The sequence below is a fragment of the Furipterus horrens genome, unplaced genomic scaffold (genome assembly GCF_987537825.1).
Source record: "Furipterus horrens unplaced genomic scaffold, mFurHor1.1.pri manual_scaffold_1, whole genome shotgun sequence".
In the NCBI taxonomy this organism is placed as follows: domain Eukaryota; kingdom Metazoa; phylum Chordata; class Mammalia; order Chiroptera; family Furipteridae; genus Furipterus; species Furipterus horrens.
In genome coordinates, this window is record NW_028327171.1 from 8,374,175 (window position 1) to 8,515,937 (window position 141,763).

At 51.6% G+C, this 141,763-nt stretch overlaps 2 protein-coding genes across 10 annotated transcripts in view; one reads left to right on the forward strand and one right to left on the reverse strand.

Annotated features, from left to right (window-relative positions):
* The first annotated feature begins 16,165 nt into the window (after positions 1-16,165).
* Positions 16,166-106,135, forward strand: PDE9A (phosphodiesterase 9A). Of its 5 annotated transcripts, XR_016510044.1 has the most exons (20): positions 16,168-16,311; positions 39,169-39,239; positions 40,515-40,592; positions 44,558-44,601; positions 69,584-69,638; positions 70,506-70,576; positions 77,927-78,011; positions 84,505-84,586; positions 85,894-85,968; positions 89,170-89,256; positions 90,109-90,213; positions 90,506-90,588; positions 91,656-91,812; positions 97,833-97,946; positions 99,355-99,459; positions 100,212-100,340; positions 101,788-101,883; positions 103,292-103,364; positions 104,220-104,770; positions 105,580-106,135. XR_016510044.1 is itself a non-coding variant. In XM_090271947.1 (18 exons), the coding sequence occupies exons 1-18, from the start codon at positions 16,243-16,245 to the stop codon at positions 103,382-103,384; spliced, it is 1,599 nt and encodes a 532-aa protein (XP_090128073.1). In that variant the 5' UTR covers positions 16,166-16,242; the 3' UTR covers positions 103,385-103,399. The 5 variants fall into 5 exon arrangements, 4 of the variants coding, with proteins under 4 accessions (XP_090128073.1, XP_090128086.1, XP_090128091.1 ...); XM_090271947.1 differs by lacking the exons at positions 104,220-104,770; positions 105,580-106,135 and having other exon boundaries at positions 16,166-16,311; positions 103,292-103,399; XM_090271960.1 differs by lacking the exons at positions 16,168-16,311; positions 39,169-39,239; positions 40,515-40,592; ... (1 more) ...; positions 104,220-104,770; positions 105,580-106,135 and adding an exon at positions 58,438-58,532 and having other exon boundaries at positions 103,292-103,399.
* A 19,221-nt stretch (positions 106,136-125,356) lies between these two features.
* The window catches only part of WDR4 (WDR4 tRNA N7-guanosine methyltransferase non-catalytic subunit), a 23,328-nt gene continuing 6,921 nt past the window's right edge, over positions 125,357-141,763 (reverse strand). For 2 of the 5 annotated variants that reach the window (XM_090271974.1, XM_090271986.1), the window contains exons 4-12: positions 141,511-141,667; positions 140,721-140,833; positions 138,403-138,463; positions 137,565-137,663; positions 135,963-136,027; positions 135,019-135,202; positions 134,090-134,159; positions 132,679-132,836; positions 129,443-129,788 (exon numbers count right to left, since the gene is read on the reverse strand). In XM_090271974.1, the coding sequence (XP_090128100.1) occupies positions 129,738-129,788; positions 132,679-132,836; positions 134,090-134,159; positions 135,019-135,202; positions 135,963-136,027; positions 137,565-137,663; positions 138,403-138,463; positions 140,721-140,833; positions 141,511-141,667 (958 nt within the window). In that variant the 3' untranslated portion in view covers positions 129,443-129,737. Of the gene's footprint in view, positions 126,301-129,442; positions 129,789-132,521; positions 132,837-133,226; positions 133,451-134,089; positions 134,160-135,018; positions 135,203-135,962; positions 136,028-137,564; positions 137,664-138,402; positions 138,464-140,720; positions 140,834-141,510; positions 141,668-141,763 lie in introns of those variants that run through there. The other 3 variants (XM_090271983.1, XM_090271979.1, XM_090271994.1) reach the window with 3 other exon arrangements.

Here is a 141,763-nt window from a genome sequence, read left to right on the forward strand (position 1 = left end):
CAACTCACAATAGGGAAAAGAACCCGTGACAATGAGGACATGTACCGCTACACACAGAGAGGCGTAAGGGGACACGATCTGCAAATGACAGCTCATGTGTCAACAGGGTTAGGTTATACAGGGACTTTCACACTCCCCGATGGTTAGTGTTGGACTGCTTTTGAGCAAAATACTCAGGCCAGCTCTCTGACCCAGACAAGGGGACTCCTGGCCACAGCGGCAGCTCGCAGTGGGGACGACCACAGCCGGCAGGGTAGCCAGGCCCAAACCCACATACTCAGCCATCCAGGGAGGGCAAAGGGTCAGGAGAGGCTTCGGGGCTATCCTGGGGGTCCTATTCCAGGAGCACACCCCATGCCAAATACTTTCATAAAGCCATCACTCCCATCTGGGGTTCTGCCCGAGCTACCTGGGTCCAGCTGGGGGGCCTTCTGAAAAGGGTAGGTCACTCAAAGTGCAAGACCAGGGCTACCCTTCAACATCCTGCTTTGAAGTCGCCATTCCAACCTTGGGCCTCTGTCAAGAGGCTCACTGCTTAATTCAGATTAACTTCTTCTGTCAGCCTGTGGAGAGTCTTTGTTCCCTCCACATCCTCCCTGGGTTTAAGAGCTTCTCTGGCTGGGCTGATAGCCCCCTCCCAGTGTGTTTATTTATTCTCTCGCAGCTTTTGATGGTTTATGGAGCTGTGCGGACTGCTTGCCTGCCACACATGGGGGGCTCATGGAAACATCCTGCCGCTCTGCCTCTCTGCAGTCCCGGCGCTGGGTGGAGGAAATGAGTGTCTATCCAGGCCCCTCATCGAACATTCTGCAGAGAAGAAGCTTAATTGTCCGTGAATTTCGCAGCAGAAGGTTAACTCCTTAAATACCGCTGGGCCTCAAACACAAGCCCGGACCATTCTGCAGCCCGGGGCTATAAGCAGGACTGGTCACTCAGCGTCCTGGTTTCTCAGCCAGAGTCCCCAGCTGGAAACCCCCACAGGAGCCTTCCTCCCCTCTGCGCCCAGGTGGCCAGGCCCTAGGGGCCCACCGGCCCCTGACCTGCTCTCCAAACGTCAGCACACGCGGACAGCACTGGACGATTAAGTAAGGGACGGCGGATGGTGGCGGCCAGCTCTCTCATGGGGGCAGTAGGAGGTTACAGACAAGAGGAGCGGCTGGTAATGGGTGAGAGCTGGGGATGCCAATATGATCACATTTGAATTAACATGGACACAGAGGTTATAGGTGGACATAGTTGCAGGCATGTGCATATACACAGGTCAGTATTTGTACATGTATTTTCTTCCATTGCCAGCTGGGAGGGTCTAGAAGCGATGACACCCAGTGGCAAGGAGCACAGCTGGCACCAGATGTCGGCTTCTAAGCTCATTCTCCAGTGAAAGGACCCAGGGCTTCTGGAGAAAGGGCTGGTTCTGGGACTGGGACAGGAAATATGCAAGATGAGCCAGGAACATCTCGTAGTGCCAGAAAGCAAGGAAGTGAGAGAGACAGAAAGAGAGAGAGGAGAAAAAGGAAAGAAAAGCACACGGAGGCATGTCAAAGAGAAGCAGGAGCCAACCAGAAGGGCTGCCAGTGACCAAAGCTGGACAATTTGAGCAACCAAATAAATAAAGTAACATTGGATTATAGCCCAAGAATTAAATAAACACCCATGAGTCTATGCTGATGTAAATAAATAGTTGATTAAACAAACACACAGGGAAGAAGAGACAAATTTCCCAGGCAGGAGAATTCAGAATGGATGCAAATACTCTGCCTCCGGGAGGCAAGCGTGCCTCCCCTCTCTCGAGGTGTGGGCTGTGTGTGAAGACTTCCTTCCAAAGGGGGCGTGTGGAAAGGAGGAAGGAGTAACTTTGCAGGGGAGAAGCCTGACAGACACAGCCTCTGCCGGGTGGTCAAGGAAGCATCAACAGTGATACGTCACGTTGGCAGCCTGCGCCCTGGATACGATGTGATAAATACGGCCCTTCACCTCTGCCCTCCTCCTGCCCCAGGCCCACAGCCCATCTAGGATCCTGAGAAAAACATCAGACAAATCCCAGCTGAGGGGCACCCTATAAAAGAGCTGAACTGCACGCCTCAGAGCTGTCAAGGCCACCAAACATCAGTCAAGTCTGAGAGCTGTTACAGCCCAGAAGAGCCTAAGGAGACAGGATGACTGAATGTCATCTGGTCTTCTGAACAGGATCCTGGCACAGGAAAAGGACATTAGGGGAAAACCAAGAAAATCTGAGTAAACTTGGACTTTGGTTAAGAACAATGCATCCAAATGAGTTCACTAATTGTGACAAGCGTACCTATCACCCTAAGGCAAGAGAGCAGTAACCGGGGAAACGGGTGTGGGATATGAGAAGTCTGTATACTACCTTTGCAATTTTTCTACAAACCTAAAACTGTACTAAAGTGAATTTTTTATTTTAGAAAACATAATGAACGTATTAAGCTTGTGACTCATGAACACGATTGCTCAGGCTGGGACCCGGGTCCCTGCTGAAGTGACTCATGCCCGATCCAGGCAGGCCTCTCAGGGTTTTCTTTGGAACCTTTGTCACCAAGGTCTCAGGAAGTGACTCCCTTTCTACTTGGGTTACAGGGCTGGTGGGATGTGAGTTCTGGGCAGCCAGCCAGCCAGGACACTGGCCCCATGGGGAAAGTCCATTGGAGGGAGGGGAGACAGGCAGACAGACTGATTAAGACGCTGGGTCTGTTTGCCTCCAGTGCCAGATCCACTCCTGGACTTTTCAGTTAGGAGTCAAAGCATTGCCTTTGCTTACATTTGAGCTGAGATTCTGTTACTTGTGTATAAAAGTTTCTGACACCCTGGATGGAAGTGATGTTGGCTTGTCCTGTTTTAGAGAGAAAAGGAACTTGGGGAACCATGTCTTGCATCATCAGAAAATTTGTGGGGCATCTCATAGAGGCAAAGTTCAAATCTGTTTCTTCTGAAGCAGCAAACTTTCCTACAGGCAGTGGCAAGGCATCCTTGTCTCTTCACCTTGCTATGTGGCTGACGCGTGTTTGCCTTAAGATGACGAGGTAGAGTTTCGCTGGCAGGTTATTAGACCTACTGCTGCCATTGTGCTTATGAGAAGAAGGGGCAACAAATTTACGCTTAAACAACAACAATGACAACCTGTAACCACAGGTACCGAGTTACTCCTGTACTCATGTCATATGAATGTGGATGGCTGGTTGCCAGGGAGACCGCCTTTGAAAAGGGACGGTTTGGCGCACACACACGGGGAACACAGCCCACGCTCTGGCAGGAGGTCAGCAGGACCGGCGCCCTTCCTAGAAGGTCCAGGTGAGTCTCATTAAAGGCCAAAGCTGGCCCGGCACCCGCTTCCAGCAGCTGGGTGCCATTACTTGGAGTTGTCTCAGGGAGGAACTGCCGCCTGCCCTGATGTGGGAGCGGAAATTTTGTTTAGAGTATTCAACGTGCTCTGAAGGGGCACTTCTTCACTCCCGAGGGGGAAAGAATTACAAGTGCCATGGCAACAGTGATTTAGTGTTTGTCACACGGAAAGCAAACCGCAGGGTGTGTACACAGCGGTCTCCAAGTCTGTGCATGTCTTAGAAAGCAGAAGAGAGAGGCCCAGGAGGAGAAGAGGAAAGCCATGGATAAAGGCCCGCTGTGCGTTACACACCTGTTACCATTTGACCCTTGTAATAGTGCTAGAGCCCATTTTACAAAGCAGAAAACCAAGGCCTAGGAAGGTTGGGCAACTTACCCAGGGTTGCCCAGCAAGTAAGAGCTGGATTCAGATCCCAGCTGACCAGACCCCAGGACCCGCTGGCCCATCTCTACATAGTCAGAGTGGCCTCCTTACACACGACGTCACCTGCATCCAAGTCAACTCACGTCACTCCACAGCTTTTGATCCTCCAGCAGCTTTTCATCACACCAAGAATGAAACCTCAAATTCTGCAAACCCAGCTCTCTCTGATCCTAGCTGCTCTGCTGCCTCTTCTCCACTGTCTCCCTGCCCCAGCGCTGGCTGTCTCTGGCCTCCCTGTCACTGTACCCTCCACCTGGGCAGCTCTTCTTTTGAACAAGTCTCCTCTTCCAATTGATTCATGTATCTGCTCAAATGTCACCTCCTCCACGATGCCTTCCCTGACCACAGTATCCAAAATAGTAGCCCAAAGAATCTTCTATGCTTTTCTTGGCTTTTTTTTTTTTTTCTTTTGTAGGTTTTATCTCTGTCCTGGCATTATATATTTTTGGTTTATTTGTTGTCCATTTCCCCATCAGTACATAAGTCTCAGACAGATGTCTATTGTCTGTCTCCCCACCAGAATATATGTCTGAGGTCAGTAGAATTCTGCCCACCTTATTTATTAGTAAAGCTTTATGCAAACCTGTAACTACAGATAGGGCTTATCGTATTGTGTGTATGTGTGAGTGGGTGCAGGATGGAGGGCGTTTATGTATCTTCCTCCTCTGTCTGCCTATGAGCTCATCAGAGACAGGGCCTAGCTGCACATAGCTTTGCCCCAACCTCAGCTTCTGGCTCCTGGGCTGGGGCTTCACCTGTCCCCTGCTCAGCGAGTGTTTGTTTGCTTTAGTCTGAATTTTGGCCAGCCCAAAGGTTGGAAGGCCCGGTGGGCCCTGCCGGTCCCCCTGCACCATTGGCCTTTATGACATCTGGTAAGAAGCAGGCCATAGCAAGGTCCTGTTTCCAAACTTTGGCAGACTCTTTGATTCCCTCCATGTCCCACCTCACCTCATTTCTTAGGAGAAGCTTCTTTGGAAAATTATAGTTGCTCTTTTTTTTTTTTTTAAGTATATTCTATTGATTATGTTGTTACAGTTGTCCCAATTTCTTTTCTCTTTGCTCCCCTCTTCCCAGTAACCCCCTTCCCTCCAGCAACCCCACCCCCCTTAGTTCATGTCCATGGGTCGTGCATATAAGTTCTTTGGCTTCACCCTTTCCTATATTATTCTTAACTTCCTCCTGTCTATTTTGTACCAACCAATTATGCTTCTTAGTCCCTGCACCATTTCCCCATTTCTTCCCTTTCCCCCTCCCAGCTGATAACCCTCCAAATGATCCCCATACTTATGATTCTGTTCCTGTTCTGGTTTGCTTAGTTGGATTTTGTTTTTATTTTTTAGATTCAGTTGTTGATAGTGGTGGGTTTGTTGTCATTTTAATGTTCATAGTATTGATCTTCTTTTTCTTAAATATGTCCCTTTAACATTTCATATTATTGTGGCTTGGTGATGATTAGCTTTACCTTGTCTGGGAGGCACTTTATCTGCCCTTCCATTCTAAATGATAGCTTTGCTGGATAGAGTAGTCTTGGTTGTAGGTCCTTGCTTTTCATCACATTGAATACTTTTTGCCAGTCCCTTCTTGCCTGCAAAGTTTCTTTTGAGAAATAAGCTGATAGTCTTATAGGCACCCCATTGTAGATAACTCTCTGCTTTTCTCTTGTTGCTTTTAAGAGTCTCTCTTTATCTTTAATCTTTGGCATTTTAATTATGATGTGTCTTTGTGTGGTCCTCTTCGGCTCTAGCTTGTTTGGGACTCTCTGTGCTTCCTGGACTTGTATGTCTATTTCCTTCACCAAATTTGGGAAGTTTTTCTTCATTATTTTTTCACACAAGCTTTTGATTTCTTGCTCTTCCTCTTCTCCTTCTGGCACCCCTATGATTTGGATGTTTGCATATTTAAAGTTGTCCCAGAGGTTCCTACGTCTCTCCTCATTTTTTTCAATTCTTGTTTCCTCATTCTGTACTGGTTGACTGTTTTTTTCTTCCTTATTTTCCAAATCATTGATTTGAACCCTGGTTTCCTTCCCTTCACCATTGGTTTTGTGTGGATTTTCCTTCATTTCATTTAGCATAGGCTTCACTTCTTCCCTTATGTGTCTGCCATACTTAAGCATATCTGTCAAGCCTGTGAGCATCTTTATCACCAGTGTTTTGAACTCTGCGTCTGTTAGGTTGGCTATCTCCCCATCACTTAGTTCTCTCACTGGAACCTTGATCCATTCTCTCTTTTGGGCCATACTTCTCTTTCTCCTCATCTTGACAGGCTCCTGTGTTGTTTGCCTCTGTGTCTTAGGCAGAGCTGTTGCACCTGTTACATTGTAAGGGGCAGAGTCTTAGGTATTTGTCAGTACATGGCGATCCATTTCACCACATTCTGGTGCTGTATGTGGAGGAGGGGGTCTGAGAGGGAACAATGCCACTTGCTCAGCACTCGCCCTTTTCCAGGCACTTCTCCCACTTCCCATATGGGACTGGCACCTATCTAGTTGTTCCTCTGACAGTCGTTCCCAGAGTGGGTGGGTTTGCAGACATTCTAGGACCATGGGGCCCTTTAAACAAGCGGACTCTGCTGAGAGACTGGCAGTTTCTGCCTCCACCCCAATCCCCACTGGTTTGCACAGTCAGAAGCAATGAGGCTTGATTTTCCCTGGTGCTGGGACCATGAGCTGTGCGATCTGGTCTGGTGCTGGGAGAAGTCCCCAGGTGTTCCTCCTGACTTTTTAAAATGTTTCACTGAGCTTTCCACTGGCCTGCTGCTGCCACCACTGCTGCCGCCGCTGCCGCCGCTGCTGCCACTGCTGCCACCGCTGCTGCCGCTGCCACCACCACACCACGTCCTCTCTGCCCCAGCTCTGCCCTTCCTACCTGTCTGGATGAGTATTTTTTCTTTATTTCTTTGTTTGTTGGGCTTCCATGCAGCTCAGCTTTCTGGAACTTCTTATTGTCTCTAGTTTTGAGGTAGCTGTGTTCCTTCTTAGTTGTGGAGGGAGACACAGGGTGTGTCTAAGTCTCCATCTTGGCCGGAAGTTGAAAATTCCAGTCTCTTCTGGTCAAAACCAGTCAGAAAAGCTGCTTTTTCTCATCCAAGGGTGTTGGATGGTGAGAGTGGGTGCAGCCCAGAGGCCAGGGCTGGAGTGTCGGGACTGAATTGAGAGCCTTTTTCACCAGGGACCAGAGCATAGGGAGGAACACAGGGGCAAGTGCGGGGGTTCGGTGGAGTTCAGAGAAGTGAATCAAAGCAAGGAGGAGAGAGCGAGGAGGAGGAGGAGGAGGAAGAGGACTCCTGGTGGCTGTGGGTTGAGATGAGAGCCAACTTCGGTGGTTGTTACCTCAGCTAATTTATTGTCATGAATGTTACAGACAAGGGGGACCTTTCTAAGGGCAGGCAGCAGACAGCTGGGTCTCCGGGAACCCTGCTCTCTAAAACCACTGTCAGGGACATTTGAGTGATGGCAATGGCACTGGAGTATTACCCATGTCACATGGCTCTCAGAGAAAAATTATTTAAATACACAAATATTGGTGACAGCTCACAGCTAGGAAAGAGAAGGAATAGAATTTTCCTACTGTTAAGATCTCATTTCTCTATGATCTGCAATTCATAACATATACTATGTCACACATATTTACTTGTTTTGTGGGAAGCAATACAGGAAATGCCCTGCCTTCTCCCCCTAAAAGGATTCAGAGACTCCTCCTCTTGACCCTCATAAACCTTTGGGGTTTGGGGTGCATGATAAGGTGAGAGACTCTTATCAGCATGCAAGACAGGAGCCTTCCTGCACATTTGAACAGGCAGGTACTCAAGAAGTTAATCACAAATTTACAAGAGGCATGGCCACAAACTTTACGCTTATGGAAACATTTCTTTCACTAAACTATACACCAGCTCTGGCCCTAAAACTAGCATTTAGTACATTTTTAAAGCATTCCAAGCACTGTGAAGGCCACAAAATAAACGGCACACAACCCTCCTCTTCAGGAAGCATGCGACGAAGTTGGAATGCCAGGACCTGAGGGTACGTGCCCTTAGAGAGTCGTCGGGTACAGGTCTGCATACGAGTTGGGCTTTGTGTCCTGTTTCTGGAGATGAAGCCATCGATGTGCAGTTGATTCCAGGGACAATGGCAGGCTCACTAGGGAGCCAAGCCTGAGGCAGGAGGTGACTTGGGTTCTTTGCTCAGACCAACACGGACGTAGGATCCTGGAGCTGTTCCCCACAGTCACCTTGGGAGCCCCTGCAGCAGACAGGCTAAGGACAGACTCAGATGCCCACCATACTCTGCCAGTCCCGCCCCAGAGCCCAGACACAAAGGACCCAGCCCATGGGGTTGGCGTCCGGTGAGCGGCCATTTCCCCCCGTTGCCCAGCAATTGAGGGAGGAAGCGCAATGGCCGCCGAACTGAGGGCTTATTGGGAAGCCATCACCTCTAGTGACAGGTCTTAGAATCCTGCCCCGATGACTGGGCCTGGAGGAGTCAAACCTCCACCGCACCCCACTTTATCATGTCTGGAGTCTCCTTCAGTCCTCAGTGAGGACACCGCTCTCTGTTCTCCTCACAATCAACGCAGCCCTGTGAACCGGAATGAGCCCTTCTGCTCTGTCTGCCTTCTGATCACCAGGAACCATAGTCTAGAGAGGGTTAGGGTCTTTTTGCAGCTCAAGGATCATAAGCCCCCTACCCAGAGTGACCCTCAGTCGCACTCATATACAACCTTGAAGCTCCTAACAGGTGAACCGGCCTGAGGTACAGCCAAGGTCACTTGAGAGTTTTGCAAATTACAAGCCCATTTGTGGCCCAGCAGCATGACAGCAGCCACCATCAGCATGTTCTATGCGACAGATGGGGGAAGATGAATCAGAGGCACGTCCAGAGTTCATGGAGATTTTGCCCTGTCACTGTGGGCGGGAATAGGTGAGTCCCAGCCTTAGAGAGCCCCCCTCTTCCCGGCACACAGAGGCAGGCTGGCCCCAGTTCTCTCCGGCTGAGCCCCACGACTTGGCTGCCTGGGAGCCCGGCTATGGAGCACAGTCCATGTGGCCTCCCTGTGCCTTTCGTGGCCGCAGTGTGTCTGGGGGCGCCAGCTCCCAGGAGGTAGACAGGAAGCACATTCCTCCCAGGGCTGGATGGGGAAAAAGGCCTCCCGGGGTCAGCATGAGGCAGCCCTTTCATCTCAGAAACTCAGAAAAACCATTTCAGCCAAAGAGGGCAGGGAGTGCAGAGCTGGCTCTTAGTACCGGCTTGAATGCTAATTAAGCCAAGGTCAGAAATTCAACACAGGCCAAGAACTGTGTACAAAGGACCGCTGGCTGGCAGCTGCATCACACAAAGACACACACCGATGGAATATGGCTGGCCACACAGCGCAGGTGAAGACCCCATGACTCCTCCCCACAAGGTCATAATTTGCAGGACAGGGATAGTGACAACGCACAGGTGGGTGCTATAGCAGCACTGCTCTTCCTAACAGAAACACAATGAATCGGCCCTGAACTCCCATAAGCAGGGCTTATGGATTACCAAACACTATCCCAGACTCCCGACTAACCTTCAGCATGCCCCAGGCCAGCTGTCGTCAACCTCATTCCATCGATGAGGAGTATGAGGCTCTGGGAGGACTGGTAAATCATTTGGGGCCACACGGCAGGGATCACAGAGGCATGTGGGTCTTGGGGACCTGGTGGAAGAGCTTCCCACCCTGTTCCAGAGAGCTGGGAGCCTCGGGGAGATGGCACTATGAAGGTAATGCCTTAATGGATGTTAAAGAGGTGATCGAGGTGAGGAGACAAGGGGAGACCTTCTCAGAGCCGTGGATGTGGCAGTGAGTGTCTGTGTCTTTCACGGAAAGGCGGGTGGGGACAGAGAAGGCCAAGGCAGACAATGGCTGCCTGGGGTTCCACACTGGGAGGAGATGGGAAGTCCCCAACAAGGCCCTCCGGGGAAATGACATGGGCGGGTCAGCCCACGCACACATGAGAAGGACGAGAGGGTCAAGGGAAGCAGGGGACCTGGCAGGACACCAGGAAATGGACCGAGAGAGGAGGAGGAGGGTCTGACCCACCAGCTTCCACAAAGGCAGTTGCTGTGCACAGAAAGGGGGGTTGGGGAGGCCAACTGAGGGTCCTCAGAAGCAGGGTAACCCCACACCACAGCTATGAAGTGACTCGAGCATCTATCTGCTCAGCCCTGAGGGGTCACAGCACCACACTTATAAGGAGGTACGTTCTTCCCTAACCAGCCATTTCTAATATGTGGGTGGAAACTGCTCCATCCAACATTAATTTTACCGCTTTAACACTTCTTCTTTTCCCAATTTTATGGCCAAATTAACAGCACAGCATTAGAAAAATGTTTGGGAAAAAATGCCTAGACCTCACTGCTCCAGCACAGCCATTTCATAGTCTCTTCCCAGACTGTTCAACACTGTGCTGGTTTTCACAGAACGTCCCAGGGGCATGCAAACTTTGCAGCGGGTGGACTCTGCCCACAGCCAGATCCCCACGCCTGGCGTGGGGCATGTGCGGACAAACGGGTCATGTGTTGGGATGAACCACCAGAGCCTAAATGTCTCTGCGAATTCTGCTTTGTCCCTGAAGTGAGCAGAATTTTCTTGGCTTCTGTACCCCCTTCATAATTATCAACCTTGATTTTCCCTCCAGCAAATGTGCCACGATTTAATTAGTCAGTCCCAATCTCTGTAAATTTAGGTCACTTTTTTCTTTCTTCTTAAACTTTTCTGTATTAAATGACATCTCCTCTCTAAGCTGACAAGGAATCCAGAATGTCTAGTGGAAAGTGGCAGAGTTTTGATTACCTAAACACATAAAGCCACATTGTGGAGATGCCGTGAATAGTTAAAAGATCAAACCACTGACTTGGAGAAAATATTTGGAAATGCATGATACTCAAAGGGTTACTATCCTTTGTATGGAGACAGCTAGTTTAAATCAATAATGAAGGGATTTTAAAAATAGAATAAAGGGCAAAGAATATGAATTCACTGGAGAAACGTAAATGGCCACAAACAAGAGAGTGTCTCATCACTTATAAATAGAGAAATGCAAGTTAAAACCAGACATTTTCCTTTGTATTAGACTGAAAAATATAAACAGGGTTAAGTCATATTTTATTGAAACTGGGGGGGAAGGGCCCTCTCGTTTTCTGATGGTGGGTGCATAAACCGGTATAACCCCGAGTGATACTGTGATCCATAATAAACAATATATATTTACTCTTTGTCCCTATTTCTGGCACAGAGCTTCTGAAACCTTTGGAATTTCCTCGTGACAATAGCAGTCAAGGTGTCTTGATATTCATAACAAACCCCTTTCAACCCCACCTGAGATTCTGTGAAGGAGGTGACTTTTGGAAAACACCTAGGTCACCTACGGATGCGGGGCAAGTGGCCAGGGGAACCAACCAGATGATTAGAGGACTAGAACTTTCAACCTCACACCTCTGAGGAGACCGGGGCTGGAAGCTGCGTCCATCACCAACAGCCAAGGATTCATCAATTATGTCTAGGTAACACAGCCTCCATAAAAACTCAAAGGACGGGGTCCAGAGAGCTGCCAAGTTGGTGCCACATGGACATTCAGGGCGAGCAGGACACCTGGAGAGGGCACGGAAGCTCTGTCCCATTTCCTACCCCTTGCCCTATGCGTCTATTCTAACTGCCACTTCCTGAGTTACACCTTTTTACAATAAACCAGTGATCCGGTGAGTCGCATGTTTTCTGAGTCCTGGGAGCCGCTCTAGCATATTAATTAAGCACCTCTGATCGACAGCGGCCAATCAGAAACACAGGTAACAATCTGGACTTCTGGTGGGCCTCTGAAGTTGGGGAGGGCAGGCCCGTGGGACTGAGTCCTTCGCCTGTGGGATCTGATCCTACCTCCAAGTAGATGGCTTGTTGGTGTGGGGAACCCACACAGTAATCCATGTATTGAAACTGAGTGCTCCGACCACTTACCACAATGGAGGGCAACTCAGCAAACTCAAAAACTGAAACGTGCGTACACTGTTATCCAGAAATCTTACTTCTAAGAATCAGGTCTACAGAACCGCAGCACAACTACCGAAAGATATACATGGGGGTGGTTTTTACACTGTTTACAACCAGGAAATATTGGAGAACGGTCCATGCCCATCACCTGGCGCATCTCACCTAAACAGATGAGAGAGCATGCAGGTTAGAGATCCACGGGACGACGACAGAGGGGGCAGGTCTGTCTTCTGACCCAGGCGGGACTTCGACTTTCTACACCATTGTTTGAAATCTTTACAACTAGTAATGATTTTGTCATCATCAAGCCCACAGAGAGAAGCAGATGTGTATAAATCAGACGCTCCTAACACTGACACTGCTGTGTTCACCTCTGTGCAAGCACTTTCTCCCTTTGCGCTAAAGCTTCGGACAGGCAGGTCAAGGGCACAGACTCGTACTTGACCTCTTGGTGAGCCTTGCCAATGGTTTTTGTAGAGCATCAGAGCAGTTGTTCAGTTTCTAACGTATATACAAAACAGTCTGATTCCTCCAAGAGGCTGGTGGTCAGACCTTCAGAATGTAAAACACCTGACCTCCAACCGTTTATAATTTAAATCCTCTCCCACAGTGCTTCCCGATCCTAGGGTGCTCTGATCCTCTTTACCAAGGCCTGCTCCATGTCTTGTATGTAGTCAGGGCCAGCACATTGTGCTTGTTTGACAAATTCATTTCGTCCCCCAACCCCATCCCTGATCCAGAAAAGTTAGAGTACGAAGCAACTGGATTGTTTTCATCAACTATTTGCCTTTTTCCTATGCACCCAGGCTGGGGATCGAACCCAGAACCTGGGAATGTGCCCTGATGGGGAATCAAACCTGTAACCTTTCAGTTTATAGGACAACACTCTAACCAATGCAGCTACACCACCCAGGGCAAACCACCAGTCACACCCCAGACGGAATAAGAGGAGAATGCCCTCAGGGCTGAATCATTAGCAGCCCACCCAGGGCAGGGACGCTGCTGGGGGCTGGTGCGGGAAGCTGCTGGAAGATGCTCTGCCTCACCCAGCCAGTTCACCCTCCAGCCTTTCCCAACATCCCTCCCAATGTCTGCATCCTTGTTGGCAGCAGCCCACTCTTCGGGGACATGGAAGACCCTCTTCTTCCTCCTTGGCATGGCTTTGCTCCCTCTTGCCAAGGATGAAGCGCTGGAGTGGGACCTGGGGACCAAAGCCTGGCTGCTCGCTCATGCACGGTCTCAGCTCAGCCCCCTGATCATTAGTGTGGCTGTCATGCCTCACTTGGAAATTCTCCCTGGTGAGGGCGCTCTGTATACAGGTCTGAGCCTTTGGACAGGCAGGATGGCACGGGAAGAAACTGGAGCCCATAGAGGGCGGGAGACAGAGGCTGGACCCAGCGCCAGCTCTCGGGAGCCTGATGGCTGTGCATCCCCAGGAGTTCCTGCACCTCTGCCCCCTCCCTGTGAGATTCAGGTGGGCAGAGCTCACACCCATGTCCCAGAAGCTGGAAAGTTCCCTCCCAGGAGCTTCCCCTGGACTAGCTTCTCCAGGACTATGTAAACTGGGTTATCAAGTCCACAGAGATGCACAGGCCTCCTGTCCTGCTTAGGCTCCTCATCCCAGCCCCCAGCCCACCTGGCAGAGGCAGGCGGTCTATTCATTTTTATCTCGATACTGGGAACTTACATTGGCCACATCCCTGGTGGACAAGCTGGGATCAGGAATGCAGGTCAAGGTCGCAGGGGGGATCCTCAGGCTAATGTCATGGGCACCAGAGGCCTGGTTTCTGAATCCTGACCCCAAGGCTCTGCAGGATGAAGGATCATAAATGTAGGCAGAACCACATTCTATTAAAGTAAAGGGGAGCAAAAAGCAGAATAGCATCAACCGAACAAATGAGCAGAAGTACAAGGCTCTAACAGTCTCCAAATGGGATGCAGAATCCCACTTCTTATCCTGACACCGTTCTCCCACTGCAGACCCCCACATCCCCTGCACCCACACCACCGCAGGGCATTCTCCACCCAGGCCCAGAGTGGGAGGGCCCTGTTAGAACTGGAGTAGACCACTTACTTCCTCCACGCTCAGCCTCCTGTGAGGACTCTGACTGGGTGGAGCTAAGTCCCTTGTATAGCCTCCCTCGGGGCCTGGTCATCTCTCTGATCTCACACCCCACTACATTCCCCTTCCAACCCTCCCTCTCTCCTGTCAAACCACACTGGCCTCCTGCGTTAGGAACCTTGGGCATAAGGCCACTCCCTTTGCTCGAAGGTTCTTTCTTCTCCTAGACGGGTCTGCTTGCTTCCCACACTCCACATCCTGTAGCTCCTCCTCTGCGTGCCTCTTTTCCTTTGTGCTAATTTTTATCCAGCCGGTGACATGTCCTATTTATTTACCCCATCTGTGTGTCTCCCGCTGAAACGCCAGCTCCTCCACGGCCGGGGATTTTGTTTCTGTGTTCTCCAGCGAGTGCCCGGTGCCCAGAACAGCACCAGCACAGGGTAAGGACAGAGCTGGTGGCTGCAAGGGTCACTGCTGCTCCGCTGGGAACAGGGGCGAGGCCAGGACGGCTGTGTCGTTGGTAGAATATCCGTACAGCAGCCTAATCAGTCAGATACTTAGGGGAGCAATTATACTCTATATTCTGGATACAGGCTCAGTGAGGCAGTGTAAGAGGCCTGCCCTCCGCCCCCCGCCCCCCAGTCACCATGACTGAGGGCTCATCTTTCCAGGGTGCTCGAAGGAGATGATTCTCGAGAGGGCTGGCCAGATGACAACAACACATGGAGAATAAATAAGCACCAGCCTCATGAATGAGCCATCTGCTGGGCAGGGCCATTTCCACGCCAGGCAGCACACCAGCCCCGCAAATCAGTGGCTGGATTAGCCCAAATAGCAGCAGAACATTCGACAACAAAGTTAAACATAATCATAGCGCTCACTGCAATTGGGGGGTGGGGGTGAGGACGACGCACCCAGCTGGGTTCACCACCCCGACACCCCCACACACACTTCAGAGGCTTCCTGGCTGCTGCCTTCTCACACCCTACTCCTTGTAAAGCAAGCCTCACGGTGCCCAGGCTCTGACATGGTCCCTTCACGGCACAGGGAGCAAAGCCATCATCATTCTTGAGAGCCCCCATGCGCAGGCAAGGGACATAAAGGGACACACGCTGGGCCAGCCAAAGCCTGAGGAAGACATTTCACCTGAAGATGATGAGCCCCACCTTCCCAGGGCTCCAGCCGAGCCAATGCCCTGGGTGGCCCTGGAAAGCCAGTGACTGGGCAAAATCCAGACATTCAACAGATGGAAGGCAGTGGCTTGGGACTCACGTAGAAGGAAGCAGTAAGTGCATGCACTCTCCGGCTGGCTGTACACCCACTTCCCAAAGCAGCAGGCACTGAGCACCGCTCCGCCCTCCCAGCAACTCATTCCCCCTGGGAGACCCTCGGGAGACCTCGGAGGTCACCATGCAGTCCCCACTGTGATTTTCCGGTCACATCTGCCTGAAACCCCTCTCCCCTCCTCGCCCCACACCCCCTAGGACAGTTAATAAGGGGGATGGGGATAGAAGAGTATAGAAACCAGAAAATAGGGGCTGGGTAATTCTTGCTCTAGCTACATTAAGGACAGAAATAAAATTGCCATTTCAGCTCTGGGGGCAGGTAGAAGAGGCTATCACTCCCAGGAATGTACAGGAAACTTAGGGGAAGGATGTGCATGAACAAGAAGAAACTTTTCCCATTTCCCATTCAAATTAAATGAGCAGGGAGAGGGGATCCTAGGGGGATTTTCCTGGTGCTAAGTGGTGCCTGGGTTTGCTTCATGACGTCAGCTAGCCCAGGGTCCCATGCCAGCCAGGTGCTGGCTGAGGATTGACTGTCCACCTGGGGATGTCTCTATGGCCAACTGCCCGTGTGGGGAGGTGACCAGCCCTACAGCCAGAGGGGGTCGCTATGGGAACCCGGTCACACATGTTGCTAGCTATGGACGTTTGTCCAGAGGTCACATGTAGACAGGCTGCCCGTTTGGCCCTCTCAGCAAGGCGGCTGGAGTCCAAGGGAAGAGAAGAGTGTCTTCAAGTGGGAAGGGGGGAGAAGGGAGAGGGAGAAAAGGGTAGAAGGGGGAGGAGGGAGGAGCAGAGAAGAGGGAGGAGGGAAGGAAGAGAAGGAGAAGGGGGAGGGGGAGGGAAAAGGGAGGAGTGGGAGGAGATAGGAGGAGGAGGAGGAGGAGGAGGGAGGCGGTGGCCGGGAGGAGGAGCCAGCCGCAGACGCGCGCGCCGGACGGACGGGGGCGGCGGCCGGGCCGGCCCGGTGCGCGGCAGCGCTCTGGTTGGCTGGTGCCCTCGTCCTCCGCCGCCCGCCCCCTCCTCCCTCCTACTCTCGGCCCTCCCCGGGCGCTGGCGTCGAGAAAGTACAGTAAAAAGTCCAAGTGCAGCCGCCGGCGCAAGATGGGGTCCGGCCCCTCCAGCTACCGGCCCAAGGCCATCTACTTGGACATCGATGGACGCATTCAGAAGGTACACCCTCCCCACCGTCCCCCGCGCGGCCGGGGTGCGCCCCTCCCGGCGCGCCCCACTCCGCCCTGCCAGCCCGCCGTGTCGGCCCATCCCCAGGTGACAGCGCGGGGGGTCGCGGCGCCAGCAACGGGTGGAGGACCGTTGTCCGTGCGTCCGCGCGTCCGTGCGTCCCTGGTCCAGGCTGCGGTCTCCGACAACTTCCGCGGGGGACGGCAGGGCTCTGCGGGGCTGGGTCTCCCCAAGAACTGGACCCCAGTGGGAAGGGGCCACTCTCAGGGCGATAGTTTTAAGATTTCATGGGCAGAGCTTTCTTTGTAACAAATCTGATTAGGATGAGTTTGTACGTTCAGAGGCTGGCACATTAACGCACTTCATTTCCGGCGGAACGACCCCTAGAGCAGACACCCCGGAGCCGGTGGGTAGACCTGAGTGACCGGGGCCCTTCAAACGGAGGGCACAGCGCAAGCCGCGCCTCTGCGGGATGGTGCGGCTTCCTGGCCGGTGGGGAGCAGGTGCGGGGTGGGGGGTGGCACAGCAGGGGTTGCTCCCAGCTGCTTGTCCGTGTCCCTGTCCCCATTTCCCTCAGGTGGTCAGCTCTGACAGCGGAGGGGGCAGCTGGGGCTGCTCTACCTCCTGGGCCGGCAGAGAGATGGGGTGGCCTGCTATACGGCTCTGCTGTCCATCTGCCCCTCTCTGGAGAGATGAAGCTCTCCAAATGTCCAGTGCCCTTCACCAACTTGAGTCTCATAGGAGAGGCATCCAGAGCAGTCCCCTTTGTTGGTAGCTCCAGCGTTTCTAAACCCCTAGCGTGAGTCCAGAGAGTCCTGACCCCTGCTTCTGATTGGCAAAGAGGGACAGTAGGTGAGCTGGCTTGGAGAGGGGCTTTCTTAGCTCCCTCTAGATTTCCCCCATGGAAAAGCCACAGTGAGGCCATCCTTCCAAATGTCAGCTGCACCCTGTGTCACCTTGCTCCTCCCCAAGAGCACCCCAGTCGGGAGGCCAGGGAGGGATGCCCAGCCAGGCACAGAGCAGGCGTGGGGCTCTCTGGTTCTCAGACGTGCCTCCCCTGGAGGATAGACTTGCCAGCAAGCCCCTCGCTCCCCTTCCCCCGCTGTAGTCCACTTTAACAGAATCAGATAACGGGGAACAGGAAGCATCTGCAAGGGCAGGCGGGCGGCCACAGACACAGGGCTAGACCCAAGTCTCCTGACTTCCAGGAGTGGACACCTGTGACTGTAGGAATTTATAACAGCCTCCCCAAGGGCAGAAATGGCCCTTTGCTGCACACCTCCTTGCTCCAGTATGCACATACATCCATGTACAACATGCATGTGAAAACACATGTATATGTACACATGTGTATAACATGCAAGTGCATACACGAACATGTATGCACACGTGCACATGAGCAAACACACGCACATGCACATATTTTTCTGCCCCACCAGGTAAAAAGTATCAAAGATCAGCCATTTTTATCTTCTGAAAGAGGTGAGACGAGGTGTTGTTACCAGATCAGGAGTGACAGCTCCTTCCCAAGAATGTCCCAAAGGTCTGCCTGAGAAGCCCAATTGAAGTGGGTGTAGGTGGGAGAGGTTCAGAGGGCGAGAGGCGAGCGCTGATTCTGGCAGGCTGCCCTGCTGTCACTGTGGGGGGGGGTGGTTTTCCGCAGGTGACACACCCAAGGTGGGTGACCTTCAGGACAGCGGCCCTGCAGGTGGCACCTGCATTCAGGAGGGAGGCGGTGGCCTTGGGAGGGGCAGATCTGATGTTGTGCTGGCGCCGCCAGTCCCGTGATCCTGAGCAAGCCCCTGGGCTGCTCTGAGCTGGCCGGCTAGCCTGTGAGGTGGTGTAACATCTGCTTTATAGACGGTCATGAGCAGAAAACGAATTCCCGTAAACAGAGCTGGGAACGCTGCCGGGGCACAGTGGCACAGGGCACGCCCTCTCCGTCCCATATGTGTCCTTTAACTGCCACAAGGAAGGAGGAGGTGGGCCATGGTCTCAGCCTCTGCCATCCCTGCAGTGTCTGTTCCTCATTCTTGACCTTGCTCGGTGGCCTCTCCCTTTGCTGTTGTCACCGTTGGAGGTTCAGAGCTGGACTTGCAGCCTGGTTGAGAGCCGGCTCGTTTGGGGCTTCCAAATATGTGCTGGACACTGGTCACCTCTCACTCCCCTTGGACGCCACGCCAGCGGCTCTGTCCACACTTCAGATGTCTGTCTCCACGAGGGTTCTTGCTGCTCAGGGCTGTTTTCTTCCAGCCCCAAACACTGGGTTGATTCTGAAGTTCCCCCGCACCAGGTCAGGTTCTGTTTCCCTCTCCACCCCATCCTGTCTGTGAAAGGTTGTGGATACAGACCCCATGTTGCTTCCAAGGAGAGGGTGGAGCGGGAGGAGAGAAGGTGTGTGTGACATTGTGGCATGTGGGTTTTGTTGTCCTGTATAATCATTTGTCCTGCAACTCCTGCGTCCTTTCTACTGTCTGTCCCCGAGTCACCCCACTGCTGGTCATTCCATGCTCTCTCCAAACAGTGGCTCCCACGGGTGTTCTCTGTTCCAGCAGAGCTTTGGGTGGAGAGCTAGTGTCTGAAGAGAGGCCAGTGCTCAGTGTCTTGACTTCCATGTCGTGACCCTGGGTTAGTCCACTGTTTCTTGACTGTCACTTGAGTATACTGTAGTGCTGCTTGTTGGAAGAACTGAATGGGCCAAGGCCAGTCACTTAGCCAATTAGCCAAACAAGTTTATTGAGCAGCTACTATATGCCGAGTGCTGGGGTCCAGTGTGAACGTGCCATTCACGGTGCTCAGTTAGTCCCACTGAGTGATCGCCTCCTCTCGGGCCTGTACCAAGCACTGGACCTGGGCCCTGGGAGGGCACAGTTAAAGCAGCTATGCAGGCCACTGTGTGACAGACAGAAGGACACAGCAGGACCTTGCTGGTGGGAAGGGCTCTGGTGCCAGTCGCATATGGGCCTGACGAATAGGTTTTCTTTCTCTGAGAAGACCAGCTTTGTGGCCTTTGTGGGGAGGAAGGGATCCTTCTTGGACCCAGTCATGTTAGGATGACCCCAGTTGGGAACTGGCGAATGGTAGGTGCACAGCTCACTCAGCCAGCAGCATCTGCACACTGTCCCCATTGCCTGCTCCTCCACTTGCCAGGCAGCACAGGTAGGACTGGCATCTCCCGGTACCGGGTAAAAGAGAGCGGGGGAGCTGGTCCCCAAATCTGGAAAGCTGGGAACTGTGCCCCGAAGACTTCTCTGGAGAAGCTGATGCTCCTTATCTTTGCCCAGAGGGTCTCTTGTTTCTTTTCTTGGCTTCCCCTGGCCTGGGAAAAGGTGTGCTTCCTGGGGTACTCGGGGCATGATGCGGCGATGCACTTGACATAAGAAGCCCAAGGGGCTCCTGCCCAGTGGCATGTCTAGGCCTGAGTTTGCTGACCTACTGACCTTCCGAATGAGGCAGAGGGAGGCCTTGGCAGGGTCCCTAGGCCTGGCCCCAGGCTTGGGTGTGGTGAGAAGCCTTATCTAGGCCAGGCTGGCAGTCCCGGCGCTCCTGAGCCTGCTGAACGGTGCCGCCTCTCTTGGTGCTCTGCCCCAGTCTAGCAGTTAGTTCCCTTGGAGACAGTCCCCTTGTCAAGGCTCTCTGCTGGGACCACCCTCAGCCACTCCGGCTGCTGTGTTCTTGTCCCTGACTCGATCTGCATCTGGCACCCAGGACTTAATAAGCAAACAGCCACTCGCTAAGTTATTTCTACTCTAAATCGAGGAAACACATGAGAAAAAGTGAAAGGGAAGGGCAGTGTTCAAAGGCTGTTAAAATGTCAATAGAAGACAATTCCTAGTTCCTGATGACCCCGCACCTCACCCGTGACTGCTCCCCCTTCCTGGCTAGAGCCAAGCACCCGGTGTGCCCAGCCTGTGGGTCCTTCTCACAATGCTTGTCTTTCACCCAGCCTGGCCCTGTAACAACTTGGGACCCAAGGCCATGCCCCTTGGATTCCTCCAAAGGAGCCCCCTGTGGGACTGCAGGGCCCTGACCCCCCCACCCCACCTCCATCCCCTCCCCAGAGGTTCTGGCTCTCCCCTGTGGCCAAGGCCCTCCTGTCTGCCCTCGGAGGCCAGGCCTCTGCACGCCCTGCTGGCTGTCTAGCTGGAGGAAACCCTGCTCCCTACTGCCGGTCTGTCCCTCCGTGTCCCTTGCCCTGCCCCTCCCCGCCCTGCCCAAGGGGCTTCAGCCTCCTCTGCCTTTGTTACTTGCCATTGGCACAAACAGCTGGCATTTCCACCTGGCTGCCCGTCTTCAGGGCAGTCTTGTCTCTGTTGGTCAAAGGGTGCCCCTGACCCAAGCCTTTTCCCGTGTGGTCAGCGCAATGGGACCTTGAGTCCAACTCCACGGGCACCTTGCCCCCTGCTGGAATATGTCTGTCCCGCCACCTGGCGAAGCCCAGTGAACATTCCCGCTCACGTGAACACCTGCGCCCCTGCTTGGCCCATCACTCAGAGCATCATTTTCCCTCAGACTGGCAGGATCCCCGCTCCTTCCTGCAGGGCAGGCAGACCCATCAGGGATTCCGTGCACCTGCCTGCTCCCCTGGTCCCTACCAGGTGGCCTCCCCTTGGCCCTCATCAGCAGTCCCAGCAAAGTTCATGTATCTTCCTTTAAATGTTTATAACTTAAGGTCTTCAAGCCGATATTGAAATGGTAACATAAGCTCATTGCCAGCTAGGGAAGTTAGAGAAAGGGGTGCCCCCACTCCCTTTGGGATTTCAGGGGTGGGACAGCAGTGACCAGGCCAAGGAGCAGGGCCATTTTGAATCCCAGTGCGACCCCGTCTTGCGATGACCCTCGCATGTCTCCAGCTATGTCAGAGCTGGGCTGTGGAAATTGCGTGTCTCCGTATGCAAGCTCCTTTTCAATAAGTACATCAGCCGTCGAAGGAAACCAGTCCGTCCACCTGCGAAGCCACTGCGGTCGCTGTCCATAAAGAACTTTTGGAAACCCATCTGCAAATTCCAGCCCCAGGACGCTGAGAATCAGGAAGCTGCTGGCCTCCCTCCTCCTCCCCACTTGCCATGGTCTAAAGGTCACTGATACCAGTCATTTCTGACACCTGGAGGCCTTGGGAATGGGACGGCCGGAGGCTTGAACCCCACTAGTGGCATCAGGGTTGACAGATAACGGGACGTGGGACCTCTCAGACTTGAATGCAACATGCCCTTTCTCAGAGGGACTGGGGCTGCTCTTGTTGGTCACATGAAGGGGAGGAGGCCACAGTGTGAGGACAGACAGCCTGGCTCTGCCACTTGCCAGCTGAGAAGTCACTTTGTCTTCGGTGAAGTGGGTGCAGTGGTGGTACCTCCCATGGGTGGCTGAAGATGGCACTAAGTAATACCCATAAAGAGGCCCAGTAAACCTGTCCTGTCCTCTGGCCCGGGCACAATACTGCCCCTCCTGCTCCCCTGGACCTGTCAACTAGGAGTCTCTGGAAGAAGCCATGACAGGTGCTTTCTTGTCATTTGCTCTGTACCACTGTGACCCCGCTGTGAATCTAAACCACAAAGAGGGAGAGAGTGTCAAGGACCCCAAGATTCCAGGTCCCACTACCCTAGGGACCTTTGTCTCCAGCCTGGCAGAGGCTGCTCGTCTTGGAAACGGGGTACTTCACACCCTGAGCCAAGCGGTCCTCGCCAGAGCCATTATGGGCCAAGGGGCTGCCTGGCCTCAGAAGAGTGCAGAATGCACTCTGGTCATCGGGGAAGAGAGAAAGGGCACAGGAAGGGCACTCCCAGCAGACTGCGCATGTGAGCAACATGCAAACGGCAGGCAAAGCCAGGGCACAGCCAGGAGGCTGGTCTCAGTGCCGGCACCTGGCTGGGGGCAGCAGGGACTGGCCCACAGGCAGCCTGGCGTCCTGCACCCCTGTCCTGGGTTTGCTGCCTGGGGTGTCACTGGCATAGCCCACCACAGTCTCTCCCACCACAAGGGACAAGCTGAGCCATCTCCATTCAACCTCCCGCTTCCTGGCCACGGGGGACCCAGCAGGCAGCGTTCCTGGGGCCTGGGGGCAGTCTTTGGCTCAGAGAGTCTCAAGAGGACACAGGGACCTCAGGTGTCCACCTTGACAAGAAGGCAGAAGCGCAGCAGCTGGTCCTGCGCGGGGAAAGAGTTCCCCTTGCTTCCTATTCTGCCCCCTCGGCCAGACAGGTGGTGAGGTGAGACCTGTCCACCTCGGGGTGTTTCATGGGGACAGACAGGCCTGCACACAGCATGGCTCCTACTCCACAGAGCAGAAGCTCCAGCCGGGAGGGTCGCCCGCAGCCAGTGCAGGAGCAAGTTAGGGGCTCAGCTCAAAAGGGTTTGTCCACCGCCTCTTGCTCAGCTCACCGAGCCAATTCCTCCTGCATTTGTGGTTGAGGATCTGCATTCCCACGGTTCTGAGTGTTTTTGAGAAAAAAAGAAAAATCTAATAGAGTGCAGACCTAAAGACCCGCCCGCAGGAGAGGTGCACGCAGCTCTCCCGGGCACCTCCGCTCACGGTCCTGCAGTGGGTCAGGGTGCAGACGCGCTCAGGTGCTGCAGATGCTGTGAAGATGGCTTCAGACATTTCCAAACTCCAAAAACATCTCTGCATTTGACGGTGTGGGTTATTGGCCTCAGCCCCACCCCTGGTTGCCTGTCTCCCCTGGACCCCCACCATGAGCGTTTGCCCAGGACAGAAACTCACAGCACCCCTGAAAACTTGGTCTAGACACAGTTAAAGACGAACCAGAAGATTGTATTCAGTTGGCCTTAGTTTTCCTGCTCCCATTTTTTTCATTTTTAAAAACTGTAGGAAAACACACATGAAGTTTTACCATCTTAGCCACGTCTAAGTGCACAGCTCGGTGGCATTAAGCACAGTCACACTGTTGTGTAACCATCACCCCCAGCATCTCCAGAACTTTCCATCTTCCCAAACTGGAACTCGGTCCCCGTTATACACTCACTCCCCGTACCCCTCTCCAGCTCCTGGTGCCCACCTGCCTACTTTCTGTCTCTATGACTGACACCTCCAGGTACCTCGCAGAAGGGGAATCACACAGAAGTTGTCCCTTTGTGACCAGCTCCTTTCACTCAGCGTAACGTCCTCCAGGTTCATCCACTCTGTGCCGTGCGTCAGAACGTCCTTGCACTTGAAGTCTGAACAATATCCCCTCGTGTGGATGGACACATTCCGTGTATCCATTCATCCACCATGAGTCTGCCTGACATTCTTGAAACCTCAGTCATCTCTGTGCTGATTTCCTCGGTCTGCACAGCGGAGGCCTCTCGCAATGGTGTGCTGTTGTGTCTAAGGAGAAACTTGGTGCTGCCTGAAGCCCTCCCCATTTCCCAGTCTGAGTTGTTTATCTAGGAGGCTTATGTGAGATATGCGCTGTGACATGTCACAGGGGGGGAGAGGAGGGCGCTCTCCAGGGAAGGCAGGCACTTTTCAGATTCCATGACATCCAGTTCGTTGATCAGCAACATGATGTCATGGTCGAGAGCACGGATTCTGGGGCAAGCTTGTCTGCGCTGGAACCCGGCAGTGTGTGCGAGTCACTTACATACCCTGGTGTTTCCCTCTGTGAAGTGGGGTGTTACAGTAAGCGTGTGAATGCGTGTCAAGTCTGAAACGGGGCGGGTACAGGATGAGCGCTACGTGCAGGCATGGTTATTTTCATTTGTTATTTCTTTCTATTTTTATGTTGTGGAGCCAAGGCAGCCAAATCTCTGTGTCTGGTTGGGGGAGACTTACACCCAGACCACTGGCCTCGTGCCCCCGGGCTGGCGAGTGACCCATGGGCACGTGCCATCATCTCAGCACAGGGCCCTGTGTCCAGGCGTGCTCTGTGGGTCCTTCCAGTGCCATGATCGCATGTGACGGTGTTTCCCAGGTTAGCCCCCAGTCTACCCTCCTTCCCCCATTCTTCTTTTTCTTTAATTTTATTTTTTATTTTACAGAGAGGGGAAGGGAGGGAGAAAGAGCAGGAGAGAAATGTTGATGTGCGAGAGCGACATCGATTGGTCACTTTCCGTACGCTCCCTGACCAGGCACCGAAGTTGCAACCCAGATGTGTGCCCTGAGCAGGCATCGAGCCTGCGACCCTTTGGCTTTCGGGACAATACTCAACCAACTGAGCCGCACCAGTCAGGGTTCCCCTATTCTTCCCACCAAGGAAAGGCCGACGAATGCCTTTCATTTCTCCTCTGACTGTCTCAGAGGTAGAGCTCCACCAGGGCTGCGATGAGGAGGGAAGGGAGGGCAGGAGGGAGGGGGGATGACCACTCAGTGCAGGCATGGCTTTCAGGCTTCAGGTTCATTTGCTTTTCTGGAGGGGGCGGTAGTGACGCCCACAGCACTTAAGTCAGCCTGGCTGCTAAAACCAGCTGTGTTTGGAGAGTCCTTGGCTAGTGGCTGGGACGAGTCACAGCCCCAGAGCACTCTGTTGCCTTTGTCACTTGGTTGCTGGCCACACCTCCCCCATAGTCCTCAGCCCTCCCCCCGCCTTGTGCAGCCTGGGAGAGCTGCTCAGCCCTGGGGGATGGACGGAGCCTCAGGAACACAAAGCCAGAGCCCGCTGTAAAATGGTGGGGTTGGCCGGATTCAGCACAGGCCAGCTCTCCGCGGTTTAGCCCAGATCCCTGCTATCAGGAAGAAGAGCCACCCTGGCCTCCTCCAGTCACCACTGCTAAATGGCAGCTGTAGGGTGACCAGGTTATCCTCAGGGTTCGGTCATCCTTGGGGCCTGGCGCACCTCGCGCTGATTTGTTTTGTAAGCAGAGCAGTTAATGGAGCCCAGTCACTCAGGCATCCTTGATCCTCACGGCTTTTGCCTTTGGGATTTTTTTTTAAAAACTTTCCTTGCCTTACAAATAACTAGAAAGGAGGCGACACATTGGACGTTATCATCTAGAGATCTTCAATAATCTCTCCACCTGGAATTTGCATTTGATGGACAGCTAACCCGGAGCATCCAAACAAGGGCCGACTGGAGACCGCATCCGTGGCTGGGGGCCGCGTCTGTCATGAGTCTGTTACAAGTCTGTTTGTCCCACCGTTTCCAATGGGCTTTGGGGACCAGCTGCCGAAATGTTTTCGCTCAGGATTGTTTCACACGGGGAAAAGTTACAGTATGAATGGTAAAGATTCAAAATGAATGGTCAGACATACTCTGAAATCTCTCGATCAGTGTCTGATGTAAGCCTAGAAGGTTTTGCTGCCACAGTTAATAACAGAACTTCCAAAGTCTAGTTCATATATGAGCAACGCTGGGAAATGTGTCTCCAGAGGTGGCCTGTGAGTGACCGCGTGGCCATTTGGAGTCCTTAGGACTTAAGATATCCCCCTGAGTCGCCAGGATGTGCAGCCACAGTCCTGGCATTTTGCGTGTGGTGTTTTGAAGGCTGAGCCCCAAACAGCAAAGATGGGAGGTGGCATCTGTGTCCTCCCGGCAACAACAGCCAGAATCTACCAAGCAGCCAGGGTCAGGGGAGGAGCTCCTATGGCCACATTGTAAATGGGAGCGGTGGGTTTCCTCTGCGAATATTTCTTGAAATGGTGCTGAGTGGCACTGTGCTGGAAAGGTGACTGAAGTGGGTCACAGCCTCGGGGAGCTGAGAGGACACACACGTGCCGGCAATGCATGGGTGACGGAGGAACTGTGACAGACACCTGGTGGGTGGGACAGGCGGAGGGCTCTGCTCAGTCAGAGCTGTCTCCCCCAGGGGCAAACGTGTTAACCCTAACAACCATCACCCATTTAAGCAGTTCCCGTAAGTGTGCCTGCAGACACGGGCTGATATTCTGAGCCACACATATGTCAAGACCTCCTGCACCCCAACATACCGCCCGGATCATGGCATAAAGTACCAAGCCCCACACCCCACTTTTTAAAACCAGTCTTTCTCCCAGCATCTCCCCTCCCAGGCCTTTCCCCAAAGCCCAGTCCTCTCCAGGGACTGGGGATCCCAAGCAGCCAGGGCCACCTCTGGGTGCCAGGCCCCCCAGAAGCCTCTGGGCCCCACTGGGTCTGGGGTTTCTGACTCAGTCTCAGCCTCTGCAATGACCCCACTGTGCATCTAGATGATCGATCCGGCAGCCCTGGCACCACATCAGGTCCAGACACCAAAGGGGCCCCTCGAGGCACCTCCAGGTCCCACCTGACCCTCTGAAGTCCCAGGCTTGGTTTCCGGGAGAAGGAGCAGGCAGTTAAGAGCCTTCAACCAGCTGCTGTGAACCCCAGGCATCAAACTATAAACACAGTGAGCCTGAGAGCGAGTCTTTGGTTCAGCGCAACGGTGAGTGACAGGCTGAGTGACATGGTGCTGCAGGACATGGGCCATGGCAACGGTACGATGCTGGCCTCAGTGTGGTCCAGAAGACACTGATGTCACATCACGAAGTCCAACGGCAGTGAGCAGAAACCCCGACATTCCGGGGCGGGGTGCCTGTAGCAGGGCAGGCACACCACGTTTGCAGGCTGGCGGGAGCAGGCCAGCCTCTGCATGGGTACGAAGCAGGACGGTGGGAAGGGGACTCCAGCCACCAGGGCGGCAGGCGTGGAGCCAAGTGGGACCCGCTCAAGGTCCCTGTTGCCCAGCGCTCTGAGACATTTCTTTTCTGGCAGGAAAACCGTGCTCAATTTTTCTAATGAAATTTCAAGCAATAGAAAGGGAAGGAGAAAGAGGAGGCAAGGGAGAGAGGAAGGAAGGCCTTCTCCGCACGGCAGATGGAAGGAAGCCCCTGGGGCTCCTCCTGTCCACGCGGCCACCCTGCGATGTCTGATTGTGACTCACTTGGCCACTGTTCTCGGGGTGCCTGTGTCAGGGCCTCAGTTCCAGCTCAATGATGCTTGATTACCAGGACAGCAGAGCTCTCTGCGTCTGCGCTCGGGCGGGGGTCCTTCCCGCCTCCTGGTCTTAGGTCTCACTATCACAGCTTCCTTCTGCGTCTTTTCATCCTTGCGCATCCAGGAGGGGCTGTGGCCCCAGGTCCTCCCCAGCACCTCCTCCTCCACCTGCCGCCTCCCCAAGGGTGCCCAAGAGCCCTGACCCCTGGGACGGCCACAGGGACCACACTTCAGTCCTGCTGTGGAGCTGGGTCAGGCGCAGGAGAGAAGTGGGCAGAAGACAGGGCGAGGGCCTGGGGAGGGGACTACAAGGATCGTGAGTGCACAGTTGCCTCTTCTTTGAATCTGAGCCCAAGGCGTAAAGCGAATCAAAACCAGAGAGACACCTTCAGACTGTCCCGTCATAGCACAGTCCTCTGAGCTCCTGCTCGGCACGCTTCTTATTCTCAGCTTCTTGGTCTCTGCCTTTTCAGTCCCCTGGGATCCATTATTTATGAGAGTGGAGGTTGGCCTCAGACCCCAGAAATGAAAAAACAAAACAAAGCAACCCAGAAGGACGACAGGAGCAGTGATCGGATCCGCCATGACAAATGGGGTCCGTGCAGAGGAGGCCCAAGCCTGCCCAGCCGTGACTCAGAGCTGGAGGGGGTGTGCAGACAGCCCGGGTAGCTGCGTCCTGCGAAAGCACATCCTCAGCCAGGACAGCAGTCCCCCACAAATTCCCAGACTGTCCGCTCTAGCCTGCCCACCTCCCAGCTCCCGCCCAGGCCCACATCAGCTCGTATGGGGGCGGCCTTGGATCTGCTCCTCAGTCTTTGGTGTCTCCTCTCTCTAACCCACCTTCCGCGAGTCTCTCCTGAAGTTCAGTCCCAGTCATATACGCCTTCCATGCCTCACACAGCTTAAGGGGCTCATTACCTGCACCCAAGCCCCCAGCCTCTTCCGTGTGTATTGTCAGCTGTCCCTTGGCCTCCCTGTGACCTCATTTAGGGTCTACCTGGAGACTCTGGGATAATCTCATCTCAAGGTCCTTAACTAATCACACCTGCAGACACTGTGGGGCTCACAAGGTGACGATGCGTGTATCTTCGGGAGCGGGCGTGTGATTCAGGGGCTACGGGGCTCCTAACCATTAGATTGCGAATGCATTTCCAGCCTCAGCTCACCCCACATTTCCTTGGCTCCAGGGGCTCTGTGGTTCACGCTCACAGCCTCCCTGCGCCCGAACCCAGCAGGAGCACTGGTCTGGAGCGTGGGTGGGCAAAGTGAGGAGGCCATATCCGCCCTTCACCTCCTGCCTTATGCCGCCCTGCGCCTTGTGGCCTCCAGGTCACCTCTCACAGCACCTGTCACATCCACTTTCACTTTCGTGTGTGATTTTGACATCGCTGCCTCCCCTGCCTGCCAGCTGCATGTTACAGGTGGGATCTTAGGTAGCTCTCTGCTCCCCACGGATTAAATTCGATTAAATTAACTCATGTTAAGCTGAGTGCTTGCTTTGTCATTGGTATCTAAAGGATTTAAGTCAGTCTCCTTCAAGAAAAGAAATCTTCATTCAGGTGCTCGGCCTGCCTACCTGCGGCCGGCACAGAACCGCAGAACCTTCTCCCTGTTCCATCCCTGGAGGCGCCTGGCTCGGTCTTTGCTCTCAGTCTGGTGCTCCCGCCCCCACAGCGTCCCTCCCCCTCTCCCACTTGTCTCAATCTCTCTGGGTGGCCTGCCTCTCACCCCCCCCCCCACCTCCTTGCTGAATGCTACTTAAATTTTGGTTTGTGTCCTCTGGTTCACTGTGCTTTAATTTTCTCATCCACTTGGTTTAATGCCAAAGAGTATTCTTTCCAAATAAAAATGGTAAAGACCTTTCTTCTCTCATAAGAATTTTATGTAAGCACCATGCAGCATGCCATTCAGAGGGACTGTGCATAAGCCAGTCCCATTATCAGTTCCTCACCCCCAGTGCTAGAACTAGATAACTTTTTTCTCGGTTATAAAAGCCCTGCATATTCATTGTAGAGTATTTGAAAAATGCAGAGCAGTACAAAAAGAAAATGAAAGGACCCATTATCGCACCAGACAGAGAAGACCTCTCCAGCTGGTGTTTTTCTCCTGCGAGTGCGCGTGTGCTCACGTGTGTGTGTCTTTTACATAATTTTTTATCCTAATCATTTCACTCAGCATCACAGTAGCAGCGTTTCCAGTGTAGCATTAAATAGTCTTGACGAACATGATTTTAATGCCTATATAATGCTCCGTCATGGAGACTTAGTAAAATGTCATCATTCCGTCATTGATGAGATGTTTAGCTGAATTCCATGTAATAAGTAAGACAAGAGGAACATCGCTAGCTACACATCTTTGCTGGCAGAGTGACATCGCAGGACAGTGGTTTTGGCGTAAACCCGGGAGGATCTGTGACTTGCCGTGAAGATATGCCGATTCATGAAAAGTGCCCAGAACAGTGGCTGACACTTAACGAATGCTTTTATTATTTTGTTTGCTGTTGTTATTTCCTTAAGAGCAATTCCTAGAAATAGGATTCTGGGTCAGATGGCCAAAATGTTGCCAAGCCACTTTCCCCCGGGACCGTGTGGACATACATTCCTTAAGGGTGTCCCCTTAGGCCCAGACAGAGTTGGCCCCCTGGGCCCCGTCACCTTATTTCAAACAGGATCGTGGAGATAGTTGTCCATTTCCATGCAGTTGTAAGAAAGACTACGGAGACATCTATGGACCCTTCCCGCAGGTTCCCCCAGGAGTGACGTCTTGCAAAATGACAGTGCAGCGTCCCCACCAGGAGACAGTGAAACAGTCCCCCATGTCATTCAGATGTCCCCCACATGTCATGATTAGAGCATGTGTGTTCCGTTCTGTACAATTTCATCGCACGTGTGGGCCCTCGTATCCTCCACCACAGTCGCCGTACAGGACAGTCCCGCCCCTTTTTATAACCACACCCAGCTCCTTCCCCACCCCCTGTGCCACCCACCCCAAACCCCCTCGTCCATAACTCCCAGCTGGCAGTATTCTGTTCTCCATTTCTATAACTTCATCATGTCAAGGACGTCGTATAAATGGAATCACACAACGTGTGACCTTCTGAGACTGGCTTCTACTTGCTCAGCTTAACCCCCTCGAGCCCCATGTAGTAGCTGCGGGGGTCAGTCGTGTGTTTTCATTGCTCATTAGCATTGCCCGGTGTGCATGCGGATCATAGTTTAACATTCGCCTGCTGAAGGACGTCTAGGTTGCTTCCAGCTTTTGGCGACCCACCCTTTTCATAGGGTCTGTTTGATTAAATAATTCAATTTCTTGGAGGCCAGCATGGCTGTTTTTAGAAGTCGGTATCCTTAGGTGGGTTGGGTAGAGATTTCTGATTGTTGATGTCACACTGATAATGAATGAACATCATCATCAAGTTGTAAGAGTCAATAAAGCTATGATGATGTGTTGTGCTGGGGTTTAAGGGGTTCGGGGGGCAAGAGCAACAGCCAATGGGAAGAGGGGCCAGAAGGGAATGTGGCTGAAAGAGGCTCTCAGTTCCGATTCATGAAGGAAGGACACAGAGTTCACGCGTCACTCCTCGGGAAGGCCACTCACAGAAAAGGAAAGGCCCCCTTCTTCCACTTTATTCCCTCCTCCCTTTAGGTCCTAGTATCGTGGTACCTACTGCGCTCACCTTCTGCTGTGGCCATTTAAAACCACTTGGGGAAAGAGACTGTAGAAGAATTATAGGGTGGAAAATTCTGCTCTAGAGTCATTACTCCTAACTTCAAAGGGGCGCTGTGAAATTGTTGCTAAGGCAATGGAAGAGAACATTTCACAGGCGGTGTGAGCAGGACCAGCGAGACAGTGAACGTGACAGGCCCCCAAAGTGGGACTTAGCTAACACAGATAGGTTTCATGACTTGGAAAGGTAACACAGATCCTTTCTGGGGGCTTGAAAGGGAACGAACTCCTCAGCAGCTGGGTGGGATGGTCTCCTTGGGGGAAGTGTTCGTATCTGGCTTCGCAGAGAAAATCCTGAGGCCACTGTTCCTCTGACCACCCCCCGACCCCACCTGGCCCCACGCACTGAACTCTTCCACTGTGATGGCGGTGCTTTCTGTCTTTCCCAGCCTACAAAGCTCAACCCAAACCGAAATTGCCGTACAGTTATTATATTTGTCCTGGGTTGGGAGCATTTCATAACGTGGCCCCACAAATATCCGTGTGAGAAACCCACCGTTTCTAGTGCTCACAGACTTCATGCCAATCCAAACTAGAATTCGACAGCCCAGCAAGAAATGTCCGCAGCCGCTGCAAGGAATTTCTATTCAAACAGAAACAGGAAGCTAAACCGGAGGTCTTCTCCCCGCATCGAGCGCGAAGATATGGAAGAATATGCGAGGCCGGGGCACTGGGAGACGGCCTTCGCTGCCCCTCTGCTGTTCAGGTCCCTCTGATGTCACCACGGTCCTCCTGCCCAGGTGTCGCATTGCTGAGAAGGAGTCGCTTCCTCAGCAGCCACAGCCAACAGCGTTTGGACTGAACAGGTGCCGAAATGACACGGGTAAATGGGGCAAGGACAATGACAAGTCATTTTTACGTGTGGCGCACCTGTGCTTCCTCATGCATTCCTTCCGTGCGCTCCAGCACTAGAGTCTCCCTCGGGCTTCCCTCTCCCCGGCCACCAACTTGTCCTGTTCGCCTGGGACCACAGGGGCCCGGCTCTGGGCTGTGCACCCTCAATAGCAACTTGGCCAAACACCCGAAAAAGACAAAGGCAAGAAGAAAAAGCAGAGCGGATGATGAACGTTAAGACCAGCTTAATGCTTTCTTTTAAAACGTTTTCGCGAGGGTGAATTCCTACATGAATTTAAGTCACGTATGTAAGGGAGGGAGCAGCCACCCTCCAAAAACCAGACCTGGTACCTGGCAGAAATGGGAGAGAGCACCTGCTGGGCAGCGCTCACCTGGGCTCTGGGCACACAGACAAGCACGGCCTCCACATCTGAAAACAAACGGTGTGGCAGCCATGAGCTCCTGTGGGCACGGCCGGGTGGGCGTGGAAGCAGATGCTGGGCCTGCCACATTCCTCGGTCAAGGTCACACATGGAGTCAGGGAGGACCCTCCCCGCCCCAAGTGGTGGTGCACACCTCCCTGCCCTCCCTGGTGCCAGGTTGGAGCCTGGGCTTCATAAAGCCTGCATGCGACACAGTCTGGGCAGCTTCCCCGCGGCGGGTCCTGCTGCAGAATTAAAGGACTAGTCCCTCCAAACTGAAAATGGGCCTTTATTACAATACCGTTCATATCTACGAAAGCACCCTGCAGTGAGCCAGGAAAGGGCCATCCTGAATCAGCAGGGGACAAAATCGAGCCTGGCTTCTCCCCACAGGCCACGGGTGAGGAAGCCCCAATGCCAGGCCCCTCTCGGTGAGGGGAAGAACCTTCCGGGAAGGGTCTGGCACCGGTGGGGCTGCCTCAGTCTGTGTGTGAACGCCTCCTCGCCTGTCGGTCTTGCTGAAGCCTGGACACCCAGCCCCACAGCCATGTCACTGCTGATATCACCTGTGTCCTTTCTCCTGTTCAGTGCTCACATCATCGGGGTCCCGTTTCCACTCCAGAACCTTCCACCAGCTTCTTATTCACTCCGTCTCCTCTCCCTTTGCAACGTTCTTCCAAGTCCTCACTGTGCATCTCACTGAGAGGCCCGGCCACACTTCTGGTGGAAAGTTCCCAGGAACCTCCAGCTCAGCGTCAGTCAGACCCTCACCACCTAACCTTATAACAGGCAAATGTGATCACTGGGACCTGCCCGGCCGTCTGGGGACTCCTCGTCCCCCTGGCTTCTGGCACAAACCGCACAGCGTGGGACTGGAAGACGGGCCCAGGAGGGGCCCCCTCCTGCGTCCTCCCCTCCATGAGCCCCTGAGCGGGGTATCCGGGGGGAGAAAGAGAAACACAGAACCTCTGCTTTTTATCAGTAGAGTCCTGCCTCAGGGAGAGGTCTCTGGACTCAGAACTGAGAAGAAGTTACTCCCAGGCTTTTAGAAACGGCCCTGTCCTGTCTCTAACCCAGAGGCCACCCAGACGCGGCTTTGGCAGCCCCCTAGCCACCTTCTCCACAGTTACCAGTTCTGTTCGGCTAAGGGTATCGGTCGAGGTGCTTCTGATACCAAGAAACAGAAGCGTTCTTATGCCGGTTCAAGAAGGGTTTGTGTAGGGGGGTTGATGGGTGCAGGAAGGGGGGCTCACCCAGAGCTCCTGTAAGGACACTGTGAGTCCCCAGTAAAAGCCCCAGATCCAGGGTGCCAGGAAGTCTTGGGGTCTCCTGGGCTCTCTGCTTCCCTCCCTCTGTCCTCTGTGACCGGCCTCTCCCCCTCGTCTCTTCTCCAGGAGCTGCGCCTCCTTATTCATCTGGGCGGCTGGTGTGGTCAATCAACGGCAGGTTCCCCGTGACCAGGTGTTCACCCCAGTTGCCACCAGCTCTGAATCACTTAGGAGAAGTTCTGGTGAGAAAAGGTGATTGGGTGATGGCCAGTCATAGGTCAGCCCTTAGGGATGGGGCAGGGTCTCCCAGAGCCAGGACTGCCTGTCCAGGGCTGTAGGGAGTGTGCTGGAGAACCAGTTGGTAGCGGCCCCCCATATTATGCTAGGTATGGGCTGGCCACTGCAGACTCCTGGGGTCTCACTCCTAAGCCCCCACTGGCAAGGACAGGCCTAGAGGGCGTCTACCAGAAAGGTGCTCACCCAACCAGCTAGGTACAGTCCTGCCCAGAGCACAAGACCCCACCGTTTGGGCTCTCCAACACAGAGGGGTCAAGGCCAGTTTCAACCCGGAGCCGAGCCAGAAAATCCAGTCAACCTGTGTGCGCTCCAGTAACACTTGCCTCTCTTCCTTGTCTTGATTGGCTGTTGCCCGGTCCCAACAAAGCAGAGGATGTACAGTTGTGAGCATACAGCTTGGGTTGGGGGCCCCCAGGCCTCCGTTCTTGACTTTCCAGAGTCAAAGGCAGTTCCCTCCCCAAGAAACACAGGACACAGAGGAGCTAGGTTAGACATTCTTTCTTCAAGCTGTGGAAGTACTGCAGATTGAATTCCCACTAACATAAAATTGGGTCCCAAACAAAGGTGGCCAGATGATGCGTCTGGCATTTCAGAGACCCCTGAAGACTCACATCCAGAATCAAGGTATTAGAACAAGCAGGGACCGTGAGATTCATGGGCGCCAGAGATGGTATGGCATTGAATTTTGTGTTCGAGCCAGGGGTGTTCTGAGTGATTCCTTTCAAACATGTCCCCTCGCGTGTTTCTCATTGTGGCCCTGAGAGGTGGCAGAGCTGATACGATCCACTCCATTTACAGAATGGTCTTGCTTATTGGGGGGGGGGGGGGTGAAAGAGAAAACAATAGACAGAAGGAATAACGTGGGAACAATCGCTGGACCTCCAGCTCCTGCCACTGCACCACTGCTAGGCAGCTGGTTTGAGTCTAGACATCAGAAGACATGCAAGGATTGTGTTCAGGTGTGAGCCCTGGCCAGGTGGCCCGGGATGCAATCCTGACCGCCGTTCATTGGCTGGGCCTGTGGGAGCCTCGTGTGGCTCCGTGTGCCTCAATGTCCTCGTGGGGATCCCTTAGCATGGGGCATGGCCTGTGGTTCACGCTCAGTGGGTATCAGTTATTCTGCGATGCAGACGGCGGGAGGGCTCCCAATTCCCGACACTCCCAGGCCCAGCTGCATAGGAGAGAAGATCACTATCCAGGGGACGAGAGGCCTCTGCCTTCTCATTTACTTCTCTGGTCTTGTTTTAATATCACGGGCTGCCAGTCAAACCACATAAAAGAGTTTGGGGTGACCTGCCTTGCTCTCTCGTGAACTCCAGCCCCGATTTGCCTTGAGTTGCACAAAAGTACAAGAACCTTTATTTTTCCATTAATCTTACTGCCTCCACATCTCATTTTAAAATTTTATTTTATCATCGCACGCCCCTCTTTGTGCTCTTTGTTTCTGGATAAAGGATTTGCAAAATGATTCAGCATGGGAACAAAAAGCCTTGTGCCCCCCTGACAAGCCTTCCTCAGGGGCGGCAGGGAGTCCTCCCAGGCCACCCAAGCATGGCACACCTGCCATTAGGACGCACCTGCAGCTTTAGCCCTGCCTCTCACTGCCTGGGCCCTATGGAGGCTCATTAACAAACTAAATAAGCAAGGCAAAGGTATAAAACAGCCACGCATCAAAGATTTTTACCCAACGCATTAGTTGAGCGAGGGAGGTGGTAAGCTTTAACAACCAGTTTAAAACAGAAATCAAAGAAGCTTGCATTTATATGCAGCGTACTGAAAGGCATTTGCCAATGGACACAGCGTGGCTTACCACTGGAGACACCCCACGGGATCTTTTCTTCTTATCCCAAACTTCCATACAGCCTCCAAGCCTGTTGTCAGAAGTAATCTGCAAGGAAGCTTATTCTGGACCGCAGATCGAGGCTGGCCTCACTAGGTCTGGCTGGATGGTTTGTACGGGCAGCAAGATGGTCGGTCTGCCATATGGGCCTTCCTGTCCTTACTTCGCTAGGAGGCTTCACAGTGGGGCTTGTCAAAGCTTCTGTTGTCTGGTGTCCCGAGACCAAAGGCCAGAGAACAAAACTCTCTTACAAATCTGGGTGAACGCATCTCTTGTCAGGGTCCCCAGAATATCCCAAGGCCCCCATGCTGCCACTGCTGGCCTTTCTTCCTGACTGAGCGGCAGGAGCTTGGGGGCCAAGGACCAGGTCAGTCCCCCGGGGAGGGCTTTGCGAGCACCAAGTTCCTTGTAGTCACGCTTGGCTCCTTACAAGAGTCTGGCCACAGCTGAGCAAATGAGCAGATTGGTTACAAAACCAATTTCCCCAAGTATATCCTGGTTTGGCTCAGTGGATTGAGCGTCGGCCTGCGAGCTAAGTGTCGCTGGTTCGATCTTCCAGTCAGGGCACATCAGAGAAGGAAAACTCTGACTCCAAAAAACCTCCGCTGCCTTGCGGCATACCTCTTCAGGGGAAAGGCTAAGGGAGTAAACCCCGACAGAAAATCCGGAGCCGGAGTCCCTAAGGCGGTTTGACGTTGTAGTCAACACCGGCAACTCCTGCGGCGCACCTGAAGCCAAGCTGTATTGACTCCGTCTTTCCCTTGGACCCTTCAGCTGCGAAGAGAGGGGGGATCTGCTGCATGGGCAACAGCAGACCCTCCATATCACCCTGCCCAGGCTCTGTAGCTTCAGCTTCACTGGAGAGGACACTCCAGCATCATCGCAAGATGTCGATTCAACACGGGAGGAGACAGATACCGTGTCACCCCCGAGTCGGACTGCACAGCCATTCTCGGCGGTGCAGATAGACTTTTAAGAAGCTACACCATCGTCTCTCGAGACGGACGGCTGCCAACGATCCTGGTAAAAAGGAGGACAGATTCTTAGGTTCTTAGGGACACTTGGCAGATAACAACATGGCTGTGAAAAGTAAAAACTTACTAAAAGTTTCTGCATTAGGGGAGGGCAGACCATAAAATTAAGATATCATTTAAAACTGTTTCTTCTCGGTTTGCAGAAGAATCTATTAGGTTGTTAAGAGTTACGGACAGCTGAAGAAGAAAGAGAAAAGGCTCCGTGTCAATCCAGAAAACGAACCACTAAAACAACTCCCACAGCACAGTAGACAAGAGAGCACAGTGGACTGTCCCTCATTCTCCGCCCGCTGGGCGCCGGGTTAGCCATGCCATCCAGCTGTCTGTCTTTTAACTAAAAAGAGTTCTGGAAATCCCGCTCCGCCCACTGGAATGGTCTGAACGTTGTCCAGACGAGGCCATGAGACACCTGTCCCCAAGGTCCTTTTCTCTGGGGTCCTGAGGTGGTCCTTTTTCAGTGAAGTCACAGACTGGCCTCCAGCTGATCTCAGGGCCTTCAGGCAAGTGTCTGAGTCAAACAAGCCATCTGTGGGTGACAGCAACATGCTTTTGCCTGTTTTATAGAAGATAAAATTGAAGTGCCAAGAAGCCAAGTAGCTTGCTCAAGTCACAGAGGCAAGAGGCAGGGGGAGCATTCCAGGGTCACCAGGCAGCCAGGCTCCCATGCCATCATCCCAACCACTACAGCAGAATGGGGGCTCCTGGCAAAGTGCAGTTTCTTCTGGCAAAGTCAGGGAGCTCCTCAGTCGTAAGAGGCTGTGATCCTGTTAGCGGTCCCCTCACCTTTTGAGGTGCGATTGTTGATAATGACTCCTTCAGTCAGGCCTCTGAAAGCCCATGGTTTGAAGCTGTCTTGCCAGGTGGACTGGAGAGAAATAACCCCTGAGATCATTTCCACCCCCAGCCCCCATGAACTCTGAAGGGCTGGGACAGGACCCCCACTAGACATAATAGTGTCCATGCATGGGAGCCCCTCCAGGGGCGGGGAGCTTTATAAAGGTGTTACGTCTGCCTTGAAGAACTACCAAAAGCGCCACCTGACCTACGCAGGACATACGACTTCAGCCCAGCAATGGAAATGAATTTCACAAACGTTCAAGATAGGAAAGTCAGAGAGGTTCCCAAGTCAGTGGGTGAGTGGCCAGGACCGCAGACACAGCCCTCCCACCCCACACCCTTTACAGCACAGCGAGAAACACCAGGGCCTGTGCTGGGGGCCGCTGGGGGTGTGCTCTCATGGAAACCTGGGCCTGGCCACGGTCAAAGGCAAGACTTCTCGGCCATGGGGTCAGGAGCCTTTATGAAGAAGTCGCTGCTGAGTCCTGATGGCCAGGAACAGAGAGAATAAGGAAAGGAGAGGAGGAAGGACCAGAGCAGTGGCCGGAGCAGAGAGCCAGGTGTGGGGATGCCCATGGACTGGCGTGGAGGCCCGAGATAGGAGCGTGGCAAGGACTCGAGCCTCACATGCACAGGCGAGGAGGCGGGCCTTCTGTGTCACACCTAGACCAGAGTTCTGGAAACCAAGGCTGGGCCCTGGGGCAAGACCAGAAGCCAAGACCAGTGCAGGGATCGGTTGCTGCAAGGGACCAGGACTGAGCCAGGACAGTGGCTGCAGGGCGGACAGTGCAGACTCAGAGCATCGTCACTGACCGTGACTTTGTCTCAGTGTGGCCAGGCCGTCAGCACACAGGAAGTGGTGTTAGTCACAGAAGGGTTGTGTTTATGGGGGGAAGTATCTGCTCATTACAGTTAACTGTTTCCAATAAAGAGGAGGCAGGCTGATCTCAGATGGAAAATCACCACCCACTCAGGCTTGCTTCTCTGCCCAGCCCAGGCTCATGCTGGTGAGCACACAGGGCGCAGGGGCAGGGAAGCGCTGAAGGAAAACATTGATCATGGTGAAAACGGGGCTGCAGCGTGGACTGTCCCGTGCCCTGTCCAGCCTTGAAGAACATCCCCCTCACTGTACTTGGAGTCCCCCGGGGTGGGACTCGGTACCCCTTGAACAGAAGATGTTAATGCCAATGTGTTCTCCTCCGTGGACTGGGTGGGCATCCAGGCGGTGTGCGCCTCCACGTGATTCATTCTGCGCTGGGAACCGTGGTTCATACCAAATGCCTCCTCGCTGTGATTTCCTCTTCGATTTAGTCATACAACCTCAGCCCTGAACTCTAGAAGGCAATTTTTTTTTTAAGTTAAAGACCATCAAACAATTTTTGTTTTTTAACATAAAGGCCTTCCTGAGGCCATTGGGGACTCCCTGTGATGAGCCATCACTAAGCCAAGGCTGTCTTCAGTGAGTCAGGCGCCACCAAGGACAGGCACATGGTGTGTACGTGGGTGATGGCTTTGTTTTCACAACCCTTTTCAATGGTAAAGGAATGAAGTTTGTCACAACCTCTAAATGCACTGAATGAGGAGGAGGACTTTGTATAACATTCCAGTGCCCAAGGTTACGTTTTTGTTTTTTTATTTTAAATAAACCTAAGGACCCTGACATCAGCATGGGAACTGGTCATCCCACTCCTGCCACTCCTCACGGCCTGTCCCTCTGTCTTGCAGGTTGTATTTAGCAAGTACTGCAACTCCAGCGACATCATGGACCTCTTCTGCATCGCTACGGGGCTGCCTCGGTGAGTGGTCCAGCCTCGCCCTGCTGAAAGGGCGCCATTCTGCCTCCATGTCTTTCCGTTCACCTTGACAGGAAGGCACCTGGGGAGGGCGGGTCGCCAGAGGAGGAGGAGGAGGAGAGATGAGAGGAGTGGAAGCCCACCTCACTGGCTGCAGGAGCTCTTTCAGATCCGTGAATGAAACCCTGGAGGTTTTAGGCACAGCCTTCCTGCAGGCACCTCGGCATCTGCAAGGAGGAAACCATTGGGTGGTTAGGCAGCAAGAACCATAAGAGGTTTCTTTTTTCTTTCCTTCATTCATTTGCTTTTGGAGAAAGGATGAAGGAGGGAGACTGTGTTTGGCTTTGATCCCCCACCTTCAAACGGTCTAGCAAGTGTCTTTTCTGTTTCAGGGGGGTCATCACAGATCCATACTTGGGAAGAGACTAACTTCAGAAATGAGTCAAAGACCAGTTATGTACCTTATAGAACTGTCAGAATTCCATAGGAGTTATTTTCCCAAATATTAGAGCAAGTGGATTTTTCTGCGGTAACTTGTTGATGATAGAGTGATCCGGAGTAGTTTTGGCTTTAAAGCCAGGGTCCGGGGTCAGAGAAGGTGAGTGAGAAGGACCGTGGGAGTCTTTCACAGATAGGTGAGGGAAGGGATTCTGGAGCTGAAATTACAGCAAATGGCAGGCACTTTGTAGCAGCAAAAATAGCCCGCAGAGTGGGCATCTTTTACTGAGCACTGGGCTAAGAAATACGTACATATTATGCTTTAGAACAACCGGAGATTTGCATGTCACCCCCCAACTGCACAGATTTTAAAAACACACAGCTGAAGGCCAGACAGAGCAGGTAATGTGGGTCAGGCAACACCACTCCCAGGAGGTGCCCTGGGGTGAAAGGCTGGAAGAAGAGTCAGCTTCCCCACTTGAAACTGGTTTGTAGGAGCAATCGGGCCTGTTAGGTGGACTCCCAAAGCCATGAAGTAGGAAGGCAAACTGAATCCGTCATCGGCCGGTACAATGTTTATTTCCATTTTACCCCAGTTTTATTTAATCTTCCAACTCGGTAAATTAGACTTCCTCCAATTCCCATTATAAGTTACGTGGAAGTCCGTGAAGCACTTAGGATTGTTCGCCATTCCGCTTTATTCACAAACGGAGCCTTGTGCCTGAAGGGCAGGTCCTCTGGCCCTGGGTTTCCGGGCTCCTCTCTCACGTGAGGCTCAGTCAAGGGTGCGCCCCAGGGAGACCATCATGGGTGAAGGCACTAACTTGGCGTGTCTTCCAGGAACACAACCATCTCCCTGCTGACCACAGATGATGCCATGGTCTCCATTGACCCCACTATGCCCGCAAATTCCGAACGGTAAGTGGCCGGTGGCTTCGTCCCATACTGTCTCTGTGGTGTCTCTGACACTTTTCCTCCCCCACACAAGGCTCTCTGTGGTTGTTTTCGTAAGTTACTGCTGTAGAAGTCTGAATTCAAACCAAAGATGGGAGGGTGGGGGCGGGACGCGACGAGGAAGGTGGCTTTATTCGGCTGCTTCCTTACCAAGACGGTAACAATGGTAAGCATGCCAGGAACGTGCCAGGACTCCAGATTCAGCTCCCAGCAAGAGCCCTGTGAGCCCAGATGGGGAAGCTGAGGCACAGAGGCTGAAAGAAGAATAGTGGAAGCAGGCCTGGGATCCTTAACCCCCACCACCCTGTCTACCTCAGAAAGGGGAGCAGGACGGCCCCTGAGCAGAGCCCCTGGGGGAGTTTTCCCCTGGAACGAACCCTGGTGTTGATGAACTTGTGTTCATGGAACTCCTCTCTGCACTGGGGAGGGGAGGAAGCTCTGGACAGGAGGTGAAGGGCGGGGACTGGGAGAGGGGGTCAGCAGTGAACGTGTTTGCGAATATAAGTGCATTCAGTAAAGCTGGGCTGTGTGTGGCCAGAGGAAGGAAGGACAAGGACTCTGAGCCACGGCCCCTCTGTCCCTGGCTGACCCCTTTGCCCATCAGCCTGCAAAGTCCTCAGCGGTCCCCACTTCATCCTAGCAACTGGGCAAGGCAGCTTTCAAACTGCATTCTCTGCAGGGAACAGGAGTGTGATTGGGTGTGGGGGTGCCCCTTGGGTCCCCAGTCTGTATTTCCTGGTCCTCACTGAACACCTGCTCCAGGAGACATGTGTTAATCCAATCATCGGGGTGTCCCATCGACTGAGCCACGCCAGCTTTTCTGATACCACAGGAGAAAGCCTGCACCAGGCAGACACTTTCATACTCACTGACTGGAGGGCTCATTGCTGCTTAATGACAGCTTGGAAATATTCAGGCTCCCCGTGATAGGTGCTCTGGGACCTCCCTTGCAGGTTCACCCCACCCCAGGTATGTGCACACCTAAGCTCCCAGGGATGGACACCTGCTCTTCCTCCTGCCCCCAGAAGCCAGCCTTCCAGCCACCCATCCTAGGCTGGGTGCAGAATCCCCCAACCCCAGGCAAGGGTGCAGTCCTCCTGAGGACAGCCGAGGCTTCGGAGCATGGAGCAGGTCAGATAACACCCTGGGGCAGGTACAAAGTCCCGGGGGGACTCTGGCCGGCACTGGCCTTCCCCTTGCACCGAGGTGTCTCAGCCAGTCCTCCCCCTGCTGTTGTGCCCATCAGTATCCCTTCTGCCCCCTTATGATGGGCCCCGGGCCCCCCGGAAGGAGTGGTGCTAATTGGCTCCCTAAAGACTCCAGTGAAATTCTTGGAAATTTTAGCATCAGCTCCAGCTCACTTCAGAAGGAAAGTCGACATGTCACTGTGACTTGTCCACAAAACGAGAAGGATCTCGTCACTCAGACCAGAGCCTTGTCAGGGCAAGCTGGTCTCTGAGCGAAACTGCATTTTCCTGAATCCTACGGAAACAGTTTGCAGTCTGTCTATTCAGAACCTGTCACTCATTATCACAGGTTTGGTACTTTACTCTGTGCCAGCACTTCTCAGCAGGGGTGGGGGGACATCTGGCAGTGTCTGGAGACATGATGCCTGTCACAAGCGGGGGAAGGGGGTTTACTGGCATCCAGTGGGCAGGGGTTAGGGTACAGCTGAATGTCCCCCCCACACACAGGACGGCCCCACCCCAGAAACGGACCTGCTCAATGTCAGCGGTCAGAGGGTAGGAACCCTGGTTCATGAGGTGTCTACCATGTTCTCTTTACGGAGCTGTTGGTTGTCCTCGCCAAGGTCATCAGCCTCTGCCCGGTGGTCAGCACTACTGGCTTGTTGTAGCAAAACGCCCCTCCCCACCCTGTCTCCCTCATCAGGCTCTGATTCTCCAGGTCTGGGTGCAGAATCGGCATTTCTACAGGTTCCCAGGTGACTGAGGATGTTGGTCAGGACCCCGGCAGAACCCCCATTTTGACCACTGTGCTTTTTGCCCAGCCTCAGCCCCTTGCTTTCCCCCTGCATTTGAGATGTGACCTTTCCCACTTGGGGACCTGCCACCCCCACTTCTCTGTCTACTTCCCACTCTCGCCTGTGACAGGCAGTGCTCTCAGAGGTGTCCTCAGCTGGCTCATCTCTCCCGGAGTCACGTCTGAGCAGCCCCAGCACGGCCTCCCTGTCCCCATCATCCCTCTCCCTTCCTCCTCTCCAGCTGCCATATCGGGTCCTGTCCCTTGCAAACACACAGCATAAACTTGTCCAGCTAAACCTGTGATGTTCAGCCCTGGCTGCTAGGACCAATTAAGTGGGGCTTTGTGAGGGATTCCCCTGAGCAGACCAGGTGAGAACCGCTGATACGAAGTGTGGAAGCCCTGAGGGGTGACGCTTGACCCCAGGTTGGTGCTCAGCCCGCCAGTGGCCAGAGTCACATCTACAGGCCACAGGGCCTTCCCTTCTAGGAAACGTGCTGGGTTCGTGTTGTTTCTTGTTAGCAGCAGCAGCCAGGTCAGTGTCAATGATGCAGTGAGTCAGGTGGTGTCCCTGGAGCTCCCTCCACTTCTGACGACACTTTCAGCCTTGTCACCTCCCCGCCCCCAGCCCCAGGCTCAGGCCCCATCTGTGGGGAAGGCTGCACGCCAGTGCCATCGTCACCCCCCATTTCCCACCCACAGGGTGGGCTGTTCATGATCTCATCCCCAAATTCCAAGGGCTCTTGAGTGATCAGACATGGGGGTCCCAGTTGTCCCATCTCTTCGGTTTGAATGTTGTGGCTCATTTCAAACCAAACACCAGGACCTTCTGAGTCTTCCTTTCAAATACACCCTGCCTTAATACCTTCCTTGGTTTCCTCAGTGGATCTGTAGCTCAGACTGTCATATCTCTGGTCCAGGCTCCCCATGCACAGACTCCTGGTTTATGCCTCCAGTTAACCCTAAGTCTAGTCCTATCGGCCTTCCGAAAAATTCAGCCTCAAGCACGGCTTTCAGCGCCGTTCCCCAGCATGGCATTCTCAAGGGCCTGTTAGCCATAGGATGTCCATCAGAGTGGCCTAAATCCTCCTTAAAACACTGGTGTCCACATACATGATCATGTGCCCACCACAGACACCTGAGCGGTCCCCATCTCTGCTGAACTCCGGCTCTTCCCTGTGGCAAGAACCCACCGAGGTTCCCTCCCCCTCCCCAGGCCCCCTGGCTGTTCCATCGGGTCAGAAAATGTTCAGACCAGAGTTCTAAACAACCTGCAACCTACTGACCCAAGTCAGAGGCTCTGATTTGACAGCGGGCTGAGTGGCTTCTGCGCCCTCGAGGAGCTTGTGAGAAAAGTGATTGATTGTCAAGCAACCCTGATCCCTAACGGCCCACATCTATGAAGAGACCATTCCCAACTTTGTTCAGATAACACTCAGAGGGACCTTGAGCTGCCTGGCCCAACGTTCCTTTCTGGACAGGGGACCGTTCTGGATCCTCTGGCAACCAGCTGACAAACGTGTTGCCTCTGGACAATGCCATCCCCTCCGTTTCTGCCACAATGGCTTCAAGAACCTCCTCGGAGGAGGGATACAGACATTCCCAGGGTGTAAAGAAAATGGGGCATGGAGAGAGGAGGGGTCTGGAGTCACACAGCCCGTGTGTCATCGCACCAGTGGTTCACCCCACTGGTACTGAGGACAAGATTTGTTTTCTTGCCCAAATAGGAACATCACAGGGAAGCTCATCATTTAAGTCATATACTGAAACTATTTAGAATTCTTCTGGATGAGGAAGATCGGAACAGCCAAAGGAACTAGTTTTTAAAAACAAAAAACAAAACACCTAATCCCCTGAATTCTAATTCACCCGGGAGCTTATCTCTGGGACCAGATGGGCCACAGCCGTCTTTGACAGCATCTCACCGTGAACTGTCTTCTCTCTTGCAGCACGCCCTACAAGGTGAGACCAGTGGTCGTCAAACAACTCTCTGGTAAGGCCCTGCCATTATTTTAAAAACTAAAAGAAAAGAAAGAAGGCTCCAGGCTCCCCATGTGATGAATATCTTATCAGTCGCACATTAGCATCTAAAGCCCCGTATGCTTACGTAATCTAAAGCCATAAACAGCCGCAGAGACGACCTCATACTCTGCTCATGATAGTTCCTCAGGGACCCCCCACCCCAACCTTCTCCCCAAGAACTAAGCAGACACTGGGCAGGAGTCCACTTGTGTCCTCCTGAGGGCGATGCCTGACCTACCCGTTTAGACTGAGAGTCGCAAAGGTGGGCCACTTGCAACCAGCCACCCTCAGGAGTCAGCGGTGCTGTTGCGTTAGAATCCCACTTCCTCCCGGACCTTTTATCGCTCTCACTTACGTGTGCCTTCTGCGTCATAAAACGTTCCTATTGGAGCGTATATTTTGATGAGCTTTGGAAAACTTAGACACCCCTGTAACTAGGACCAAAGCCGAGATGCACAACATTTACACCCCCTGAAAAAGTTCTCTGGTGCCCCCACCCGTGAACCCCCTCTGTCCGCAACCGACCTGCTTTCTGACACGTAGATGAGACCTGCCTTTTCAGGAGGATCAGATAAAAGAAATTACGTAATGTGTGCTCTTCTCGACTCGCCCATGGGTTGAGTGTATCAGTCGTTCAGCCATTTTTATTGCTGAGTTATGTTCCGTGGTGGGAAGGCCCACAGCTTGCTTATCCAGTCACCTGCCGAAGGCCATCTGGGCTGTTGCCAGTGTGGGGCTTTACGTGTGGGGCTGCCGTGAGCATGTATGTGAGGACGTATGTTTTCATTGCTATGGGATTTCTGGGTCATGTGGGTAAACACATGTTTCACTTTATTTTTAAAAACTGCTTATCAGTTTTTCCAAAGTGGCTACGCCATTTTGCATTCCCACCCACACACAGTATGGGAGGGTTCCAGCTCTTCCCTCGTCCCCAACACTCGGTAGTGGCAGTCTTTCTGTTATTCATTTAATGGGTGTGTGGCAGAATTGCATTAGGTTTTAATCTGTGTTTCCTAGTGATTAATGACGGTGAGGATCTTTCAAGTGTTTACTGGTCATTCATAATTATTCTTTAATGAAGTGTCTGTTCAAACCCTTTCTGATTTGGTGCTGGTGGCGGTTGGTTCCTTTTTATTACCAAGTTGTGAGTGTTCCCGATGTATTTGGGATGCACACCCTTTGTCAGATATTATAAATATTATAAATATTTTCTCCCAGTCTGCAAGTTGTCTTTTCATTGTCTTATTAGTGTCTCTTAATTAATGACCAGAAGTCTTAACTTTGGATTAGGCCTAAGTCGTCCATTGGTTCTTTTTTGGTTTTGGTTTTTGTGTCCTAAGAACCCCTTAGTTTATCCCGTCGTCAGGAAGTTCTCTCCTCTGTTTTCTTTTAGCAGCTTTATGGTTTTAGCTTTTGCAGGTCTGTGACCCATTTCAAGTTAATTTTTGTGTGTGGCATGATGCAAGAGTTGAGATTTATTTTCCCTTTCCAAATGTAATGTTAACTTAATTTTAATTTTTTGTGAGCTTGATGGCTACAGAATAGGATTTTGAAGTCACCCCATACCCTGCCAGATGGTGCATGTAAGGCACCGATGCCTCTGTGCCTGCTTCTTGTCTTTCAGGTGGCCATGTTTACGTGTGAGCACTAGTTACTTTAAATCACTTTAATGCTTGAGTAGCTCTTTAGGAAAACAATTCAGGCCCTAGCTGGTATGGCTCAGTTGGTTGGAGCATCGTCCCATTAGCCAGAAGGTCTCCAGTTTGATTCCCAGTCAGGGCACATGCCTAGGTTGCGGGTTTGGTGCCCGGTCGGGGTGCATGCGAGAGGCAACAACCCATGTCTCTCATGTCGATGTTTCTCTCTCTTCCTCTCTCCATTCCTACCCCTCTGTCTAAAATCAATGAGCACATCCTCGGATGAGGAGAAAAGAAAGGAAAAGAAAACAATGCAGTTCTCTCGATAGTAAATTTAGAATAAAAATGAATTCTAACTTTTTCTACCGCAAAAATACCTTTTAACATAAAAGCTTATTAATCCCTTGGCTTAATCATAATTTTTTTTACATTGTTATTAACTAAACCCTGTACTGTTTTCGGGTTTCATCTGTCTCCTCCTGCACGCTTTTTCTGTTCCAGTAGACAGCCCGCGATCCCACGTGGCAGTTAGTTATCATATCTCCCCAGGCTTCTCTGTTCTCACAGCCTCTCAGACTTCCCTCTTGGTCAGGACCTTGGCATTCTCGAGACGTCTATAGAATGTCCCCCAGTCTGGCTTTGTACATCTAGCCCACCTTCAAATGGGAGAGAAAAGAATTGAGGTTCATTTCCCCTATACAAATACCATTCACTCCAGACCGTTGGTTAAAAAGACGATCCTTTTCCACATTGAATTATCATGACACCTTTGCCAAAAATCAGTTGACCGTATATGTATGAGTCTTTTTCAGGACTCGCTATTCTGTTGCGTTAACATACATGTCTGTCCTTAAACTGATGCCACGCCATCTTGATTGCTGTAGATTTATATAGTAAGTCTTGAATTCAGGAACTACAAATCCAAGGGTTTTTCTTCGTTTTCAAAAATGCTTTGCTTATTCCAGGTTCCTTTTATTTTCAAATGAACTTTAGAATCAGTACGTCAATTGCTACTAAAAGAAAAGTCTACTGGGATTCTGACAGAAACTGGATTAAATATATAGAACAATTTGGGAAGAATTACTGTCTTAAAATTCAGTCTTCTGATTCACGCATATGGCATATCTCTCATTTAGGTTTCTTTTAATGTCTCTCAATAATGTGTTATAGTCGTCAGTGTAAAGTTCTTAAATGTATGTTGATAAATTTATTACCAAGTATTTCCTATTTTTAGTGCGATCGTCAATGGATTTTTAAATTTTAATTTCCAATAATTTTTAGTTTATAGCAACAATTGTTATTGTGTAGTGACTTAACCAAACTATCACTTATTAGGTCTAATACCTTTCTGTAGCTGCCCTAATATTTTACATCTGCTTATAGAGAATTGCTTCTTGCTCTTAAATCAGGAAGCTTTTTATTTCTTTTCCTCGCCTTATTGTACTGGGTAGGATACCTAGTCCAGTAGAAGACTGGGAGGTGTGAGAGTGGAGATTCTTGCTTTGTGCTCAGTTGTAGCCTTTCACCAGCAATTATGACTTTAGCTGTAATTTTCTTTAGATGTCCTTTATCGGGTTGAGAGCTTTTTTTTTTTCTCTTTCTGTTCCTAATTTAGTGAGAGTCTTAATTATAAATTGGTGTTGAATTTTGTCAAATGCCTTTTCTGCCTCTATTATGAGAATCATGTGGGGTTGTTGTTTTTTTTTCCTCCATCCTATTAATAGTGAGTTTTACTGATGAATTTTAAATCATTAAACTAATCTTGCGTTCCTAGTACAAACTCCATTTGGCCATGGTATATTTTCTTTTTGCTCTGGATTCAATTTGCAAATATTTTGTGAAGTGTTTGAGGGATATTGGTCCATAGTTTTCTTTCTTATAATGTTCATCTGGCCTCATACAATGAGTTGGGAAGTGTTCCAGGGTTTCTGTGTGTGTTTTCTGGGAGAGTTCTTTTAAAAATATATTTTATTGATTATGCTACTATCATTGTCCCAATTTTTCCCCCTTTACCCACCTCCGTCCGATACCCCCCATTCCCTCCAGCAATCCCCCTGCTTAGTTCATGGGTCATGCATATAAGTTCTTTGACTACTCCTTTTCCTTTACATCCCCCTGTCTATTTTGTACCTACCAGTTATGCTGCTTAATCCCTGCACCTTTTCCCCCATTCTCCCCTCTCCCCTCCCAAATGATAACCCTCCAAATGATCCCCATACCTATGATTCTGTTTCTGTTTTATTTGCTTACTTAGTTTTTGAGATTCAGTTGTTGATAGTTGTGAATTTATTGCATTTTATTGTTCATAGTTTTGATCATCTTCTTTTCCTTAAATAAGTCCCTTTAACATTTCATATAATAAGGGTTTGGTGATGATGAACTCCTCTAGCTTACCTTGTCTAGGAAGCACTTTATCTGCCCTTCCATTCTAAATGATAGCTTTACTAGGTAGATTAATCTAGGTTACAGGTCATTGCTTTTCATCACTTTGAATACTTCTTGCCCATCCCTTCTTGCCTGCAAAGTTTCTTCTGAGAAATCAGCTGAGAGTCTTATGGGAATTCCTTTATAGGTAACACTCCACTTTTCTCTTGCTGCTTTTAAGATTCTCTCTTTATCTTTAACCTTTGGCATTTTAATCATGATGTGTCATGATGTGGTCCTCTTTGGGTCTATCTTGATTAGGACTCTCTGCACTTCTGGGAGACAGCTTCCTCCCAGACAAAACCCCAGAGGCCAGGCAGTGGCATTGTCCCTTCTCCGAGCCCTCCCCAACACAGAGGCAGAGCGGCGACACGTGTTGCCCTGCTCTGGCGATTACCTAGGGTTCTGCCCCACCCAGCTTACCAGTGAACTTTTCTACAATAGGCCACGCTACTAAGACAGGGAGTCAAAGCAGCTCTCCCTGATACATAGAAACAAACACAGGGTGGCTGATAAAATGAAGAAACAAAGAAATATGGCCCAAATCAAAGAACAGAACAAAACCCCAGAAAAACAACTAGATGGAATGGAGAGAAGCAGTTTTTCTGGGAGAGCTTATACAGAGTTGGCCTTATTTCTACCTTAGAAACTTAATAGAATCCCCAGTGAATCCATCTGTGCTTGCAGTTTCTTTGTGGGAAGGATTTAAATTATGAGTTTGATTTCTTTAATAGACAAGTATACTCAGGTTTTGTACTTATTTGGGGTTCATTTTAAGAGTTTGTGTCCATTTCACCTAAGAATTTATTGGCATGAGGTAGTTCGAAATAAGTCCTTTTGATCCTTTTTATGCCCATAGGATTATAGTGAAATCCTCACCTTCATCCAAGATATTAGTAATTTATATCTTCTACCTTTTTGATTTAGCCAGCCTAAGGAGAGATTTATAAATTTTATTGATTTCTTTTTTGAAAGAACTAGCTTGGGATTTCATTGGTCTCCTGGTTTTCTCTGTTTGTTTTCCTATTTCATTGATTTCTCTTTTCTTACCTTTTTTATTTCCTCCCTTTTAATTTACTCCACGTCTAATTTGCTCTTCTTTTCCTATCTAATAAAGGCAGAAGCTTACTTAGATCATTGGTTTTATATTTTTCTCTTTTTTAATAATAATTTAAAACTAGAGATGTCCCTCTATGCATACTTTAGCTGCATCTCATAAATTGGTGTGTGTTGTATTTTCAGTTTGACTCAGTTCAGAATATTTTCCAATTTACCTTGTGCGTCCTTCTCTGCTCCATTTGTTACTCAGAAGCATTCTGTAAAATTTTCAAATATTTAGGTATTTTCCAGTTATCTTTCTGCTCTTGCTTTCTATTAATTCTATTGTGATCAAAAGTAAACCCTGTATAACTTTAGTCTTTTTTTTTTAATTTATCGAGATACGTGGCATATCATGGTGACTGTCTGTCTAGTCTGCTGTGAGGCCTAGTTGATCGTGTAGTTTGCACTTCCTACACCTTTACTAATTTTGGTCTGCTTGTTCTGCCGATCACTGAAGGATAAGATTGAAATATCCACTATACTGTGGATGCATTTATTTCTTTTTGCAGTTCTCGGTTTCGGCTTCATGCATTTTCAGTTTTTTATGGGGAACATACTTATTTAAGATTGTTGTGTCTTCTTGATGGATCTACCCCTTTATCCTTATGAATTTTCCCTTTATCCTTGATACTGTTCCTTGTTTTAAAGTCTTCTTTACCTCGTATTAATAAAGCCACTCCAGCTTTCTATGCACAGTGCTCGTATGTTATATCCCTTTCCATCTCTTTACTTTTAATATATCTGTGTCTTTATATTTGCACTGGGTTTCTTACAGGCAGCTTGTATCAATTCTGGCAATTTCAGTTTTGAGTTGGAGTTTTTAACCCATTTACTTTAAATGCAGTTACAGATATGGTTGAGTTTAAATCTACTCCCTTGCTCTTCATTTTCTACTTGTCTCATTCAATCTTTTTGGTATTTTTCTCTGTTTTCCTGTGCCTTTTGGATAATGAGCATTTTTTAATTCCATTTTTTCTCCACTCTCAGTTCAGTCCATTATTGTATTTCTTTGCGATTGCTCTTGGTTTCACAATATGTATCATCAATGATCACAGCCTTTAAATTACACTTTCGACAGGGTAAGAACCTTACACCTGTGTGCTCTCACGTCTCCCACCTCACTCCTGGGCCACATGTCACCATTCCACCGCTTCTGACACAGAAAACCTCAGAACACACCGCTACCACTTTTGCGTTCTACACTCAGTTATATTTTTTCTTCATTCTTCATGTGGATCCATGTTTGCATTGTTCGTCATATTGTTGATCACCTGGATTTTGTTTTCTCTCATTAATAGAGTGTGCGCTCTGTCCTGGCAGGCAGTTAATAAGTTACTTGCAAGTCAGTCTGATGCCTTTGAGACCCGTTTTTAAGGTTTACTGGGATGACTGTAGAAGACCCTTACTCCAGGCTTAGTTCAGTCCCTGCTGCTGAGGCGTGACCCTCTGCGGTCCTCACTGCACTCCTGGCTGACCTCCAAGTGTTCTCCACTCTGGCTGCCTGCAGCTCAAACATTTGGAAATGAGGTTGGGGGATGCTAGGGGCAGTTCATGGGCGACCGTGAAGGTCCACATAGAGGCCACTGCAGTAGGAGGAGGGGGAAGGGGAGGCAGTGGAGGTGGTGAGGAGTGCTCAGACTCTGGCATCTTCTGAAGGAAGAGTCAAGATTATTGACTGAACAGAAGTGGGATAGGAAAGAAAGGGAAGTCAAAGAAGCCTCCGGGGTCTGCCCTAAGCCACTGAAAGGATGGAATGACACCACCTTCCCCACGAGGGCGGGTACTGAGGGTGCGCAAGTACAGGGAGGAGGGAGGAGCTCAGTCTGGGACGCGTTGGGCATGGTTTGACTGTTGAACGTCAGTGTTGAGTAGACGTGTTGAGAGGAGCCTGGAGCTCCCCCTCAGCTGGGGATATGAAGTGGGGAGGGGACTTGTTTGCAGCCATGGGGCTTGATGAGCTTGCCAAGAAGGGAGGGAGGGAGCAGGAGGGACTAAGGACTAAGCCCTGAGACTCAGGGACAGAATTCCAGAAGAAGGAAGGAGGTCACTGGCAACCTGACGCCGTCCAAAACACAGGACCCGGGACAAGGAAGCCCTTGAGTGAGGGGTGGATGACACAGAGATGGGCTTCGGGAAAGGGAGACTGCAGAGCACAGCATCCATGCTCCAATATTCACAAGGTTGTCCCTGGAGGAAGAATAAAGGGGATTCTGTATCACTTTGGAGCCCAACTAGGACCAATGGGAGACGGACTGGGCGCCCCTTAAGAGAAAGAACTTAAACAAAGCCAGCACCAGTGCGAGTAAAACTGGCTGTCTTGAGGACTGAGCTCTGCCCGCCCCCAGGGCTTGGGGACACAGGCTGGGTTTTCATTCTTCATGGGGCATCCAGCAGGTGGCCAAGTGGGAACAGTGGGCAGTAGGCATGTTGTTTCAGTCCCTCCCAAACCCAGGATCTTAGGAGCCACAAAGAGGTTTGGTAACAAAGCATACTGCAGAGCACAGAGTCATATTCCTATCTCAGCTTCATGAGGTTTTGATTGAAAGGATAATAAAGAGCATTTCTGCTAAATGTGCCTGGGTGAGTCCCCGCCTGCCTGTGGGCCTCCTCTCTGTGACGCAGGAGTGCAGAGGGCTTCTGCCCCAGGACAGTCCTCCTGGTGATAGAGGGAGCTGATGCACAAAGGGTGGCTTCCTTGCCCCATAGTGGGACCCTGTGTTCTCCAGCATCCTCTATGCCATTGTTCAAAGGGACCCCAGCACCGTGGGCAGCAGCTGCCCCGGTGGGAACCCTCTCACTGACTCCCCCGCTGTGAGCTTACATCCTCCTTTGCCTCAATTCCCACGCCCTCCAAGGGTTTCCTGGGATCAACTCCAAATACATCACCGGCACCCAACTCCTTGTCTCCGGTCTGCCTTTGAGGGACCCAAACTCAGAGCCGTGGACTGGGGGACAGGGGTGATAAGGGCAAGGGCCATCCCTCTGCCCTCATTCATTTGTCAGTGGGTGAAACGGGCCCAGAAAAACCAGCCCCACTGCACTTCAACTTCCCCGCAGAACAGGAACTGGGACACGCACCTCATGTGGTTCTTAGGAGGATAAATGAAGTAATTGATGCAAACACTTAGCACAGCGGCTGCCGCTTGGTGAGCGCTCAGTAAATGGTAGCTATCATTTGAAATTACCAGGGGGGCATTTCTGAAGGGCTAAAGTTCGCTCTCTCTGGAGCCGCTGGGTTTGAACAGAACAGGAGTGCTTCCCAAGGCTAAAACCATCCATGAACTGCGGGCTCGATGGCTCGGTTTTCACTTGCAGGTGAAGTTAACGCTGGAAACGGGATCACAAACACATTGTTTGCGAGAAATAATACAGCTTCTTAATAATAGTTCCTATTTTTAGTGCAGTTTCATTGCAGACAGCTTGATAATCATAGCCTTAGTCGTCCTGACTTGCATTAATTTTAAAACAAAAAGAGTGCAGGGTAGCAAATGAAAACTAACCGTTCTGTGATGGGGGGGGGGCAGGGACGGGGGGTTCTTCCTCCCTTTCTGTTTCCTCTGGCTTTGTGGAGATGTGTGTTCATGCTCCTTTGGGGCGGTCTGGCCAACAAAGACAGCATCCCTCGGACCCTCCCTGTCCTCAGTGTGGGTGGCCGACACACCGGAATCCATGGGTCACAAGTCCAGAACCTGGTGTAATAAAGACAGTGACCTCTCGAGGTTACTGCCAGCATCTCGAGGACGCAGATGTTCAGAGCCACCCCCACCACCCTACCTCCAGGCATTTACAGGACCAGGCAGAACCTACACGCATCATGTCCCGTATACCTGGGCCATGAGACACACACACGTGAAATTGCCCAGGATGATGGGCTTCGGGGGACATGCACCGCAATCGAGACAAAAGACATTTCCACCCCCAGAAAAGTTCCCTGTGCCTCTTTCAAGTCAGCCTGCCCACAGCATCACCAAGCACCATCCTTTCCCGTCCTGGAGTTCCGTGAGAAGGCACGTGCTCCTCTGTGGACGGCTCTTCTACTCGGCGTCAGGTTTTCCAGCTCACGCGTTTGGCCGCCCCCTTCCCGGTTGCTGTGCGGTCTTCCCTTTCATGAGCGCCCATGGCTTGTTCTTTACCTCTCCCGTGGAAGCACGTTTCGGTAATTTCCAGTTTGGGGTTAAGCTACCGGAAGCGCTGATGAGTGTTATTGTGGACGACATGTCATTTATCTTGGGTGACACCTAGGAGGAACGCTGCTGGTTCCCATGACAAGTATGTCTGACTTTATAAGAAACTGCCAACATTGCATAAAATTTTTCAGAAAACAGAAGAAAGTAAACCTCTGGGTGTGTTTTATTAACACCAATATGGAAACACGACAAAAGAGGTTTACTTTCTTCTCTGTTTGCTGAAAGATTTTATGTAGTGTTGGTATGATTTCTCCCTAAATCCGCTTCCATGTAATGTATTTCTTGATATGGTGGAGATCAGAGCTTCCATGTTGCTGTTGGTTTTTTATTGACCTCGGTTTTGTTTCCTGTTCCTTCTGTTCTGCCTTCTCTCGGGTAAATTGGATACATTTTTGTATTCTATTTTATTCCTTCTATTAGCTGTTTAGCTCTACTTTTTAGCACTATTTTTAGTTGTAGTCGGCTGTTCTAGGTATTACATGATGCATCCTTAACCTTTTTTTAAAAGTATAGACTTTATTTTTAGAGCCGTTCCGGTTCACAGCAAAATTGAGTAAAAAGTACAGAAAGTTCCCACATGGCCCCTCCCACAGGCTCGCTCTGGCCTCTCCCACCACCGCCATCCTGCGTTAGAAGTACACATTTGTTACAGTCCATGAGCAGACATTGGCACATCGCTACCAACCGCAGTCCACGGTTGACATTAGGGCTCACTGTGTGCCGCACGTTCTGTGGGCTTGGATAGATGCGTGATGACATGTATGCACACCCACCCCTGTCATATCAGCCAGCAGTACCACTGCCCTGGAAATCCTCTGTGCTCTGCTTGTTCATCCCCACCCCCCTTCTCCCAAGTCTGTGGCAACCACTGATCTTTTTACTGTCCCCACAGGTTTGCCTTTTCCAGAGTGTTATATAGCTGGAATCGTGCAGTGTGTATTGGTATCTTTTATGTTTGTTTGTTTGTTTATTTTATTTTTAGAGAGAGAGGAAAGGAGAAAGAGAGGGAGAGAAACGTCACTGTGTGGTTGCCTCTCGCTCGCACCCCCATCTGGGGAGCTGACGTGCAACCTAGTCATGTGCCCTGACTGGGAATCGAAGCACCGACACTTGGCTCACAGGCTGACGCTCAATCCACTGAGCCACAGCAGCCAGGGCTTGTATTGGCGTCTTTCACTGAGTATAATTCACATTTAAGTTTCCTCCATTCCTTTTCATGGCTTCAAAGCTCTTTTTTTTTTTTAGAGTGTAGCCATTCACCTCTCAAAGGACATTTTGATGCTTCGAAGTTTTAGCCATGATGAATAAAGCTGCTGTAAACACCGTGTACAGGTTTTTGTGCAGAAGTAAGTTTTCAGTGCCTTTGGGTAAATGCCGAGGAGCACAACTGCTGGGTGGTGTGGTGAGAATATCTTTCGTTTTATGAGAAACCACCCAACTGTCTTCTCACGTGGCTGCCCCGTGTTGCATTCCCCTGGCAGTGACTGAGTTTCCGTCGCTCCGCGTCTTCACCCGCATTGGGTGTTGTCAAGGTTCTGGCCTGAGGCCGTTCTGATAGGCGTGCAGTGGGCTCTTGTTGTTGTTTGCGTTTGCATTTCCCTGGCGACGTAGGATATGAAGGATGTTTCCATAAGCGCACTTGCCATCTGTGTCTCTTCCTTTATTGACGTGTCTTTTTAGATCTCCTGCCCGTTTTTAAATCATCATTAATCTTGTACCACTTCACATCAAAAGGACGGACTTCGCAGCAGCATAATTTTGCTCACCTCCTTCCCCACAACCCCTGAGCTGTTGTCTTCATATACTTCACATGTGTGCTGGAGGCGGAATGTCCCTCCAATTCCTGTGCTGAGATCCTAGCCCCCAATGTGGCGGTGTTAGGGGTGGGCTTTGGAAGGTGATTTGGCGAATAGGAATAGTGCCCTAAGAAAAGAGACCTTGGAGACCACCTTCACCCCTGCCCCCGTTGTGTGAGGACACAGCGAAAGGACAGTCATCTTTGAACCAGGAAAGGGCCCTCACCAGCCACCAAACCTGCAGGCACCTTGATCTTGGACCTCCAGCCTCCGAAACGTGAGAAACCAATTTGAGATTGTCTTTGGAAGAAATTATGAAAAGATGCTTAAAGATCATTGTTTCCAGTTGATACATGTTTGCCATTTTTGGTGCTTTTAATTCTTCCCATAGATCCCAAATTCTAACTGGCCTTCTAGCCCTTCAGCCTGAAGAATTTCTTCTTGATTTTGATGTCTCTTGCCTGCAGAACTGCTGGTGACTGATTCTCCAGCTGTTGCTTCTCCGAGCAGGTGTTTATTTTGCCTTTCTTTTGAAAGATGATTTTTCAGGGTATAAAATCCTGCCTTCCCAGTTTTATTTTTTAGAAGACGTTTCAAAGTGTTGATTCGATTTGGTTTGGTTTTTTTCTGGCCTGCATGATCTCTGATGAGAAGTCAGGTTCCGTGTGATCGCTGTCGCCCTGTGCAGAATGTGTCTTTTTACTCTGGCTGCTGTCGGGGTATTTTCCTTCCCGACTGGTTCCTGCAGTCTGACCCTGATCATTGGACCCCGGGTGGTGCTTTTCTTTACTGTGCTTGAGAGTCTGTGAGCTTCCATGGCCCTAAAGTTGGACTTTCACCAGATTTGCAAAATTTTCCCCTTTATTTCTTTAAATGTATTTCATGCCCCGTTCTATCTCCCCCTCCTTCTGAGACCCCCTAATTACACGCGTGTTAGGAAGTTTGCTGTGGTCCCTCAGCTGACTCGCTCTGCTAGTTTTTTAACTCTTTTTCTTCCTGCTCTTCCAATTGGATAGTTTTTATTGATTTGCCCTCAACTTCCCTGACTCTTCCGCTGACTCCAAACTGCTCTCAACCCCTCTCTGAATTTATTTCAGATGTAATTTTAAATTTTAGAGAGAGAGGAAGAAAGAGAGAAAGAGAGGAAGAGAAACATCAATGTGTGAGAGGTACATTGATCGGTTGCTGTTCAAATACCTCCAACTGGGAACCTTGCCCGCAACCCAGGCACATGCCCTGACTGGGAATCGAACCGGCAACCCTTTGGTTCGCAGGCTGGCTCTCAATCCACTGAGCCGCACCAGCCAGGGCAAATGCTACAGTTTTTATCTGAGTCTGATGCATAGATTTCTCTCTCGAGGTCCTCCACCTGTTTACTATTTACTAGCAATCTTTTTCTTTAGTCCTTAGATGTGTTTATCATTGTGGCACTAAAGGCTCCCTCTGCTCATTTCAATGTCTGTGCCATTTAGGGTTTTGTTTTGTTTTTTAATTTCTCTTGCTACCGCCGCCACAGTTGTATGCAACACGTAAAAGCCCACCTCTGGTCTGCAAAAACAGGTTTCCTCTTTTATAGATTTTAGCACAAGTCCTGTCATTGGCACCATAATCGATTCGTTTACTGGATCCGTTTACCCTGACAGAATTCTTCCTGAAACTGGTCTTGTGGGGTCATCAGCACCCAGACAGGGTGAACCAGAGTTGACCCCCTTTGCCTTCACCACAATTAAACTTTCCCACGGGGTGTCTGGTCACAGTGACAGGTTATCACAGAGCGGACAAAGTCCCGCCCGCCTGTGCAGTCAGCTGCTCGTTCTCACATCCAAATCCGTCTGTGGGCATCCTCAAGGCAATGCCATACCCGCGTCCTTCTCCCTCCGAGTGGACTTCATCACACCCTGGCGGGGCTGGGGGGCTGGCTCAGAGGGACGAGGAGTGTGTGCGAACGCCTCTCCCCGGGGTAAGTGTGATGCTGCCCCATCTTTGTGGCCCTAAGTGGGAACATGACCTGGCCGTGTTATGATTTGACCTTGACTATAGATCACGTAGCCGCTTTGGGTTATTAGGAAAATTAAATGATCGACGAATGCAGATTACTCAGAACATTACCTGGAACATAATAAGAGTCCAATCAAGATGGTTATGGTTGGCGCAATCTGTAAAACAATAAAGGAGGATTGCACAGCCTGCTGTCCCAGAGGTCATTGCCCTTCCGGGCATTTTTCTGTGTGCAGATTGAGCCTGAGGAGAAGCAGGGCGCAGAGGAAGACACAAGGACAATTGTACCTAACTATCTGAAGTCAAACTTAAACTGTGCAAAGCAGGAAGGTCCCCTCTCCAAAACCAAAAGGGGAAAACTCCACCCAATCCCTGCCTCTGAGGAGCAACCCAGGCAGGTGTGAAACACGCTCAGCGGTGTCCTTCCATCTACTTTGCTTTCCTTGTTACATCAGGATGGCTGACAGCATCTAGTCAAAGTCACACCACAAGCCATTCGGGACATCTGGCCCTTTGGCTGCTGACAAACAAGTGATTTCTCAGAGGGACACACCATGGAAGGTGCTCCTGTGCCTTTAAGGAGCAAGGCGAGGTCACTGTTCACCATATAACTTTATTGTGCTCCTGGGTTATAAAGGAAACGTCCTCATTCTGCACGTCTAGTTTATGACGTTCATAAACAGCGAATTGCCAATGACTATGCCCTGGGCCAGGACATCCTCAACCGGCTGGAGGGCTGGGAGAGCAAGAACAGAACAGGTGAGCTTACCCCCCTTGCTTCCCTGGAAGAGGCCAGTGACACCCAAAGGGGCCAATGGGGACTCCCCCTCCTGGCCCTTCCTAGACAGAGCCTTGGAAAGAACAGAAATAAATGCGTCCCTTAATCAGGGCCTCAGGGGAGCCTGTCTCTTTGGGCCCAAGCAATGAGGGTTTTCCTTCATGCAAAGTAAGGTACCTCTTCCTGAAGGGACAGCCCTGTTTCGTTTTTAATGCTTTGGGAGAATATCTGCTCCATGCGTACTTCGAGGAGGATGCTCAGCAGCTCACTCCATTGCCTCAGGTGAGACTGATAAGGTGAACCTTGGCTCATTGCATCATATTAACGGCGTCAAAGCAACAGCGGTGTGGGCCACAGCTGCCCACATATCGAGAGAGACAGGGGACAGTGGTGAACTCCAAGGCACCTCACGCATGCCCACAGGCGGTGTTCACCGCACCATTGGGGGGTCAAAGTGCAGGGGTTCGGATGCCTGTGCTGATATCTGTGAGTGTTCCCTCAGTGCCCCCGTTGGGGGCCAGTGGATTGCTAGAGCCAGGTTTGCATTCACTTGCCGGGGGCGAGAGAGGTAGGCATCCCAACCAGCTCAGGTGTGCGCAGGATGAAAGAATGGCGTGGTTATTGTATTCGGCACCAGATGAAGCGATCAGCCAGCCAGCAGGCTGGCCAGTTGAACTAGTGCATCATGTTAAACTGATCTTTCCAACAGAAATTCCAAGTTGCGCTGTCCGACGGATCAGTCAGAGCAGGTTTTCATGCCATTCTGTGCTGGGGAGACTCAGGAGTTTCTGGAACAAGTAAACAATTCCTGGAAGGGGTGGGAGAGGCAGAGGCGGGTTCCTTGAACTGCCCACAGCAGCCCAAGGTGGAGTCGGGCCCCAGCCTCGGGGCATCAGGAAGTGCAGGACTCCCGTAGACTCTGCCCTGAGCACCCCTGAGAGTGGCTGGGTAAACAGCGCAGGGAGGGGGCCTGTCCTCCCACCCACAGGCTCTGTCCTGCCTGTGAATCCCAAGAGGCAACTCCACAGTCATCTCCAGGGATCAGGTGGCCCCAGTCCCCATGGTTCTGTTCCAGGGCTCGGGTCCTGAGGCCACTAAGGGCAGATTCCCGGCCCAAAGCTGGGCTGATTTGGCAGCATCTTAGAAACCGGGCCCGGCCTCCGCCAGCCTCCGAGAGCACCCTGGAACTAAATTAAACTCTTCTCTAACGTGCGAGACACTCTGCCAGCCCCAGCATCTGCCCATCGGTGCCTGTCACCTGAGAGGCCAGCCAGACGAGCCCTCCAGACTATCTAATTTAGGCCAGTCCAGCTGTGACCAGGGGAACAGCGGCCCAGACTTGAAGAGGCTGACGGCAAGCCCAGCAAACCTGTCGTTGAGGTTCCGGATCTTTTGCCTTTGTTAAAGCCATCGGAGCCTAAGTGCCCATCACAGGGAGCTTGCAGCGGCATCCTTGAAGTCGCTATATGCCCAGACTCGGGGACCCTTCTGGATAATCTACCAGCTGTTCTCAAGGAGTGGTTTCCTCCGGAGAACCTGAGAGTGGCCTGTGAGCATCCGCTGGCCCTCCCTCGGCCCCCCTCCGTGCGGATCAGCGGTGGTTCGTGCCGCCGTCCGTCTGTCTCTCAGAATCTCATTTCCATTCTCCCGATGTCCTAAAAATGTCCAGGTCCAGAGGGACCCCAGACACCCAGTCATGTCCAGCCCTGAATTGCCAGCACCCCTAGCTGTTGCTGTTTATTCTTAAAGCTATTAAGAAATTCTCGCCCTAGTCAGTTAGCTCAGTTGGTTAGAGCATCGTCCAGATACACCACGGTTGTAGGTTCAAGCCCAGGTCAGGGCACATAAAATAATGAACCAATAAATGCGTAAGTGGAACAACAAATCGATGTTTCCCTTTCTCTCTTGCTCTCTCTCTAAAAAAAAGAAGAAAGAAAGAAAGAAAAAAATTCTCAAACAAAATTACTTGACTATGCATTAATTTTTAAAATTGTATATATGCCATGCAACAGAGGAAAGAGTGGATGGCAGGGGGGCTACATAATGTCAGTTTTTTTCTTTCCTTTTTTTAAGATTTTGTTTATTTTTAGAGAGAAGGGAAGGGAGAAAAGAAAGAAAGAGGGAGAGAAACATCGATGTGAGAGAGAAACGTGGATCAGTTGCCTCTCACACGGCTCCTGCCACCCAGGCTCCTGCCCTGACCAGGAATCGAACCAGCAGCCTTTCACTTTTTGGAACAATGCCCAACCCACTGAGCCACACCAGTCAGGGCCAGTTTTTCCGATAGCATGTGATTTGGCCACAGTGGTTGGGAATGACCTTTGCGAATGAAAACTCCCCTTGCCCCTAAATCTAGGGGTCTGGGTCCTTCTGAGGGTTCCAGAGGCACTGAAGAACAGAAGGGCACGTTCCAGGCATCACAGACAAGGCGGGGTTACTTCTCAGCCTGGATTTGGTGCCCCCAGACTCAGCCTGTCACCTCCAGGACCTAGGAAGTCTCTGGTGGCAAGAAAGGGCTGTCGGTGACCCTTAGTGATACTATAACACCTGTGGCTGCCAGCAACCCTTGGTGATGTCATAAGAACAATAACAGCAGGAGCTAATACAAACGGCAACTTGTCACGGACCTTGTCTGGAGTGCTTTACACTCATTAAATCAGTTTGTTTTTAAGTCCCGGAATCCGCTGGGAGGAAACAGGGGCCGCTGCAGGAATTGCAATGAGCCAGGTGGGAGCGGAGGCCCCATTTCCGGATCCGGGCTCTGTGGAGGGATGCGGGGGTGGGGGTGGCCTTTATGCACAGAAGCATTTTTGCTCCTTTCCCCGAGCAGAGGAATGCTGATCGCGTGTTGCCTAAAGGGTGGCCCTCACATACAGCCAGCGTGCGCGCAGGACCTTGGCAATCACACCCAGACAGTTCTCTCTGGAGTATCAGCCCTGCACCTGGGCCCTTCCTGAGAACAGCTGATATGTTGGCCTGGGGTGGGGGTGGGGTACGGGCTGAGGTGTAGGTGTTATGTGGACCAGAATACAGATGTCTGCCCCTTGGCCTACGCCGCCGGGAGGAGAGGAAGCATGAGGTGAAGTGACGAAAAACTTTATTACTGCTTGGGCTGGAAATCAGATCCGGGCATTAAAATAGTATAATGCGTAAAGGATCACACCTCAAAAGCCCAAAAGAAAATACCTCCTTAACTTTTTTCTTCCATTCCCTCTATAAAATGTTTTACTAAACTTTATTTTAAAATAATTCGAGGTTCACACATGGTTGTCAGAAAAGTTACAGACAGAGCCCGTGTAGCCTTTACCCACTTTCCCACAATGGTAACATCTTTGCAGGCGACCGTGAGTGTGTGAGCCAGGCCAGGTACAGAACGTCCCGTCCCCGCAGGGCCCCTCATGCTGCCCTCGATGGGTCCACCCACATCCCTTCCCCACCAGCTCCTGATCCCCTGGCAACCCCTAATTTGTCCTCAATTTCTGTAATTCTGTCATTTCAAGAGTGTTCTGTAAGTACAGTCAAATAGTAGGTGATTTTGTGATTGGTTTCTGTGCTCAGCATCACTCTCTGGAAATTCATCCCGATTGTTGTGTGAATCAATAGCTCCGTCCTTTGTGTGGCTGAGTCGTGCTCCAGGGCGGACCACAGTGTGTCTGTTCTGGGGCTGTTACAAATGAGGCCTTTTGGAACATCAAGTCCAGGTCTTTGTGCGAATATTCGTTTTCACTTTTCTGCTCCAAGGTGCAGTTGCTAAGTCATGTGGTAGTTGCATCGTTAGAACTTTTAAGAAGTTGCCAAACCATTTCCCAGAGTTTTTCAGTTCCCACCAGCAATGTGAGTGATGCAGTTTCTGCACATCTTTGCCAGCGTTTGGGGTCATCCCTGTTTTTTGTTTTAGCCTTTTTGCTAAAGGTGCAGTGAATCTCCCTGTGGTTTTAATCTGCATTTCTTAATGGTTAAAGATACTCCTTTCTTTTCCTGTCTTTATTCCTGTCCGTCTGTAAGTGCTCTTCAGTAAAACACTCGTGCCTCTTGCCCATTTTCAGACTGGGTTGTTCTGGTTTTTACTGTGGAGTGTTGACAGCATTCTGAATTCTATATTCAAGTCTTTGTCGGATGTGCAGTTTGCAAATATTTTCTCCATGACTGGAAATTGTTTCTTCAGTCTCTGAACACAACCTTCCTCAGAACAAAAGTTTTAATTTGGAAGAAGTCCAGTTTATCAGTTTTTCTTTTCATGGTTTGCGGTTTGGGTGTCAGAGTCCCCTGCCTAGCCCAAGAGCCTGAAGATTTTCTCTTCTTTTTTTGTAAAAGTGGTATAGTGTTGCTGGTTCGATCTTCCAGTCAGGGCACATCAGAGAAGGAAAACTCTGATTCCAAAAATCCTCCGCTGCCTTGCGGCATACCTCTTCAGGGGAAGGCTAAGGGAGTAAACCCCGACAGAAAATCCGGAGCCGGAGTCCCTAAGGCGGTTTGACGTTGTAGTCAACACCGGCAACTCCTGCGGCGCACCTGAAGCCAAGCTGTATTGACTCCGTCTTTCCCTTGGACCCTTCAGCTGCGAAGAGAGGGGGGGGTCTGCTGCATGGGCAACAGCAGACCCTCCATATCACCCTGCCCAGGCTCTGTAGCTTCAGCTTCACTGGAGAGGACACTCCAGTGTCATCGCAAGATGTCGATTCAACACGGGAGGAGACAGATACCGTGTCACTCCCGAGTCAGACTGCACAGCCATTCTCGGCGGTGCAGATAGACTCTTAAGAAGCTACACCATCGTCTCTCGAGACGGACGGCTGCCGACGACGGTATAGTTTTATATTTTACAACTGTGGTCCATTTTCCATTGATTTCGATATAAACTGTGAGGTTTAGGCTGAGGCTCATTTTTCTGCCCATGAATGTTCAATTGCTTCAGCACCATTTGTTGAAAAGACTCCTTCCTCATTGAACTGCTTTCGTACACTGGCCAAAAATCAGTTGAGCATATTTGTGTGGGTATGACTCTTGTTTCAAGGAGCTCTGTGCCTGCCCCTCGTATCTTTCCCAGTGTAACAAAGTCTTGATTACTGTTTCTGTACAATAGGCCTTCAGATTAGATCGGCAATTCCTCCCGTTTAATCTTCTTTTTCAAAATTTTTTGTTTTAGCTATTCTAGTTCCGTTTTCTTTCCATGTAAATGTTACAAAATCTTGTCTACTTCTACAAAGAAAATCTGCTAGGGTTTTGATAGGAATTGTGCTAAACCTGTCTATCATTTTGGGGAGAATCGACACCTTTACCATGTCGAAGCTCCCAGGGAGGTCTCCTCGTTGACTTACATCTTCTCTGATTTCTTCTGCAGGTATGCGGCGGTTTGCCGTGGGCATCTTCTGCGTGTGCTTTGTTCTAGTTGCACCTCCGTTTTCTTTTAAGTGTTTGCAAATGGTACTGTGATTTAATTTCAGTCTGTGTGATCATCGCTAACATGTGTAAATACTACTGATTGTGTATGTTTATCTTGTATCCTGTGACCTGCTGAACTCACTTATTAGTCCTAGGAGGGCATTTTTATAGAGCTCTTGGAATTTCCTATGTAGACAATTAGGTCATCGGCAAAAAGGAACAGTTTTATTTCTTCCCATCAGCTCTGCCCGCCTTCTACTTCCTCCTGGTGCCTGCCTGCACTGTGCTGAATGAGCAGAGCCTTACCCTGTCTCAGTCGCAGACAAGAGGCATTCAGTCTTTCACCGTTAAGGATAATGTTAACTGTAAGCTTTTGGTAGATTCTTCTTTTTTTTTTAATAATTTATTTACTTATTTATTTATTTTATTTTTAGAGAGAGGGGAAAGGAGAAAGAGAGGGAGAGAAATATCACTGTATTGTTGCCTCTCACTCACACCCCCAGCTGGGGACCTGACGTGCAACCTAGTTATGTGCCTTGACTGGGAATCAAACCAGCGACACTTGGCTCACAGGCCAACACTGATAGATTCTTTCTCAACCTGAAGAAGTTCCCCTCTTTTCCTGTTTCAATGAGGGTATTTTTCATGAGCAGGTGTTGAATATCTTCAAGTGCTTTTTGTGAATTAATCAATATGATCATATGACTTTTTTTCTTCTTTAGCCTGTTAACATGGTAGATTCCATTGACTGATTTTAGGATATTGAACCAGCCTTGCATCCCTGAAATGGACCCCACTCGATCTCAATACATAATTATTTTTATATATTGCTGAATTCCATTTGCTAATATTTCAAAGGAGTTTGACATTGGTTTTCATTTTTTGGTTGTCTTTGTCTGGGTTTGGCATCAAATTAATACTAGCTTTGTAAAACGAGGAAGTATTCCCTCGTTTTCTGTTTTCTAGATGAAATTGTTTAGATTTGCATTCATTCTTTTTCAAATGTTTGGTGGACTTGTCTAGCGAAAACATCTGTCCCTGGAAATGTCTTTGGAGGGAGTTTTTAAATTCAAAATTTAATTTCCTTCATAATTATATGCTATTCAAATTACCTATTTTATATTGGATGAGTGTGGCGGTTCATGCTTTTCTGGGAATTGGTCCATTTTTATCTAGGGTGTCAAATTCACGTGTATAAAGTTGTTCGTATTGTTCCCTTATGACTCTTCGCCGTCTAGAGAATCTAGGGTGATCCTCCCTTTTTCATTCTGGTATTGGTGACCTGTGTCTTCTCTCTGTGTTTCTCTGTCAGCCTTCCTAGAAGTTCATCAGTGTGTTGATATTTTAAATAATCGGCTCTTCCTTCCATTGATTTTCTACATTGTTTTTCCATTTTCCATTTCATTGACTTCTGGTCTTTATTAGTTCCTTCCTTCCTTCTGGAGTTGTTGTGGGTGTATTTTGCTTTTCCTTTTCTGGGCTCTTAGATTATTGAGTGGAGACTTTTCCTCTTTTAATGTAAGTGTTTGGTGCTATAAACGTCCCTCTCAGCACTGCTTTCTCTGTGTATCATGGCTGAATTTCAGTGTGTTAATATTCTCATCTTCATTTGGTTTGATGCCTTTTTAAATCTTCCCAGAGGCCTCCTCTTTGATCCATGGACTACTTAGACGTATATCGTTTAGTTTCCAAGTGTCTGGAGGTTTTCCCGCTGTAATTCTGTTACTGATTTCTAGTTTGATTCTCTTATGGTCAGAGAACCAGGATGTGATCTATCTTGGTACTTCATGGATACCTGGGAAGAATGAGTGTTTCACTATTAGGTGGAGTAGTCTATAAATGTCGATTATTTGATGGCCTTCTAAATTTATCTCAATACTTTGAGATCATTAACTCTGGGAGGTTATGGATATATTACTTTTGCCAAAGATTTCCAAAGGAGTGATCTAAAATCCCACTGATTCACCAAGGAGGCCTGAGAAGCCTTCTCCCTGGTGGTTCTTGTCACGGGAGTCACCACAGTTTGTCCCTGGCAGGTGTGAGCTGCTCAGAAGCCCAGGGCCTTGGATCAGCGTGCAGCTCACCACGCAGCTCTGTGGAAGTTTCCCTGACAGTTATACTCTTATCATTTCAAGAGATATAACAAAATGACATTGTCCTTCTTCTCAAGTCATGGAATACTTCAATCAGAGGGGGCCTTGGGTCACCTGGTCTTCCTTTTTGTTCAGCAGGGGGAAGGATGAGTTCTCAAGAGGTTAACTTAGATGGATTAATTTTCTAATTTTTTAATGAAATTAACATGTTTATTTTTTTAAAGATTTCATTTATTTTTTTAGAGAGGGGGAAGGGAGGGAGAAAGAGGAAAGAAACATCAGTGTGCAAGAGAAACATCAATCAGTTGCCTCTCCCATACCCCTAACTGGGGAGCCCTCTATCCAGGCATGTGCCCTGACCTGAAATCGAACTGGCAACCTTTCAGTTCACAGGCCAGTGCTGAACCCACTGAGCCACACTATAGAAATGTATAGGATAGGACTTCCGGCCAAGGCAAAGGCATAGGTAGACACACTTTGCCTCCTCACACAACCATAGAAAGATCACAACTAATCTCAGAACAACCAGAACTGCCAGAAAATGGAACTGTATGAAGTCCAACAACCAAGGATTTAAAGAAGAAATATTCATCCAGACCGGTAGGAGGGACAGAGATGGGGAGCCGGGGCAGAAAAGACATGGTATGGCGGCAGTGGCAAGGCAGTGGCGGCAGCCGGCAGAATGGGTGATCCCACATTCACATGTGGCAGATAAAAGCCAGGAGGAACACCTGGGGAAAGATCCCAGCCCCAGGCTAGACCACGCAGATCATGGTTCCAGTGCCGGGAAAATAAAGCATGGCTGTGAAAATGAGTGGGGGTTGGGACAGCAGAAGGAACTGCCTGTCTCTCAGGAGAGTCTTTTTAGAGGCCCCCCCATCATAGAACATATGCAAGCCCACCCACTCTGGGAACCACCACCAGGGCAGTAGCTAGAGGGGCTCTAGTTACGTGCGGGAAATAGATGAAGTGACTGGAAAAGGGGCAAGTGCTGAGCAACTGGCATTGTTTCCTCTCTGACCCCTCCCCTACATATAGTGCCACAAAGCCCAGAAATAGTAGCCACACACTGATGCATACATAAGGCTCTGCCCCTTACAATGTAGCATGTGTGGTAGCTCTACCTAATACAAAGAAGCAAATACAGGGAGGCTGTCAAATTTAAGAGACAGAGAAATATGGCCCAAATGAAAGAACAGATCAGAACTCCAGAAAAATAACTAAGCAAAATGGAGATAGCCAACCTATGAGATGCAAAGTTCAAAACAATGGTGATAAGGATGCTCAAAGAACTCCTTGAGTACAGCAAATGCATAAGGGAAGAAATGAAGGCTACACTAAGTGAAATAAAAAAAAATACACAGGGAATCAATAGCAAAGGGAAAGAAGCTGGGGTTCAAATAAATGAATTGAAACGTAAGGAAGAAATAAATAGTCAACCAGTACAGAAAGAAGAAACAAGAATTTAAAAAGAGAGAAAGTAAGAAGACTCTGGGACATCTCCAAAAGTGCCAACATCCAAATCATAGGGATGCCAGAAGGAGAAGAGGAAGAGCAAAAAAATGTAAATTTATTTGAAAAACTAATGAAAGAAAACTTTCCTAATTTGATAAAGGAAAAAGACATACAAGTCCAGGAAGCACAGAGAGTCTCAGGTTGGACCCAAAGAGGACCACACCAAGACACATCATAATTAAAATGCCAAAGGTTCAAGATAAAGAGAGAATCTTAAAAGCAGCAAGAGAAAAGAAACTAGTTACCTACAAAGGAGTGCCTATAAGACTATCAGCTGATTTCTCAAAAGAAACTTTGCAGGCTAGAAGGGACTGGCAAGAAGTATTCAAAGTGATGAAAAGCAAGGACCTACAACCAAGTTTACTCTATCCAGCAAAGCTATCATTTAGAATGGAAGGGCAGATAAAGTGCTTCTCAGACAAGGTAAAGTTAAAGGAGTTCATCATAACCAAGCCATTATTATATGAAATGTTAAACAGACACATTTAAGAAAAGGAAGAAGATCAAAACTGTGAACAGTAAAATAACAACAAACTCACAACTATCAACAACTGCATTTGATAAACAAAAACTAAGCAAACAACTAGAATAGGAGCAGAATCATAAATATAGAGACCATATGGAGGGTAATCAGCAGGGAGGGGAAAATGGGAGAATGGGGGGAAAGCTACAGGAATTAAGAAGCTTAATAGGTAGGTACAAAATAGATGGGGGTCAGAGGGGAGGTTAAAAACAGTAAAGGAAATGGAGAAGCCAAAGAACTTTATGCACAACCCATGGACATGAACTAACAGGGCATTGCTGGAGGGGGCACAGGGAAAAATATCAGGACAATTGTAATAGCATAATAAATAAAATAGACTTTTTAAAAAGAAAGAAATGTATAGGATATAGAGAAGCAAAAATAAGAAAATAAAACTTGCATATAATCTTAGAGCCAAAAAATAACTACTGTTATTATTTTGGAGTGGATCCTCCCAATGCTTCCAAAAATGGGGTCACACTGTTTTACAATCATTTTTTATTTTTACTTCAACAATAGACATGACCACTTTCCAAGTTTTTATTTCTGACAGCAGAACATGATTCCACAGTACACATATGCCATCATGGATTTAATGCCATTCGGTGGACGTATAGGTTGTTACAGTTTTCCTTATGTAAAACGACACGGACAGGTATCTCTGTGCACATGCATGGTTATTTCCTAGAAATGGAGACGCTGGATGAGAGCAGAGGAACATCTGTCGCTTTTGAGCCCTGTTGCCCAGTTAGAGTATTGGGGTTTTTGTTTGTTTGGGCAGGTTTCTTTTGGCATAGAGTCAGCACAGACTACATGAAGGCGGGACTAAGCCTCGTGTGGGCTCTTGGTGTTTTAGGGCACACGTGGATGGCCAGCTGGAGCCGGAAGCGATCGCCCCCTTCCCAAGAGCATAGGCCTGCTGCAAAAGATGGTCTGTGAGCATCTCCACCTTCCCATGAGGTACCTGGCATTGGGCCAGTCCGGAAACAGGAAACCGGGCAGCGTATATTCAGCCGGGGACCTGAGCCTTGTAAAACCAGTCACCCAGCCCAGGTTTGCGTGCCAGGAGACAAAGGGCCAGACTTTCGCCTGCTTCCGCTCTCCAGATGGCCACGAGAACGTCGTGTTGTGCACTTGAAATATGTCTTGAACTTGCTTTGTCATAGTAATTGCTCTCATAAAATGCATCAGGGCACTCCAGGAAAACGCCCCGCATGTCGAGACCCAGTCCTGCCTGCTTTTTATAGCTGGTGCTGACAGTGGGACAGCCACAGCCCTGGCCGCTCTGCCGAGAGGCCATTAAAAGACAGGGGGTGGCCTGGAGCAGTCCAGGAGGGAAGGAGCATTTGGAGGTGGACAGGAGAGGTCCCGGGGTGCTGCCGGGGGGCCAGAGCTTCCGTCCAGGTAAGGCAGGCAGCTCCTCACCACATCAGTGCCACATACCCACGACACGGGACGGGGGCCACGCTGAGCCACAGACCCTTTCCCTTTTCCATCTGTCTTTCTTTTTGGTCTGTAGAAAAAGAAGAATTGATCCAGAACGTGCTGAGCCAGGTCGCAGATCAGTTCTCAAGGTACAGACTCTTCCACTATGCGATCTCCAGAGATGGATGCTTGTTCTTTTTTAATGGCGACAGCGGCCTTTCCTTGGCAACTCTGTCGGCCGCAGGCAGTTACCTGGAGGAGCTGCCTTCCCAACTCAATCCTTCTGTGACTTCTGTAACTAAGCCCCTTCGGTGGGGTCCAGGAAACACTCGCCTTGTTTCAAAAACCACCTGGGGTGGGCACTTTTAGAATGAGAGCTCATATTGCCGAGAATTTTCTCGACTGGCTCTTCTGGGACTCAGAGTTCAGCCTACAAGAATCGCCACTATTTTTTAAAGAGGCTTTCTCACGGAGATCCTGGACAGACGTGGGTCCTTTTCATTCTGGGTTGTCCTCCAGGTCTGGAGTCGATACTTGCTGTTTCTCAGATATTTCACAGTGGCGTCTCCCTGCCCACCCTAGGGGAGGGAATTCATCTGGGGGGAGGGCATATGGATGGAACTTTCTTAAAGCCCAAGAATTATTTAACTGAATGGGTAAGAGCTGGGAGAGGGCACACCAGGTCCCCTGAAGGTGGTCTGTGCCCAGGGGCAGGGGGCAAGGCAGGACTGTCCAAGCTGAGTAGACAGCACCCTGTCACTCCCAGGTTTGGTACCGCTGTGTGTTCCCACTGAGGACATACACCCTCCAGAGAGTCTGAGGTTCTCTTTCTTTCCTCCCTTCCAGCCCCAGACAATGTGAGTTCCTTAAAAGCAGCTCCTGGCGTCTTTGTAGCCACGCTGCACCTGCCCCCCTGCACGCCTCCTCCCTGGCAGTGACTCAACAGCTGTTTGCTGAACCCCATTTAACTTTGAGGATCCTGTGACCTATGTCTTGTCTTCTTTTTTTATTCCCAGAGCATTTAAAATCAACGAACTCAAAGCAGAAGTTACAAATCACTTGGCGGTGCTAGAGAAACGTGTGGAATGTGAGTGCGGGCTCTTGTTTCCTTTGCTTATGTGGCTTTGAATCTCTGTTTAAATTAACCTCATAAACCAGGGGTGAGAGGTGAAGGCAAGTGTGGGGTCTTGTCTTTGTGAAATGCCTGGAAGTTAATGTTAACAGAGGCTAGGCCAGCGACTTAATACAAGCTTTTGAAAAGTAGCAAGCGCACATGACATGCTACATGTCGCAGTAACAGCTTGTAGAAAAAGCATTCCTTCTGCGCGGAAAAGAGCAGAATGAAAACAGGAAGCCCTCGCTGTAGACCTCTCTGGACAGGAGCTGCTGCTGAATCTCTTGTGTGTCTCTTTGTACATAAGTGAGGACATGCTGACCTGCACTGTGCGGGTCACGTTTTTGGGGGAATATGTCTACTGTCATTACCTCTCGGTTCCCTGTCAACAAAGGAGAGCAGACGACCTGCTAGAAAGCAAAGAGGGTCAATTCAAGTCTTGATTCAGTGACTAAGCAGCTAAAATTCCGGGAGGAAAATAGCTTCAAGTCACACGTCCTTTCCGTCCTCATCCATAAGTAAGGAGCTGTGCCTGAATCCCACGTGTGGCACGGCTCGCCACCCAGCCCCCGATGCGGATGGCTCTTTGCCGGTGTCAGAGCAAAGGGCAGCAGTTCAGAGCACCGTATTTATTAACTTCGGGGGTAATTTAACAAAATCCAGACTCGAGGCCATCAGAGTTGTGACACCACCAAACACTGTCCACCTGATTCCTATCCTTAGGACTTGGCTGAATGTCACCTTCCATTACCTGGTAGGAATTGCTTGGTTTCTTTAAGGAAAGACATTTAGGATCACGCAAAAGTCAACTCACCTAAGTAACTTGTAACACGATTCACACAGTCATACTTTTCAAAGTGCATTGACATTTGTTAAATCCTCTTCGCCATTCCGAGTTCAGACCAGTTTTGTCTTCCCCACTGATGCTAGAGAAGCCACAAAGAGAGATATGTGATTTGCTCAAGTTCACTGAGGGAATTAGCCAAGTAAACAAAGGCGGAACCCATTGCTGTCTCTGCCTGCTGCCTGCCCTTCGGTGACATGTCACCTGCCTGTGCCTCCCACAAGGCGGCCTGAGAATACAGGTCAGGAAGCACAGTCAACGGTTGTGGCTGCATTGAACAGAAAAAGGCCTTTTCCCAAAGGGTTTTGGGGAGCTCCCGTGGTCACCAGGAGGGCTCAGGAACTAGACTCAGCTCTGCAGCAGGAAGGGTGCCCCAAACCCCAGCTCAGCTGACTCTAGGAGGATGCTGAGCTGCCGTACCTGAGCCCCACGTGCATGGTACCTGCCCCAGCACCACACACTCTGTTCTCAGCCACCCACGGCCCCCATAGCCACACTGCACACGCGGGGCTGCGTCTCCCTGGACTGGCTGCAGAGTCAAAGTCTGGGCAGAGGGGAACCGTGTGCCCACACCCTCACTGCAAGAGAGGCCATAAAAAGTGCATTCGTGTCCTGCAGCTGTCGTGACAAGGTAGCTCAAGCTGGGAGGCTTAAAACAACAAGTGAATTCTCGCACAGTTCTGGAGGCCAGACGATCAAGGAGTCTTCAGGGTCGGTTCCTTCTGGAGTCTGAGGGAGAATCTGTCCCAGGCCTCTTCTAGCTTCTGGTGGCTACCAACCACCTTGGCTTGTGGCCAGATCACTCCAAACTGTCTTCATGGCCCCTTTCTCCCCTGCGTCTCTGTTCTCCAGTCCCCTCTGCCTGTCTCCTATGAGGACACCTGTCTTTGGATTTAGAACCCATCCTAATCCAAGATGATCTCATCTTGAGAAATCTGCCAAGAACCGTTTTCTAAATCAAGTCCTATGCACAGGTTCTGGGACTTGGGATGTCACACAGCTTTGGGGAGAGAACACAGTTCAGGCCCCCACAGTGGGCGTTTGGCATTTCGTCTTCCGCAGTGGGAGGCGCACTCAGCTTCCCACCAAGCCCCACGGCGCAGGAACCCTCCAGACGTGGGAAGGAGTTCAGCCAAAGAACGCAGAAAATGAAAAGCACTTGCTGCCGAGTCCCCGTCTGCATTTACGGGGGGAAGGTCACCACCGGGCGTGCAGATGTCCAGGGCTGCGGGTACCTCCTGCTGTGCTTCCTCTCCTCCAGCTCCTCCAGCTCCACCCGCTTCCTCCGGCTCCCTGCCCATCTCATCCCCCACTCCCCACATGGAAGCCGGCTCCAGAGCCTACCGTTACTTGCAAACAGACAAGTTGAAGAGGCCATGAAGAAATTTCCAAAACTCCTACAGAGAGCTCTGTTGACCTCAACTTGGGCGGCTTCCAGCATCTCACCATGGGGACAATGATCAGGCCAAGAAGTTTTTATTTTGCCTTCAAGCATCATGTGAATTCAGGACCATTAAAGGACGCAGCCCATGGGGTCTTCTCCCCTGACCTGTCGGAGCCCCTGAATTCTCCAGAACTGGCCCGTTCATTGGCAGGAGGGGATCTCCCTGCGGGGACCCTGGATAAACCACAGAAATCCAGCAGATCCACGTGATTACCTGGAAGAGGCATCGGCCCTCATCCTCCCAGTGCAGGCTCCCTGCACAGGCAGCAGTGGCTGCTGTTTTTACTGGTTCTGCTCATTTCTAGTGCCAAGAGCCAGGACGCAGGAATGGGAGAGAGCTAAACTCTCTCAGGATCAGGGAGGGAGCACTCGGGAGCCTCCGCTCCAGCCAGTCCCCTGCTTTCCCACCTCCCCCCAGCTGCCCACCTCCCAACAAGAACATGGCCCGTAGGTTCACACTCCCAGGAGGGGCCGTGACTCAGACTCTACATCCTTGAGCTCCACCTGGCTTTGGGCTGGTCCTCTCCAGGTGCTTCTGGCTGCCGCCCCTCAGCCTCCAACAGCCTCCAAGCTAGCACAGAGGTGGCAGGGTTGTCTCACCTGTGCTGAGCCCCAGAGGGTATGAGTTCCACAAAGCCACCTGGAGACGGCAGTGCCCTACCCCAGGGATGTGGGTAACCAGGGCCTGGCAGGTGCCTTGGAAGGGGAAAGGGGAGCCTTTTTGAGGAGACAGGTCCTGCAGCCAGACCTCTCCTATAGGTCACTTGGGGAAAAGGTCATCCCAGCTACTCAGGAGGCCAGTCCTGACCTGCACAGCTGCCAGAGCAAGCTGACCTGGGCCACTGGACCGAGAAGGCTGCCCAGAACATGACTGCCACCGCTCTACTGCCAGGCCAGGAAGACACACACGTTCCCTCACCCACAACACACGCATGTACATGTAAGCACACAGAGACACTGGCTCATGCACTCACGTGCACACACCCACATGCACACACATAAACACATATATGTGGGGACATACATATAAATACACACATCCATACACCATGGTCATGGTCATGGTCACAGTCACGTTCGTGGTCATTGTCTGCTATGTATGAGCTCTTGTTCGCTGTTTTCTGCTTCTGGAGTTCAAGAAAGCGCCAGCTATCACTGGCCCTCTGTAGGCAGCATGACATTGTTTGACTTGTTTTAAATGGAATTTCCTGCTTCTTTTTACCTTCTCCAACATAGAATTCTTCTGAGTCAAATGTAAATTTCTCCATTTCCTTAATTCGCTTTAAAAGCTCTTCTTCCTTTCCATGTGAACTGTTTGCCATCTTCAAGGAGCCTGGGGTTCCACTTGGCTTAGAGACTGTGTTGTAAACAAAGGACATGCTGGTCCACACCTGCTTCCTGGTTGGAAATGAAGCATCAGAGGGGCTTCACTTCCTTCCTTCTTTGTTTGCTGGACACTGGCCGCCGTGCTGGGGTCCCTGCCGGTGGGCACAGGGCCCAGGTCCACGGCCTTGACCTAAACCTAACCACAGGGAGAGCTGGGCCCATGGGTCACACAGACAATCTAGGAGACTCGAAGCTGAAACCCAACCTTGCTTTTCTCCTTGTCACTCAGAAAATGTGCTTTATGGGAATTCTTACCAAGGTCCCCAGAGGAAGTGTTGAAACACAGCTCCCGTGGCTTTAAACAGCTTTAATCAGCTCTGCAGCTAAAGGAGGGCCTCACCTCCCACGCCCGAGGCCGCTTCCGCAGGCCCAGGGAGGCCCAAGGAGGCCAGTGTAGAACAGAGCTGCCTCCGTGACCTGTTCTGCTTCTCCTGCCATCCGAGGCCCATCCCCAAAGCCAGCGTCCCTCTTAGAAAATCATTCTTAGAGGTCCTCCCTTGCAGTGGCCTGTGACATGCCCGAGGAGCCACCTCTTAAGTCCGCGGGAGGACAGCCAGATTTCCAGGTGTGTTACCTGTGGGAGGCAGCCTGCCCAGGCCAGGGCCTAGTGGGGGAGAATAAACCACAGCTCCCCGTGCTGGGTGCGGCGGGGGAGCCTCTGCTTTAGTTTGGGTTTCCGGTCTGTGCCCACCTCTGTTTAAAGTTCGAGATGGAGAGGTGGGGCCGCATGTATGACCCTGATGTCCAGTCGCAACTCGAGTCTCACTGGAGTCTGTGCAGAACTCCTTAGGGGGCGGCCCAGCTCCTTGGATGGGCCCCCTCCCTCCTCTGAGCGGTGGCAGGCAGGGCTGGAGTGGGTGCAGGAGGCGGGCTATGCAATCTTCCAAGAGCAGCCCCGCATCCGGGAAAGGGCGGGGAGACGGGAGCCGGGTCTGCCAGCGCCTGGCCCACTGTGCGTTGTCACCGCCTCAGCCCCGCCGCCCCCCGTTCCACTCTTTAATCCCATGACTACTTGTTCTTCTCTTCCACTGACTGATGCGGGGCTTTTGCCACCTTGTTACTCGCTATCAATTTCCTTGGCAACCAGGCCCTTCATCAAGGTAGTTGCCACGAATGCTGAATCTCTGGGATTCAAAGTGGTTTCATTATACCAAGAGGCCCGAAAGGCTTCATGTTAGCATCACCCCCAGTGGCCAAGGAGTCTGATCTGCATCCCCTGCAGTATCGATACGGTCAAACACGACGCACCTGCTGGACACCATGAACTAGGAGGCAGCTGCTAACGTGCAGGGTGCTCTTGACTTACCAATAATGGGAAGAAAGCAAGGGAGAAAACAGAACAAATAGTATGAACCCAATTTTGTCTTTTTAAAATTAAGCGTCGATAGTCAGAGAGTTAGAATGCATGGCGTAGGGGGAACCGTTTGGAAGGAGACATGCCAATATACTTGTATATAATACGAAATGGGTTATTTTTTGCCCCAATAAGATCCCAGATAAATTTTTAAATATTCTTTGAGAGGCCCTGTATTTCCTGTTTTCTATAATGATCACACGTTATTTTGTATAAAATGATGTTGGAAACATAATAAATGTAACCATGACCTTCACGGGCGGGGGCACAGCTACCCCATAGGCTTTTTACCGCCAGCTCCATCTCCTCCCCGTTTCTGTCCACCTCTAGGACCATGGACATGCTAGGTCTCTTCTCTGGATCTATTCACTTCGGGGAATTTTCTGCCCCTCCTGTGTCAATAAGACTGAGATCCTTCTCACCACTGATGTTGAATCTGTCATTTGCGGGTGTCAGTGTCCCTCTGGCAGACCCACAGCCACAGCTCCACTGTGGCGCTCCGCTGTGGCTCTCCTCTGCAGCATGATCATCCCGCAGTGTGGACCGAGGCCTGGGAGGCCACCCACAGCGTCTCCCTGTCCAAATGCAAACCGTGACGGGTGTGTGCTGGTGTGTCTTTTCCTGGAAGAGGGCCCGTGGCTTTCATTGACTTCCTAACCGGGTCTGTGATGCAAAAAAGAGCTAAGAACACCCCACTCTGAAAGAAAGGGTGCGTGCCCTGAGAGCGAACAGAAACGTACCCAACGTCAAATTCCCTGCATTTCCCCAGTGGCAACGCACCTGGCATCGGCCACCTCACTGGTTCGAACCACTTGCATTTCAGGCGCCAGGCTTTGGTCCCATATGTCCTGGTAGAGGAGGCGTGGCACAGAAGCAAGTCACCCGGACCAGACTTGCGTAATGGGTCCTCCAGGTTCCGGTCACTTTGGGCAGAAAGAAGCAGTATTTTCACATAGCCTTGCCCCCATCTGGCCCCTGACCCTGGGAATGTTTAGAAAACCTGCCTGGGGAGTTTATGATTTCCAGCTGGCCTCCCTGGGCGCACTGCCCTTGGATCGGCTCCCCAGCATGCACTCTAGGCCCAGAGCTGTTCCTTGGGGGTGGGGAGAACTGCCAAGTCTCTGAGTCCCTTTGTTTTCCTGAGACAGCTCAGCATTTCATTTTTAACCATATTCACAGCCATGCTTGATGAAAAGGGGCAGAGAGTGGCATCTTGGGATGTGTCTTTTTGCCTAAAAATTGAGGTGTGATTACAAAGTAACAAAGCCCATCTTTTCTATTTCTGGCGAGAAGTCTCTAATCTAAAAGCCTTTCCAAAGCTGCCTGCCTGGGGCAGCATTTCTGGGCCTGCTGCGCAGCCGGCCGGGCAGAACAGAGTGAACATCTCTGGAAGTTGGACCTGGGCTCGGAGGCCTAAGCCCCAGCTCATTCTTGGATGGAAACCTCGTCCTGGCTTTCCGGGTACACCTCTGCCGTGGCACTCCAGGGACGCCATCCTGTCCAGGTTCTGCTCCTCCTTAACCTGGCCTGTTAATTTCCCACGCATTTTGAGTCCTCCCGGTTAACTGCCCCTATCTCAGTGAAATGTTTGTCATTGCTGGGAAGGCTGTGGTCTTACCCCTTGACCTCCATTGTATTTTAAGGCCCTGGGGCCACATTCCCCACCCCCTCCACTTTTCTTTTCTTTTTGATTAGAGACTTCTTCGTTCCCTGTCTTCAACTGTGCTTAGGGGTATGGAGAAAGAAAACGGGAAGTGGGTACAAGACAAGTCAGGCGCTGGCTGCTGTGGCTCAGTGGATGGAGTGCTGACCTGTGAACTGCAAGGTCACTGGTTTGATTCCCAGTCAGGGCACATGCCTGGGTCATGGGCCAGGTCCCCAGGTGGGGTTGTGAATGAGGCAACCAATCAATGTATCTCTCGTATACTGATGTTTCTCTCCATTTCTTTCTCCCTTCCTTCCTCTTCTTTCTAAAACTAACTAAATAAAATCTTTAAACAAATAATAAAATAGGAATTATTTTTTAAGTCAAGGTTCAGGGAGCGGGGAGGGAGGACTTCCATCCCACAGAAACCCACAGATGAAGACGTCAGCCCACACTTGACCACGGAACTGGTCCACAACGTTAGAGCTGAATGGCGGGGCAGGATGAGACCTGAGTATCAGCAGCCTGGGCAGGAACCCCTGCACTGAGTCAGCTCTCCTGCCAGGGACACGGGCGGGGGGCCACTTACCAGCCTTGCAAGAGCTTCCCTGCGTATCCATGGTAACCCCCTTGTTTCTCTTTGTCACTAGTGGAAGGACTAAAAGTGGTGGAGATTGAGAAATGCAAGAGTGACATTAAAAAGATGAGGGAGGAACTGGCAGCCAGAAGCAACAGGTAAGGTCTGCGCTGGGTAAGCCAGCCCCTGTCGAGGGTGGAGGCGGGGGCGCTGCTCTGTTTTCCCAAAAGCACAGCCGGAGCATCTGATGCGGCTCTGGCTGGGGGAGCAAGTTCTGGACACAGCCCTGCTCCTCTGGGGATTTGCTTTTGATTACGCATCTTTCTTATCATAAAAGAGAGCTCAAGGCATGGAGGCTGGGAGGCTGACTGCTATCAAGGGGAATAATCCTTCAGATCAAAGTGTTAGGATTCATTTACCCAGATTGAAAGAAGTTGACACCCACTTTAAAAGAAAGGGAACAATGAAAAGAACAGGCTCCTGGCTTACAGGGGACAAGTGTCCTGGTGCCCCAGAAGTCCCCCTCCCAGGTGAACGTCCCATAGTACAGAGCAGCAGGTCAGGGGAGAAAGGCCTCCAGCCATTCCAGACACAGAGGCCACTTGTCCTGCCGCGTAAGAAAGGGGTCCATCCACACATGCCCCCAGGGAGCCAAAATTTGTGAAAAAAAAGACCTCAGTCTTCATTACGCTCCCTCGAGAGTGGGGTTTTTGTACAGTAGGACCCTCTGCTGGAGCCACAGCCACAGCGATGTCCACGTTTAGGGCAGGGACACACAGTGACCGCAAAGATGGTGGCTGACAGCAGCACGCATGCTGTGTGCGGGCGGGGCTGACAGCGATCACCCGGCTCTGCCGGAGTCTCCTCGGGCCCAGAGTTCTCGTCCAGGAGACCACGTGGTTCTAATGTGGCCCCTCTCCCTGGAACTCCACGCCGCTGAGTACTGGTGAGGTTACGGCGGGGCCTCCCCGGGATTTAACGGGGACTGATGAACCCAAGGAGAGCCCCGTAGATGCGCTCACCACCTTGCAGAGTCGCCGGACAGTCTGGAGAGCTCTCCCTGGATTTAAAACATTGAGTGTGGCCTGCTTAGTGAGAAGGTGTGGCTGTGTGCAAGGGTTGTCCGGGGGCAGGAGGTGAAGGGATACCAGATAGTCACAGCTCGGTCCCATCGGAGTCCAGCAGGGCTGGCCAACCTCAGGGTGGGCTTGGGAGTAGACTGACGGGTTCAGAGCCCTGTTGGCATGTGTCCTGCAGGGATCAGGTCACGTTTATGTCACACTTAAGCTTGGCAGCCAATTTGGATTTCAGGGTGTCCCATCCCATTTGATTTGGGGCAGAGGAGTCTGTGACCACAGAAAACTGTGTAAATAACTCATCCTCGCCATCCGTAGTGGGAGCTCTGTAGGGGACAGGAGACGATCCTTCTTGTGACCTAGTAAGAGCCCTGGAGCTGTTCAGGGCAACACGAAGCTGAGCCCCCAGGGCGGGACCTGGCTTGGCAACTGCAAGGACACTCAGACCCTGCGTGACCCTTGTCATGGCGCCACCCTCGGCTCAGGACTCACATGGCTCCGCTCAGCCCCGGCTGCCCGGGGGCTCCCTGCCACATTCAGACCCCCACCCTGTGGCCAGTCCCATTTCCCAATTAGCCAGACCCTGTCGGCCACGCTGAGCCCCAGCCCCTCCCAACGGGCCTCAGACTGGCGGCTGTGGCTGAGCACCACATCCACTGTGGCGAGAGGGCAGCCCATGGTGATGCCCACTGGGAGGGGCCCCCTGGCACAGCTGCCCTCAGTCCAGGCCCAGGTGGGGCAGGTTGCCTTGGAAGGGGGTGTGGGTCCAGCCTGAGTGGCACCCTACAGCATCAGGCAGAAGAGGATTAAAGCTCGAGTTCTGGCCTTCAGCCTAATACCGAGGCTCCCTGAGCGTGACCCCTGGCCTTCAGCCTCTTGTCTGTACAGTGGACTGGAAGTCCCCCTCCCCAAGGGTGTGTCTCAGGCTGGGATGGTATCCCCCTGGGTTCCTTCCTAGCTCGGTGGGCGTCACCTCACCCACCAACAGGCTTCATCCTGGAAGCCCACGGAGCACTAGCGTTCTTCAGCCTCTCGTCCCTTCTCACGTGACTAAGTGCCGCCTACCCGCAGCAGCCAGAGCAGGTCCTGAGCCCCAGCCTGGCTGGTTCGCCATGCGTGTCTCAGGCCCCCTCGCTGCTCCCCCTCCTTCCCTTTCTGTAGAAGCCAGGTGGGAATGGTGGGTGGGGGCGGGGTGCCTCTCCTAAAGGGCTTTCTGGTGTGCACTGGTTCTGCAGGTCACATTGCAAGAGAAAAACAAACTTATGTCCAAGTTGTATTAGTTTCCTATGGCTGCTATAACAAAACGCCACAAAGTCAGGGGCTTAAAACAATAGAAACGTATTCTATCACAGTTCTGGAGGCCAGAAGTCTGAAATGGAGGTGTCAGCGAGGCCACGCTCCCCTGAAGGCTCTTTCCCAGGCCTCTTCCAGCCTCTGGGGCCAGCAGTCCTTGGGGTTCCCTGGGTTGTAGGGACATCACTCCTATCTCTACTGCCTCCCCTTTTATAAAGAAAGATTTTTTAAAAGATGTTATTTATTTATTTTTAGGGAGCAGGGAAGGGAGTGAGAAAGAGAAGGAGAGAGAAACATCAATGTGTGGTTGCCTCTCATGCACCCCCAACTGGAGACCTGGCTTGCAACCCAGACATGTGCCCTGACTGGGAATCGAACCAGGAACACTGTGGTTCGAAGGCTGGCACGCAATCCCCTGAGCCACATGTTCCTTTCTTAAAAGGGCACCAATCATATTGAATTAGAGCCCACCCTACTCCAGTTAGCCACATGTTAACTAATTACACCTGTGACCACCCTATTTCCAAATGAAGTCACCTTCACACATCCAGGGGCAGGACTTGAACTTGAGTCATGGGATACAACTCAACCCCAACACACCATTAGGGAGGATACACCTGATTTCAGAGCATGTGAGAGGAAGCTGACCTGGGGCCCAGAGATAGGACATCCGTCTGCAGGCCCCGCTCAAGGCAGGGTGAGCTGAGCTGAAGTGCACAGTCATGCGGGGCTCTTCTGCACCCCCTCCCCCGAGAAGCACATTCTAGAGCTCAGAGCTCCATAATTCAGAGGAAGACTTCAGTGTCCTCACCGCTTCCGAAGGCGACATTCCCAGCAGACAGTTTTCACAGCATTGCACGTAAGTGAGAGACAGGAGACAGGTGTGACTCTTCCATCAACAGCAGGACCGGGTGGGGGCTGGGGTGTCTCAAGCATCGCTGACACATTCAGAACAAAGAGGTCCAGAGTCCTGGGCTCAGGCGGAGTCCAGAGCAGCATCGCCCGCCGTGGGCCCTGGCCCAGCAGCCCAGCAGCCCCTTCTGGGCCAGAGAACAGCCCGTCCCTTGTCTTTACGAGGAAGCAAACTGAGAAGCGGAACAATGTGTGGTTTGCGCTCCACTTCAGTCATGCAGCGGTGCCATGTAGCATTTCAGCGTCCCTGGGACCAGGCTTGTTAAATGTGACTCCCCTTGCGGTGCTGGGGGAGAAATCGCACCTCTGAACAGCTCTGTCCTGGGATGTCCACCCAACCCTGCCTCTCTGGGGGGACAGAGAGAACAAAGGCACCAATGGCTAATGAGCCTGAAGTGCTGACCCACATCCACCCACACACAGCACCCCTAACAGGGCCACGGGCCAGGGTCTGCATGCCCCAGGCCTCTGCCCTCGCAGTGGGTAGCAGAGTGGACAGGCCCGGTGGTAGGCAGGCTCCCAGACAGACCCAGAAGAGGCTGCCCTCCCCGGAGACATGCTCCTCGGGGTTTCTCTTGTTTCTTTCCCTTACAAGGAAAGACGTCCAGTTGCCTCCTCAAATTTAGGGCACAGAGTGGAGCTTACTGGTTGACCCCAGGCAGGGTTGGGGGGGGGGAGCTGCAGAAACGTGGGTGGCATCTGAGGGCTCTGGGGGTCTGTAATCCCCACTTTATCCCCAACAAATGGCCTTGATGAATGACGCCCCCAGGGGAGCAGAGGCTGAGAGCCCAGAAAATGAAAGCAAAAATACGCCCCAAACAGAATGAAAAGAAAAGGCACCACGCCAGCTGCTGTCAGCTGGAGGATGCTGGTTCCCATGGCAACAGGGCACAGAGAGAACAGGCAGGGTCTCCTGGTGAGGTGGGGAGGCCCTGGCACAAGTTGCCAGGCACCCAGCAGACACTCCCGATGCTGGGATTTTCGAGGAAGCAGCTGGATTCCGGCAGTCTGACCGTCTTGCTCCGTGAAAGCACCCACAGGACTCCTGGGAAATGCACACGACTTACCCGGAGGATATGTGTGTGGACATTTGTACAAAAGAGGTTAAAAGCAGAAAAGAGATAACAATGATGTTGTCTATCAAGTGCACAGACCAAGTTCATCACCGCTCAGAAATGTGTAAAGTGGGTTTCCCCTTGACAAGGTGACAATGGAAATCATTTGATTGGTACCTTTTATTGGTTCGTTTTGTTACTCTTGTAAAACCCCCTCCACACAGAAAGTCGGGTGGTTTTTGTAAGCATCGGGGCGAGGGGAGGCGTAGCAAAATGCCAAGAAAGTACTGCTGAAGGCTCTTTTTTCAAAAAAAGGAAGTAGATGCGTGATTCTGAGTTTGCAAGCAGCGTGGCCTCCGTGTCAAACCCTCAGGCTATACTGGTGAGGGCGTGAGTGACCATAACGACAGCAGCCACCATGTCCCCAACTGAGACCCGGGCACTGATTCCCCAGATTGTTTTTGGTGTATAGACATCTAGTTTTGAAAGACAACAACAAAATAGTCTGTTGTCCTCTTTTTTCAATTATAGCGCTTTGAGTGTGAAATTGGTCACATTGTAACCCACAGCCAATGCACACATTCTCCCAGGAGGCACAGTGCAGACCCGCGGTCCGCCCCCCCGAGGGGCTCCTGCTTCCTCCTCCCTTGTGAATGTCTCCAATCCTGTTCAGTGCATACTGTGTGCAATGTTTCTTTTTCCCTGTCACCCAGAATTCCCTCACTTCACATCATTTTCTTAATTGCCTTAAAGATCATGTGACAGTCCATCTGGTTGATGTACCGGTTTAAATTAGTTCCCACTTGGGGCCATTTAGGTTGCTCCTTGTGTGCTTCAGTGCTTTTGTAACAACAGACAGTGCAGCAATGAGTCCCTTTGTGCATCGAGCTGTTTGCTTGTGTCTAATTCTTCTCTTAAGATAAATGCCCCAGAGTAGACATCCAGGCTTAAAGGATATGGGTTTCTTCATGGCTCCTTCTCTATGGTATTAAATGGCTCTCCCAGAAGGCAGAACTTTGTTTATAAGCCACATGGGCTACCATGTTGCACGCTGATATGTTGGCCCCCTGCCCACCAGCCTGGGAACCTCAAACAAAGGGGTGCAGACAACCCTGGCCCCTTGTGCTCCCCGTCAGTGGGAGGATGGAGAGCACGTTCACGTTCAAGAAAGTTAAGGTCCCCCGGTGAGGAGGGGGCCGTGGAGTGGCCAGATCTCCTGGGCTGACCCTTCGCATCCTGGCCCCCAGATAAAACCCCACAGGCTGGCACATTGTCTCCTATATCAGAGGGTGGCTTTCCATCCAGAACACTCCTGGCTCCTTTGGTTCTGTTCTTATTTGGTATACCTTGACATTGAGTAATGAAGAAAACAGCCAGATAGCAGACTCGTCTGTCCACATGTGTGAAATCGGAAAAATGGGACACATCCTGGAAATCTGTCCCAGGGGCTGGATTGACAGCATATGGTGCGGCCACACCCTGGGGCACCAGAGAAAGACGTACTTTTAATGACATTGATTTCTGTGAAGCAATACCCAACGAGTCTGTGGTGTGTTAAGTGAAGAAAACTAGTTGCCAGCCCAGCTGGTGTGGCTCAGTTGCTTGGAATGATGTCCTGTGCACCAGAAGGTCACGGGTTTGATTCTTGGTCACGGCACATACCTCGGTTTCAGGTTCAATCCCCAGTTGGGGTGTGTGCTGGAGGCAACCAACTGATGTTTCTCTTACACATCCTTCCCTTCCTCTCTTTCTGTCTGGAATCTATTAAAAAACACACACACACACATAAAAAATTAAATTTAACTTAAAAACTACTTGCCAAAGAGTAAGTTTGTACAGTTCCATCTTCATTTAAAAGCACAAGGGCTGCCCAGGTGTGCCCATGCCTAGGATAACCTGGAAGGACACCCCCAAACAATAGAAAGTATTTCCAGGGTGTGAGATTTAAGAGGAAAGAAGTGGGTGAAGCAGGGACTTTGATTTTTTTTTATTTTAATTTATCTTCTGTGCTGTTTGAATTTTTTAAAATGAAAGTGTTTTGCTGGATTTTCAGAAGCTTATCTGTAATGAAGGCGGCATGTTTCCCAGTGTTACCTGCGGGTGTCTGGCAGGGTTCCTGGGGGTTTAGCAGTGAGAGATATCACTGATTTTATGATGTTCTCCCACAGCAAATAAGGACACAAGGGTTTGTGGGTTTTACTTTTGGTTTGATTTGGGGGATTTGTTTGTTTTTGCTTTGAGGAGGTCCCCATAGCCACTGCCCACGTGAACACCAAGACTGAAGTGTCGGACTAATCTTTGCTTTTTTCCTGTAGGACCAACTGTCCCTGTAAGTATAGCTTTTTGGATAACAACAAGAAGTTGCCACCTCGTCGCGATGTCCCCACTTATCCCAAGGTAAGGTGCCATTCTGGCTCTGAAGAAACAGGGGACCCTTAGCCACCCTGGCCTCCTGGCCTGCCCTGGACGTCTGCATATTTGCAAAAACAGCTCCTGCCCTGGCCCCAGGCTGCGGAACTGAAAGCCCCTGTTATTCTTAGGCAGAATATTTTTCTCTTTGACATTCATGTAGCAAAAGTGGTTTCAGACCATTACTTACTGGGCCAGGAGGTAGGAGATAAAGTTTTAAGTAAATTTTTTTTAAATCTGCTTTATTGAATCTCCTCTCCCAGAACAGTATATTGTTATTATGAAAAGCTTTGCTTTTCTGTCACAATAGATTTCTCAGTTACAAGAGACCTCGGGCCCTTGTTAAAGCAGCAGTGCCCTGGGAATTGGGGAGGGGGGATCTTAAAACAAGTACAAAAGAAAGATCTCAAGTTAGCGGTCCTGTCAACAGTGTCTTCAGCTAATGAGTGACTGGCCTCTGGCCAAACTGATGGTAAACACCCTCTAGAGCCAATATTCGGGTTCACGCTTGCTCGCTCGCAGGGGCTGGGGACCTGCAGGTTGTCTGAGGTTTTCAGATAGATATTAGTGTATTTCCTGTAGGAAAATGTGACCCAAATCTCATATTCGCCCCAGGGAGTCACAAGGCTCAGCCTAGGTCAAAACTAAAGGGTTTCATTGCTCCACTGCAATTCCTGAAAAACAAATAGGAAACCCCCAAAACCTGGGGGGACACCATGACAGTTTTCCATCTAAAATCACGGTGTCTGCTTCCCATGATTAGTGAACCCCAACTCTGCTGATCCATAGAACCTGCCTTGGCTCAGAGCTCAACCAGGGACAGAGTCCCCTCCAAAAAGCCAACTCCAAGTAGCTTCTTAGCCATTACTTGAATTTATACCAAGTAAGTTTTTCCCCTTGACTTCACTTTGTATTTTTGTGAAGTCGGGTTTATTGAGATGTAACTTACGTTCAGTGAGCTCATCTTCTATAGACGCAGAGCACTGTGAATTCTGTCAAACTGGTGTAGTCATGTAACACCCACCACCATCGAGGGATGGATGGAGCATTTCTGTCACCCCAGAACGGCACCTTGTGCCCGTGAGGTCATGCCGGCGCTCCCGCCCTGCCTCAGGCGGCCACCGATGGGATGCCTGTCCCTAGCGTTTGCCTGGTCCAGAATTCTGGTAGAATGCAGCCCTCAGGTCCGTACACAGGGTGCCCCTGAGGGGACAGGAGAAACCATCCACCGCCCACCAGAGGTGACCAGGCTTTGTCCCAGCACTGAGGCTAACGCCGCCTCCTGTTCTTCCCAGTACCTGCTCTCCCCAGAGACCGTAGAGGCCCTGCGCAAGCCCACCTTTGACGTCTGGCTGTGGGAGCCCAACGAGGTGAGTGAGATGGCCTCCCGGGACGCGTGTCTCCGGGACCTGGCGGGGGCATCCTCAGCGCGCTTCCCTCTTGCCTTTCTCCTCTCTGCTCTTTTCGGTTTTTTAAACTTGATTCTCCAGGTTTTAGTTTAACTGACTCTCAGTAGACTCAGGGAGGGCCTGGAGACAGAACTTAGGAAGCGGGTATCAGACGGAGGGGCAGGCAGTCAAGTTCAGGGGCCTCAAACCCTGGGGTCCTGATGGCAGGGGCTAACCCCCTAGGAAGCATCATTGTGGCATCTTCGTGAGTCCCCAAGTGCTGTCTGCTGCTCCCACAAACACCCTCTCAGCAGGCCAGCTGCTGCCCACAGACACTCCCCTCCCCCACGCTATGGAGAAATAGCTCTCCAAGAACGGGCTTCTCTGGGAGAGTCGTGCCAGGAAACAATGTTGGCACAGATGGCTGTGGCCCCCGGACACCCACAAATACAGGATCTGGGACAGAGAGTCATCTCTTGCGGCGAAATATTTCTTTAAAATTTGCCTTTGCTGAGAAAACACAAAAATGGAGACTTCCTGTGCTTGGCCAAGGTACCTAACCCGATCCGTCAAACGCTTCTCTTTCTGAACCTCAAGAACGCAAAATGTCCCTCATCACAGACATCAGGCCACCGAAGTCTGCGGACTCTTCCCAGGTGTCCACTAACAAACAGAGACTCAGAAAAAGCCTGGCGCCCGGGACAAGAGCGGCCGCGGCGACATCCCTGAAGATCACAGGAGAAGGGCCTTTGCATGGGAGCCTTCGTCAGCACTGGCCCAGCACCCAGGGCGCTAGACCCGCCTGAGGGAACCACGTTCACGCCTTCATTCCTGCTCTCCCAGCAAAGGAGACACCTCCGCAGTCCTGACCCAAAACCCACAGATTCCACCGCCAGCCACCCCGGCCACCCTGAGAAGGCCGGCCTGCGTCCAAGGGATTGTCCCCTAGCAAACGTCGAACCAGATGACATGTGTGCTCCAAAACATCTAGCCACCAAGTCGCATGCAGGATGGGAGCGTGGCTGCTCAGGAGCAGGAGGCGTTTTAAGTGCGCAGCCATCCCTGCCAGATCAGGACACCGTCGGAAAGGGACCGGGCATGGGAGGCCGCGCGGCTGGGAGAAATGAGCGGGTGTGAGGACCTCTGGCCTCAGTGGCAGTCACTGAACATGCGGGCCGGGTTGGCCAGGCTGTGGGCAGGTGGACACGACAGAGGGCCTAGGTCGTGCAGACCCCGCTTCCAGCAGGCGGACAAGCGCCACCACTAGGGACATCCAGAAAAATCATGGCCCCTGACGTCGTTTTGACTACAGCACCCCCAGGAGCAAGAGCAAAGCCTGGGCCGCTGATGGCGCGGCACCGTGTGGGCCCTTGCTGCCGTTCCTGTCTCAGAGCACAGGCCGGTGTGACCAGGGAGAGGAGGCGACCTCATGTGGAGAAGGTGAAGGGCTCACGCGTCTGACGGGGAGGCCATCTCCCTGTCCTCCTGCACGTGGGGTGTACGGACACGCAGGCTGTATACAGAGCAGCCAGCAGTGCCGGCCCAGGATCCCACCAGCACCGCTCAGCGGCACTGGGAGACTGATGCTTCCAGAAAGTATCCAGCTGCCTGCGGTGACAAACCGGAGATGCTCAGAGACAGGGCCCCCGACCTCTGCAAACCTGGGGGCGCAATGAATTTTCGACAACGGGCGGCAAGGATGAATAACTAAAGGGTCACACCCAAAAACTTCAACAGCTCACTTGCCCCGTCCCCCCAAAATTGCATCTGGCCACCCACAAAGCAGCTTGCACCCTGAGCATGTCAGAGCCCCCAGGGGTAGGGGTTCACCTCTCTCCCTCCGAGCAGGACCCACGCTGTGCCCAGTAGCACTCGGGCCTGGCCCAGCGTTCCCCCTTCACGAACCAGGAGTCCATGACTTCACGCAGCTGCTGGCCCTGGCAGGCTGCTGGGAAGAGCAGCGTGGCCGCGTCTGCGGAGCGCTGGGCTTCCAGGCTGAGCCTCCTGGTCACCTCCTGAGTCCTCCACACTCCCCACCATCCAGCTGTCCTACCACGACCCGCCGCAGTGTCCCGGCTGCCAGCTTGGGAACAGATGCACCACCACGTCACTCCTGCTCCAGACCCACTGTTCAAGTGGCACCAGATGGTTTCGTCTGCCACCCCATCTCCGGCTCTTGACTGATTTCACAGTAAACATTTCGTTCAGCTCACACGGTGGCCTGGAGTAGCACCTGGGCTGGTGGGCGGGGGCGGGGGTGGGGGGTGTCGGTCCCGAGGGCCTGCCTGGCTGTGCAGGCACCGGAGGTGACGGAGGCCGAGCACCGGTGGTGGCCCTGGGCTCGCTGGCATCATGCTCTGCCCCTCCAGGTGACATCTTAATTGTCCCTGCTTCACAGATCTCCATCTCCCTGGACTCTCCACCCAAGACCTGCCATCCCAGAAGGCAAAGCCCACTTTGTCAAACTTCCACTTATTAAAAAATAATTTAGTCTTTTTTCCCTCAGTTAACTCCAAAGCTCTGAGTAATATTTAAATAGATAATAACAGTGACAATAAATCCTCTTTGTGATGGAAAACAAAACCTATTTCAACTTGAGCAGTAATTTCTTTAGCAGAGAGTCCATGAAGTAAGGTTTGGGGGAGGGTGTTTCCCCAGAACGGGCCCGCCTTCCAGGCTCTGCATTTAACACACTAGGAGAGTGTCTGCGGGCCCAGCGGGCCCCCACGGGGCATGGCGATGCGTGTCTGGGGTGCACGTCCTCAGAGGCCCTCTCCCCCGGCTCCGGCAGGTGCAGGGCCTTTCTGTCTGTGAGGCACTGCTCTCGGGCCTGGGCTCGGTGGGGCCGTGTCCCTGGCCTCAGACTGTCGGGTCCACCCACTGAGACTGTGTGTCCCGGTGGAAATGAGTAAAATCGTTTCTGATGCGTCCTCTGGGCGTCGCGTGCTCCCTCTCATCCTACGGCTGCGGTTCCGTCTCACAAATCATCCCGTTGACCTCTGAACCCTGACTGCTCTTTCAGACTCCACATCCCTTCTGGGGGGTCCTGAACCCCCTCCATCCACTGACTTCGCTCTCAGAGACCTGGGGCCCAGAGGGCTTGCCCTGCCGACACCTCCCAGGACAGTGGGGGCCGGGTAGCCCGCTGCTGTTGACCGCCCTTTGCCCCTCCTGTGCCCGCAGATGCTGAGCTGCTTGGAGCACATGTACCACGACCTTGGCCTGGTCAGAGACTTCAGCATCAACCCCATCACACTCAAGAGGTGGCTGGTAAGTGGCAGCCCTTCCAGTCCCTCTGTTTCATTGAGTTACACAGGAGTGACCATTGGGCACCTTCCTGGTGACATTCGGCCAGTCTCTGTGTCCCCGCCACACACTCTACCCTGAGCTCCTACTCCAGGGAGCAGGAAATGGTGAGGACCCAGGGCGGACAAGCACAGCAGTGTGTTCTAAAGCAGGGCGTGTGTAAGTGCGTGTGTGCAAGTGTGTATGAGTATGTGACAGTGCGTGTTTGTGGGGGAAGTGCGTGTGTGAGCATGTGCACGTGCAAGTGTCCATTTGTAAGTGTGTGTGTCAGTGTGCATGAGTGTGTTACTAGTGCCTGTAGGTGGGAGCATGTGTGAGTACGCATGTGTGCATGGGCGAGTGTAAACCTGTGCAGAGGTGTAAGCTTGTGTGTGTGCATGTGTGACTGTGTGAAGTGTATGTGTGTTCATGTGTGGGTGACCATTTTTCGGTGTGTTGTGTGTACACGTGTGTTCATGTGTATGTGCGTGTGTGTGTGTGTTTAGCAGCAGAACTTTTTAAAAATAAAATTACCGATAACCAGATATTAAAGACCTGTTAAAGGTCCCATGGTACCTGGGGTCCCGGGGCCCCCCCAGCTAGCCCCTCAGCTCCATGTCCCAGTTCAGCTCCTCACACGTCCCTGAGACACCTGAGTCCACGGCCCAGGGTGAAGGTCTGTGCCTGCCCCTGCCCTCGGTGCGCCGCCTCCTTCTTACCTTCAGTAAACACGGGTGCAGAGGATGGCGCAGGGAGCGTCCGGAACAGCCAGCGAAGGGCCTCGGAGAGGAGGGTGGGCGGCGGCCACAGGGCGGTTAGGACCCTCGTTTCTTGCAGCTCTGCGTCCATGACAACTACAGGAACAACCCTTTCCACAACTTCCGGCACTGCTTCTGCGTGGCTCAGATGATGTACAGCATGATCTGCCTCTGCGGGCTCCAGGTGGGTTTCCGGGGGAGCCCTGCCCAGGCAGTGGCAGTACCCCCCACCCAGAGGGGACAGCCATGGGCCTCCCCAGAGGCTCCTCCGCCACCCCAGGGAAACCACCCAGCCCACCCATGCCAGTGCCCTCCCTGGCGGAGCTCCTCTGATTCAGCAAGCAAATGGGCGCTCCTCTGCCCACCCCAGAGAGTGCGCGGGTCCTCTCCCACCTGGCCAGTGGCCAGAGGGGGCGTCATCCGGCCCCTGTCACTCATTCCGCCCCCTCCCCACCCCACGCCCCCTCTCTAACCAGGAGAAGTTTTCCCAAATGGATGTCCTGACCCTGATGACCGCAGCCGTCTGCCACGATCTGGATCACCCAGGATACAACAACACGTACGTGCGGGGGTCTTTGGGGGCACTTGGTTCAGCTCAGTCCTCAGACCATTCCCAAGCTGGAGCTGTCAGTGGAGGCCTCCACAGGACACAGCTCCCCACTTTGGGGTTTTGTCCGTGGCCTTGGGCCTCCCTGGGCCAGGACCCTTCAAGGTTACCAAACCCTAAGAAGCTGCCTCACCCTTTTGTGGCCCTGGCTCCGGCTGCACCTCCGCATGGGCCCAGCGCCCTTCCGGTGCCAGAGCCCGCTTCCCCCTGAAGCAGAGTGTGATGCCTGCATACGGACCAACGGCGGGCAGCCCACCGGTTCTCATTCACTGCGTCTCACTCCCCCCAGGGCAGCCTCCCCAGCCTGTTTCCAGCGGGGACAAGGCTGAGGGCCAGGACTGAGCGAGCAGAGTGCAGGCAGGCAGGCAGGCAGGGGGGGCTTGGCTGAAACGCTGATCCCCTCCCACCCCTGCAGGGGGCGCAGGCACAGAGTTTCCCCCAGCTGACTGCTGAAGTCCACACCATGTGGCATTGGTTTGCGTTCACAGGGACACCTCGCTTCTTTCTGTCAAATTCGTGCATTTGAGTGTTGACTTTTATTGGGTGCATGCTGACCTCAAATGTGCCCAAGAACCTTGCCCCGTCTGTCAGGACCAAAGTGGGCTCCAAGGTGCGGAAGTCCGTGGGCCTCCACTCCCCGACTGCCCACTCTCGGTGACGGGCCAGCACGGGGCCTGCACCCCAGCATCTCGTTTGCCTCCCAAACGTCTGCCTTTTGCCCGTATTGAAATGTTTTCCAAGGTGCCACAGTGAAAGGCCTGGTCACCTTCAGGCCACCGCAACAGGGAGAAGTTGAGATTTCTGGGTAGCATCCAGCTGGTAGAAGTCTAAAAACGTAGGCTTATCTCATGAAAGGGGCAGCAGAGAGCCAGGGGAGCCAGGAGAGGCAAGTTCCTGGCATGGGCAGCGTGCAGCCCCTTCACAACCCTTCCGGCCCCTGTGGGCACCGCGCAGACACCGTGGCGTGTGCCCTGCCAGTGCAGGCTCCTGAGGCTCCTCTCCCCTCACCCGCATGCCAGGTACCAGATCAATGCCCGCACGGAGCTGGCCGTCCGGTACAATGACATCTCGCCCCTGGAGAACCACCACTGTGCGGTGGCCTTCCAGATCTTCGCCCAGCCTGAATGCAACATCTTCTCCAATGTGCCACCGGACGGCTTCAAGCAGATCCGACAGGTGTGTGTCTGGGGGGGGGTGGGGGGGCACTCGGCTGCAGAGTGAGGAGCGGTCTGAGGGGAGACAGCAAACATGGCCACAAGAGAACCGCCTCTCTAGTGGCTGAGGCTCCCGGTCACAGCAGCACCCACCAGGGATCCTGGGGAACCGACCCTCCTTCCCACCGCCTCCAAGGTACACAGCCCTGGCGCATGTACATGGGATTCCACGCACAGCACTTCACAGCCACTGTTGAACTTAACCTCTGAGATGGGCCCGTTCTCCGTCGCAGCCCAGGGGAGTAAGGCTCCCAGACCTTGGGTAACTGGCCCAGGGAGCACAATGAGTACACGGCAGGCCCTGGACAGACAGGCCTGCTGCATCCAACCTAGCAGAGCCCTGACCTCTGTCCCCAACGTCCCAGCTGCTCTCCCCAGCCACCCCAGGACCCAGTCAGCCCCACTGCCCACATCAGATAAGAGACCTTACCGCTTCTCAGGGCACTTTGGGAGACAGGAAAGAGCGCCACCACCTGTCCTGAGGCAGACACTTCCAGCTCGCCACAAATAACACCTCCTTCACAGAGGAGGTCCCACTGAACACAACTCTGCTCCACCCTCTCACATTGCAGGGGAGGGGAGATACCGGGGTGATCTCTTGGAGGAATATAGTGGGTTGAACGGTAGCCAACCCCCTGCCAAAAAAAAAAACATGGTATATGTACCTCCTGACCCTTAGACCTTGTGAATGTAACCTTATTTGGAAAAAGAATCTTCCCAGTCATAATTAAGTTAGGCTCTCTAGATAAGATTAGCTTGTACTATCTAAGTGAGCCCTAAATCCAATGACAAATGTCTCCATAAGAGACAGAAGAGGAGAAGACACAGATACATGGAAAACAAGGCCATGAGATGACAGAGACAGAGACTGGAGTGATGTAGCCACAAGCCAAGGAATGCCGGAGCCATCAGAAGCTGGAAGAAGCAGGAAGGATCCTCCTCTTGAATCATCAGGAATAGAGCCAAGCTAACACCTTGATTTCAGACTTCTGGTCTCCAGAACTTGGGCCCTGGCTGGTTTGGCTCAGTGGATTGAGCGTCGGCCTGCGAGCTAAGTGTCGCTGGTTCGATCTTCCAGTCAGGGCACATCAGAGAAGGAAAACTCTGACTCCAAAAAACCTCCGCTGCCTTGCGGCATACCTCTTCAGGGGAAAGGCTAAGGGAGTAAACCCCGACAGAAAATCCGGAGCCGGAGTCCCTGAGGCGGTTCGACGTTGTAGTCAACACCGGCAACTCCTGCAGCGCACCTGAAGCCAAGCTGTATTGACTCCGTCTTTCCCTTGGACCCTTCAGCTGCGAAGAGAGGGGGGTCTGCTGCATGGGCAACAGCAGACCCTCCATATCACCCTGCCCAGGCTCTGTAGCTTCAGCTTCACTGGAGAGGACACTCCAGCGTCATCGCAAGATGTCGATTCAACACGGGAGGAGACAGATACCGTGTCACTCCCGAGTCAGACTGCACAGCCATTCTTGGCGGTGCAGATAGACTCTTAAGAAGCTACACCATCGACTTCCGGCCAAGATGGAGGCTTAGACGGACACGCTAAGTCTCCCTCTACAACTAGAGAGGAATACAACTACTTCAAAACAAAGGATAACTAGAAATTCCAGAAAATAAAACTACACGGAAGCCCAACATATGAAGTTATAAACCAGCGGTGCCATTTGGGCAGGTAAGAGTTAAAGAGGGCAAAGCTGTTTGCGGAGCGGCGGGGCGGCGAAAAATCCCGGCGGCAGTCAAGCCCCTGGCAGTGCGCGACCCCAGCGCTGGGGAGAGCGGCCACCGCATCGCCTTGAACAGTGAGGCCCAGGGGGGCGGGAGGACGGATCCCGGTCTCCTAGCTGAATAACTGTGTGAATCCATTTTGGACCCCCGCCCCCAAAGAAAGAAAGCACCACAGGGCTGCGGAATAGGTCGCAGACAGGCGCCGGGCGCTGACTTGTGACGCCAAACGGCGCCGGTCGCTGGGTCATTACGAGTACACAGGCACTGCCCCCGACAGCCGGCCCAAGAAAACAAAACGCATCTGTCAAAATGAGGCAGACAACTATAGAAATACCGGTGACACAGCTCACCAGGCAGCAGATAGAGAACCTGACAGATGAACAGGTAAGAAACCTGTCAGAGGCTCAGTTCTGGGCCATTGTTATCAGGTGGCTTACAGAATTCACAAAAGAGCAGGAAAAAGATAAGAAAGAAGCGAAAAACTTTCATAACGAAAGGAACAAAACCACATACGAGACAGATGGTGAGGAACAAAAATCCAGAGTTCATTTCAACAAACTGGAATATGGAGAAGGAACAAGTAGTCAACCAATGCAGCGAGAGGAAATGGGAAGCAACAATGAGAGGATCAGAAACCTCTGGGACAGTTATAAAAGGCCCAACATAAGAATCATTGGTTTGCCAGAGAATGAGGAAGATGAACTAGAACTTGAAAAATTGAGTGAAAATATAATAAAGGAGAACTTCCCAGACTTGGGGAAGGGAATAGACTTGCAGGTCCAGGAAGCAAGGAGAGTTCCCAAGAGACTGGACCCAGGGAGAACCACTCCAAGACACATTATAATCAAAATGTCAAAAATTAAAGATAAAGAGAGAATCTTAAAAGCAGCAAGAGAGAAGAAAAGAATTATGTACAAAGGGGTCCCAATTAGACTATCAGCAGACTTCTCAAGGGAAACCCTACAGGCAAGAAGGGACTGGCAAGAAATATTCAAAGTAATGAAAATCCAAAACCTACAACCACGAATACTCTATCCAGCGAAGTTGTCATTCAGAATAGAAGGACAGAGAAAGTGTTTCCAGGACAAAATAAAACTGAAAGAGTTCATTAGATCCAAACCACTGTTATATGAGATGTTAAAGGGACTGGTTTAAAAAACAGAAGCTAAGGAGATGAAACAAAGGCAAACTAAACAGGCAACGAGAGTGGAAAAGGAACTGTGGGTACGGGAAGCATATTGGGGGAAGGTCAACAGGGAGGGGGAATGGGGAAAGGGAGGGAGATGATATAGGAATTGGGGATCAAGGTAGGAGGGAATGGAATAGACGGAGAGAGGTTGGGAGGAACTGTATGCACAACTAATGGACATAATCTAAAAGGGGGGGACAACTGGAGGGAGGGGGGCCACCGGGTGGAGGGGAGCAGAGGGAAGGGAAATTGGCACAAATGTAATATTTTAATCAATAAAACACATTAAATCTGAAAAAAAAAAAAAGAAAAAGAAAAAAAAAAAAAAAAAAAAAGAAGCTACACCATCGTCTCTCGAGATGGACGGCTGCCGACGATGACATTGAATCACTGGCTCTGGTACAATTCTCTCCTTATCTCCAGGCCTTCTGGCCTCTCTGCCCTGTTTATGGAGCCACTCTGCAAGCCCCAAGGTGCTCTGATAAGGAGCAAATCCCTAAGGACAGCATTGCCTTGGCTGCTGCCTCTGATGGCTGCCCAGCGACCTGGAATACATACAACCCAGGAAGCAAAGCGCCTGCAATGCCTCCTTCATGGGAGACTCAGCATCACCCCCACCCCCGCCAGGAACGGGGTGCTTGACTGGAGGAGTGGCTTACCCCACAGCCAGGATCTTCTTCATGCTGTCCCCCATGGGGACACACAGGGTTGTCCTGCCTTAAACGCTTTACTGATGTTCAAACGCGACTTTTTCTGAGAGTAAAATGAGTTGTCCCAATTTTTTAAATTCTGTTTTATTGATTATGCTATTACAGTTGTCCCAATGTTTTCCCCTTTACCCCTCTGCCCAGCAGCCCCTACTCCCTCAGGCAATCCCCCCACCATTGTTCATGTCCATGGGTCTTGCGTATAAGTTCTTTGGCCACTCCATTTTCTATACTGTTTTTTACATCCCGTGGCTATTCTGTAACTACCGATTTGTATTTCTTAATCCCCTCACCTCTTCACCAATTTCCCCACAACCCCCCCTCCCATCTGGCAGCCATCAAAATGCTCTCTGTATCCAATGATTCTGTCTCTGTTCTTGTTTGCTTAGTTTGTCTTTTAGATTCAATTGTTAATAGATATGTATTTATTGCCATTTTATTATTCATAGCTTTGAACATCTTCTTTTTCTTAAATATGTCCCTTTAACATTTCATATAGTAATGGTTCGGTGATAATGAACTCCTTTATCTTTTTCTTGTCTGGGAAGCACTTTATCTGCCCTTCGATTCTAAATGATAGCTTTACTGCATAGAGGAATCTTGGCTGTAGGTCCTTGCTTTTCATGACTTTTGAATACTTCTTGCCAGTCCCTTATAGCCTGCAAAGTTTCTTTTGAGAAATCAGCTGACAGTCTTCTGGGAACTTCTTTGTAGGTAACTCCTTGCTTTTCTCTTGCTGCTTTTAAGATTCTCTCTTCATCTTTAACCTTTGGCTCTTTAATTATGATATATCTTAGAGTGGGCCTCTTTGTGCCCATTCTTGTTTGCGACTCTCTGCTTCCTGGACTTGCATGCCTATTTCGTTCACCAAATTAGGGATGTTTTCTTTCATTTTTTCAAATAGATTTCCAGTTTCTTGCTATTTCTCTTCTCCTTCTGGCACTCCTATGTCACGAATGTTGGGCCATGCTACCAATACAGGGAGTCACAGCAGCTCTACTTAATACATAGAAACAAACACAGGGAGGCTGCCAAAATGAGGAGAAAAAGAAACATGGCCCAAATGAAAGAACAGAACAAAACTCCAGAAAAAAACTAAACAAAAGGGAGATAAGCAATCTATCAGATGCAGAGTTCAAAACACTGGTTATAAGGATGCTGAAGGAACTTAGTGAGGACCTCAGCAATATAAAAAAGATCCGGTCAGAAATTAAGGATACACTAATTGAAATAAAGAACAATTTACAGGGAATCAACAGTAGAGTGGATGAAGCTGAGAATCAAATCAAGGATTTGGAACATAAGGAAGCAAAAAAACAATCAGAACAAGAAGAAGAAAAAAAAGAGTCCAAAAAAACGGAGACAGTGTAACGAGCCTCTGGGACAACTTCAAGCACTCCAATTTTTAATAACATTTTATCATGGACTATTTTGAGGACTAACTCCTCACAGGCAGAGCTCCTTCACTGTTACACAATTAAGTCTTCCCAGGGAAATTGCACCATTCAAAATGCCACTGGTAGACCCGTACCCTAAAGTAGATTTGAGATGATCTGTATTGGCTCATTTGAGTTCTGCATTTGATGCTTATGGCTTTAGTTTCATGAAAAAGCACACCCTATTCAGGACAGAGGTATGTTTGTAAAGGCTTGTGGGACAAGTAGGTGTGAGGGGTGGATGCATGGACAGATGGACATATTAGATGGATCAGTTGATGGGTGGCTGACTGGGTTGTATGGATGGATGGATGGATGGTCACATGGTCATGGTTTTGGATTACGTCACTTTTAAACCAATATTTTATTAACAAAGTAATAAAATGTTTATATTAAAAACTGATTGCATCCTCATTTACAAATTTATAAAGAGAAGAACTCCATCATTCCCAAGCAATAGATGCACATATAATCACACACAGATAATAGGAAAAAAATACCCTTAGAAAATCAGTCGTTGACCTCCAACAAGATCTGGAAGGGACAAACCATATGTCACTAAACATACGTTTCATAGGTTAATAAACCGCGGGAAGCATCTGTCCTTGGCGAGGCCGGCCACCCACAAGTACATCCTCCTGGGAGGCCGGAGGGAGGCTGTTGCTGCTTCGGGAGGCGGCGTGGGAAGCGTCAGCCTCCCACCTGGGCTTCGGCCCCAGCCTTCTCCTCCCCCACTGCGGCCTGGGCAGGCTCCTCGGCCTCTTCAAGTCTCAGTCTCTGTATCTAAAAATGAAGACCGTAATTCTTAGACACACGCGTAGAGTTGGCGTGAGCGCTGAATGACGTAGTGTGTACACAGCCAGCCCCATTAGAGAACCATTGGGACTATGCCCAGTGCTCATGCTTTGCTCTTTCACTCTTCAGGGGATGATCACATTAATCCTGGCCACTGACATGGCCAGGCATGCAGAAATCATGGATTCTTTCAAAGAAAAAATGGAGAATTTTGACTACAGCAATGAGGAGCACATGACCCTTGTAAGTAGGCTCATTTTTCCTTTTGCGGGCAAGGGCAGGGGCACTGATCAATGAGTCCTCTTCTCCAACTGAGACTGGAAACGAAGAAACCAAAATTCTTAACCTTGCCCTGGAGTGAGGTGTCGATCAAGTCCCCCTGTCACCAGGGAAAGCTGCCTAGCGGGGTCCCTCTCCTGGTAAAGCTCCCCTTCGTGGCTAACGGCAGCGGGTTCTCATCCTCTGTCTCATTTTGATTAAGATAGTGAGTGGGGGAAAGGAGGCTTCTGCAGGATGGCGGCTAACGCAGGGAAGACCCCAGGCTTGGGAGCAGAGGGCAGAAACTAACGGCCCCTCTGACATTTAAGCAGTTTTGCTAACTCTGGAAGAATCGAGTCCTGCCCTGTGGATGCCCATGGGGTCAGCAGGCAGCACTTCAGTTGCCGCTCCTCTTTGGGGGCTTGGGGTGCTGCCACCACATCCTCCCCGCTTTTACTTGAGGGTCCCCTTCAGCCTGTGTTTCTATTTTGCCACTTTGTCATTCGGGGGTCCCAACACCATCCACTTTTATTAACCTTGTAACCTCTGCTTCCTGATGTCAAGCCAACTCAAAAAGTCTGGATGCTTTGGCTAGAAATAAGTGATCAAGATTTATTCAAAGGCCTTAGGGTTTGCAAACCAGAAACATAGCTAGGCAGAAACCCAGAGGTGTCCCGAAGAAGAAAGAAAGGATAAGAGTTCTTATAGCAAAAAGTACATTCTTGAGAAAAGTCAGTTCTCCATCCTTAGCCCTAGGTGGTCTGGAGGATGGACCGAGGAGGTCTGGTCATGACCAGTGGTCTGGATATGGGGACATTCTTCTCTTGGTCCTTCAGAGGTAATCAGAGGGTTACCTGGAGGTCTGAGGCATATCCAGGCATTGGCACAGGACTGGGGAGTTCAGGTGTAAGTTCCCCTGTTGGTTAGAACAAGAATAGAATCATCTCATGCCTTAGGGAATGTGATTTTAATAGCTTAGCAGCTTGAATGTAGTGGCTTCATTCTTCTTCACTAACGATGCCTCTACATTTTCTCTGTATCTTCAATCATCAAGAAGACACTTTCGAACTTTACAATGTATATTCATATGACAGAACATTCTTATGTTAAATGGGCTGTTTTATCCCTCAAGATCCCTCCAGGAAAACATTCTGATCCTCTGGGGTGCAGTGACCCCCATTTTCCCCAGCTGAGGCGGAGGGTCTAGATGCAGACGTCCAGGGCACCCACCGCAGGTGACTGGCTGAGCCTTGGAGGAGGGGGCAGCAAAGCTCAGCCCCCGTGGGCCAGCACCGCCCACCCGGCCGCTCCTCTCCTGGGCAGCAAGTCCAGCCCAGGAAGTGATGGGTTCTGGCCTGTGCCCCATTGCCTGACTCCGCGTCTCTTCTTCCAGCTGAAGATGATTTTGATAAAATGCTGTGATATCTCTAATGAGGTGCGTCCAATAGAAGTCTCCGAGCCTTGGGTGGACTGCTTATTAGAAGAATATTTTATGCAGGTAAGAGTATTTTATGTCACTATTTTATGCACAGCGGTCAAGCCCCCTGTCACTGTTCTTAGCCCCTCAAACAGGGTCCACTTGTGAACGTGACAGACGTGCCACAGTAGACTAGCAGATGGAGCGGCAGAAATGTCTCCAGCCCCCAGAAAGCCTGCACAGCAGGCGCACAGCAAAAACGAAACAGGTTGTAATTTGAAACATGAAGACAGTGACAACCTGGAAAAGCTCAAGATGTAAAACTACTGCCTGTTCCCACTAACTGAGCCACTCTTAGGGGTGGACATGTCAGGCAAATGGGCTGAAGGTCAGGAACTGCAGAGGCAGGGGGACCCCCGGGGTGTCCGAGGGAAGCTCTGACCCAGAAAGCCAGGCCAGCCGAACACAGAAAATGCTGGAAAGGATAATAAGCCATGACTACAACAGCTTGATGAACCCCAAGAGAATGTGGAGCGGGGGGTCTCCACGCTGCTTTGCCACTGAGCATCCTTGTGATCCACTTGATTAGCCTCTGCCTGTCCCCTCCCCTCGGTCCGCATGGTGTGGCCCTGCACACCCAGCGAACACCCTAATAGCACTCAGTGTATTACCATCTTTTCTAATGATTAGTCATTGTCATTGCTCATTTACATAACGCAGAGTGGTTTGGTTGGTTGTCATATATGAGCTCATTTTTCTCTTCCTCGGAGAACAATGGTCCTCAAAGCCCCCAGGTTCCTTACATGTTTCTTTCTTAATGCTGCTCTCCCCAGAGTGACCGTGAAAAGTCGGAAGGCCTTCCCGTGGCCCCTTTCATGGACCGGGACAAAGTGACCAAAGCCACAGCCCAAATTGGCTTCATCAAGTTTGTCCTGATCCCAATGTTTGAAACAGTGACCAAGGTGAGAACCATCACCACGCGCTGGATGACACGACAGAAACACAGTCATGCACAGCCATGCACACACATGTGCACACGTGAGAACATACTGCGCAGCCACGCATGCACATGCTGTGTGCCCACATGCGTGCACACTCACACACATGCAAGTGAGCTATAACTGCCTGCCGACACTCCGCCTGAAGTCCCCCCTCCACCTTAACACCGTTGTACCCGAAACTCATCCTCTTGCCTCCCCCAGCACCGCCCCCGCCCCTGCCCCTCTGACCTGTTACCCGGCAGCTCAGCTGCAGGCCTCCTGGCTCCCCGTTACCGGCCACCGTGGCCAGCCTGCTGGCTCCCAGGGAGACCTCCTCCGCAGTGCCTCTCAGAGCCACCCCCGGGCCCTGTCCTCCCGGGGCACCAGCCACGAGCCTGTCCACTCCTTCACCCTCCCTTCAGAAGAACCTCCTAACCGGTCCCCACCTCCGTCTCACCTCACTGCACCCAGCACACGGCCTTCGCCAGGCTGACCTTCAGGAAGGAGACTGTCTCCACCTCCCTCATGAACCTTCCATGGCTCCCCATGACCCCAACACAGGACCATGGGCCCCCACCCTCCCTAGCACTTCTGTCTCCCAGCCTTCACCTCCCCGTCCTTCCTTCCTTCCCCTGGGGCCCCCCAGCCTCAGCCCCTGCTGTTCCTGCTAACCTTCTAGAACCACCTCAGCGCGTCCTTCCTTGAACCCCACAGCACTGACACTTCTCTGGGAGCTGCCTTCTTGTGCACAGCGCTCTCCACTGACTGGCACCTCCACCTCAGGGTAGTGGTTCTAGTCCCCGCCTCGGTGACACACCAGTGGGCCCTGCCCTCCCCTGCAGCGTGGGCAGGGGTGCAACTGGGGAAGTGCAGAAAGTGTCCCGGGTGGAGATCTGGTGCCCAGGGCTGTGGGGCTGGGGAGGGCTCCGAGGTGAGGGGCATCCCTGAGCTGAGTCTCAGAGGCTGGTGACAGTCCCCCAGGTGGACAGACAGGACAGAGCCCCTTTCTCAGGCTTGAGGGCAGTGTGAGCGGAGTCCGCCCCGGGCTCTGGGGTCGTCAGGGGCCCAGTGGGTGAGGTTAGCATTGAGAAGATGGGAGAATGCATCGTGGAGACCACAGCATGGACAGTCAGGGGGCGCACGGGAGGAAGAGGGAACAGAGTGACTCCTACCAGGTCCCCATGACAAGCAGGAGACAGAGGGGACTCTGGAAATAGGTGGGCAGGTGGCAGGTGCAAGGGGCATCGGAGCCTCGGTCGCCTTGGATTCCATAGCAGGCTGCACCCCTGGGGGCTCTCCAAGGCGCCACTCGGTTGGAGGCAGATTTCCTTTACAATCCATGAGATGCAGGACCTGCCACCTGTTTTACCACAAACGTTTTCTGTGGCCTCAATGGTGGACAGGTGACCGCGTCTCTGTCTCCCTCCAGCTCTTCCCCGTGGTGGAGGAAAGCATGCTGCAGCCCCTGTGGGAATCCAGGGACCGATATGAGGAACTGAAGCAGAGGGACGACTCCAAGACCGAGGTAAGCGCGGCCTCCCCGGGCCAGCAGGCAGCACGGTCTGTCCCCACTGCGGGCGCCTCGGAGGCACTGCAGTGGCCCCCTGGACGGGCGCTCATTCCCACCCCAAGAAAAGCCACGTCAGTGAGATCAGGGAACAGCGCTACCCGCCTAGGGTGTGACTGGGCGTCAGCATCCATGGCGCCTCCATCCCCTCTGAGCAGCCCCAGCCCCACGTCCTTCCCCCTTCCTCCTGCCCTGGGGCTGACCTGGTTCAGTGAGAAGGTGGTGGAGAGAGGCGCCCCTCCTGGCAAGAGAACAGCCGCCACCCCCATCCCAGCTCCAGGCTGTGGACTCGCACACGGGCAGCTCAGCCCCTCCCGGGGTTCAGGGAGACAGACCTTGCCTGGCTTTGGGGTTCTCTGGGGATTGATACGCTTCACAGGCTGGAAAGCCTTATGAGCTGCGCTGTGCAAATCTCTGCACCAGGGCCCCCTGCCTCTTGGGGTCACCCAAGGACCCCGCCTCCTGATCTCCAGCCACCCAGGGTATGGCCTCCCCGCTTTCCAGGGGCCCCGTTGCAGCTGGAAGTCTCCCTAGTGCCTCATGGTTTGTCCCCATCTGGCCTTGGCAGGCCTTACCGCATCCCACCCTGGCCTTGCCCCCAACCTGTACCATGTCCCCACCTGCCAGCCAGGGCCTCTCCTGCTACTGTGTCCCCACCGGCCTTTACCCCTGGGCACTCCCCCCACACACTGCTGAGGCCCGTCCTATGTGGCTGTCCTCTCTCTCAGCCTGCTTGGTGCAATGCTGGACTTATTGCAGGTGCTCAGTAAATGCCTGCGAGCCCACTGACGGTCAGACCAGCCACCTCGATCTCTGTAGCTGGATCCTAGCAGAAGGTCCCAGCCAGGTCCTGAAATGCTGGAAGCTTAAGGGCAAATGATACAGGCAACAGGAGCTCTCCTACAGGAGCTGCAGGGCCCTGACTCTCCTGCGCCATCCGTGAGCCATCTCTACAAAGGCCTTGAGTCTCCAAGTCCTAGTGCCAGCTGCCCAATGGGGGTCCCTGGGACACTCCAAAGCACTTTCTTGCCCCCAGGAAGGACAGGCCCGAAAAGGAGGTGAAAGGTCGTGGAGTCTGCACTCACCACCACCCGTGGGTCCCCAGGGCAGTGTATACTGTGAGCTCTTGGTCCAAACACCAGACAGCGACCATGCCTGGCGTGGCCTCCCACGGCAGGAAAGTCGGCCCATGCGCAGAGCGGTGTCTGCAAAGCTCACGTGCGTGTTCTGGCGCCACGAGGCTGTAGACATCAGTCTGTTTCACATGTCAGCACCTTCAGTCCACAGGCAGCTCTTGACAGACAGCAGTCACTCAGTGTCCCCGGAGCCTGACTTTTGCCTTCCCTGTGCTCTGTCCTGGTTACAGAAGACGGAGAGCCTGACAGGTGGGGGCCCCGACGAGCCGAGGGAAAGGAGCAGAAATGTGAAAAAAAGCGAAGGTAATGCCGTTCCGCACTGATAGCTCAGCGATTCCCGCTAAGACGGATGCGGGGCTGGAATCGGGGGAAGGAGCGAGGGAAGGGAGGAAATCTGAATTGGTGACACTTTTATTCCTTTTTTATAATAATTGGAATTAGGCTCTGAAGGAAGGGGGCGTGCTTTAGTTAATAGAGAAAGTTCAATTATTAGCTTGTGCACTACTTCTAAAGGAAAAACGCTTCTTTAAAGCTTTTCGCAAGTAGGTATTTGCTACCATCCCTGTGATCATGTCCCCGTGCACTTGGTGACATAAGCCAGTCAGCTCAGTCCATGCGGAAGGCACACCAGCTCATTGGGACGAAAAATAAGGTTATGCCACACATGTGTCTAAAGGATCATTTGGGAGAGTATCGATTTGTAAGCATTCAAGGTGCCAGGCATGAGAAACTGGGTTTGGTGTTACAAGAGGAGCAGAGGCCCTGGCATCTGACAAACCACACTTTGGGGCCGGGGCTCTGCTAATTCCAAGCTGAGTGACGTGCACAGGCCGCTCACACTCTGATCCTCAGAGCCCGAGTGTGTAAGTAAAGGTATTCGTGCCATTCCCGTTGTTCCCAGCAGCTAACTGAGCAGGTGCTGCTACCTAAGAAGCACGCGGTAAACGCTGGCTTTTCGTTTTCAAGTCAGATCATAGCTTCGACTGGCTCAGAAAAGGGAGCAAAATTGTTTTATTTTACCTACACATGTTCAACAATACGTCCGATGGCCTCATTTTTCAAACCTAGTCTGTGTCTAATCCCGTGACATTTGCGACATCGCCTGCCCGTTTCAATCCCAACAAAAACAAACCTGTGGTCACTTTCCCTCCCGAGCAGATCATGCCTGAAGGAAGCAGGAGCGCCAGCAGGGGTCTGGGACCCAGCCACCCGACCTGAGAGTCCTTCACACGGGAAGAGCTGACCCTGACCACCCGGCACCGCACGACCACGTTTTCTAAGAACCACTTCGTTCACTGATACAAAAACAAAAAACAAAAAAGGAATTCGTGATACTGTACAGAATTTTTATTTTTAAACTGCCTTTAAATAATATATTCTTATACAGAAACGGGTACTGTACTTTTTCTGGGGTGGGGTAGCGCGTCTGATAAACCGTGGAGACCCTCCCCCACTCTCACATGGACACAAGGATGCTGTGCTTCTTCACAGATGCAGCCAGACCACGTGCCCGGTGCGAGGTGATGTGTACCTCCGTGTAAATTCCGCATTAAACGTCAGACCGTGCATGTCCTGTGTTTGTGGGCTACGAGGGGGCGCTGGTACCTGTGCCGGGAGGTGGCACCCCGAGGCAGCTGGTCACACCGCACACAAAACAAGGACCAGGCAGGACACAGACACACCGCAGGCTGGCGCCCCCTCACTGAGAGGTGGGCATTGAGCGTCTAACTCGTTTAACTCACGGATAAAAAAAGGAGTCGCATGGACTCAGCACATTTGGGGGTGTCTTTTGCAAGGGAGGACGTTACCCTTTTCTTCCTGCCTTTGTTTTAGGGATAAGCATTGGGGACTTTCTGGCTGGCCCTGAGGACACAAAGGGAGACCCAATCCTGGCTTGTTTGAGTGGCCACAGGCACCTACTAAGCCCTCGTTAGGAGCCCCCCACCTCACCCCGCCCCGCCTGTGTTTATACTCCTCAGTGCCTTCCAGGGCTGTGGGCTCCACCTGAGTCCCCTCTGGGGACAAAATAACCTGCCAAAGAGCCTCCACTCTAAGACCTGACCTCGAAAGGGCATCTGCGGAACAATCTGGTTGGGTCTGTTTCCTTGGAGCATTCACACCCTCTTGGTGAATTCCAGAATATTACTCCCCGTCCTTGGCAGAATTCATTTTTGAACTGCGATTTTTCCATCTTTCCTGAGTGCTGCATTTCCCAAATGTTCACGCCCATAAGTAGGAAAAAATCTGCCAGGCTGTGTGCCCGCTTTTTCTTTTAAAAACACATGGAGCCCTCTCACTCGCACTGAACACCACCCCGGCCTTTGCAGTGGGACCACCCTGCCCCTTGCCCTCCCGCCCTTCCTGCCTCCCTCTGGTCCTTAAATGTGTTTGGTGCCGCCTCTAGATATCAGGCACCTTGTGGGCCGCCCCTTGGAGCTCATGGCCAGGCGGGGGGGAAACCAGCGAATAAAGGGTTGTTGTGAAGCTCCATTCTCCTGCGTCGCTTGTGGTCACACAGGACACCGGGGAACCTGCAGGAAGAGCCTGGGGGCAGCTCCAGAGTCACCTCTGAAAGACCAGTGGGGATCCAGGCGGCTGGGGCCACAGCCTCTGTGCCCTGCTTTCTGGAGGAGCCGGCCCCGAGTCCTGTTGGATGATAACACAGTGAGCCAGGTGAAGACCCAACGAGACAGCAGCCACCGCAGGGGACAGCGTGACAGAGGCCCCGTGCTCGGAGTGTGGGAGACGGCTGCCAGGGGCAGCAGTGAGGCATGGGCGAGAGGGGGCCACAGGTGCCCTGGGCTGTCTGTGCAGAAGAGTGGGGCTCGGCCACACTGGAGACTGGAGGCCAGAGGCCAGGGAGGGACACGTCCAACATCATCAGGGAGAGATGGCGGTGGGGTCTGAGGACTGGTCTTGGCTGTCAGTTGAGTGAACAAGGGGAAGATGTCCACCTGCAGTCACCACCCAGTGGGCTCGCAGGCTGACCAGGCTGTCCTGTGCCCTGTGCCTTCCCCGGCTCTGACACCCACAGCAGGAGCCTGGCCGTGGGCCTGCTGCCCTGGCTGAAGTTCCAATGGCCCAGAGCCGATTGGGGGTGATTTAAATTGTTATGGAGATAGGCACCCTGCAAAAAATAATTTCCCGCACATCCTAGGATCAGCCCTGGTGACTGGCACATATTAGCAGCTCAGATATTTGCCAAATGAATAAATGAATTTGAACTTGTGGTTGCTACCCCAAAGAATCACGTCAGAGGAAAGAAGTCATCCTGCGGAATGTGTGTGTGGTGGGGGCTGGGGGAACAGGGACACTTGTGTACATCTGTGACAGTATTTGTGTGTGTGTGCACATTTATGTGCATATTTGCACCTACTATACACTGAGCCATCCTCCCCGCTGAGAGAAAGGAAGTTAAAAATGATGCAGAGATGGCTGGCATCTGTCCTTGGCACAGTTTCTCAGACCTGGCAGCAAACGGGGTAAAAACAAGGAACATTTGGACTTCGCTAAGGAACAAAGGGACAGGTGTGACAGAGGCAGTGGAGGCGGGCTGTGGGTCCCTCGTGGAAGCAGTGAGATGTGGCATCCAAGCCTCCTCAGCATCTGATGATCATTCGTGGCATCGAGAGCTCTGGAGTAATTTCTGCTATTTTCCTTAAAAATAATTTTACAAAAAACATAAAATGCATAGGACATGCCAGTTGGGATGGGACAGAAGGAAATCTTAAGTGGTGGTGGCTGACTGATCGACCTGCCTATTCTCACGGCTGTTGGTAGGTGCCCAGAGACGCCTGTTCAGTAGCTGGTGTGTGTCCCATGGGTGCTAACAGAGGAGGCGGCTGGCAGCGTGGCGCCCAGTGCCCAGCACGATAGACACTTCCGCTGGCTCCGTGGGCCAAGGCTGCCTGCCAGCCCGATACATGTGGTGTGCTGCCCACGGTGTACTAGTCGGGAAGGAACCACGCAGAAACGCTCCTTCTGCATCTACATCGCCTGCTCGCCTCAGACAGGCCCATCCATCCTGAGTGGGAGCGCTGAGAGGCATCCAGGGGTCCCCACCAGCCGCCTCCAGCAGCGTCCCTCCACGGGCCTCCAGAGAGGCTGCTCGTGCCCCCCCGCGCTGCCCAGCCTCTGCCGGCAGCACGGAGGGTCACCCAGAGGCCGCCTGTTCTGGAAAGAGCCTGGCAGGACTGGTTTGAACCCTTTCAGACTTCTCTGCTCCCCAGACCTTCTGCACTAGGGTCCTTCGGCTGCCGTAACAAAGCACCACAAGCGTGGCGGCTTCGAACAACAGGATTTTATTCTCTCGCGGTTCTGGCGGCCAGGAGTCCAAAACCAACGTGGCAGCGGGGCCTGTAGACTCTCGGGGAGAACCCTTCCTCACCTCTTCCCAATGCCGGTGGCTGCCGGCCCTCCTCAGGGCTCCTTGGCTGGTGGCGGCGTCACCCCAGTCTCTGCCTTCACTGTCACACAGCCTCCTCCTCCGCGGGTCTCTGCATCCAAGTTTCCTTCGTATAAGGGCGCCAGTCATTGAATGAGGGCCCAGCCTAACCCATATGACCTCACCCTAACTTGACTATTTCTATAAAGAACCCAAGTACAGTCCACTCATAGGCACCAGGGGTTACGTTACTGGGGGTGGGGGGCACAGTTCAAACCCCTGCACCTTCGTAGCATCAGCTTTCCCATCTGCCAACTCCCACCTCTCTGGGTTGCGGCGAGGATAAAATGAAACCATGTGCCGAGTTTGGCCTAATGCCTGACTCTCGGCCTCCATCAGCGTCAGGTAGCCCTCAGGAGCCTGCCCCCGTCTCTCCGTGGGCGAAGGCATCGTCACACGACAGGGCCACCACCAAGGTACATCTCCTGCCAGGGCAGGGCGGTGGCTTGGTTATCTGGGGATATTTTCTCTCTGTCAGGCTTCCCCGAACGAGCCAGGGTCCGAGGCAGGCAGAAGGCAGGCACCTGTGGGGAAGGAGACCAGCAGACCCAGAGTGCAAGGCAGGTGCGGAGAAGCGCCAGTGGGGTCTCTCCAAGAGGACCCGGACTCTGGGTCCAGAGAGACGAAGTGACAGAAATGGGTCGGAAGGGACAGGTTGGTAGGAAGCTAAGAAACCAGGAAGACAAATTCCGACCATGAGCTCGGTCAAACTGTAACGTGAAGTACTGCCTTCAACCATCTGGATATGAAATGGAGGGTCTATCCGCTAGCCCTCGCTGGGTAACAAACCATCCTAAAGCTTAGGGAGCCGGAAAACGTTTCCCATTTCCCCGGGTCTGTGGGGTGACTGGATGGGTGGTTGATCTGGCCCCACTCAGCTGGAGCTGCTTGTTCTAAATGGCCGCACCCACCTGTCGGCAGTTGCCTGATGTCAGCTGGCTTCTCAGCCATGCATCTGTCACGTGGCTGGGCAACGTGGTTCATTCACATGGCGGCAAAGTGGTCCCAGCAGCAAGAGGGCATGAGCCCCAGTGCTCGAGCCCCGTTCGGGTCTTCGTGTACACTTTTAGTATGCTGTTGGCCACAGCAAGTCACTTGGTCAAGCCCAGATTTCGTTAGGAGGAGCTGCAGAGAACTTGCCATTGGCCAGAGTGAGGAAGACTGCAGTTTCAAACACAACTGGAGCCATCCTCCGGCCTTCTCTAGAGCCTTGTTCTAACCTCCTCTACCCCAAGGTGCCCGCCCCCGTGTTTTTCTAAGCCTGCAGTCTGATCCTAATTTTGTTGGGGAAAAAAAATATTAACAACAGGTATTTCACAGTAGGTTATTTCTGGGTGAAATTACAAGTGGTATTTTTCCTGAATACTTCCCACAGCTTCCACAATGAAAATGTGCCACTTTTTAATCAGAAGGTAGCCGTGAACAACACTGCATTTTGGTGGGTAGCCTGACCACAAAGCAGCACCGATGTCCGGAGGCTCTGAGGTCACACGAGGTCTCAGGTGAGAGGCTGTGAATGTGGAACACGTTAAGACACATTTCTAAACTACATGCAGGCAGTATTCACTTTCTTTTATATTTATGGTCAGACAAAGCCCACCCCTTAAAGGGAAAAGCAGCTACACTTTGGGTGATCCTGTAGCCCCAGCCTGGGGGCACTCTGCCCAGCCCCAGCGGGAGACCCCAGGGTACCCTGTAGTCCTGATGCCCCCCTGCAGACACCTGAGCTCACCTGAATGAGACCACGATTATTGGGGCCAGTGTCTGGGGCTTAATTAGATCTGCAACTGATGGTCATAATTAGGTGTTAAATTACCCAGAATCAATCATGCCACTTGAACTGAGTGAGGCACGGATGGAGTCCGTGGGATGACATGCTCGTTGCATTTGTTTATTAACACTGCCTGACCTTTTCATTCTGTTGGGCCCCTTCAAAATCAAACCTTGTCCATGACCTTGTGAGCCTCCCCTACACCTACCTGATACAAGCAAATGTGTCAGACCAGACATTCCACCGGGGTCACCTGAGTTATAAACTGCAAAAAAAAATCCAGTCGGGGTTAGGAAGCTTTAAAAAAAAAAACTTGCTCTCTGACACAGCTAATGTCTGACAGCTGAGCTGCCTCCATCAGCGTCTCGAGAAAGACGGGAGCAAACTGGGGTTGGGGAGGAGGGGCACCCGTAAACTCGGGGGAGACGAGTTCTCTGCGTTCTTGCCGGTGCCCAGCCTGGTGCGGGCAAGAAGCACTCAAGGATGCTTGGTGGACAAACAGACAGATGAATGAACCAAGAGTTCAGTGGCAGGTACCTGGACTGTTATTTGTATAGCTAACCTGGTACAGTTCCTGGGTGTAGTGCTCATGTTTTTAGCGGAGAGAGTTACCAGCTTTGCGTTATAATTGGCTTGAAGCCTGGAAGAGGACACAGAAGGAAAATGCAGGCTGCACCCTCCCCCACCTTAGACCACTCCCGTCAGACAGGACTGCACACAGCCCCCAGGGAAAGGCATGTGGTACGTTTACAAGCCGCTGTGGCGGGCCACCTGCCCACCACTTCGACCACACAGATTCTGTGTGTTTGTCTCCAGGAAAAATACATCTGCTTTTGTTCAGAAGTGAAGGGGCACAGTGGGAAGTGGGGGGAGGATATTATCATTATCGCGGAGAGGAAAAGGGGTGCTCGTTTCTCCTGGCCATTCAGGGTCCTTTCAGGAGCAGGAGCAGCTCTTTGCTGCTGTAAAGATAGTTCTGCCAGAGGCCCGTCGGTGGGGGGGTCAGGGAGGTGGGGGATGATGTTGAGAACCTGGGGCAGGAGGCTCACCGAGGCAAACCCCACTCTCCTGGGTTCCAGCCCCTCGAGCCCTCCTGCGTCCACACAGGCCACCATGCCTGCACAATTGTCACCAGCCGCCCGCTGTGGAACGAGGAGCCTGTGAGGTCCAGCAGCCCCTGGGGAAAGGTGTGTGCACCCTCATTTATCAGCCGCGGCGTCCCCCTCACCGCAGCTTGGCTGGAGAGTCCCCGTTTGTCACCTCCGTGCCCACAAGCAGGATGAGTGCAACTGCTCACTTCTAACGAGCACTGCTTTTATTTTTTTTAAGACTTTATTTTTTTTTAATTATTTATTTGTTTGTTTTATTTATTTTTAGAGAGAAGGGAAAGGAGAAAGAGAGGGAGAGAAACATCACTGTGTGGTTGCCTCTCACTTGCACCCCCAACTGGGGACCTGACGTGCAACCTAGTCATGTGCCCTGACTGGGAATCGAACCAGAGACACTTGGTTCGCAGGCCGACGCTCAATCCACTGAGCCACAGCAGCCAGGGCAAGACTATTTTTAGAGAGAGGGGGTGGGAGGGAGCAACGGAGGGAAACATCGACGTGAGAGAGAAACACGGGTCGGATGCCTCTCACAGGGACCAAACTCACAACCCAAGCATGTGCCCTGATCGGGAATCAAACCGGCGACCTTCTGCTTCACAGAATGATGCCCAACCCACCGAGCCACATCAGCCAGGGCCAAGCCCTGCTTCCCCGTGAGCTGGAGAGGGCCCCACACTCTGGGTGTGGCACCTGAGACCTGTCCTTCCTCAGTCACTTCCTGCTGTGTCTCTAGGCACAGCACCCGGGCCTCTCAGGACCTCCACAGCCCCCCTCTGGGAGGAGCTTCTGTGGTTCTTTTAAATTCCCCACAAGGAGAGCTGATACTGACTCTGGTGCAGGACACCCTGGTCATCAAGGCTGGGGACCCAGTGACCGACCAGTCCATAGGCTGAGTCCAACCCCACCCCCAGGACACCCTCCCTGCTCACAGAATGCCCCCACCCTGGGGGCCCCTCCCAGCCCACAGGCTCACCCCACTCCCAGATCTGGGAAGCACCATTGAAAGACAGCAAGAGGACTGTTTTCTCTGGGTGACCCTGGCCAGGCTCATTTCCACGCCCGAGTCTGGCCCCTGCGATGCCCAGGCTCAGACTGGATCAGCAGGTGTCCAGAAGGCAAAGGGGCTCAGAACTGGTGTTTGCACAGTGAGCGTCCTCACGGCACAGGGTGTGCTCGGGAAACGTGTGCAAAAAAATTAACCTCTCTCTGATGGGTCTCATAACCAAGAAAATGGTCATTTTTAGAAGTTAAACTTTTTATTTTGAATAACTGTAGATTTCCATGCCATGGTAAGAAAGAATGCAGAGGGATCCCATGGACCCTTGACCCAGACTCCCTCCGGGGCGACGTCTGGCACAACTCCAGTTCAGCATCACATCCAGGGTGTGGACACTGATACGGTCCAGACACAGAACATTCCATCCCCACAGGGTCCCTCGTGCTGCCCTCTTACAGCCACACCCTCTTTCCTTCCACCCCACCGCCTAAGCCCCTAGCAGCCACTACCCTTGTCTCCTCCGTTCTATAATTTTGTCACTGCAAGAATATTATATAAATGGAATCACACACTACATGACCTTTCAGAGCTGGCTTTTTCCACTCCACATCCTTCTCTGGAAAGTCACCAGGTGGTTGTATGGATCAGGAATCTGTTCCTTTATTGCAGAGCCGTGTTCCATGATGTGAGTGAACCAGAGTCTGTTTAACCATTTACCAGTCAAAGGACATCTGGCCTGGTTTCAGTTTTTTGCTCATCCCAATAAAGCTGCTGTAAACATTGACTAAGAGGTTTGTTTGAATATGACCTTTCACGTCCCTGGGATGAATGCCAAGGCGCTTTCCTGTGAGCAACGTACTAGTGAACCAGTTTCCCCAAACTTTCATTCGTTTTGTGTTTTCACTGCTTTACTTGGGCCGTTCTGTAGGTGGGCCATGCTCGGCCCATGCGGCTGGAAAGTGCATGTCCGTGACGGCTAAGAGTTGCACATCTGAAAGGATGTACTCTATAAATCCTCAATGGCAAAATGTGTGTTCATGTCTTATGGGGGGGGGGGGTGACACTTTTACTTTCTTTTTACTGCTGAGTTTTGGAAGTTCTTTGTATACTCTAGATACCAGTCCTCTGTCAAATGTGTGGTTTGCAAATATTTTCTCCCAGTCTCTGGCTTGCCTTTTCATTCTCTTAATAGCATCACTCACTGTGCAAACATTTTTAAAGATTTTATTTATTTTTAGAGAGAGGGGAAGGAAGAAAGAGAGGGAGAGAAACATCAGTGTGTGGTTGCCTCCCATGCACCCCCAACTGGGGACCTGGCCCGCAACCCAGGCAGGTGCCCAGACTAGGAATCAAACTGGTGACCCTTTGGTTCACAGGCCACTGCTCAATCCACTAAGATACCAGCCAAAGCCGTTTTTAATTTTGATAAAGTCCAACTTACCAACTTTTCCTTTTACTGACCTTACTTTGGTGTCAGGTCTAAGAATTCTCTGCTTAGGCCTAGATTCTGAAGATTTTATTCCATATTTTTTTCCAAAAGTCTTACAGTTTTACATTTTAATCCATGGTCCATTTTGTATTAACTTTTATACAAAGGGTGTGGTCTAGATTGAGTTCATTTTTTCTCCTGTAAATGTTCAATTGCTTCAGCTCCGTTTGTTGAAAGGACTCTTTCCTCCACTGAATTGTGTCTGAACCAGTCAAAAATCAACTGTGGCCCTGGCTGGGTGGCTCCATTGGTCGGAGTGTCATCCTGTACACCAAAAGGCTGCAGGTTTGATCCCCAGGCAAGGGACATACTTAAGATTGTGGGTTCAATCCCTGGTCAGGGCACATAAGGGAGGCAACCAATCAATGTTTCTCTCTCACATTGATGTTTCTCTCTTTCTCCTTCTCCCTAGCTCCCCCTTCCTCTCTCTCTGAAATCCTCTGGTGAGGATTAAAAAAATCACTTGTGCCTGTATGTGTTCTGTTATGTCCCATTGATCTCTTTGTCTGTCCTTCAGTATCTTTCACAATATCACAAAGTCTTGATTATTGCAGCTATACAGGGGTAGGCAAAAGTAGGTTTTACAGTTGTGATCAGGTCAAACACAGTTTATCCTTGTATTATTATTTATTATTGTATTATCTGTATTATAACTGTAAAACTACTTTTGCCCTGTATAATAGGTCTTAAAATCAAGACTGATTCTTCTCATCTTTTTGAAAAATAGTTAGCTATTCTCGTTTCTTTTCCATATACATTTTAGAATAATCTTTTCTATAGCTATAAAATTCACTGGGGTTTTAATAGGAATTGCATTAACCCTGCATTTCAATTTGGGGAGAATTGACATCTTTACAATGTCGACTCTTCTAATCCACAAACATTTAGTTCTTTCATCAGTATTTTGTAGTTTCCTGCATACAAGTCCTACTTCATTATTTACACCTAAGAACTTTTTTCATTTTAGTGAGTGTAAATTGTATTGTATTTTTAATTTTAGTGTCCATGTGTTCATTGCTAGTCTATAGAAATACAACTGATTTTTATATATTGATCCTGTATCCTGGGACCTTAACTCATTTACTAGAAGGCAAAGGGGCTCAGCAGTGGTTTGCACAGTGAGAGTTCTGTATACAATGGTGCCTGCCTTCTGCCTGCCTCAGAACTAGTTTTACTAGTTCTACGAGTTTTTTGGTAGATTCCTTGGGATTTTTCACATAGACAATCATGTCATCAGCAAACAAGGAGAGTTTTATTTCTTCCTCCTGATTTGTATGCCTTCTATTTCCTTTTCTTGCCTTATTGCACTGGCTAGAGTGTCTAGCACCATGTTGAATAAGAGCGGTGAAAGCAGACATCCTACCTTGTTCTTGATCTTAGAGAGAAATCATTCAGTCTTTCACCATTAAGAATAATTTTTGTAGATGCTCTTTATCAACCTGAAGAAGTTCCCATCGATTCCCGTTTTTCTGAAAGATTTTACATTGAATGGGTGGTATATTTTTGTCAAATTCTTTCTCTGCACTGATTGATATGACCATGTAGTTTCTTCCTATTAGAAGAGATTAATTACATTGAATAGTTTTGCACATTTAACCAACCTTGTATTCCTGAGATAAACTCCACTTGGTCATAGTGATTCTTTTTATAGACTGCTGAATTCTATTTGCTAATATTTTGTCAAGGATTTTGCATCTATACTCAGAAGGGATGATGGTCTGTAATTTTCCTTTTTTGTCCTTTGTCTGGTTTTGGTATCAAGGTAATACCATCTTTCTTGAGTGACTTTGGAAGTGCTCCCTTCTCTTCTATTTTCTGCACAAGGTTGTGTGGAATTGGTGTTAATTTCTTTTTAAGTTTAAAAGAATTCTCCAGTGAACACATCTGGCTCTAGGAATTTGTTTTAGGGGGAGTATTGAAATTATTTATTCAATTTCCTTAATAGTTCCAGCATTATTCAAAGTATCTATTTCATAATAGATAAGTTTGTTAGTTTGTGCTTTTCGGAGAATTGGTTCATTTCACCTAAGTTGTAAAATTTATGTGCATCGAGTTCTCTGAAGCGTTTCCTTATTCTTATTTTGATGTCTGTAGGATCTGTAGTGATGTCCCACTTCCGTTCCTGATTCTGGCAATCTGTATGTCTCTCTTCGCCTCTTTGTCAGTCTTGCTAAAGGTTTATTGATTTTTTTTTCAAATAACCAACTCTTTGTTTCACTGACCTTCTCTATTATTTTTCATTTTCAATTTCATTTTCTCCTCTTATTTTCATCATTTCCTCCCTTCTGTTTGTTTTGGGTTAATTTTACTTTTTCTTTTTTTGAAAGCAGAGCCCAGATCACTGATTTGAGATTGTTTCTCTCTTCTAATGTAAGCATTGATTGCTGTAAATTTCTTTCTCAGCCCTGCACAGTTAAATTTAATATACTTCCATTTTTATTCAGTCCAACATATTTATTTCCCTTCAAACTTCATCTTTGAACCATGGGCGATCTGGAAGTGTGCTGTTTAGTTCCAATTGTTGGGAGATTTTCCTGTTAGCTTCCTGTTGTTGGTATCTAGTTAGATTCCACTGTGGTCAAGGAACACACTTTGCACGATCTCTATTCTGTTTAACGTGCTGAGAGGTGTTATGGCTCACGATGCCATCTACCTTGGTGTGTGTTCCATGGACATTTGAAAAGCATGGGCACTGTGCTGGGGTGGGCAGAGTGTTCTATGAATCTCAATTAGACCCTGGTGGCTGGCGATGGCATTGAGTTCTTCGGTGTCCTTGCCTGTGTTGTGTGCAGCAACAAAGCGGCCGAGCTCTGTCACTGAGGGCCACAGCCCCTGCTAGTCCTCTCCATGCTGCCACCCTCTCTGGACCCCAGGAACAGCTTCCTGCCCTGCCCTCCCACCTCAGGGATGCCACCGCCGCCTGTTCTTGCTGGCACCGACACACCGGGTTCTCTAACCCTGCCCCCAGCATTGGAACTTCCTTCAATGACCCAGTTTTCAGTGCCATCTGTTTCCCGCTGTGGCCTCATCACATCATAAATAGCCCAGAGGGCTACTGCCATTACCCCTGATGCCTGCTGTAGAAATTTCCACAGAAAATGAGCTCACAGCATGGTTTAGTTAGGTTTGGGCTACAAAAAAAAAATGCATTACAGAGACTTCCATTTCCACTTAGAATGCAGAAAGTTGCAAAGTACATCACTCCCACACTAACAATGACAAAAGTAAGATAATCCCCAAAACCATCAGACAGATGAGTCACAGAGGAACATAGTGAACTGAATTCCAAAAAGAAATAAGTCCCTTTAAGGAGAGACAGAGAGAGACAGAGAGAGAGAGAGTGTTTCATCTCCAACAGAGCACAAAACGAAGAGGTGGCCACCACACAGATGGACAAGAAAGGTTCCGCTAACTGCACGAAATTCTTAAAGACTAGTAAGAACGACAATTGGGAAAAGCTGGGGGTCCCATAAATAAGAGGAGTTTTCCACACACTTGCAAGCTCTCTGCCATGGGCCCCCACCAGCTGCTCCCAAGAAAGACTGGGAGCAGGACAGGCGACCTGAGAGAGCCGTTGGGTGACACAGGTGGGTGTGAAGGGCTCAGCAGCTCCTGGGGCAGAAATGAGGACCACGTGCTTCCAGGACTCGTACAAGCAAAAGACTGAAGCTGCTGAGGAAGGGGCAGAAGCCAATATCCAGTGGTTTCCAGGGCAGGGTATGAGCTTGGCAAGGGACCCCCTCGGTGGGACAGAAAAGCAAGGACAGCTAAAAGTGAGGAAGGCACAGGAACCCTGAGAAGAACCCTGCAGCCCACCAGCCCCCACTCTGACCATGAGGCGGCTGCAGCCCACACCTGGAGGGACCTGAAGTCTGTGGCATACCATAACCATGGCAACAACAAACCCTCACCAGCCAGCGCCAGACCAGATTGGTCCAGCCCCCACGCTAGGCTAGCAGGAGGCTAGAGGCATGATTTCTATGCCTCTGTCTGCATACTGTCTACATGTTCCATTGGTTACTGAAAAACAGCATGAAGTCTCCAGCTGCCTCTCTGGTTGGTTTGTTTCAACATTCAGTTCTTTTAGGTTTTTCTCCATGGATTCTGAAGCTCTGTTGTTAGGATATGCACATTTAGGACTGTGATGTCATCTTCATGAACTGACCCCTTCATCTTCATCCATGGCAGCAGGGGCCTTCAGCTGGCTTCCTGAAATGGTCACAGGAGATAGCAGCCTGACCTTCTACATCTCTGGCTTCCAGCAGCAGGCTCCCAGGGCTGGTTACTGCAGATTTACAGGTCAGTTTCCTGGGCAGGTCGGTGCAAGCTGCGGGTCAGAGTCTTATTTTTATATGTAGTTTGGTCATTGTCCACTTGTATAGGCAGTCTCTCAACATTCATCATCAAGGTCACCTCATGGTCCCAATATGGCCACTGCATATACAGCCATTGTGACCACATCCCAGGCAGAAAGGAGACGGTAAGCAGAAGGACAAAGAGCACACCTCCCAGGTGAGTCTCTTTGCAGGATTCTTTTAATGAGGCTCCACCAAATACATTTGTTTGCATCTCTCCAACCGTCCCTACCTTCACAGAGGCTGGAAAATGTGATTTTTACTGGGTACGATGATGTCACCCCCAAAACACCTCCTGTTAAAAGGAAAAGGGCGAATGGATACTGGGTAGGCAACTGGCAACCTCTCTCACACCTTTAGGATGAAAAAGGGAAAGAATAAATCTACAAGGGAAAAAAACACATTTATGGAAAATATAGCACTATTGTATTGAATGTATTCTTCAATACGAAATTATTTGCTTTATGACAATTACTTTAATAACCGGTTGATCAGGAACTCTTCACAGTCAAGGTTACGTGCGTAAAATGTCCTCCAGTGACTTGCCAGCCCCTGCTCTGTGTCCCTCCATCTGCAGGGCACCGAGGCAGAGGTGAAAGAGCGGCCTGAATACACCGATAGGAACGCAAATTGAAAACCGTTCAACTAAAACGAGTTACGTAGCACAAAGAAACATTCAATTCAGGGGGCTGGTCACTTGAGCAAATTAGCTCTTCAGAGAACCGGCTTTTAGTGATTGCCGGAGAGCAAGGCATGAGTTCAAGCAGAAGCCCACCAGGCGGGTGGGTTTGGGGGCCTCCGCCACGCTCAGGTAGGTCCCCAGGGCTGGAACATCGACATCTCTGCACGGTAATCACTCGCTCCGAAGAGGATAAGTTACATCCTCTGGAAACGAGGAAATGAAACAAGCTGAGAAGTCGCAGTTCAGGAGAAACCACCTTCTGAAGAAATGCATGGAAATGGGTGCTTTGCACATTTGAGACCCAGCGTGCCTTCAAGCCAGGGCCCTGGGTAGCTGGGAGCCGGAGGAGCCCCGCTATGGAAGGTGTGCTCATGGGAGGGAGGGACGAGGACAGGGAGTCCTTCAGCAGCAATCTGGGCAGGTGGCTTCATCCAAGGCATCCAAAGCGTTTAGGAAATGAGAGCGACTGTTACGTGAATTCCCTTCCCAACGAAGGGTCCAGATAAGCACGCACTTGTGCGCGCACACGCATGCATACACACACGTAAGCAGGTGCACGCACGCGCTCCAGCCGCCTTTCCTTCCCTGGGGGTGTTCATTTTCTCCGCTGCTGGGAACGAATGGGCGGGAAGGTGCTTTCCACCTTTGCTCTGTACGACATGTTCATGGCGCCTCCCTGCAGCTCCACTTACACAGCCGGCCCTGCTCCCCAGCTGACCCAAACACATGCAGGGCCCTGCTGCTGCCACGTGTCCCACAGAAAATTCCTCTATCAGAAATTCATCTCTTTAAGGAAGTGTCTTCTTAAAATGCAAAACGGGGGCGGGGGGCCTCCTGCGGGCCTGCGTGGAGGTCTGGGGGTCCCCGTGCCCTTGTTCCCCATTCCCTTTGCTCCTATGGGCCCTTGAATCGGCCCAGGAGTTGCCTCTCCTCTCCACCCGCTTCCCCCTTTTCCCCTCAATAAACCCATTGCCTACTCCCACCAAAAAAAAAAAAAAAAAACAGGACAAAGGAAGACACCGCCAGCGGAGACCTCCAACCTGCGAAGAAAAAAGTGAAACCGCCTTGGAATCCTTCTGGAAGGGGGAAATTGACAACCCCAGGGAGGAAGGCAAGTTTGCCTGGTCCTGCTCTGATTGCCTAGTCAGAGGCAAGAACAGTTCGAAAAAGAACAGGAAATTATTGAACTGGAAGCTTCTTAGGGGTAAAAGAAAAAAAGTTGATGAGTTAGCACATTAATGACAACTTAATGGGAATCAGTCCTCTGATCATGTCTCACTGCCACTAACAGGAAAGTCTTCAGTTCCGGAGGCAGCGATCCGAACATCGTGCCGTCCCAGAAGGGCCACAGCTGTGTCTCCTCACTGCCTTTGAAGTGACTTCATGGGAAACGCTGACCACGAGAAGGGCACCCACAAGGAGGTCGCCTACGTGGGAGGTGGTGACAATGGCTCCCACGGCACCAGCCACAGGCCTTTCCGAGGCCCCAGAGGTGTTTTTCATTTTCTGGATTAAGATTTTTCTATTTCACTTTTTCTCTCTACTATTTCTAGCCTTTTTACGGGTGCATTTCATGTTCTCAACTGTACACTTAGATTCACAAAGTTACTAACTCTGCCCTCTTGCAAGATGCAAATATCTTTGGATACTTAGCTTTTGTGTTATTGTTGCCCAGTGTTTTGGGGTCTACCATGGTGTTTTAAACTGTTTTAAAAAGATTTTATCTATGTACTTTTAGAGAGGGGAAGGGAGGGAGAAAGGGAGAGAAACATTCATGTGCGAGAGATACATCGGTTGGTTGCCTCTTGCACACCAGGGACCTGGCCCACAGCCCAGGCACGTGCCCTGTCCAAGAACCAAACCAGCAACCCTTTGGTTTGCAGGCTGGCGCTCAATCCACTGAGCCACACCAGCCAGGGCTACCATGGTGTTTTAAAGGCCCAAGTAAAACTCTTTTATCGTTATTATTATTTTACATAATCAATAGTTGTTTATGTTCAGCCACATTTTCCCATTCCTCTGCCCGCCTCTCCTTTTGCATCCCATCTGTAAGGTTCCTTTCATGGTAAACTCCCTTTGTCTTGGCTAGTTTGGAAATGTCTTTGCTTCATCCTAGTTTAGAAAGATAATTTAGCCAAGGTTACCAATCCTAGCTGGCAGTTTTTTTTTTTTTTTCTCAGCACTTTGATTTTTCTACGACCTTCCAGCTGCCTTCCCTGCCATGACCTGTCAGCTGGTAGTCCGTAGCTGCCAGGTAAGTCATCTAGCATCTCTCCCTGCATGCTTTTAAAGATTTTATTTTTGTCTTCCAACAGTAAATGGTTAACATGGGAAAGCCACAAACAGGGGCATACGGCAGAAATCAAGCAAGAGAAAAAACTTAAGATGAACTTAAATAAAAAACGAACTTACATTTCACATCTGAAGCTGGGCAGGAGCAGAAAAGGAGAAGACAGAAGGTGATACGGGGAGAGGCAGCATGATGAGGGGAGGCTGGGACGGGGCGAATCGTGCCTTGCTTCTGCCCACCACGTTCCGCTTACCTGAGGCCTGGTGAACTACTCAGGGACGAGGGGAAGTGAGCCGAGAACAGCAGAGGCTGCTATGAGGACGACATGAGCTAACACTTGTAAAATATTTAGAGCAAGGTCTAACAAAGAGCAAGTTTTTTTTAATGTGTGTTTATTAAATAAGCACCTTCCTGCTCCGCCATCCTTGGAGCAGTGCCTCATGGGCCAATATCACTGCTGGAGCACCAGCCATCGTGACTGCATTCCGGGAAGGAGGAGCGGCCGCCACATTCCCTCTAATGTTTGGAAAAGACCATCCTCTGGCTGAGCAGCAATGTGCCCAGCTAACCTCGGGATTCCATTACTGAGGAGAAACATTAATTCTGCTATATGCTGCTGTGCATCCGGCTCACTAAATAGTGCCATTTTTCTTTAACAATCAATTCCTGTCTTCATTTTATCAGGATCGTGCCACCTGAGCCATCTGTGCCCTCCCTCTGGGAGGTTATGCCAGAGGAACAGTCACGGAGTGTGTTCGTCCACATCCACTCACTGCCACAGGCTCCCCGGACTGGCCCATCCCACCTGCCTCAGCTCAGAGACCCGGGCTGATGTTAGAGGCAGAAGAAACACTCCCAGAGTCCTGGCCGAGTGGGGCAGGCGCACCTGGCAGGACAGGCTCCGTGCTGAGCCGGCCACACTTGTCATCTCCTCATCAGAGCCCTTCCGGAGGGCTGCCCTCCCCCCACAGCTACACGCAAACCCAGGCTCAGCGTGATCAAGGGATCACGCCTCAGCAGAAGCCCCACGATCTCTTTCAATAATAAATGTCCTCGGTTTTATCAGGCCATGGCACTGAAAGAGGAGAATGCACAGGCTGCAAACAGTGGCATGGGAGAAAGTGGAGAGGGGATGGGTAAGAGACTCAGTTGATCCTAAAGAAAGGGGGCGAGAAGAGGCACCACAGGAAAGACGTGGGAAGCAGAGAGCACCAGACAGTATGGGTACAGCTATGACGAACGTACCAGCGAATGCATTTCACGTAAATAGGATGGATATGCTTGTCAATGACAAGGCAGATTTCTCAGAGGAGAAGGAAAAAACCCAGCCATCTACCATTTACAAGAGACGCATCTAAATATAAGGAAGCAAGGATTAAGGGAAGGGTTGGAGAAAAGATACCAAGAAAGTGTTAACCCAAAGAAAGCTGATGTTGCAATTTTGACACCAAGTAAAAGAGCCTCTGAGGCAAAGAGCATTAGGAGGGACAATGAGTGTCCTTGGTTGGAAGTAAAGGAACAATTTCTTTTAGGAAACCTTGAACCTGTGAGCCACAAAATAAATGTTTTCAAAATATGTAAAGCCAAAATACAGGCAGAAGTGAGTAAATCCTCAAGCTTCTTCCCCTCCTCCCACCTGTTACTCATGCAGTCTGAAAGCCATCGGCTGAGCTGGGCAAGGGCAAGGGCAAGACCGTGGTGGAGCCCGTGCGAGGGACTGCGGGGTGCTTCCTGCTTCGCAGTCCTCCCAGGAGCCTCCCACATGACTCTCGGTGCCCGTTATGTTGTGGGGACTGCACAGGCTCAGGGACATAAAGGAAACAGTGGCTTATCTCAAGGAGGCAGCAATCTAGCCACGGGGAGGGTTGGACTTGGAGCAGACAAATCAGTTCAACCTGTCACTGAGTCTCAGGCTCCCGATCTGTAAGTGGGATCATGTGAAAATTCAGCAAAATGGACCACGAAAACATCTCCCGTGGTGGTCAGCAGTACCAGGGAATTATTACTTTTCTTCCTAGCTCCATGGAAACAGCTCTCACAGCCCTCAAAGTCACTCTCCCCAAAACCTGAAGATCTCAGAGAGAGAGCTGTTTTCAGAATCAGGAGTTACGTGTCACAACCGATTACTGGGGCCCGCTGTGGTCCCCGCGCCGAGAACCACAGAGCCCACGAACAGGGGTGCCCTGTGTCAGTCAGAGGGACAAGCCAAACCAGCCCAACATTGAGTGAAATTTAAAAACTGGAGTTCCAAAAAATGTTACTTGAAATTCTAATCCCAGCTCCTTTATTCATTCATTCATTCATTCATTCATTCCTGCTGTGCCTGAGCTCTCTCACCTCTAGACACAGAGAGGCACTCATCAAGCATGACTCACCCACGAACGGTCACAACAGCACAGACGCAGTGGCCCAAAGCTGGAAACAGCGCAACAGCCGTGGGCAGCTCTCCACACCGTGATGCAAAACGCAAGAGTCAGACACAAAGATACTGACTCCACGCACGTCAAGTTCAAGCACAGACAAAACCAATACATGGTGTTAGAGATCGGGGCTATGGGCACCAGGGAGTGGAGGGAGCAGGCGCAAGGAGACGGGAGGAGAGGGGACTTCCTGGTGCTGCTGACCCGGATTTGGAGGTGGCAACACAGCGGTCCGGACAATGAGAAACCAGGTTGGGTTTCTGCTCACAAAGGCAGGTGTGGGCATCTGTGATAGGTGCACCCTGGCTGACAGTCTCCCCCCAACAGACGGGTCCACTTATAATTTCAGGTTAACAGATGAAAACAAAGTTGGTGAGCAGGCCGTCCCAGCACAGGCTTCCTAACCAGCACCTGCTGGGACGGCAAGGACGCACCTGTTGCCCACAGCCCCAGCGGTCCCGGGGGGACATTCACAGATGCCAGCTGGCTCTGCCACGAGAGGCGGACAGGCAGAGGGCGCGCACAGGTGTGGAAAGGACCAACGGCCAAGGTGGCAGACCTGGATCCAAGTCACATGGGCAAGGAAAGCTCTAAAACAGAGGCGGAACAGACAACCAGCCCTTTAAAGGGACTCTCCCCCATTTCAGACGGCTGCACAGTCTAAATAAATAAAATGGCTTTCTGAGCTCTGAACCAGCCCCCTCCCCGTCCCTCTTCAGGTTCCTGTCTGCCCCCACCCTGGCTCAGCAGCTAGAACATGGAAGGGCGAGCACACAGGGGTGAAGACCGTGAGGGATGGACTGGCGATCCCGGGAAGTGGGGGCGCAGAGGTCAGAGTGGCCCCAGAGGGAAGGATGGGGTCAGCTGATCCCAAGGAGCAGGAGGAATTAGAAAACTCCGAGGAAGGCCCTTCAAAATGCGGGGCCCCGAGGAGGGCTGCCAAAGCAGTTTTATTTGCTAAACCCGTCCGCCAACCTGAGGCGTGGGATCCTGCCTGCCCTGGTCCAAGCGTGTACTGGGAGGGCAACGAGGCTTGGGAGCCCAGGAAAGTCTCCAGGGAGGGAAGCACTCTGCATCCTGTTAGAATGATGGTACGTGATGCTTACCTGTCCACGCTCACCCAAACCATCTGGGGGTCCCTCCAGCCCACTGTGTGTGTTAATCCCCCACCCCGAAATGCAACCAACCGTACAAAGGCAGGAAAGGCAGCCATGGGTCCCAGCCCTCTCACCGTCCCATGGACTTCCCTCCTCTAATCCTCTAACTTATCAATTGCTCCTTCTCTGCCAGCTCATTCCCACATACGAACAGCTGAGGTATCACCCCCATGTTTAAAAAACTGTTCCCACCAAAACCCTCCTCTTGTTCTAGAATCCACCCCAGGCTCTCACATTACACTGAGCTGCTGGGTCCCCCGTCTGCTCCCCACCAAGGCTATCCCTGTCTTTCCTTTCTTGGTGGCCGTGACGCCTTTGAAGGGTGAGGACCACAGACTGTCTTTGTGTGGTTTGTCTGATGTGGTCTCACAGGTTCCGCATGTGGGTAGAAGCTCCGCACTAGTGACGTAGTCCTCAGTGTATCATACTGGGGTGCATGGTGTCCACGTGCTAGATGCTGGGGAAGGTGACTTTGATCACTAGGCTAGGGTGGTGTTTGCCAGGTTTTTCCACTATAAAGGCATGGTTTTCCCTTTGTAACTAATAAATACCTTATTACTGTGGCATGTGCCTAGTGTTGATTTTGCACTGCCACCGTTCTTTTTACATTTATTAACTGGGATTCTTCTGTAAGGAAGAGCCGTCCCTTCTCCAGTTCTTTATTTACTCATTCAATGGTTTATTTATGTCAGGATGGACTCATGGGTACTTACGTTATGCTCCAGTTATCATCCAACGCTACCCTCATTTATTTTCTTGCTCAGATTGTTCCAGCCTTAGACATGGGAGCCCCTTCAGGTTGGTTCCCGCGTTCTTTCAACAAGTGCCCCGTGTTTCCTAAGCATGTCCTTATTTTCTAGTTCCGCACAATGTTACAGGCTCAGCCTGTGCTTTTCCTGCCCCAGGCCTGGCATCTGCCATTCCTCTGAGGATCCTCGGGTTCTTATGCAGGCAGAGCTCAGGGACACTGTGAGCTCAGCTCTGGACACCGCAGTGAGTGGAGCAAGGGAGTCGTAACCTTTGTGCTGGTGGAGGGTCTTGCCTTCCATGTGTAAAAAACACAGTATCTGATCAACAGCAACTGAAAAGTTTATTTTTAATTTTTAACACATCCGTGAACTAAAACAAGGTACGCCTGCAGAGGGGCGGTTTACTTCCTTCGCCACTGTCATACTCTGGTGGCTCTCGTAGCCACACTGCTCACACTGCTGGTGCCTGTGGGAGCGGAGAGGTGGGGCACTCATGCCTCAGTCTCTTCATCGGGTCAGACACTGGCTCTGGTACCAAGGCATAAATTGGGCTGGCCAAAAAGTTTGCTTCATTTTTTCCATACAGTGGCTCTAATAGTGCTTAGTCATCTTCAACTTCATTCGAAACAATTGTGTTAGATTGTGTTGTGACAGCTGTCATGTCGGCATGCATTAAAACCTTATCGAATTGGGTGAATTTTTGTGCAGCCATTTTAATACTGAAGATGGAAGAAGAGACACAACATTTTCAGGCTATTATGCTCCATTATTTCAAGAAAGGTAAAAATGCACCTGAAATGCAAGAAAATATTTATGCAGTGTATGGAGATGCTGTGGCTGATTGAACGCGTCAAAAGTGGTTTGCAAAGTTTCTTGGTACTATTGACATTTTGGCCAAATAATTCTTCTCTGTGGGGCTGTCTTATGCATTGGAAGATGTTTAGCAGCACCCCTGGCCTCTACCCACCAGAAGTCAATAGCGGGAGATAGTCAACTTACTCAAAATATCCAAATCAAAAGTTATAGATGGAAATGAAAAATGTGTCTTTTATTTTAAGGAAGAAACCGAATGAACTTTTTGACTAACCCAACAGATTTCATCAGGTCAAAAATGTGTGCGTCAGGGGGTTGCAAACAATGTGAATATACTTAAATGCCACTGAAGCGTATGCTTAAAAATGGTTAAAATTGTAAATTTTATGTGGTGCATATTTTACCACTCTTTTTAAAATATCCCTCATTTCCCATTTTCTTGGGTATTTTTATCATGGGTATTGAATTTTGAAAAGACTGGTATCCAGAGATAACTGCGTGCATTTCTTCCTTAGATGTACTCACACACACTTTCCTTATTTTCCAACACCTGGAACACTTCACGGCACTGGGACCATCTGCTCTTTGAAGTTGGACAGAATGCCCCGTGAACACGTGGCCCTGGGGTTTCTGGGTGGTTCCTTGGTGACTTTGTCTGACAGCACGTTCTGGTCTTGAACATACTGCTGTCCCCACTCAACCGCAAGTAAGGAGCGGCTTTCCAACAAATGCCAGACAGAGAACAGTCTCTCACTTACTTCCATCTGTGGTGGTGGCTTCAGGGATCTTTTGAATATATTTAACTTTGTCCAAGTTCAAAGCAGGTTTCCCACCAGGGATCAGCCGCAGAGGGGACTTGCCTGTGCAGGGCTGTCAAGCCTGGCTGGCCCTGGGAAGTTTAACCGGGCTCCGGCAGCAGGCGGCAGACCTGCTCTCTCTGCTCCTGGAGTCCTAGTAAGAAAGCTGGAGAATTGGGGCAAATGATCACATGGCCTCAAGTCAAGGGCAATGTCTGCCATGTGTGCTTTGCGGAACAAGCCACTGGGGCCAAAAGGTATGAGGCAGCAGGTTTGCGATGTCCTAAAAGCCACTCCTCTGTCTTTCATCAGAATATTTCATAACAGGAGCGGCTGCCCCAAGCCAGGTGATTTATGATGGTTGGCCCACAGCCCCCCGATTTCTGGTCCTATGAGCCAGTCACCTTCAAGGACACTGTCAGTGCACAGGACCTCTTCCCTTCTGTCCTCATTCCTGCCCGTCCTGCCCCGCAGGATCCCCGCCAGGCTCTCCTCTCCCCAAACATCTTCCCTCTCCCCCCAGACCGGCAAATCCAGCCCAAAGGAGCCGAGAGAAAACCACTTTAGTATTCTGGTTCTTTCATTTGTGATGAAATTGGAACCAGTGAAACAATATCCAGCGCCCAGCCTGTAATTTCCTGCTTCAAAAGGGGCAGATCTCACTGTGAATCCTACCGTGCCCTTGGCTTCCATTTCACAGGTAAAAAGCCAGGCTTGGGGAATAAAAAAAACTCAATGGCTTTTCACGTGGAAACCGCAGGCTTCCCGCTCGGTCGCTTCCTACCAGCCTCCGGTCTCCGCCCATGTCAGGTGTGCCCATTTCCATCCCTAGTCCCACACTTCTGTCTCCCCTTCATAAACAGACCATTTCAAAGGTGGGGAGGGTGCAGAAAAACCTTTCTGAACACAATACCCAGAGACAGTCAACAAAAAATGAATGAATCTGACTACAGAAAAGTCTGAATTAAAAAGGAAGTATTTTTAAAAGCTAAGAGTCAAACTGGAAAAAATGTGCAATTAATATATCAAATGAAGAGCTAGAAAGATCACCTTCAAATCAGCCCCCCCCCAAAAAAAAAGAGAAAAAACAAAACCCACAGAACAACTGGGCAAAGGAGACTCGACAGGTCAGAGAATTGACACAACAGCTCATTTATTACAAGAAAAACATATACTCAAACTGCAAAACAAGGGCTTCTGCTTCGGACCATGGCAGACATGGTCCAGAGCCGTTAAGTAGGAGAGATGGTAAACCAAGGCAGGGAGGAGAGGGGAAGACAGGTCTCAGCCACTAACTCAGCAGTCCTGAGCTTGGTCCGATAATACTGCCAACATCACAGGAAACACTATGTTAGCACAGGAGGAGGGGAGCCCCTGAAATTCTATGTGCCGTTTCCACTATCTCGGAAGGAAAGCCTTTGAAATTGTGCGTTCACCCCAAGGCCTGGAAAAGGGAAGAGGAGGGGACCCACAGCACCCAAAGAAAAAGCCCATAAAACAGCTTGGGTTCATTGCCTGCCTCTGGTCACTATCTGTCTTACCTGGCTTACAGGGGAGTCCCTAATGCTTACAGAAAGAGCCCATAAATAACTGGGTCACTGCCTCAACTTTAATTAACTGCCTCCTGCTGCCTATCTGTTTTACCACCAGATGAACAAATGGAGCCTGGAGCAAGATAAGGATGCAGGCTAGCAGACCCCCACATACACTGAAGTTTGGGTCGTCAGCCCCCTCCCCTCCAACGCCAAAAGCTGACACAAGCTTTATCCATCGATCAATATGTAACTTCTTCCTCATTCTTCACCCCCATCCCATGAACTACATAAGCCTTTGGCCACCCTCGCCTTGCTTTGCCCTGAACCTAAGCTTTGCACCCCGACCTTAGCTAGGCCCGTTCCCTTCCACGAGGACATATCACCAATAAACCCTGCCTGCACGCTAACAGACTTGCTGACCTGTCATTCTTTACCGCCTTGGCAAGAAGAACCAGGGTTTCTCACGTTAACATAACTGGCGCCGAAGCCCGGGATGCTGACTGGGATCCCACCCTTTGCCTCCTCCCATAAAAGAATCACCCTCCACCATAAGAAAGGCACACTCGCTCGGGAACCTGTGCCTGGAAGCAACCCTGACTGCAGCCGGGGGAGGACGAGCCCAGACGGAGCCTGGCCACCCTAGGTGAGACAGACACTGGAGCCCAGAGGCCGAGGCAGCTCGAATCGGGGGGCAGGGAGCCCGAAAAGGGGAACTACATAGAACAGCTCATGAGTAACTTTATATAAATTATGTGTTGAGACACTGTTTTTGCTGTATTGGATTAAATGACCTATATTCTCAATGTTGTTTCGCCTGCTTTTAAAGGACTTTTCAAAGCAACTACTGGAACACTTCCAACTACCTATGTGGCTCAGACTGTATTTCCACTGAAATCCAATGATTTGGGGATTTTTAAAACTTTATTTGTATTGTTTACACTATTATAGATGTCCCCGTTCCTCCTACCCTTTCCCCACTTCCCTCAGGCCGTCACCGTACTATTGTGTGTCTATGAGACGTGGGGATTTTTTAAAAAGGCACACTGTCTACAAATAGCCCACTTTACACACATATGTTAAAAGGGGTGAAAAAAAAGAAGTGTCATGCTAACACTCATCCAAAGAAAGCTGGAGTTAACAGACACTGATCAGTTCGTTCCCCGATAGCACGTCATTCCTAAGTGTATACACGCCCAGTATCAGCATATTTAAATCTACGGAGCCAAACCGGTAGGACAGTGGATAATTACACCAAACCACAACTACAGTTAGACATTGAAGTACTGTTTTCAGTAATTAATAGATGTGCACAAAGATTAGGAAGACAGTAGTGTTCAAGCTGATATGACTGACATTATACCGACTTAACCTAACCCACGTTTACAGAACAGTCCTCCGCCAACAACTCAAAACACACATTCTGTTCAAGGGCACGTGAAGTAACCCGGATTTTGTGGAGCGTAAAACAAAGCTCAGTACATTTAAAAGGAATAAGATCAATGGATATCCTGAGACCACAATGGAATTAAAACCAGAAACCGCCCTGGCCGGGTAGCTCAGCTGACTGGAGCATCAACCGGGGCACCAAAAGTTGAGGGTCTGATTCTGAGTCAGGGCACATACCCAGAATGCAGGTCTGATGCCCGGTCAGGGCCCGTGTGAGGCAGCCGACTGCTGTCTCTCTCTCACATCAATGTTTCTCTCTCTCTCCTCCCCCACTCCTCTCTCTCTAAAAATCAATAAAGAAATCCTCAGGTGAGGATTTAAAAAAAAAAAAGAAACAGAAACCAATAATGAAAAAAATCTGAAAAAAAATCAAATGTCTAGACATCAAACCACACATCCCAATAACCCAGAGATCAAACAAATCACAAGGGGAATTACAAACGGAAGTACACGTCAACATACACCGGGTCCAAGTAAATGGTGCTGCAGGACAGAATCTACAGTGTTCCACGTTTACATCAGAAAGCTCTTCCAAGGCGGTCGGTCACTGTCTATTGGGAGACCTCAGCTCCTTGCCACGCTGACCTCTTTCTTCACAGGCTGCTTGAATGTCCTCATGACCTTATGGCTGGCATCCCCCAAAGCAGGTCATCCACATTGTTTTTAAGGTGACCTTGTCAAGAATAAGGTCAAGTTTAAGTCTGGAGGACAGGTGGACAGCTTCCCACATTAACAGCCCACGCTCCCAAGTTTGTGTCTTTGCAGAATTCAACATCCTCACCTCAAATGCTGAGCATGAGAACGCACCAAGTTTTACGTTCTGTGGTGGGGTTAGAATTAACAAGGACGGGCAGTATCATCCAAGCTAAACATAACTACGAGCCAGCCATTCCACTGCTAAATATACACGGGACAGAAATGTTTACATATGTGCCAAAAGACAAGGACCAGAATGTTCATTGCAGCCTGTCTGGAAATTATTCAAATGCTCTTGACAGGAGAATGGATACATTGTGGTATTTCCACATATGGGAATACTATGTAGCAATGAGAACGAAACATTTACAACCAGTGCAACAACCTACATGAATCTCATCCAAAAGGTTGAGCCAAAGCAAATTGATCTGTTAAATCAGCCTAGCCTTCACTGGGGAAGAGGGAAAGGGAGTGTAAAAGACTGGAAGGAACTTGGGGGACCTCTCAGCTGTTGGTAAATGTCCTGTTTCTGGTGGGGACTCACACAGGTGTCCCGATGGTGAAATTTCAGTTTGCGCATTCCAGGTGCACTTTCCAAGTGTCCACTACACTTAAATCAAAGTGAAAAAGAACTAGAACACTTAGAATTAAGAAATATGATATAGCCAATTTTTTTTAAATCAATAAATGAGTTGGAACAAAGCCCAAGGGATCTCCCTATATAGAAACCAAAGAGGATCAACAAAAGGAGAAAAATGAATTTAGGGGTGTGTAAGAAAACCAAGTCCTCAGCTCCCACAGTAGGGCAAGAGGCAAAACTGATGAATCAAGAAACCACTTTGCAAAGATGGTGGTGGACCTGCTCTTTTCAAAAAGCCAAGGTCAGGGAAGGAAGGGGGACGCTGCCATTCCAGGTGAAGGGTTGACTTATAAAACCCTTTAAATACAACATGTGGTCATCATGAGTCTCGGTTTACCAACTGGAAAAGGAATTCCTAGGACAACTGGGGACATGTAAGGAAGGACTTATTTACCAGCCATGGTCTCCCCAAGAATATGGCTCATGTCACCTGAGATTCATCAGAGCCTTTAACAGAACAAGGACTAATCCCAGGGGCACAGACAGGGTTTCAGAACCAAGAAGGAAGCCATCCTGTCTCTGGGGCCATGAAGCTAGAGCCCCAAAAAGTCGCTGTCATGACAGCACACAGCCCAGCAGGAAGGACACCACAGCAGAGAGGGTGCTGTGCCCCCTTCTCCCCCCCCCCCCCTCACCAGCTGCCTGGCTCTCTCTGGCCACACCCACCGGGAGCCTGCAGTCCTGGTACCTGTGTGGGCGAATGGAGACTGGCTCCCACAAATTTTATTTATGGACACAGCAATTGGAATTGTGTATGATTCTCACAGATCATGAAGTATTATCTTTCTTTTAATTGTTTTACAACCATTTAAAACTGAAAACCATTCTTAGCTCACAGGCCATACAAAACCAGGCAGCAGACAGGATTTGGTCTGCACACCAGTTTGCTGACTGGTCCTTAAGACACAACACCAACAAGACCAAACCTAAATGTCTCTTAAAAGCAAGAATTCCGAAGCAGATTATTGATGAGAACACTCCCTGGGCCCAACGCAGTGCTGAGTGAGGCCCCTCATAGCCCGGGCAACCCACTCCATCCCGCGAGACCCCCATTCCACCCCGGCACCCCGCTCCCCAAGCACCCCCTGTGCTCCTGAACTAGTTTTGCCCTGACCCCTGGCTTGGGGCTGGTCCCATGGGAAGCGATCCTGCAACAGCAGTTTTCAGATCAATGTTGAAAAGTAAAACCAGGCACTTAGGAAAAACACAAAGCAGTCCAACCTTTGATACACAGAACAGATTTGTTCCCAGGTAGCCCGTGAATCCCCACACCAACGTTTTTCTTCAAATCAGAAAGTGACTGTTCAGTCACAGACAGTACACTCATCAAGGATGGTTTTGCTCAATATATTTTGAAATTAGTTCCATGTGCTGCTGCTAAACATTTCGAGAAGCTGCAAAAAGCCCTCATCTTCATTGACTGGTGAACAGAAGAATCCAGCTGACACCTCCGCCCTTTGTGACATGAGCCCAAGTCCAACCAGAACAGTAAAGACACGCGGCATCGACCACCTCCCTCCCCGTGGAACCACATTTCCGGCCTGGCTCTCATCCTGAACCAAGTCCACTACCTGCCGGCATAGCCGCCAAGCGCTCGCGTCTGCCGCTGAGCAGGAGCCCACGCCAGGGCCGAGGGAGGCGCGGGGCCCTTCATCCTGCTGCGGTTGCAATGGCCCCACGTGGCAAGTGGCCGCAGGGGCGGACAGGACAGCACACCCCCCAGAAGGACCCGCCAACAGGAGCCAAAGGAAAGCCCCCGTCACACCAGTGTCAAACCGTTTGCTCACGGCGTCCCCCAGGGAAGTGCCCCGGCATGGGCGGCATTATGGAAGGAGAACCAACAAGCGCAGCAGACGCAGGCTTGTGTCTCCTCCAGCGCGAAGGCCAAGTGCTTCTGGGCCCCGAGCTGCTCACCTGCAGCATCTCCAGTTAAGCGAACACGCTGTTTGGCTTCCCAGTAACCAGGAGAGTGTGCAAGACACCTTCAGCAGAGCCTCTGCTCAGTGACAATGTTCTGGAGCCCAGGACACCATCTAGTTATTAGGCCGGCCTCGGTGTCTGGGAGGCTGCATGAGCCTCACTGCCACCAAGCATAACAGGCGGTGACGTCCCCCGTTTTCTTTGAGGGCAAGGAGGGGATGAGTAAAATCTACTCTGCTTCTCGAGGCTGGGAGAGCCGTCCCCATGACTAGGACAAGCAACTCCAGGACACCTCCCCGGACTTCACCTTCTTGGTCTCCCCGTCGGGCCCAGGGGGTGGGCTCTTATGTCGTTTCTTCCACAGCTGCTGCTGCAGCCTCTCTTCTTTCTTCTTTAGGTAGGTGGTCATGTTGTCAAAGGTGGTCTTGTACAGACTGCTAAAGCCGTCATTCACACCCGCAGAGCCTGCGCAGGAGGAACAAGAACAGGTGCCAGGGGGGACAGTGACTCAGGATGCCACCTCTCGTGGCACGATCTGGTGGGCCTGCGAGGCCCGCCTCCTGCAGCAGGGAATTAACCCCGTGACCACCCAGAGTTCTCTGTGGACTTCTGGCGCCTTCTCCAAGATGGTCCCCTCGGGGCCCTCCTCCTGGTAGTCCTATCAGCTGGACCTCAGACTCGCTTCTAACATGCTTCCACCATGGGTCCCCGACAGTCCTGCTGCAGATCCACCTTGCCAGTGTGGCCCAAGCAAACACCAACAGCACTAGAGGGGACAGAGCCCTGTCACTGCCCCAGCCCTTCAACCCTAAGAGGAAGGAAGAACGGACCTGAGCCCTGGGACACAGAGCCAGCGCGTCTCCCCGCGAACGCTTTGCGTGGAGAACACTACGCATGAACGTTCAGACCTCTGCTCCCACAGACTGTGAATTCACGTCAGGCTCTCTCCAGAGCTCCCGGGCACCTGACTGCCTCTGCAAGATGTCTTCTGAGCATTGCTTTTGTCACAGAAATGAAGGCACCTGAATTCCAGGGCCGGGCTACAAAACTCCCCTTCAGACGCTGTTGCTTTTAAGTCTCTGCCCAAGAGAAGCGTGAGCTCTGTGACGAAGGGTCGCCTTCTACCAGAGCAGGCCGAGCGGGGTCCCATCGGTTTAACACCCTCCAACAGGACACCGACGGGGCCAAACTCAGTGCCTGCCGTGGGCCCGAGGAGCCGACACCACGCCACCCTCACCGACCGCAGCAGCTCACGAGAGTGACCTGCCACCACTCTGCCCCCTTCCCTCGGCCTGGCGTCCTGAGGACCCTCAGCAACCCCAGGGATTAGCCTCCCTCCCCACCTCCCGTCAGGAAAACTGTCGCTCAGTGCCACCTGCAGGGGACTTTGCCTGGCTCCCACTCCATCTGGGGGCCACACCAGGTACTGGCCTTGCCTTGGGGACTTCAAACACCCAGCCCTGAAGGCAGAAAGGCAGAATGCTGCTCCGGCTGACCCTCAGTTCACACGCAGCTCACCTGTCCTGACGCAGTCACACCGAGTCACACCTAGCATTTCTGCCCGGGTGTGGGTTACCTGTTTGGGGCCCTAACAGGGACACATGCACACCCCATACAGCCTAAGCTCTCACAGCTCCCAACTGGGCGCCATGTTCTAGAATCTGCTTCTGTCCACGACCACGTTGGGTGTCACCCTGAAGCACCAGCCGTGCCCTCACCTTCCAGCATGGCCCAGTTTCCACGAAGGTGGCCGCTGACTTTCTTCACCGCGGCATTTTCAGCAACAGTCTGGGAGGCAAAGGCAGTGCCTGCATCAGAAGGTGCTGCTGGCACAGTCACGGGCAGAGCTGCAGGGCCCACCCTGTGGGGCCCCGGGAGAGATGCCATAATCTTCACATTAAGACCAGGCGAAGCCAGCTCACCAAACACAGCAGCCGCCACATCTCATCAGGATAAAAACCCACGACCTGAGGGCTGCTGGCGTTTCGTGTACTGGCTTGTCTTGTGGGGCTTTACCTACAAAGCCTGGCAGACCTGACAGGCACCAGCCGGTAACATTCTGGTCACTGCCACTTTTCAGATAAAACTACCTGGGGTAGTTCAGGGGCTTCTGCAGAGCACTCAGCCAAGTGAACATCAGTAAAGGAGGCGCAAGTCTGCAATGGTCTCCGGTGGGTTTCGCCCGACTGTTCCCCACAGCAGTCCTGCGAGATGCGGGACAGGAAGGCGCACACATCCCCACTTTTTGGATGGGCGGAGCCAACTCAGAAGGTGCAGGGTTTGCTCAGCCCACGTGCCTTCCTCCAAACCTGGGGGCACCTCTAACCAGTGGGACCAGTGCCCCAGGCGCAAAGCCAGGCTAAGCAGCAAACATTAAGGACACACACCAAATATCACCTTTCTGCTAGAAAGACCAGTGTGACCAGGACAGGCACAGAAAAAATATACCAGATGGTGACCCCCCAGAAGTCCACTGCAGGCTTCATGACACTGGACAAGCTGGCCAGGTGTCCCAGCGCCCTTCTCTCAGGTCACAAGCCCTACGGCCCACCCCCAGCACCAAGGTATGATCAAGCTGAAAGGTAGACAGCTGTGGCCCTACCCCCAGCCCAGGCTCAGCGGAAAGCAGGGTCCCAGCACAACTCACCTGCCACCGGCCGGCCACAGGCCTGCAGAGCACCAGCGGGGCTTCCTGGCAGTCCTGCAGCACCCACAGCCCCTGGCTCTCCTCGAAAGCAACGTCCCACACTCGGTGCTGGAGAGCCAGCTGCTGTGTGAACACCAGCCGCTGTCGGGGGGCATCCAGCTGGAAGATGTAGACCACAGGAACACTTCCCACGAGAAAGAGGAGGAGCGTTACGACCCCCGCAGCCCAGCACCGACAGCAGCGCGGCTCTCGGCCCAGGCGCACCCGTGCGGAGGGCGCGCCCCATGCCAACATCTTGGCGACCCTGAGCTCAAAGCACCAGCTGAGCGCTCCCAGTGCCCTGAGCCACAGACCGTGGGGTACGAGGCGTCCAAGTCATCAAGTCCTGGGGTGACGCGCCAGGCAGCAAGTGCAAGCAATACGGGACAAAAGGGGAAGCAGAGAGAGAGGCCGTCCCGCCTGCAGGGCAGCAGACAGACAGAACACTCCCCGCCAGCACCTGTACCCTCTCTGAACCTGCGTCCTTTTCTAACACAAGCTAAGACGCGCTCCCGAGACTTGTGCTGAGGACTAGCGAGGAGTGAGCACAAGAAGATGCTCAGGAGGAAATAGCTGAAAGGCACATGCTACCTACACCCACTCATGAGCCACTGGCCCTCAGATGGGACTGACTGAGGCAGAGCCTACCACCACGCACCCTTAGGTGGGATTCGATCACACAAAGACCAGTCAGAGGCCTCGCTGTCCGTTAAACCAGGGGGTTTAAGGAGCGTGTAAAAGAACACGCCTGAGGGACCCCCGCACCCACAGGCCACGGCAGCCTCAGGAAGGCAGACCCCTGCAGGGAGCCGTGGTACCAATACACGGTCTAACCCCCCACGTTGGGAGAACAATCTGTGTATCCCCCCCTTACCGGCCTGGGGGACCGGGAGCAGTGAGCTTACCAGTCACACAGCAACGCCACACAGCTGTCCCGGCTCCAGTAAGTGATCCTGGACACAGCAAACCTCTGAAAGGAAAGCGGCAGCTTCACCGCACGTCAGGGACCCAGCGCCGACTGTCCCGGGCCCACGGAGCGCACGCTGCGAGGCAGCGCTGGGGCCTCCCGCCCACCACTGGCCGCCAGGCCCACGGGAACGCCCACACGCCAGGGCGCACGGCACAAGCCTCTCCGTGGCTCTGGCACAAGCCTCTCCGTGGCTCTGGCACTCTCTCTGGGCTGCGCGATGTCTCTAAAGCCAGCAGACTTGGTCAAGAAGCAGGGACACAAGGGAACAGAGAACACGAGGAGAAGAGAAGAGGACTGTTCGGCTCAGACACAGCAGGGGTGAAACGCTGGGTGTCGGTCAGCAGAAGTGGAGAGGAAAGGGCCTGGCCCCCGCCCAGCGCAGGCAGCGCAGGCAGCGCAGGCGGCCTGAGCGGCACGGCTGCCGCACGCGGGCTCCTGCAGGCCGGGTGCTCCGGACGGGTCAGAAGCCTGGTCGTCCTCAGCCCTCTCCACCACCACTGCCCCCACTCTCAGGAAGGACCCGCATCGGCCTGACTGCCGGAGCATCGGGGTGAGTGAGGGCACAGAGATGAGCAGTTAGCAGAGCAGACCAGGCCTCTCGTTGCCACAGCCTCCATGACTGCAGAAGCCCAAGCAGGAGGGACCCACAGCGCAACCAGAGCAGCTAGAGCCACTGCCCAGGCAGCCCTGCAGGCGCTTGACTGGGGGTCCCTGCGTCTTTGAGGCCCTGTGAGAACAGAGCCCAGAGACTGGTCTCAGAGCAGAGCGCGGACACGGGAAGCCAAGCCGAGGACCAGAGACAAGCCCTTCACCTGGGCCCTGTCAGACACAAGGGAGCAGAGTTCCTGCGGGCTGGCAGGGTGCCACGTGGGGCCTGCAGGGGAGAGTGCGTGATGTCCCCGGGGACAAGCAGAGGGCACCCCGCTCTGCAGGCCTGAAGAGACATGACAGCAGACCCCTCCTCCCCTCCCCACCAGGCCCAGGGGGGCGCTGGGAAGCTGGCAGGGCCATCTGCAGTGATCAACCCAGACCCTGGCTGCACAGAACTAGCTCAGGAGCATCAGAGCTGGGCACCCACGAACATAGAATCCTGGGGACCACGCAAGGCAGCCTATATCTTTCCCCCTGAAAATCTCCTTGGCAACCGAAGGCCCAGGTGACCTGACCTGGGGGTCATGAGACTAATCCATGACAGACAGCAGAGAATGATGAGTGGGTACTCAGCCTGCTGCCTGGCTGATAAACCCACAGCTGAGCTCGCTGCTCCAACTCCACTATTTTTTCCATTTCCAAGAGGATTAGAGGCCTTTCCATAAATCAGTTGTTCAGATGCAAGCAAGGTAAGATATAAATTATTTCCCACTTATTGAATAGCTGCCTTCAGAATTTGAAATACATGACTTCCCCCAAGCTGGAAGAATTCCAGCTGTACTAACAGCAAAGGAATGTTTCCAACATAAAACATTTTTTTCACAAGAGCTGAGTGACTGGAGAGGTGCCCTGCCAGCCCCCACAAACCAGTGACAAACTCAGTTACCTTGTCGCTCCAGGGACCCGCCGGCCCCTGCAGGCTGGTCAGGTGACAGCAGTGCAGCTCGCGCCCACGTCTGTACTCCCAGAGCCTCAGGGTGCAGTCCTGCACACAAGGATGGGTCAGGGCACCTCTCGGGCATGGCATTCCCCACAAGCATGCAGGCTTCCACCAGGTCGTGGGGGTGATAACTCTGGGACGACCAGAGCACACCCTTCCCAGCCAGCAGCTCTGTGCTCTAAAAAGCTCATGCAAGTCATGAGGAAAAAGAGGTGACCCCACACAAAATGGGCAAAGGACACACAACCACCTGATGTCACATGCCAGGCTGTATTCAGGCCAGGTACGCACACAAGCAAACGCATGCACACACATGTATGCACACACAGGCACATCAATGGTCAGGCATTTGCACAAGGAGAAACATGCAGGGCTACTGCATGCGTCAGCAGCAGTGGTGACAGAACCCAGGTCCCTCTAAGATTCAGAAAAGGGTTCCTCTATCAGCTCTGAACTGAGATCAGGGTGTTATTACAGATGCAACAACAGCCCTAAGAATGCCTCCCTGCGCACCCACTCTAGCTCTATGCACACACAGATGGGTACACGCATGCACACGGACCCCTGAGTATACGCGTACTCACAGGCAAGGAGCAAGGCCTGGCCAGCTCTAAAATTCAGAAAGCAAGCCCCACCTAGTGGACAGTCACCAGCAAAAAAGGAACACACAGACTTCCCAACCACAACTGGGAACAGAAGATAAGCTCTTGGCCCCAGGCATGGCTCCTGCTTGGTCCCCACAGAGAGGAACCCGGAGGGGCATGAGCAGGAGTGGCCCACTTACCCCTGACGAGGACAAAAGCAGCTCAGGGTGGTCGGGCACCACGAAGATGCGGCTCACGAACCTGCAGCGTGAAGAGGGGCAGAGTGAGCGAGCGGGTCTCCAGTGCTGCTCTGACAGCCACACGTTCCTGTCCCCTCAGAGAGGAGCCTCCTGCCCCCAGACCCGACCCCAACAGAAACTGAGACGAGAGCATGTGTGGCCCCATGGGGAGCACGCCGGCCGTGGCATTCCCAGGCCCCAGAAACACAACAGCCCCCACGAAGGGTGACCCCCAGGCCTAGATGCGGTCCCAGCCACACCTGCCAGAAAGACCCAGCGCGCTGCTCCCAGCAGCCCCGAGACTCTCGCTGAAGGACCTGCTGTCAGGCCACCAGGGGTGAGACATGGAAGACAGTGGGGGACGGAGGAGTGGCAATGCTGCCCAGAGGCCAGAACCAGACCAGCTGTCCCTTGGCCCGAGGAATCACCTCTCCCCAGACACCAGCTTAGGCTGGGGAGCAGGAAGTCAGCCTCTAGTCCCTGCGAGGGGAACACAATTGGGTCGCTAAGGCATGGGCTCTGGGACCCCATGAAGGGGCCTCGTGGTCCCAGCCCTGGCAGCGGTCCCCGCCTGGCCACCTTCAGGAAGGCTCTAGTCTCGGGAGCACAACTGAAAAAGGGAAAGCACACGCAGCAGGATCAATGCAGCTGGAGTCCACCGTGATGGCTCAGGGTGTGAGTCACCTCAGACCCAACAGGAAAGAAGCGGGAACCAGTTCCCACAGGTTTTAAAGGAGGTTCTCAAAAATCACTGATGAGTCATTACTCATTCCCTGAAGCACCTACTGGACACCTGCTACTTGCCAGGCGCTGTGCTGAGGGCCGGAGACAGCAACAGACGAGAGTGACAGAGGCCCCAAAGTGGGGACCGGAGAGACAGGCCAGAGACAGGAGGGTGTCAGCAGGGGGCTCTGCACAGCACCAGGGTCATCTTCAAGTTGTTATTAGTGACCATGTCAACAAACTAGATACAGATGTTATCCTTTATACTGTGCTCTTACTTCACTTAAATACCCAAGATACGATCCCTTCTATCTACAGCCACGTTAATAATGAGCCTTTTCTGCACCCTTTTTCATATTAAGTCTTTGAAATCAGGGGTTCTGCATGAAGGGCACATCTTGCTTCAGACTGAGCAGCCATGGCTCCTGGGTTCTTGCTCCTCAACTGGGCAGCACAGGCTAAAAAGCACAGGGGGACGGGGGAGCCCCTCTGCAGGGCTGAGGCAGCCTTCCTGAGACAGCAGGCGGCAGGGAGCTGGGGAAGCGAAGCACTAGGTGCGGGGCTGTGAGGAAGAGGGCCTGTCAGTGGAATCAGCCCGTGCACAGGCGCCGAGCTGGAGGTGTGCCGGTGAGGTCCAGCACAGCAAAGACCCCAGCGAAGCACAGCAACGGGCAAGGGCAGGGGGGCTTGCAGGCCATAAGAACTCCAGGTGCTGAACGCTGGGGAACGGAAGAAAAGCCAAAATAAGCTGTCATGATGTACACACTCGGTGACCATCAACCTTTCTATAGGTCAATTTGTACAATCCATTCAAAATCAAGGAAGCAGGAGCGATCTCAGGATTGAACAACATCCCTCCAATGTCACAAATAACGTATCTGAAATGTCAGCCAATCAAACCATTTCTCTTCTGTGTGTTGTAATTAGCCCTCGGCCCGAGACGAGAGTAATGCCTCCCTTAAGAGTATCAAAATGCAACTGCAGAAAGAGCTCACTCGCAGAAGTCAGAGATCACAAAGCAACAACTGTCTGGGTTCAGGGGCTTTTTGATTCTTGGACAGGTAAAATTACTAAAGTACGTTCCTGGATCCCAACACACCCACCTAGTGACTGCTGACCACTGCCAGTGTCTATATGGAGAAAGTGGGGTGTTCTAGAACAAGCCCCCGGCCACCGCAGGTGGCGGGTAACAGACTAGAAGCAGCAGCTCCGAGTGGAGGCCTCTCGGCTGTACCCACACAGCCCCTGCAGGCAGACAGCGAGCTCCATCCAGGGTGGCCGTGCACTGGGTCTGAGACCCCAGCACCAATGAGAAAATGCTCCCTGACACACGTGACGCAGGAGATCCTGGAGGTCACGTGGTAATATGGCCTGGCCAGCTGAGCACGCTCACCTTGCCCGGAAGCTGCACGAAGGAGGGTCTCCTCCTCCCTCAGGGCTCCCAAGCTCATGCCAGCATCCCCACCTGGCCACCAGCTTCCCAAACGAAGAGCCCACTCCGTGCTTTAAACCCGAGCTCCGTCCCGGGAGGCTGGAGGGGCAGGAGGGAGACTCACTCGGTATGTCCCAGGCAGAAGGCCTCGATGTTATGAGGAGCCAGGGCCCAGCTCACCCGGATCTTCTCGTCCCGGTCAGCGGTGAGGACGTAGCGGTCGTCAGGACTCACAGCCTGTGTGCGGGGGTGACAAAGGACAGATCCACTCATGGGACAGCCAGCATCACTTCCCCCTATCCCTCAGTCCCCCTTGTCTCCAGCCCCTCCATTCCTCATCTGCACAGACTACCTCTCAACGCAATTCATCATCACTGCCACCTACGCCTTCCTGCCTCCAGCACCCAAGTCCCTTTCCTCTCCTTGCTATTTCACATGGCCCCGTGTCCAGCAGCCGGTCACCAGGCCCTGACTTCCCCATTATGCTTGTGTGTCCTGGTGAGAACCCGCCCCAGCTCCACCACCCACGGCTGCAGCCCGGCCCTCACTGGGCCTCTCGGTGCCTCCGGTGGGACAACTCCTGGCTCAGCGGTTGAGAGGACACCAAGGTGATGCCCATGAAGCATGAAGGACAAACCCTGACCTCCTGACTGTGCCTGCTCTTCTCACGCCCCTACCCTCGTCATTGTGACCTGGGCCACCCTCACATCAAGACCACGCAGCCCCTCCTCACTCGCCCTGCTGCCAGCTTCACATTCCTGGATTCCATTCCTGCTGCTCACAAATATGCAGAGGGCGGTCCCTGCTACTGGGGAAACCAACGCCCTCCCACCCAGACACTCGGTGCAGACCCTCCACCCCAGCCCCACCGGAGTCTGACCACAGCGGAGTTAATAAGCACTTTGCCCACATACCACATCCAGCAGCATCGACAGGTGCCCAAGTTCCAGTTTGCCGCCTCCGTGTGGCTCTAGCACTGAAAAGGAGTAAACGTCCCCAGACTTGTCTGCCACCAAAACCTTCTCCTCGGAAGCTGTGAACGTCAGGGCTGTGCACCTCCTCACCACGGTCCTAGGAGGCCAGAGAGATGCCCAAGGTTGGCTGACACAGGCTGACACAGGCTGACACAGGTGGTGCGAGATCCTGCAACAGACCTGCAGGCCGTGC

Bases quoted from the DNA above. Each gene is read 5' to 3' on its own strand.
- PDE9A (XM_090271947.1), top strand. From the start codon at position 16,243: ATGGGGTCCGGCCCCTCCAGCTACCGGCCCAAGGCCATCTACTTGGAC. The intron at 40,593-44,557 runs GTAAGTGGCCGG...TCTCTCTTGCAG, and splicing joins ATGCCCGCAAATTCCGAACG to CACGCCCTACAAGGTGAGAC. The intron at 70,577-77,926 runs GTGAGTGCGGGC...CTTTGTCACTAG, and splicing joins GCTAGAGAAACGTGTGGAAT to TGGAAGGACTAAAAGTGGTG.